This window comes from Pinus tabuliformis, chromosome 2_1 (assembly GCF_031772625.1).
Source record: "Pinus tabuliformis cultivar Carrire ecotype Pingquan chromosome 2_1, CPIR1, whole genome shotgun sequence".
Lineage (NCBI taxonomy): Eukaryota > Viridiplantae > Streptophyta > Pinopsida > Pinales > Pinaceae > Pinus > Pinus tabuliformis.
In genome coordinates this window covers 807582037-807726215 of record NC_142299.1, presented here as the reverse complement: position 1 = coordinate 807726215, position 144179 = coordinate 807582037, and positions in this window count along the sequence as shown.

The following is a 144179-nucleotide window of genomic DNA, read 5'->3' as shown; positions in this document are numbered from 1 at the left end:
AGTTACATTTACTTCCTTATTATTCTCATGTTGTCCATCTCCTTTTATCTCTTTTAGAGACCAATAATCGTTCTTCTTGTTTTCTTGCATCCCACTTTGTCAGCATTCCATCCGCCCTTTGGATTTGGATCTTCCCTTCTTATAATTTCCTTGATGCCCTAGTGTCTTTCTTCTCTCTCTTTGTCTTCCCCTATTCTTTACAATCAAATCATTACTTGATGTCTCATTTGTGATATTTTGTCACATTTCCTTGCTAAGGATAAAACCAACAACATCGTCAAAATTTAAAGTGTTTGAATTGGAGATAGAATTAATCACAACCATGACAAGCCATTACACATTTATAACAATGAGCAAAAAATCTAAAGAGTACTAACTCATCGGAGTTTACTCCTACAAAACTTAGTTGATTGGTGACAATGTTAAATCCATTTAAATGATCGACAACAAGCCCACATCCTAACATCTTCATATTAAATAAAGGCTCCATAAGAAATACCTTTTTGGAGGTTGAGGGTTTTGCATACAGTTTGGCCAATGTCATCATCAGACCCTTTGTTATCTTTTCTTTCGAAATGTTGAAATCCATTGTTTCTGTCAGGCACTATTGTATTGTTCCCAGTGCTTTTCTGTAAAAAATATCCCTTTCTTTTTCTTTCATAATCGTTGGCTTCTTCGTTGTTCCACCCAATGGTAGAAAAATATTTGTTTTGATAGACATAATCTTCCATTTGCATCTTCCATAGCTAGTAGTTTTGGCTATTAAAATTCTTGAGCCTAAAACTTTCTTCTACCATTGCTCCCACTTTAACTAGAACCCTCCTTTCCTATGAGTTTTATTAGCCGAATAAACCTTTGACTTTGATATCAGTTGTTAGGAATAAAATCACTTAGCAATAAAATCAAAATGAATGCAAAAATAGAATGAAACAACATAAAGGATACACCAATTTTCATGGTTCACCCAATTTGGGCTACGTCCACAAAGAAATATCTATTCCCTCCTCTTATTTCATCCAACAAAATATAGGGATAACAACCTACAGCACAAGCATTGCAACCTCCTCTTCTCTTTCACGCATTCTCTTCTCTCAATTACAAGTTTATCTCAATAATACACAGTCACAATACAATTCCCTGATAAAATGAGGGTTTACTTCTGGGGAAAAGAAACATAACATAACATCTACCATCATATATGTGACCTAATTATGAACAATCTATATTAACTATGAAATTACAATATTTTACCATGTAATGCTTCCAAAATTTTCTCTTTGGGGGTGTTGCCTTTAAACCCCACCAATGGGGGGCTCCAAAGAGTTGTTAGCACCCTGGTGAAAATAGTAAGGGGGTAAACCCACCTACACCCCCCATTAGGAATAGTGGTCCAAATGCAACTAAAGACAAGACATCTAAATCGGGAAGATAATCAGGCTCAACAACCAACAACTTAGTGGTAGATATCATGAGGTGCTAGTTCATAAACTTTTTGAGCAAAGGCAATAAAAAATTATAGAGGTTCCTCCATATTTCCTCCTTTTTGGAGATAAGGGAAGTAGATGGTTGCACATTCCAATATAACCAACCACATATTTCAGATATAACCAATATAACATTTAGACTAATATATTTTGGTGCCATGTAATTTATAGGGGTAGTATGCTCAAATCCTATCATAGTCCTAAGTGTATCAAATGCGAACATGATAGTGTTATCCCCTATAACTAGAGAAAATGTGCTTGAAGTATCATACATAGATAGTAGATACTTTTCCAAATTGTCTATAGGATACTATATATATGTGCACATTTAATATTAGAAGGAGATAACCTTCTTGTGACATTTTTAGATTTGGATTCGTAACAAAATAGATTGGAACAATGCCTATAAGACAAATCCCTTCCTCCTTTCATTCACTATACTTATTATAAAATAGATCCTTAGTTGGGAAAAATCACTATTGTACTTCTTATCTTGCAACTTTTCCATAGCCTTTGTTGTTATAGAAGCAGACTCCAGCATTATCTTGCTCAAATTTGTCATGTTCACACCAGACAATCCCAAAAGAAAATACTGGACAAGAAGCTACACTTCATCCACTATATGCATATTGTGACAAAGTAGCAAGTCAAAATTGTGTAAATGTTGTCACTAAGAGAATCTTCTATGGCTAGAGTTGCTCAAATATCCACACCATTGATCATATTGTATGATTTTTAAGTCATCTATTTATGGGAAATGAGAACCTAGAATATGAAATGTACAATCTCAAGCTAAGTTCATTACAATCAATCTCAAAGTGAATAAGTAAGGACACTGCCTCCTATCACAACAAGTGTTCTTAAGATGTAATACTAAGGCCTGAACTCAAATGAATAACTACTTGAGAGTATTTTTCTCCACTAGAAAACCTAACATGATTACCCCCTTTTAGTACCCAATGAAAAGATGGGTAACAAATAACATACCACTAATTTTCATTAAAGACATTAATATGAAAAAAGATAGGTTCATGTTGTTCTAGAAGCATAAATGGTTTGGTTTAAGATGCCAACATTTATATACTTATGCCAATAAAATATAATTCACTATCTCGTTCATGTCTAATATGTGTCCTTCTATAAAAAAGATCAAACCATCTACATTCTACAATCTCAAATCTAAAGGACCTACAATTCAACTCCATCATCTCCTTAATAATACCAACATAATCAATATGTACTTGTTTAAGGTTTGTATCTATCAAAAACTTGTATGACTTGTTTAATAAAATGTAATAGACATTCCATAATCACAAGTTTTTTTATGATCATCTATACAACTCTCCACTCTAAAACGATGACCATATCCAGATCATAAGATATGTTGGTTCCTTCATGCATAAGAAATTTGGAGATTAAAATTTGATGATTATTCTTAAGACTTGTAACAAAACATAAATATATTTAATTGAATTTATGTATTTAATCTCATGATCCACCATGTAACACGCTTTTGCATCTAATTCCTATGTCCAATGCATATAGTTCAATTTTCATGTTGTTGCTTCTAATTTATGAGTTTTCTCCTTTGCTTATGTGTTTGTGCACTATGAAAGCTATTGGTAATTTTACAAGGAGTGGGACATGAGTGTTTGACCTTCTAAACAATTATATTACTTTGTATCATTTTTAATGCATCTCATCATACAACATCACCCATTTTTTATCCATAAATGGTAGGCCTATGTCCTATCCATTTTTTTCAATATGGATCTCTATGGAAAATTAGAATTCAAGGTTTACACAATTACAATTTCATTGAGATCATGCTTTTATGTTTGTTATTCTCCGACAACCATGAACAAGCCCTATTCTAGATCTAGCTCTAAGGATTAATTGGATGGATTTTATAGCCAAAACAATGCCATCTATGAACCAATTCATATCAATTATCATTACTTTATATGTACTACTTGGTAATTTAATTGAGCTTAAATTACTTCATAAATTATCGACCAGGGCTTGTAAACTGATGAAGTGTATGTGCACCATTTGTGCTAGGATTCCTTATTAGGTGAGCAATTTCTAAATTGAATTAGGATGTTTTTATGCACATGTTTTATCTAAGGATCACTCAAAATAAAAATTTTATCTCTCTTAAATGAAAGAAAAGTATCACAGTTGAAAAAAATAAAACTAATCTAAAGTGCAGAAATAAATATCACATTAACAAATCTAAATCTACTTCACACTGATAGAAATGAAACTTAATCTTAAGTATATAAATTAAATATCATAATAGCAAATCTAGATCTACTTCACACTAATGTAAATGAAATTAATCTTAAGTGCAGAAATGAAATATCACACTGGCTAATCTAAATCACATTGATAAAGCCTTGAAAGAAATTATACTTCTAATTGCAATTCAAAATTAAATGATTCTACTCTTCAAAATTTACATGTGCATAATAGATCCCTTTTGATTATTTTCTTCATCCTTCACACAACGAAATGATTAGATCTATGAAAGAAATATTCAACAAACTTTATTACAAACTCTATCCTCACTGTCACAAGCATTCTCTGAAAATCAAAACTGAAAGATTAACTATGATAACTTAATGTTATGAAAGATTGGCTATGATAATTTAATGCTACAAAACTAAAATATTAACTAGAAATGAAATGAAACCTTACAGCGCACAGGGTCCCTCCCGTGAGTGCAGGTATAGCGATCAACAGAGATTAAACACGCATTTAAACGCACAACATGGTGGAATAAAAATCTCATTTAATAGTTGCAAAGAGTATTTCAAACAATAACCAATCTGTGTGTCGTCTTCATGCCGAGAGGCAGGTTTTATAACCTCCTTCATTAAACTGTTTGGAGATTTCTAAACCTATCCTACTCGACAAAAGCTCTAAAAATAACATAAGATAACATGAAATAAAAAAATTTCATGATTTTCTATCAGAGAATCAAATCATGAGACAAAATATCAGCTTCATCCTTATCATCGATCTCCTCGCTCGCCTAATTCGTCTTTCGCTCCTTTTCCACTGGGTTGACTTCCACGTTGACCTACTCATACGACATCCCTATTATCTTGCTGGATCATGGAGATAGGTGGATATTGTTAGGTCAGTTGTAAACTACCTATCCATACATTGTGTTCCTCAACTGATGTTTTAGAACCTACATATTCTTCAAGTAAGCTGCAGAATTGATAATTAGTTGTAGAATTGATGCAATTCAGTAGATTATGAAAATATTAAATAAAATAGTAAGGAAACATTGAAACTATGAATAAAATATGATTAAGTACCTTCTTTTACCAATAACCTTGTAAGTTGACACCTTATTGATATTTTTATGGTCAAAAAGGGAGGAAATGGAGTTTAAGGAGGATGTCAAAAAGGAACAATTTTGGTCTTCAACATTCCCCCACACGAAAGATATTGAATGTCCTCATGCACAAACTTTCAAAATTTTGCAACCCATTATGTCACTGAGCTATCTCTGAGGCTTGAGCAAAAATATCTAAACTAGTACTCCTTGTACCCCTTGTACTCATTGTTTTTCTGGCACTAGTTGCATTCCTTGGTTTCCTCATTAAAATCATGCACTTTAAATTGTTGACCTTGTTAATGAGAAATGTATTTTTAGCCTTTACCTTCTTGTTTCTCTTGTACCAATGGCAAAGATGTAGGATACTATTATCATTTTGAGTTCTTTGAATGTCATTTTGTACCTTCATTGCTTCATTTTGTTGCTTTAGATATTTGTTTAATACTTCTAGTTCATAAATTTCTTGTTTAAGAGTATCTTCAATTCTAGATTCTTTTGGAGGGCTGAAATGAGTTTTTGCATTCAAAATTTCTTCTTGATTTGAAGATATATCAACAACTTTGCCTTGGGATTTTTGTTCAAGATATTTTATATAATCATAGATTTCTTGTTGAATGGGGTCGATTTCTAGGGTCTTTCTTGTTGGACTTGTAATTGGTGATGGTATTCTCTCTACTTCTTCTTCTTCAAAATCAACAAAACTTAGAGACTGTTTAATGACCGATTTCATAATTCATGGACTTCTACTTGATGGTTTTTCAGTAGTGATGGCACCAATTTTCTTGCTAATTTCGCTTTGCTATCTTCCTTCTTTTGATGGGCCTTCATATGTACTGATGGATTTCTTCTTTCTAAGATACTTTAAAACATTTGCAAGAGGGGTTTCATCATTAGAATCTTTTTGTGTATGCTCATCTTGTGGTAATTATTGTGCGTTTAAATCTTCGTTTTGAAGCTTATGGCTTGAGGGAAATTTCCGTCGACTTCTTCTTATTTTGGAACTGGGTTCATCTTTTTTCCAGTGGAAAAATCTGTAACCTTTTATTAAAAAATGAAAATTTACAATTGCAGATGCATGATGCATTCCCATAAGCTGCCCAATGGGCACCAGTGCCATGGCACCCTACGCAACGTTACATGACTAACGTGCAAAAAATGATGAGAAAAGAATAGAGGGAGAGAGAGAGAGAGAAGAGGAAGGAAGAAAAACTGAAATTCCTATGGCGCTTCAGGTTTTTCTTCCTTTTTTCTTTTCGACCTTGCGCCACTCTCCTAGGGTGGGCTCGATCGAGGCTATGACTAGCTGTGTTTCAGCTTTCTGCGAGCCTGCTTCCTTGTCTGAATCTGATGTGTCTGATTGGTGGTGCCGCTTTATCCCTCCCATGCTCTGGTCATCGTTTATCTTCTCTGCCTGATTTGGGTGGAGCTGTGGAGCCTTTGACGACATGTGAACTTGATTAGGTGCTATGGGCGAGGATACCGCGGCTTCGCCTCCAATTGGGTCATCGTCATGTGCAGTTGGAGGATTGTCTTCCTCCTCGTCTTCTGTTTCTTCTTCTGGATTCACTGTATTTTGCCAGCCTCTTGGTTTTTTTGCTTGTTTCTTATTCCTTCTGTTTTCCTTTTTGGCTTGAGGACAGTTATTACGGAGATGACCTGTCTGTTGACATCCTCGGCATCTGAAGGCCGTGTTTTCGTAATCTAGTGGTTGTTTCCACTGGGAGTTGTTATGGATCAAGATGATGCTGTCAGGAAGCCCTTGACTGAGGTCAACTTCGACACAGATTCTGGCAAAAGTGTGAATGCATCTAGCAATTCTTTCGACATCTTGCTTGATGTATTTGCCTATTGCATTCCCCATTGCTTCAAATACTTTGGGAAGCCAAAAGTGAAGCGGGAGATTATGTAACCTTACCCAGACCGGCATTTTGGAGACCACCATAGAGGAGGGGTCAAATCCCGGAAACCAGGGGGTCGTAAAGAGCCCTGCGTTGCCCCAGAACCATGGCCCCTCATGGAGGGCATGGTCTTTTTCCTCAACTGTGTCGAATTTTACAATAAAAAAACCCTTTGTGCATAAAAGGATGTCACAATTTGGTGTCCATGTGGAATGGATCCAATGCCGTAAAGCATCTGTTTTTGGCCAAAAGCCATTGAATCTACAAATGACTGCCAAGGAAGAGAGATCATCATGAAAGTTGTTTACCTCCGGCAAGTCGATTGTCAGAACTGGGTTCTGCTTACTTTGCTCCACTATATAAGGACCAGGCAGATCTTGTGGTGGCGCTGGCTTGTTGGTGGCTTCCCCTTTTCCTTTGACAGCATCCTTGAACGAACCTGTGCCCTTTGAGCTAGATCCAAAGCTTCCTCCTCTCAACCTCATACTTAGAAAAATTGTTGAATCTCTCACTATTCCATAATGCTGCACTGTAAATTCTTCCTGTAAAATGTGTCCTGCATAGACCAAGCTCAGCAGACTTGCTGATATGCCTGATAATTCTTGAATTTCGTCCTTTATGTTTTTTATCAGCATCCCTGTTCTTATTTGCATGCAGATTGTATTCCCTGACAGGGTTCTGATGAAAATTTGAATCGCTTCTAGACCGTCTGGCTCTGTCCCTCCAAGCGTTGTTCGCCCTTTCGATCGTTTGATGCCACCCCTCGTTGGATCGGTGGGAGGCAGAGGATCTGTACCCATGCGTAGGCTTTTCTTTTGTTTTTTGGCCAGATCGGTTAGATCCGGGCCAGATCTGCAGTATTTGTGGACAGGGGAGAGCGGATCTGTACCATGCAGCCCCCCTTTCTTTCCTTCAACAGCAGATTCGATGGGTATGCCTGCAGATCCACGAAACTGGGTTCATCTTGTTAGCTTCTTGAAAATGATTTCGAACTAGAAAATCCTCCCAATTATCCCCTTTACTGCTCAAATGAGCTTCAATTAAAAAATTTACTCTAACTCGTGATGATACCGAGCACTGTCAATAGATTGTATTTTCCTTTGGATGTTAGCGGCCATTTTTCTTAAACTACAGAGTAGGCGATATGGAAAATTGATTTCGTTTCCATTAATAAAATGCATCATCAACCAAGCATGACAGAAGAACATATTCCCAAACCTACGCACATGGGTTATAAACTTTTAGATGATTAACAATAAATTTATCCATTTACTTTTTAAAGTTGTTACTAGAATTCCTTTCTTAAAAATGGAGATGTCCATACCTGGGTTTTTAAGGAAGATTTCCCAGTATTTTTCTTTGATTTTCTGGATTTAAACCATCTTTCCCCGATTCTTGGTAATCTTGTAGCTTCATCCATAAATGACTCTATCAAGACTAACCTGATATCTCCAATTTCTTCTTCTATCCCATCATAAGCCCGAGAAAATGACTTTGTGACCTCCTTTTCATGCCCATAAAACTTCTCAAAGAACTGTAACCATCGTGCATGTTGCAATTGTTGCTTCACCTATGGATAGGCTTCAAGAAATTTGGTCCCATTCGGCTTAGAATGCACAATAAATCCCATGTTGAGGAAGTTTCAATCCTTAATTTCCCTTTTTGACAGGATTATGGAGTGTAGCAAGGACGATATTTGGGTAGCAATTGAGATGTTTTCGACAGAGAAAAATGAAACAGAGCCAAAGGAAGTGGGATATGATGCGAAGAAAATGAGATAGGGTATGAAAGAAGTGGGATGATATACAGATGGAATGGAATGAATTCAAATGATGACAAGGTTTAATGACATTCATATCTTGTGATAAGACATAATTATCAAAAATTCATTCATTGAATTGTGAAAACCAATGTTGTGTCATGACAAGGATAATCATTATGTGAAATGGTGGCGGCAATGGTCATTTACAAATAATCATCTATTTATATCATAATTCAATGTTTTTTTAAATATTTGACTAATATTTACATACCTTCCATTCTACTTACTAATTTGTTATTTTGCAGGCTGCTTAGGTTTCTCTGGCTGCGATCTCCATTCAGGTTTCTTTGGCCATGAGCTTCATTTTCTTAGGGTGTAATTTGTCAAGTCAGATGCAAAATTTCATGAGAACCACAAATTATTAACAACTCTATAGTTGTGTTATTTCTACAAAAGAGGAATAAATTAAGTGGGACAAGAATATGGAAATTAAAGGAAATCTAGGCTGCCAAGAATTCTTTGTTTTCAACTTAGATTTTCTATATAAACATTCCAACAATGTTGGTTTTCAGGTTTATACAATTCTTTATTTATTTATTTTATATTTTTCTTCAAAAAGAAATTAGAAAACTAAGTTGGAGAGGAATAAGAATCTTCCCTGACCAACTTCAAATCAAGATTATCTTGTAGATTTCTTATGAACTCTTTCTTTTCAATGGTTTAAGATATATTCGTAATCTATAACCATTTATAAGGAAAGTTACTTTTCGTTCATCAATGATTTTAATTCTGATTGCTCCATTATCATAGACACTTTCAATCTCATAAGGACCAAGCCAATGAGTTTGAAATTTTCCTTAAAAATCTTTAAATTTAGAATCAAAAAGTGATGCCCAATCACCCCACTGGAACTTCCTATATTTGATAAACTTATCATGCCATATGGATATTTGTTGTTGAACTATGTTGGTTTTGTGAATAACATCTTGTCGTATCTCATCAAGTTCATTCAATTTCTCCATTCTTTGTTTTTGGTCTTCTGATAGATCAAGACCCAATTTTACTAATATTTTGAAGGTCTTTATTTGGAACTCAATAGGAAATAGAACTTGCTTCGCATAAACAATTTCATAAGGAGTATGCCTTGTTGTGTTTCTCCATGTGGTACGATATGCCCATAAAGATTCTGGAAGATTTTCTGCCCAATCCCTTCTATGCAGATGTACAATTTTGGTAAGAATTGCTTCAAGTACCTTATTAGTAGCTTCAACTTGTCCATTTGCTTATGGATGATATGGAGTGGATTTCTGATGTTTGATTTTGTCCTCCATTATCTTTTGCACCAAGTTGGATGTAAATTGAGTACCTTGATCTGTCTCAATTTCCCTTGGGACACCAAAACGAGTGAAAATACCTTGAAGAAGAAATGAAACTACAACATTTTCAGTAGCAAAAGGAAGTGCTTTAGCTTCTACCCATTTTTTGAAATAATCTCTACAAACAAGAATGTACCCTTTTTTCCTTGATGGTGGATTAATTGGACCAACAAACTCGAGAGCCCATTTTTCAAAAGGTTTAATAAATACCTGAGGTTGTAGATGAATTTCATCTAAAGGAATGAGATTTCCCATTCTATGACAACTATCACATCTCTCAACATATTCTTTGGCATCTTTAAAAAGAGAAGGCCAATAATATCCTAAGAAAAGGATTTTATAGGTAGTCATTTTATCAGAAAAGTGTCATCCACATGGTTCATCATGACAAGCCTTTAATATATTCGAATGATTAAATCAAAGCCTTGTTTTGTACAATTCTCCATTTATGCATGAATAAGATGAACTTGTTTGAATAAATTTCCTTTTCTCACAAGGAGACAAATATGAAGGTAAATTTCTCGTGGCCAAATAATTAGCAATATTTGAAAACCAAGGAGATTTACTAGATACTGCAAAAATATATTCATCAGGAAAATTATCTTTTACAGGAACACCTTTATTATCATTTTGGATTCTAGATAGAAAATCAACAATTGTATTCTCCTTCCCAGGCCTATCCAAAATATCAGTATTGAATTTTTGTAATAGAAATAACCACCTTGTAACTTTGCCCTTAATAATTGCTTTATTCATTAAATATCTAATTTCAGAGTGAAATGTGTGAACAAAAGTTTAATAACTAGTGATATAATTTTGAAACTTATTAATGGCATGTACAATAGCTAAAAACTCCTTTTCTGTTACAGTATAATTCAACTCTACAGGAGTCAAATTTTTACTTGTGTAATAAATGGCATAATGAGTCAAATATTTTTGTTCCAATATAGCTCCTAAGGTTGTATCTGAAACATCGATTGAAATATGAAAATGAAGACTCCAATTTGGTTCTATTAAGATGGGTGCTTCAGATATCTTTTATTTCAATGTTTCAAAAGCTTTTTGGCAATCAGAATTCCAAATGAATTCACAATATTTTGTAAGTAATTTGAAAAGTGGAGAGGTTATCTTTGTGAAGTTTTTTATGAATCTTCTATAATAACCAATAAAAGCAGGAAAAATTCTAAGATCTCTTTGACAAGTAGGAACTAATAATTTGGAAATAACTTCTACTTTAGATGCATCCACTTTAATTCCATCTCCTAAAATGCCGTGACCTAAAACAATTCCCTCGGTGAACATCATAAAACATTTTTCATGGCTTAATGAGAGATTTGTTTCTTTACATCTAATGAGAACTTTTTCTAAATTTTCAAGAGCTTCCTCAAAAGAATTTGTAGGTTTTAATCCCGTACAGAAATTACCTACATAAGAATTCTAAAAAACAGAAAATAAACAATGGCAAAATAATATAACACAACCCAAAATTCTCCCACTTGTTGTTTTCTTTCCACAGGGGGCACAAGAGAGCTTAGTCATTGATCCAGCCCAGCAACACCCATTGTTTCTCTACACCAAGAGAACTTCTCAGTGCTCACATATTTTTTCAATGCATCTGCAGTATTCTTCAAAGTGTCCACCTTTACCAGCTGTTGAAAAATGTGCAACAAGAAATGTTAAATTTAGAATGTGCTAAAAATCGACCTACTAAAAATAACATGTCTAAAAATAGCAATTTGGCTAGTGAGGTCATTGGCCACATTGGGTGAGAGGTGAAACTACTAAAAACAGAAAGTTCTAAAAATAGTATTTCTGGGTCCCTTCCTATTTATAACATTCCCTAGTCTATCTATAGGAAGTAAAATTAATTTTGGTCTGAACAGCAGTTGGAAATATTAATTAATTAATTTAGTTGAGTTAATTAGTTAAGGAAATTCGAAGTTGAAGTCTTTGTGAGCATGCACATGAGTTGTCCCATGGATTGAGGAATTTATCCTTAATTTCCTCCACTAATTGAGGGAATAAGTATGAGTTCTATAATGAGAGAATCAGTTGACTTAGTTCTAACTATTCAAGTCCAGTTAGATTATTTTAACAAGTTGTTAAAATATTAAAATATAGTTTTTTAATGCTTGCATGCATGTGACAAATATTATTTTAGATAACTGAGGATTCACTCATGAATAACTGTTGCATGTTAGTTCTGTAGAGACCCAGCTGAGATTAGATGTGGGACAGTGTACTATCAGATCCTTGACTATTTCTAGTAAGTAGTGTTTGCATGATTGAGGAACTAGTGTCCTCAAAGATTGCGTAGTTGGACCATAGGTTGACTTGGTATGTTTGGAATTAATTGCATATGCTTTTTCTATTATTTCCTAATAAAACTGTGCAAGGAAATAGGGATTGGACCATAGCTAAAGCCTTTATATATAGGGCTTGGTTGGTTCATGAGGTATATCTTCATATCTTCATAGTTCTTTGAGAACTGAATAGCTTGAGAGCTAATTCTTTTTGTATTGTGAGGAGGATTTCCACTTGATTGATAATACATGGTTGGGGTTTTATGTTGGTGCTTTCCCCTAGATATATCTTGTTTTATGTGTGACTAATTTTCTTGATCAGTTATGCATGTTTCTACTTGATGTTGCTCATGAATTCGATTATGCTTCTGCTTAATGTTTTGTAGAAGTAGAACAAGTATTATGCTTTAGGACATTGCATATATCGGTTTGTTCTACAGGTGAAATTTCTACATGGTATCAGAGCATAGGTGATCAAGCAAGAACAGTATACTAGCAGGAGAAATTCGAAGTTTATTATTCGGGATATAGATCTCAAGTTCTTATCACATCTATTTCATCGATGGCGTTCTATGGTTTGAGGCTTGAGTATGCCCTTGATGGCAGCTCAAACTATATAGCTTGGAAGGATCGCATGGAGGCAATTTTGGAAGATAATGGTCTTAAGGATTTCATTGATAGGGAAATTCCTAAGCCTACCAACAAGACTGAGCAGGTGGAATGGAGGAAGTGTGTGGCTAGAGCTAGGAGAATTCTCTTGGAGGGAGTGCGAGATCACATTGTCTTGAGCCTCCATGGGAAGGAGACTCTGCATGCAATGTGGAAAACATTGAAATATTTATATCAGAATAGCAGTGATCAGAGGAAGTTGGCACTAAAGGACAAACTTCGAAAGATCAAGTGTGAAAGGGATGAGACGATCTCTATGTATCTGACCAAGCTCATCACATGCAGGGATGAGCTTGCAAGTGTAGGGGTTGTTACATCGGATGAGGATATGGTGAGTCTAGCACTCCTTGGCCTTCCTAAGAGCTGGCATATCTACCAGGACTTGGTGAATGGAAGGGAGAAATTTCCAGATTGGGAACGATTATGGTCGGATTTGATGCAGAAGGAGATCAGAAGGAGCACCAAAGACAGTTCTTCATCCATGCATGATGAGGAGAAATGTGCCTTAGTGATTAAGGCGAAGAAGTGGAAGGAGAAGGTTTCTCTTTCCGAATCCAGTTCTTCCAATGATGGGAAGAAGGTTGAAAAATCAAAAGTGCGATGCTTTGGTTGTCATGAGGTGGGCCATTATGCTACAAATTATCCACGGAGGAAATCCAAGAAGGGATCCGGGGAAGGATCCGAAGGTGAGGCACTTGCTTCATAGTTTGAGTTGGATTTCACACTCTTTGCATGCATGATTTCATCCATGGTGGGAAGTGGTTGGTTTCTTGACAGTGGAGCTTCTTTCCACATGACCGGCGATAATAGTTTGTTCAGTACTTTGGAGGAGAAAGATCTCCAGATACTCATAGCGATGGGTAATGATGAGAAGTATAGTGTCTCAGGTGTAGGCACGGTTATTTTTCAGAGAGAGCATGGATCTCACCTTACTTTAACTGATTTCAAGTATGTACCAAGACTGAAGAGAAATTTGGTGTCGATTGCGATGCTGGAAGACAGAGGCTATGATGTAGTCTTCATTAAGGGAAAGGTTTTCCTTAGAAACATCATCACTAGACAGGTGAAGCAAATTGGTTCACGGGTCAAGAACCTGCATGCTCTTGACGTTCAAGATGCATGCAAATCCTTGAGAAATAAGGCAACTGATGGAGACTTGGTGGTTGAGAGGGAGGGTATATTACCTCTCAACATGCAGCCATAGAATAAGTTTTAGAAAATTGTGGAGGAGCCACAATTGGTGAAGCAAATTTAGGAGGTTGTGGAGTAGCCACAACAGGGGAAGCTGAGAGGAGATCGAGTAGAGACATATACTCATGCAGAGACCTCCAGTAGGGGGAAACTTCGAGCCAGGTGGGTTGAGGGATCACATGCAGCCATACCTCCAGGTAGGAGGTGGGGCAATATAGAGTGATCCTCCAAAGGAAGGGGGGGCAGGATCCTTAAGGTACCCAACCTCTTAGATGAGACCTTGCTACAAGAGCCCTGATGTGGAGTAGCAGGAACTGACTGATTGGGTAGAGACAGATGTGGATGGAGCGGCAGAGAGAGTGACAGTGCAGGGAATCCTAGGACAGCGCATAGCTAGCAGGCTGCAGCAATGCGAGAGGCACAAGTGTTTTGCACAGTGCTAGGTGGCACAGAGAGGTGTGCAATGGTGCGAGATGCATGGAGATGTTGCAGTATCGTAGATGTCAGAGAGGGAGCACTTGTCAGTAGCAGGTAGAGATTTAGCATCAGAGTATGTTCCTCGCCCACCAGAGTGGTCAGTTGGGAGTGTTTTTGTTCCAAGTGTTGTTGGAGCAAGTGTACCGGGTAGATGTGTTGCATGTAGAACATTCCAGAGTTACAGGATCGAGTTCGAGAGAAAGCCTTTCTTGTTGAGAGGGAGTGTTGAAAAATGTGCAACAAGAAATGTTACATTTAGAATGTGCTAAAAATAGACCTGCTAAAAATAGCAGTTTGGCCAGTGAGGTCATTGGCCACATTGGGTGAGAGGTGAAACTGATAAAAATAGAAAGTTCTAAAAATAACATTTCTGGGTCCCTTCCTATTTATAGAAGTCCCTAGTCTATCTATAGGAAGTAAAATTATTTTTGGTCTTAACAGCGGTTGGAAATATTAATTAATTAATTCAGTTGAGTTAATTAGTTAAGGAAATTCGAATTTGAATTCTTTGTGAGCATGCACATGAGTTGTCCCACTGATTGAGGAATTTATCCTTAATTTCCTCCACTGATTGAGGGGATAATTATGAGTTCTATAATGAGAGAATCAGTTGACTTAGTTCTACCTAGTCAAGTCCAGTTAGATTATTTTAAAAAGTTCTTAAAATATAAAATATAGTTTGTTAATGCTTGCATGCATGTGACAACTATTATTTTAGATAATTGAGGATTCTCTCATGGATAACTGTTGCATGTCAGTTATGTCAGAGACCCAGTTGAGATCAGATGTGGGACAGTGTACTATCAGATCCTTGACTATTTCTAGTAAGTAGTTTTTGCATGATTGAGGAACTAGTGTCCTCAAAGATTGTGTAGTTGGACCATAGGTTGACTTGGTATGTTTGGAATTAATTGCATATGCTTTTTCTATTATTTCCTAAGAAAACTGTGCAAGGAAATAGGGATTGGACCATAGGTAAAGCCTTTATATACAGGGCTTGGTTGGTTCATGAGATATATCTTCATATCTTCATAGTTCTTTGAGAACTGAATAGCTTGAGAGCTAATTCTTTTTGTATTGTGAAGAGGATTTCCACTTGATTGATAATACATGGTTGGGGTTTTATGCTAGTGCTTTCCCCTAGATATATCTTGTGTTATGTGTGATTAATTCTCTTGATCAATTATGCATGTTTCTACTTGATGTTGCTCATGAATTCGATTATGCTTCCGCTTAATGTTTTGTAGAAGTAGAACAAGTATTATGCTTTAGGACATTGCACATATCGGTTTGTTCTATAGGTGAAATTTCTACACCAGCAACACCTTTTTGTCCTCAACCATATCCCTTAGAAAGTGATATTGAACATCAATGTGCTTTGTCTTGAATGATAAGTAGGGTTCTTTGCCAATAAAATTGCACTTTGGTTGTCACAGTATATCCTTATAGCTTGTTTTACTACCCCCATACTTGAGCACAATCTTTGCAACCAAACTGCTTCCTTGCTTGCATGAGTGGTTGTCATGTATTCTGCCTCTGTAATTGAAAGTGCCACTACAAATTGTCTCTTACTCATCCAACTAAATGCACCTCCAAATAGGTTAAACACATACCCACTTGTAGGTCTTCTCTGATCCATATCTCTAGTGTAGTCTGCATCAACAAAGCCACGGATGTCCAAAACTCTTTCCAATCCCAGTCTTCCTTGGTAACACAAACCATAATCACTAGTCCACACAAATACCTAAAAACCTACTTCGCTGCTATTCAATGATCCTTCCCTGGTTTTGACATAAACCTGCTCAATACTCCCACAACATGTGCAATGTGTAGTCTAGTACATACCATTGCATACATCAGGCTACCAATTGCACTTGCATATGGAACACGTGACATGTCCTCTTCTTGTTCTTGTGTCTTGGGACACTATTAAGAAGATAGCTTTACACCTACGGTAATAGGAACCTTCATCGATTTAATATCCTGCATATTAAATGATCCAGGTCTGGGTGTGACGAAGGACCCTTCCAAGACCTTTTACTTTCGTGATGTGTTAAATTGCATTTTTAACAAGAAACATAAATGAATACATGTGCATGTTGTAAAGAAGAGGAACATGACAATCATCAGCAACATAAAAACATAAGCCATTGATAACGGAGTTCATCTAGGAGGGACTACGTCTCCAGGCCCCGGTGTCAAGATGGTGTAGGTCGTTGCATTAAATGTTGTCAATAGTGATGGTGTACATAAGAGGCAATGTCACTATCATACAAGGAAAATGCCCTCACACAGGAGTTGATCCAAGAGATGTTCCCCTACAAGGACTCTCATTCAAAAAAACTCCTATCAGTATGACATTGACTCATGCATGATAAGCATCCTGCCAACATGGCATAAAAAGGATCTCAATGCAAACATACATGACGACAACATGAGTATCCCATCAACATGCAATAAAGGGATCTCAAAACACAACATGATGAATACTGACAGCAAGTACATCACGCATATGATTCGGCATCACATCAAGCAGGAATCATGAAACCGAGTAATAAAAAATATCCCACGTCAAGCATCAAACAGGGATCTGTGCAGCATAATGCATAGCAAAAGAAGTACATGAACACACTGGATATACCTCACAACTAGGGTCATCTAAAGAAAAGGATGTCAAGCTGCTGAAGCTATTCGGACCATCAATCACATGGAAATGGCTGCTCGCCCATAAATGTTAACACCTGAATTCCACTTAGAAAAGTGGATGAAGAATAGAATGAGAAAAAGAAAAATCTGAATGCACCATCAGATTTGTGGCGTCGAATAGTGAAAAATCGACTGTCCAATTTTTGAATTCTGAGAAATTGAGAATCTGGGGCTCAAGGAATCTTTAGATTCCCCTAGATTCCTCAAAGATTATGCTGCATGGGTGGACTGGAAATCTACAACTCAAAAGGTAAACCTGACCTCGCCATTGTGATCCCTGCAGAAAACCATGAAAAATGACTGTAAACTTGACTATGTTTCGACAAAAATAATTTTTACCTCCTCGGAGAATCTTTGGGCATCAAAGAATATTTTACCTCCTCTGTCTCAAAATACATGCCCGCTCCTAGTTCCTTCATGCCTCAAACTATGTGTGCACTCCTCTCGATTTTCGTGCCCCCTCCTCTGCTCCTCCATGAAGGTTTATGTGAAATTTGAGGCAGAAGTTATAAAGAAAAATTCGTTGGGCCAGTGGCTAAATCTGGCGCACTTTGTTGGAGGTGGTTCCGGGTTCGAATCCCCGTGGAACCAAAATTAACACGTAGCAATATTTTTTAAATAGTGTTCGTTTAGCAGTTTCAGAGTGCGCATTAAAGTTTTTGGGCGGAGGTTGCGTTATATGAGGGTTCATGGGTTGGTGCATTTATTTGGCGCAAGGAGGTGGTACGTATCACTTGGGGCCGCTTGGTGGGGGTCGCCCACGTGGACCAGGCAGGTTCGATCCCCGCCGGCCTCACATAAAATGGCAATGTGTTATGTTACGTTATTGATATGGAGAATGGAGAGGCGTGGGGTGGTGGGGGTGGTGCCACACCATGTTATTGGGAAAACTAGTGTCCATTCAGAGTTGCTAGTCCCACTAAGACGGGTAGCTATCTTAGAAACAAACAAACTAAAGTCACTTGTGTTTTCCTTTATGAGAGATAGATGAGAGAGAAGTAAAGAGTACCAACCTCAGTCTTTCGCTAGTCTCCTTGCTTGTTTCCTCTCTCCTTTGATAGAGCTTTCGCCACTCCTTTCTCGCTTGTCCCACTTCAAAGAACACCGTAGAGTCAAGGAAGCAAAATACCATCAAAGCATAGAGATATATAACCATAAATAATGTAGGATCAGATGTACATTAACCATATAAATGCATACATAAACAAGATTCAGAGATATACAAGCATATGGAGGAAAACTCAAATAGCTTTATTGATAGAAGTAATAGAAGAGAGGATTACAACCAAGTTGTCTGATCCAGCATCATCCTCCCAACATGAAAGCCCTCTTCACCTCATACAAAGCAAGATCACCCAACAATGTCTTCAAGGAGAAACCAACAACACTTCCTTGCAAATTACAAAATTCTAGCCTTTTGGATCTCTAGGATGAGGGATCCATATATAGATGTTTGCAAGGAAGTGAGTCAGCTTCTGGGATTTTGATTAGTGTCATTTCACTGATAGTTCTTGGTTCCACTTGGAGATTTCATGATCTCTTACTCATCCTTGAGCAAATTCAGAGAGGCAAGTGTCATATGAGTAGTTTCTAGAAGATTCTTTGAGTTTCCACCCAGCAAATTGCTTCTGCCATTGTCTGCTCTCGCTCATCACACCCTACAGAAGGGCTTTTCAGTATGCATTGCACCCCCCGTGTGTAATAGGTGATATGCATCGCACCCTATGAATGGAGCAGTCTGTATGGTCCTGTTTTGACCAGTTCTGAGTAGTTTTTCATGGAGAACTTCTGGGAGATGATGTAATCAGCTGACCTTGTTCCTTTAGGGTATGAAACAACACTTTTAGGGGTTTAGAAGCCCTTGGTTTATGGACATATGTGATTGGGGTTGTAGTGCCCAAATATGTCTATAACAGTTGCCCCCTAAAGCATGAGGTCGTAAATCCTTTTGATGTCGGGTGAAATGCTTTATAATGAGGATCCGAGGTTTTTTGAACTGGAAGGTGACCTGTAATAAGATACAATACAATACATTATCTTCACAATATTTTCATGATCTAGCTGAGGCGGGCATTCCCATGCTCAGATTTATAAATTCATATTCATGTACATAAGACAGACAATCGTCTGTGTGGCAGACTGATGATTCTAGTAGAGCCATCATCCTTTAGTTTGGATGATTATATGTGCAACAATGATGTACATTTGATGTCTTTATTTTCCTGAATATATCGCAGCCCGGATGGATGAAACTAGATTCGGGGTCTTCAAACTCGTTCAATCTTTGCCCGAAGTACAAGTCGATCCATGTGAAAAGATGTTCTGATGTCGAACATGGAAAGACATTGCCTGATTACCAGCGAATGATGTAAGCTGTTAACAGGCGTGAGAGGAATCACCGATAATGATGATGACCCTCAAGGTACTCTAGTACAATTCACATGGTGTGAATACATGAGCTGATGTCGAACACCACGTAAAATCTTTCGGTCGAAGGCCATTAATGTAAACCTGTCGTCGGAAGTGAGAAACTTGCCATTGAGGCATGCAAGCTTCAAAGTACTAAAAGGGTTGTCCTTAAGTCAACTTCTTGGATAATGAGCTGATGTCGACAAGAAGTGACCCATCATAGGAGGGCCTTAATGAATCCCACATCTACGATACGGAATGGAGAAAATGATTTTGTGGAGGTGAAAACGACCAGATGATACAACATTCATGGTGGCGGTCATGAAAAATGGAGAGCGAAGGTATTGCAGCGGATGAGACGTTGGCTAGGTTGGTGAATTCTTTGAGAGACTTCTCTTGAACATATCGACGACACTGAGATGTATTGGTAGCGTTAACCCCAATATGGATGGTATGGTGGACCAATGGTGATGTGACCGGTGAACGGAATAACCCAACCTGACTCAATCATGGTGACGGAGTGAAAGTGTCATGTTCAAGAGCGACCTACTACCAATGAATCTATTCAAGTTTTCTTCCCTTTTTCCCCAGTCATTACTGACCAGTACCTCTTTATTTTTGTCAAGCTTGAGGAGGATAACATATGCTTGTTCTATAATTTTCCCTTTGGGCAAACCCATCGCTATGTTTTAACGAGCCTAGCGACAGTGAAACTCGCTCTTGTCTGCATGGACAAGTTTGTCGCTATTGTTTTAACGAGTTTAACGACAAATATAACTTGGTCCTTTTCAATTTTAAAGAGTCTAAAAAGGACAGAAAGGAAACTCCAGTGGTCCTTTTTCATAATGTAATCCCTTAAGTCTGAAAAAGTGTAAAATAATACGAAAGGGATGACTTTTCGATAGTTTTAATGAGCCGAACGGGACAAGAGCTCGATCTTTTTGTGTAATAATCCCTCAGGTCCAAAAAGATTAAAATCTAGAGGAGGGATGGCACTTCCGGTTGCTTTAACGAGCTAGAGAGGCTAATTGCTTGACAATCTTTTCATATTTTACGAGTCGGATGAAAAGAGCTTAAAGGAGACTCATTTTTTGAGGAACGAGTGATGTTTCTGGATAGCAACTAGTTCCAGGTAAGGTTTGGAACTTTTCAATCACGGCAGTGGAAAGAGGGTGGCTAATAGACTCACTCGTCGCAGTTGTTCCTCAAAAGGGTAAACAGTCAAATGGAGGCATATGATCAGCTAAAAAAGAGTGGAGGTGATGGTAAGAACACGACCAAGGTTCAAAAGCTGATAGTCACGCGATCAAAATTGCTATTTACCAGAGGTGGGGTTCATTTTTTAATGAGCTTGAACTCTATGGAAACACTTGCTCATTGCTAGGTTTATTTTTTGATGAGCTTGAACTTCGCGTAAAACTGCTCATGGCGAGGTTTATTTTTTAATGAGCTTGAACTTTGCATAAAACTGCTCGTGCCAGTCGTATAATAAGGATGTCTCATCGATAGGTTCATTTTTTAGGGAGCTTGCCCCATTCGAAACTTTGCTCCTGAGCCTTTCGTTATGCAAGCTAGGAACGACCAACCTACGAGTCTAAAGGGTTGAGAGCCTACAAACTAAGAAAATAAATGGTCGCTTTTCACTTGCATGCAAAAAGGTTTGCATGCCCCCAGGTATAACGAAATAGAGTTTCCAGGTTACCATACGGAAGTTCTTGCATTAGCAAGATTGTTTCATCCACATTTGCAGACAAAACACTTCCTTGGATCTGTCCATCGAAATGGACGAAGGTGATTCTAGTTCCAATCACCTAACCTTTGATGGAGGAATCCTTTTCCAGACTGATCCATTATCCTAAATGGACAGGATTGTCAGACTAGTCATATTCCTACGCGGAAACCTATCTTATATCTGGGGTTTTTCTGCCGAAGCAGACCAGGGCGCATGCCTCCTGGGTTTCAGTCACAATCACCGAATTACTCGCGATCATCAGGTGGATGGACTAGTGTGTCAGTCGGATTTGACTTTGGTCCGGTGTGGACTCAGAGGGTCTATCTTCAATAATAGGTGCTTCAACCGACAACAATGGTGTGTCAGTCGGATTTTCAACTAGCGATGGACTTGGCAAGAGTTTCTTGTATCCAGGAGGAATTCGCTGCGGTGATGTAGGATGGTTATCCAAGACTCTTTTAGCTTCGTCTAAGAAGGGACAACGGTGGAGGGCATGATCGCCTTCACACAGTCTACAAGGAAAGCTGGATCTTTCTTTTTGTCCATTGACTTCATTTTCACTAGTTGACGGTGTGTTTTCAACATGATCATCAGCGGTTGAAGACACTGTATCGTGCAAGCGGGGAGACCAGTCCCTCAAGATTCGTGGGATGCACGGACAATCTCGATGATAGTGGTCTCCCTTGAAAATGACACATGGAGATTTAGGTTTGGAAGGTGCAGTGTGTGGATTTTCACCAGATGATGTACGGTTGCCCCCTTTTGTTGTTGGGTTCTTCTTCTTCTTCCCAGTTACTTGGTTTTTAGCATTACTAGCTTCACCAAGCAAAGAGGAAGAAAGAGAAGGAGAAACAAACGAAGTAGAAGGTGGGAGAGCAACTTCATCTAGTTGCTGATTTGATTGCTGAGGAATTGCGGTGTTTTGAACGACAGAGGTCGAGAAAATATCTTTCAATTTCTTGTACCCATTACTTTGCATCAATTGCATTAGCATCAGAGTATCGGGTTCGAGAGAAAGCTTTTCTTGTTGAGAGGGAGTGTTGAAAAATGTGCAACAAGAAATGTTAAATTTAGAATGTGCTAAAAATAGACCTGCTAAAATAGCAGTTTGGCCAGTGAGGTCATTGGCCACATTGGGTGAGAGGTGAAACTGCTAAAAATAGAAAGTTCTAAAAATAACATTTCTGGGTCCCTTCCTATTTATAGCAGTCCCTAGTCTATCTATAGGAAGTAAAATTAATTTTGGTCTTAACAGCGGTTGGAAATATTAATTAATTAATTCAGTTGAGTTAATTTGTTAAGGAAATTCGAATTTGAATTCTTTGTGAGCATGCACATGAGTTGTCCCACTGATTGATGAATTTATCCTTAATTTCCTCCACTGATTGAGGGAATAATTATGAGTTCTATAATGAGAGAATCAGTTGACTTAGTTCTACCTAGTCAAGTCCAGTTAGATTATTTTAAAAAGTTGTTAAAATATAAAATATAGTTTGTTAATGCTTGCATGCATGTGACAAATATTATTTTAGATAACTAAGGATTCACTCATGGATAACTGTTGCATGTCAGTTCTATCACAGACCCAGTTGAGATCAGATGTGGGACAGTGTACTATTAGATCCTTAACTATTTCTAGTAAGTAGTTTTTGCATGATTAAGGAACTAGTGTCCTCAAAGATTGCGTAGTTGGACCATAGGTTGACTTGGTATGTTTGGAATTAATTGCATATGCTTTTGCTATTATTTCCTACGCAAACTGTGCAAGGAAATAGGGATTGGACCATAGGTAAAGCCTTTATATACAGGGCTTGGTTGGTTCATGAGATATATCTTCATATCTTCATAGTTCTTTGAGAACTGAATAGCTTGAGAGCTAATTCTTTTTGTATTGTGAAGAGGATTTCCACTTGATTGATAATACATGGTTGGGGTTTTATGCTAGTGCTTTCCCCTAGATATATCTTGTGTTATGTGTGATTAATTCTCTTGATCAGTTATGCATGTTTCTACTTGATGTTTCTCATGAATTCGATTATGCTTCCGCTTAATGTTTTGTAGAAGTAGAACAAGTATTATGCTTTAGGACATTGCACATATCGGTTTGTTCTATAGGTGAAATTTCTACACCAGCAACACCTTTTTGTCCTCAACCATATCCCTTAGAAAGTGATACTGAACATCAATGTGCTTTGTCTTTGAATGATAAGTAGGGTTATTTGCCAATAAAATTGCACTTTGGTTGTCACATTCTATCCTTATAGCTTGTTTTACTACCCCCATACTTGAGCACAATCTTTGCAACCAAACTGCTTCCTTACTTGCATGAGTGGTTGTCATGTATTCTGCCTCTGTAGTTGAAAGTGCCACTACAGATTGTCTCTTACTCATCCAACTAAATGCACCTCCAAATAGGTTAAACACATACCCACTTGTAGGTCTTCTCTGATCCATATCTCTAGTGTAGTCTGCATCAACAAAGCCACGGATGTCCAAAACTCTGTCCAATCCCGTTCTTCCTTGGTAGCACAAACCATAATCACTAGTGCCACGCAAATACCTAAAAACCTACTTCACTGCTATCCAATGATACTTCCCTGGTTTTGACATAAACCTGCTCAATACTCCCACGACATGTGCAATGTGTAGTCTAGTACAGACCATTGCATACATCAGGCTATCGACTACACTTGCATATGGAACACGTGACATGTCCTCTTCCTCTTATTGTGTCTTGGGACACTATTAAGAAGATAGCTTTACACCTACAGTAATAGGAACCTTCATCAATTTACTATCCTACATATTAAATGATCCAAGTCTGGGTGTGATGAAGGACCCTTCCAAGACTTTTTATTTTCGTGACGTGTTAAATTGCATTTTTAAAAAGAAACATAAATGAATACATGTGCATGTTGTAAAGAAGAGGAACATGACAATCATCAGCAACATAAAAACATAAGCCATTGATAACGGAGTTCATCCAGGAGGGACTACGTCTCCAGGCCCCGGTGTCAAGATGGTGTAGGTCGTTACATTAAGTGTTGTCAATAGTGATGGTGTACATAAGAGGCAATGTCTCTATCATACAAGGAAAATGCCCTCACACAAGAGTGGATCCAAGAGATGTTACCCTACAGGAACTCTCATTCAAAAAAACTCCTATCAGTATGACACTGACTCATGCATGATAAGCATCCTGCCAACATGGCATAAAAAGGATCTCAATGCAAACATACATGACGACAACATGAGTATCCCATCAACATGCAACAAAGGGATCTCAAAACACAACATGATGAATAATGACAGCAAGTACATCATGCATATGATTCCGCATCACATCAAGCAGGAATCATGAAACCGAGTAATAAAAAATATCCCACGTCAAGCATCAAACAGGGATATGTGCAGCATAATGCATAGCAAAAGAAGTGCATGAACACACTGGATATACCTCACAACTAGGGCCATCTGAAGAAAAGGATGTCAAGCTGCTGAAGCTATTCAGACCATCAATCACATGGAAATGGCTACTCGCCCATAAATGCTAACACCTGAATTCCACTTAGAAAAGTGGATGAAGAATAGAATGAGAAAAAGAAAAATCTGAATGCACCATCAGATTTGTGGCGTCGAATAGTGAAAAATTGACTGTCCAATTTTTGAATTCTGAGAAATTGAGAATACGGGGCTCGAGGAATATTTAGATTCCCCTAGATTCCTCAAAGATTCTGCTCCATGGGTGGACTGGAAATCTACAACTCAAAAGGTAAACCTGACCTCGCCATTGTGATCCCTGCAGAAAACCATGAAAAATGACTGTAAACTTGACTATGTTTCGACAAAAATAATTTTTACCTCCCCGGAGAATCTTTGGGCATCAAAGAATATTCTACCTCCTCTGTCTCAAAATACATGCCCGCTCCTAGTTCCTTCATGCCTCAAACTATGTGTGCACTCCTCTCAGTTTTCGTGCCACCTCCTCTTCTCCTCCATGAAGGTTTATGTGAAATTCGAGGCAGAAGTTACAAAGAAAAATTCGTTGGGCCAGTGGCTAAATCTGGTGCACTTTGTTGGAGGTGGTTCTGGGTTCGAATCCCTGCGGAACCAAAATTAACATGTAACAATATTTTTTAAATAGTGTTCGGTTAGCAGTTTCAGAGTGCGCATTAAAGTTTTTGGGCGGAGGTTGCATTATATGAGGGTTCATGGGTTGGTGCATTTATTTGGCGCAAGGAGGTGGTACGTATCACTTGGGGCCGCCTGGTGGGGGTCGGCCCACATGGACCCGGCGGGTTCGATCCCCGTCGGCCTCACATAAAATGTCAATTTGTTATGTTACGTTATTTATATGGAGAGTGGAGAGGCATGGGGTGGTGGGGGTGGTGCTACACCATGTTATTGGGAAAACTAGTGTCCATTCAGAGCTGCTAGTCCCACTAAGACGAGTAGCTATCTTAGAAACAAACAAACTAAAGTCACTTGTGTTTTCCTTTATGAGAGATAAATGAGAGAGAAGTAGAGAGTACCAACCTCAGTCTTTCGCTAGTCTCCTTGCTTGTTTCCTCTCTCCTTTGATAGAGCTTTTGCCACTCCTTTCTCGCTTGTCCCACTTCAAAGAACACCTGTAGAGTCAAGGAAGCAAAATACCATCAAAGCATAGAGATCTATAACCATAAATAATGTAGGATCAGATGTACATTAACCATATAAATGCATACATAAACAAGATTCAGAGATATACAAGCATATGGAGGAAAACTCAAATAGCTTTATTGATAGAAGTAATAGAAGAGAGGATTACAACCAAGTTGTCTGATCCAGCATCATCCTCTCCGCATGAAAGCCCTCTTCACCTCATACAAAGCAAGATCAACCAACAATGTCTTCAAGGAGAAACCAACAACACTTCCTTGCAAATTACAAAATTCTAGCCTTTTGGATCTCTAGGATGAGGGATCCATATATAGATGGTTGCAGGGGAGTGAGTCAGCTTCTGGGATTTTGATTGGTGTCATTTCACTGATAGTTCTTGGTTCCACTTGGAGTTTTGATGATCTCTTACTAATCTCTGAGTGAACTCAGAGAGGCAAGTGTCATATGAGCAGTTTCTAGAAGATTCTTTGAGTTTCCACCCAGCAAACTGCTTCTGCCATTTGTCTGCTCTCGCTCATCACACCCTACAGAAGGGATTTTCAGTATGCATTGCACCCCCCATGTGTAATAGGTGAGATGCATCGCACCCTATGCATGGAGCAGTCTGTATGGTCCTGTTTTGACCAGTTCTGAGTAGTTTTTCATGGAGAACTTCTTGGAGATGATGTAATCAGTTGACCTTGTTCCTTTAGGGTATGAAACAACACTTTTAGGGGTTTAGAAGCCCTTGGTTTATGGACATGTGTGATTGGGGTTGTATGCCCAAATATGTCTATAACAATTGCCCCCTAAAGCATGAGGTCGTAAATTATTTTGATGTCGGGTGAAATGCTTTATAATGAGGATATGAGGTTTTTCGAACTAGAAGGTGACCTGTAATAAGATACAATACAATACATTATCTTCACAATATTTTCATGATCTAGCTGAGGTGGGCATTCCCATGCTCAGCTTTATAAATTCATATTCATGTACATAAGACAGACAATCGTCTATGTGGCAGACTGATGATTCTAGTAGAGCCATCATCCTTTAGTTTGGATGATTATATGTGCAGCAATGATGTACATTTGATGTCTTTATTTTCCTGAATATATCACAGCCCGGATGGATGAAACTAGATTCGGGGTCTTCAAACTTGTTCAATCTTCGCCCGAAGTACAAGTCGATCCATGTGAAAAGATGTTCTGATGTCGAACATGGAAAGACATCGCCTGATTACCAGCCAATGATGTAAGTTGTTAACAGGCGCGAGAGGAATCACCGATAATGATGATGACCCTCAAGGTACTGTAGTACAATTCACATGGTGTGAATACATGAGTTGATGTCGAACACCACATAAAATCTTTCGGTCGAAGGCCATTAATGTAAACCTGTCGTCAGAAGTGAGAAACTTGCCATGAGGCATGCAAGCTTCAAAGTACTAAAAGGGTTGTCCTTAAGTCAACTTCTTGGATAATGAGCTGATGTTGACAAGAAGTGACCCGTCATAGGAGGGCCTTAATGAATCCCACATCTACGATATGGAATGGAGCAAATGATTTTGTGGAGGTGAAAACGACCTAATGATACAATATTCAGGGTGGTGATCATGAAAAATGGAGAGTGAAGGTATTGCAGCGGATGAAACATTGGCTAGGTTGGTGAATTCTCTGAGCGACTTCTCTTGAACATATCGGCGACACCGAGATGGATTGGTAGCGTTAACCCCAAGGTGGATGGTATGGTGGACCAATGGTGATGTGACCGGTGAACGGAATAACCCAACCTGACTCAATCATGGTGACGGAGTGAAAGTGTCATGTTCAAGAGTGACCTACTACCAATGAAGCTATTCAAGTTTTCTTCCCTTTTTCCCCAGTCATTACTGACTAGTACCTCTTTATTTTTGTCAAGCTTTAGGAGGATAACCTATGCTTGTTCTATAATTTTCCCTTCGGGAAAACCCGTCGCTATGTTTTAACGAGCCTAGCGACAGTGAAACTCGCTCTTGTCTGCATGGACAAGTTTGTCGCTATTGTTTTAACGAGTTTAACGACAAAGATATCTTGGTCCTTTTCAATTTTAGAGAGTCTAAAAAGGACAGAAAGGAAACTCTAGTGGTCCTTTTTCGTAATGTAATCCCTTAAGTTCGAAAAAGTGTAAAATAATATGAAAGGGATGACTTTTCGATAGTTTTAACGAGCCGAATGAGACAAGCGCTTGATCTTTTTGTGTAATAATCCCTCAGGTCCAAAAACATTAAAATCTAGAGGAGGGATGGCACTTCCGGTCGCTTTAACGAGCTGGAGAGGCTAATTTCTTGGCAATTTTTTCATATTTTACGAGTCAGATGAAAAGAGCTTAAAGGAGACTCGTTTTTTGAGGAAGGAGTGATGTTTCTAGATAGCAACTGGTTCCAGGTAAGGTTTGGAACTTTTCAATCACCACAGTGGAAAGAGGGTGGCTAATAGAATCACTTGTCACAGTTGTTCCTCAAAAGGGTAAACAATCAAATGGAGGCATATGATCGGCTAAAAAAGAGTGGAGGTGATGGTAAGAACACGGCCAAGGTTCAAAAGCTGATAGTCATGCGATCAAAATTGTTATTTACCAGAGGCAGGGTTCATTTTTTAATGAGCTTGAACTCTATGGAAACACTTGCTCATTGCTAGGTTTATTTTTTGATGAGCTTGAACTTCGCGTAAAACTTCTCATGGCGAGGTTTATTTTTTAATGAGCTTGAACTTTGCATAAAACTGCTCGTGCCTGTCGTATAATAAGGATGTCTCATCGATAGGTTCATTTTTTAGGGAGCTTGCCCCATTCGAAACTTTGATCCTGAGCCTTTTGTTATGCAAGCTAGGAACGACCAACCTACGAGTCTAAAGGGTTGAGAGCCTACAAACTAAGAAAATAAATGGTCGCTTTTCACTTACATGCAAAAAGGTTTGCATGCCCCCAGGTATAACGAAATAGAGTTTCCAGGTTACCATACAGAAGTTCTTGCATTAGCAAGATTGTTTCATCCACATTTGCAGACAAAACACTTCCTTGGATCTGTCCATCGAAATGGACGAAGGTGATTCTAGTTCCAATCACCTAACCTTTGATGGAGAAATCCTTTTCCAAACTGATCCATTATCCTAAACGGACAGGATTGTCAGACTAGTGATATTCCTATGCAAAACCCTATCTTATATATGGGGTTTTTCTGCCGAAGCAGACCAGGGCGCATGCCTCCTGGGTTTCAGTCACAATCACCGAATTACTCGTGATCATCAGGTGGATGGACTGGTGTGTCAGTCGGATTTGACTTTGGTCCAGTGTGGACTCAGAGGGTCTATCTTCAATGATTGGTGCTTCAACCGACAACAATGGTGTGTCAGTCGGATTTTCAACTAGCGATGGACTTGGCAAGAGTTTCTTGTATCCAGGAGGAATTCGTTGCGGTGATGAAGGACGGTTATCCAAGACTCTTTTAGCTTCATCTAAGAAGGGACAACGGTGGAGGGCATGATCGCCTTCACACAGTCTACAAGGAAATTTGGATCTTTCTTTTTGTCCATTGACTTCATTTTCACTAGTTGACGGTGTGCTTTCAACATGATCATCAGCGGTTGAAGACACTGGATTGTGCAAGCGGGGAGACTAGTCCCTCAAGATTCGTGGGATGCAGGGACAATCTCGATGATAGTGGTCTCCCTTGAAAATGACACATGGAGATTTAGGTTTGGAAGGTGCAGTGTGTGGATTTTCACCAGATGATGTACAGTTGCCCCTTTTGTTGTTGGGTTCTTCTTCTTCTTCCCAGTTACTTGGTTTTTAGCATTACTAGCTTCACCAAGCGAAGAGGAAGAAAGAGAAGGAGAAACAAAGGAAGTAGAAGGTGGGGGAGCAACTTCATCTGGTTGCTGATCTGATTGTTGAGGAATTGCGGTGTTTTGAACGACAGAGGTCGAGAAAAGCCATATAGGTAGGCCAATTGTCAGTCCTGGAAGGGACAATGTGGCCATGTGTGGAGCACCAACATCCCCCCAAGAGGAGAAAGGACTAGGATTTCCCCCAAGGGGAAATCCTTGATTGGTAGACTCCATTTCTCAACCTAAAGACCAACGAGGGAACAGTGATGTTATTTCGATTAAAATAAATTTTATGACGCTTTGACACAACTTGCTTTTTCAATTTTTAAGAGTCGAGAAAAAGCTAAAGATGACTCTAGTCGCCTTCGATTTTTAATGAGCCTGAAGTGACAAGTGCTCAGATGGACCTTTTATTTTAAGGAGTCTGAAAAGGAATGAAAGTGACTGCTCTGGAAATCTAGACAGAGGGATTACCAAACCAATCGCAAAACTGCAGAATAATTTTTACGGTACGGCAGTCAATCTTCCCGAATGTTGTGTTCAGTGCATTGTGATCGATAGGGCGGCATACACGATTTCCTAAGGATAAAGGATGTAGCCTATTGTGGTCTCCCAATATATACTCAACGGTACATGGGATCACAAGTCCGTACTGGCACTTGTCGTCTCAAAGAGGCGGAATCACCCAACCTACGATGAAGCGATAGTTACCAGGCTTTACGACGCCGGAATACGTCTCTATCCTAGACTTCTAAATGTTGCGCGTTAGGTTCCAAAGTGTTTTTATGTTCATTGAAGTTTATTTTACAATTGATCTTTCTTAAGAAGTTTTCCTTTAAGGTTCACCACGTGATGTAGATATACAATTCCCAAATATGCAATCTAAGATGATAAACAGTTGTTTACTTTCTTTTTGCAATGAAAATCCTAGCTACTAAGGAAAGAGAAATGAAATTCTTTCAACATAGAGCAGAGAGCACACACTAGATGCACTTTTCCTAAATCAACTTCAGCATGCAGTCTTAATGCAAATGCATGTATTTTTTTCTAGTTTCCTTAACGTGAAAGTGACAAAAAGAAAACGAAGTATAGATCTGAACTATCTTCTTTCAAAGCGACAGTACTAACAATTTTCTTTTCAAAAAAAACAAAAGTAAAGCCAAGAGGACACTTTGCGATTTTGAATTTAAACTGCTTTAGACGCTTAGTATAATCAACTATCAAAAAGAGGAAGACTCTTTTCTTTGACTGAAAACGACACTTGCGACACTTACAAATCAGAAGACGATAGTTCGATTAAGCTAGTGTATGCACAAGAGAACTGTAAATGACGAAAAATAAATAAAAGCATTCACAATTCTTTATCAATGGAGGTTGAATAATGCAAAGGAAGATGGTTTCAACAGAGATATACTGATCACAGACAGTAAAACTACTAAATAAAGCTGAAGACAATGAAGAAAAAACCAAAATATGGAGGCAAAAACAGTCTCATCTGATCATCACACCTGTAACACAGGGAAACAGGGATGCATCTCGCCTACAACACACGGGAGGTGCGATGCATCTAGACTACCAATGAGAGACAGTGCGATGGTCCAGGAACGAGACTGAGCTTGGTTTTTGCTCACATTTTGCAGCTAAGTTCAGGGGTTTAGGCTGAGCTAATGATAGGCAGTGAACACAAATTATATGGGCTGATCTAAAGAGTTTATTTGAGCTACCACCAGGGAACTTACGATGTTTGCAAGCTAGATGTTTAGTTCATAAACCAACTTGGAGATTTACTAAAGCAGCATTGATCTACTTTTCAGTTGCATAGCAAAAGCAGTTCGAAGGCTAGTTGGCTTGACTTCAGGCTCCGTCTGTGGTTTATAAAGCAAATAAAAGTAACAAAACAAACAAACTATTTGCTCCCCAGCGGAATCGCCATTTTGTTATTGGGAAAACTAGTGTCCATTCAAAGCTGCTAGTCCCACTAAGACGGGTAGCTATCTTAGAAACAAACAAACTAAAGTCACTTGTGTTTTCCTTTATGAGAGATGAGAGAGAAGCAGAGAGTACCAACCTCAGTCTTTTGCTAGTCTCCTTGCTTGTTTCCTCTCTCCTTTGATAGAGCTTTTGCCACTCCTTTCTTGCTTGTCCCACTTCAAAGAACACCGGTAGAGTCAAGGCAGTAAAATACCATCAAAGTATAGATATCTATAACCATAAATATTGTAGGAGCAGATGTACATTAACCATATAAATGCATACATAAACAAGATTCAGAGATATACAAGCATATGGAGGAAAACTCAAATAGCTTTATTGATAGAAGTAGTAGAAGAGAGGATTACAACCAAGCTATCTAATCCAGCATCATCCTCCCAGCATGAAAGCCCTCTTCACCTCATACAAAGGAAGATCACCCAACAATGTCTTCAAAGAGAAGCCAACATCACTTCCTTGCAAATTACAAAATTCCAGCATTTTGGATCTCTAGGATGAGGGATCCATATATAGATGTTTGCAGGAGAGTGAGACAGCTTTTGGGATTTTTATTAGTGTCATTTCACTGATAGTTCTTGGTTCCACTTGGAGATTTCATGATCTCTTACTCATCCCTGAGCGAATTCAGAGAGGCAAGTGTCATATGAGCAGTTTCTAGAAGATTCTTTGAGTTTCCACCCAGCAAATTGCTTCTGCCATTTGTCTGCTCTCGCTCATCACACCCTACAGAAGGGCTTTTCAGTATGCATCACACCCCCCATGTGTAATAGGTGAGATGCATCGCACCCTATGCATGGAGCAGTCTATATGGTCCTGTTTGACCAGTTCTGAGTAGTTTTTCATGGAGAACTTCTGGGAGATGATGTAATCAGCTGACCTTGTTCCTTTAGGGTATGAAACAACACTTTTAGGGGTTTAGAAGCCCTTGGTTTATGGACATATGTGATTGGGGTTGTAGTGCCCAAATATGTCTATAACACACCACCTCCTTATATATATATATATATATATATATATATATATATATATATCTTTTATTTTTAATAATAATGGTACATTTTCGAAAATTTCAAAATTTGGCCAAAGGAGTCAAATTAAACAGGCAACAATGTCACCTGAAATTTTGCCGGAGTTGGCCGAATTTCGTCCACCGAAAAAGGCCAAATTGTGTCTTTGTTAATCTTTCCTAGTCATCAAAAAGTCAACACAACTTTGACTACTTCTATCTCCTTCATCCAGACTTGGATTGATGAACCATTTGCACCACCACGATCACGATGACGAGATCTTTAACATGAACCTAGTTCAAGAATAATCCAAACACTTTGATTTTTGACTCTTCCTGAGTCCTCTTTGTCTTGTGTGTGTCTCTAGAGCCACCGGGATCAATCCTCCCCACTAAGGAGCTTTTGGTCCTCCAAAAGCATGAAAAATAATCTACAACTTCTTTGTACCCTGTCTGCATCACAAGTGTCTTGAAAAGGTCTCACTTCCATCTCCTTCACTTTTGTTCTTCGGAGCCTTAAGCAATGAGCTGACACCTGCAACCTCCTTAACCTGTTGTACATTGTTTTGTAATTTACATGCTTGAGTTGCATGACCAACTAATGACCTAAGCATCCCACACTTGCCACGATTTTATAACACATACTCGGTGGTCAAGTTTACAACAAGATGGGTGCATGTTTTTTGATGCCATGTTTTACGCTCATCATTAAAAACATGATTATAATCAAAATGAACATTCGAATGTCGAAAGTGGTTATACCTTTCCTTGATGTCTCTAGTGTAAGTATGGCGATGAGAGCTTGCCTCAACTCTTTCCCTGCAATGGGTACTGCCATGGGATGATGGGGATGTTTTCGCATCATTCTCTTTCCTTGACGATCTTGACGACGTCTCGGAAGCATACGACATCGTTGAGAATTCTCCTTTGATGTATCTCGAGCCTACAAATTGAGGTCTCTTCCCAACCTCCAATGATTGAGTTATGGCTTGGTTATTAACACCAAGTTCTTCTTCCTTCTTGTGCTTCATCCTGGTAAGGAGTCTCAAGTTTGTCCCTGTAATTGGAATCTCCAAATCTCCAACAGAAATCATACTATGTGAAGAAGAAACCAAAAGGAAATCAACATCTTTTACCTCCTCTGTCAATTTGGAAAGAACTGAAGAGGGTTTCTCATCATCTGTTGTTGGCGGCTCGCTAGCTGTCGTAGCACATTCCCCAACTTCCCTTCTGACATACCCAAGTCCTACCTGACGGGGTAATTCTTCTACTTTGATGAGGTTGACAATGCCTTGGCCATTAACACCCAAGCATTTTCCTTCATATCCCATTCTCTTCAACAGTTTGGAGCCAATTCCTGTGGTATGATTTTCAAAAACAACGAAATCATCATCAGGACACATACAAGAATTCGAGGAACTACTTCTTACCTCACATGGGTCACGTTGTAGCTTTTCCAAAGCCTCGTCCTTTGCTTGTAGTTGTCATAGCAAACTATGTTTCTCCTCTTTCTCTTCTTGTAGACACATCGTCAATTCAGTGTTCTCTGTTTGAAGATTCTAGTTGTTGTGCTTCAATCCTTCCAGGGCCTCTTCTGTGGCTTGCAACTGAAGCTACAATCACTCCTTTTCCTCTGTCTCTTTCTGTAGAGTTACATACACTATCTCCACTCTTGTGGAAATTTTGAGCATGGTATCGTAAATCGCTTTTTCATCCTCTGTCGCTGCACGTTCCATTCTTCATGCTTGCAATTCACTTACACGCAAAGACCGCTCTGATACCACTTGATCCAGGTCCGGGTGTGACGAAGGACCCTTCCAAGACCTTTTACTTTCGTGATGTGTTAAATTGCATTTTAAAAAATAAACATAAATGAATACATGTGCATGTTGTAAGGAAGAGGAACATGACAATCATCAGCAACATAAAAACATAAGCTGTTGATAATGGAGTTCATCTAGGAGGGACTACGTCTCCGGGCCCTGGTGTCAAGATGGTGTAGGCCATTGCATTAAGTGTTTTCAATAGTGATGGTGTACATAAGAGGTGATTTCGCTATCATACAAGGAAAATGCCCTCAACAAGAGTGGCTCCAAGAGATGTTCCCCTACAGGAACTCTCAATAAAAAAAACTCCTATCAGTATGACACAGACTCATGAATGATGAGCATCCCGCCAACATGGCATAAAAGGGATCTCAATGCAAACATACATGACGAAAACATGAGTATCCCATCAACATGCAACAAAGGGATCTCAAAACACAACATGATGAATAATGACAACAAGTACATCACGCATATGATTCTGCATCACATCAAGCAGGAATCATGAAAACGAGTAATAAACAATATCCTACATCAAGCATCAAACAAGGATCTGTGCAGCATAATGCATAGCAAAAGAAGTACATGAACACACTGGATATACCTCACAACTAGGGCCATCTGAAGAAAAGGATGTCAAGCTGCTGAAGCTGTTCGGACCATCAATCACAAGGAAATGGTTGCTCGCCCATAAATGTTGACCCTTGCATTCCACTTAGAAAGGTGGTTGAAGAATAGATTGAGCAACAGATAAATCTGAATGCACCATCAGATTTTTGGCGTCGAATAGTGCAAAATCGACTATCCAATTTTTGAATTCTGAGAAATTGAGAATCTAGGGCTCAAGGAATCTTTTAGATTCCCCCTAGATTCCTCAAAGATTCTACTCCATGGATGGACTGGACATATACAACTCAAAGGCGAATCTGACCTCGCCATTGAGATCCCTGTGGAAAACCATGAAAAACAACTGTAAACTTGACTATGTTCCGACAAAAATAATTTTTACCTCCCCGGAGAATCTTTGGGCATCAAAGAACATTCTGCCTCCTCTATCTCAAAATATGTGCCCTCTCTTGGTTCCTTCATGCCTCGAACTACGTGCACACTTCTCTCGATTTTCGTGCAACCTCCTCTACTCCTCCATGAAGGTTTATGTAAAATTCGAGGCGGAAGTTACAAAGAAAAATTCGTTGGGCTAGTGGCTAAATCTAGCGCACTTTGTTGGAGGTGGTTCTGGGTTCGAATCACCACGGAACCAAAATTAACATGTAACAATATTTTTTAAATAGTGCGTGGTTAGCGGTTTTAGAGTGCACATTAAATTTTTTGGGTAGAGGTTGCGTTATATGAGGGTTCATGGGTTGGCGCATTTATTTGGCGCAGGGCGGTGGTACGTATCACATGGGTCTGCCTAGTGGGGGTCGGCCCACGTGGGCCGGGCAGGTTCGATCCCCGCCAACCTCATATAAAATGGCAATTTGTTATGTTACATTATTGATATGGAGAGTGGAGAGGCGTGGGGTGGTGGGGGTGGTGGCCCACCACCTCCTTTTTTTATAATTTTTAATAATAATGGTACATTTTTTAAATTTTCAAAATTTGGCCGAAGGAGTCAAATTAAACAAGCAGCAATTTCGCCCAGAGTCTGGCTGGATTTGGCCGGATTCCGTCCTCTGAAAAAGGCCATATTGTGTCTTTGTTAAGCCTGCCTAGTCATCAAAAAGTCAACCCAACTTTGACTGCCTCTATCTCCTTCATCCGAACTCGGATTGATGAACCGTTCACACCACTGCGATCACAACAACGGGATATTTAACATGAGCCTGGTTCGAGCATAATCCAAACACTTTTATTTTTTACCCTTCCTGAGTCCTCTTTGTCCTGTGTGTGTCTCTGGAGCCACCTGGATCATTAAACCTTTGCAGTATTGTCTCGACATACTTCCTCTGGTTTAACCAGAGCTTCCTCTTTGCCTAATCTCGTTTAATTTTCATGCCCAAAATATAGTTTGTAGCACAAAGATATTTCATGTCAAATTTGGAGGACAATGGGTCTTCAAATCCTAGATAATTTACTTATCATTTCCAACCAGCAACATATCATCTACATACAAGACCAGATAAATAACACAGTCACCAATTAATTTAAAATATACACAGTGATCTGCTTTGCTTCTGGTGAAGCCAAGTCCCTGTATAAATATATCAAATTTCTGATACCACATCCCTAGTGATTGTTTTAACCCACACATAGACTTTTTTAACTTGCATACCAGTTAATTATTACCCTTCACCGCAAAGCCTTCAGGTTGCTTCATGTAGATCTCTTCTTCCAGATGCCCATGAAGAAATGTTGTCTTCACATCCATTTGTTCTACCTCAAAATCAAAAGCAGCAGAACCAGATAAAAGTAATCTAATAGAAGCTACCTTGGCAATAGGAGAAAAAATATCACCAAAATCGATTCTCGGCACCTGGGAATAACCTTTAGCTACCAACCAAGCGTTGTATTTCTCCACCTTTCTTTCTACATTCGTCTTCTTCTTAAACACCCATTTGTTGCCAATGGGTTTCCTTCCATCCGGTAACTCCACTAGATCCCAAGCCTCATTTTCGTGCAAAGATGCCATTTCATAAACCATGGCCTCTTCCAGAGTTTTCCATCCTATGAATCTACTACTTCCTTCAAAGTGATGGGATCATCTTCGGTAATAGATAAAGAAAAATTTGAACAAAAAGCAGATGGACTATACTTTTCTGGTTGCCTTCTTTCTTGAACTGATCTTCTCACAGACGAAGTTTTTGGCTCTTCATCTTCTGATCGCTCTTCTGTTGTAGAGTCTGATTCTTCCTCTTTTAGCTCAAACTCTATCTTCTCAGATTCCTTTGGTAGGACTTCATGTTTAATAACATCTTTCACCTCTCTAAACACCACATCTCGGCTATGCACAACCTTCCTTGTTTCTGGGTTCCAAAGCTTTGATGAGCCCCAATTTTGGTACAATTTGGGCTCATTTTGGCCTATTCTACTTGCTCAAACCATTCATTTTTTACTTCTTATGCATGCATTTCTTAGTTTATTCATGTTGTTTGTAGGAAGAAGGGTAGGCACTCTATCTACGTGACTAATGCATTGTGATTCCAGGTTTTGGCATTAAAAGGGAGCAAGAGACAACGAAAAGGGAGATAAGGAGACAATGAGGTGGCACTGCTGGTTTTTAGGAGAGGATGTCCACGGTCTTGGGACATTCCTCGTGATTCCCACCAAGAACTCTGAGCTCCAATCCATCTCCCCTCCGAGCTTAAGAAGCAGCCAGCTGTCCTATAGGAACAGCAGTTATAACTGTTCTACAGGAACAGTAGTTATGACTGTCCTACAGGATCAGCAGTTAAACTCGAAGTTGGACAGTCGAGCTCCTAAAATCAAGGATATTTGTTGGATCATCGTTTTTGTATAAGTATAGAGGCCTTAGCCTTGGATAGGTTGTTGAAACTCTCGTATTGCTATTGTAATTTTGGAGCACAGTTCAGTTTTCGTTCCTTTTTGTAAGCCAATTTGGCATGACATCAGATTATGAATAAAGAAGGCAGTTTGTGATCTAGTTTTGAGTTTCTTAAGGAGACTATAGCTCTCAGGTTAGGGCCCAACCTGAGAGCCATAGGTCCCCTCTGCTGTAGTGTTGTCTCCATTTCATTTCAGCACTTTGAGCTTTTCATTTGCACATGCAATTCGAATTACAGGTTGTTAAGTTGGTCTTTTTCATGAGTTAGATAGGATTTGCTTATGGTGAGTTTGTTTACAGTTGTTTAGTGTAGCAGAGGATAGATATAGTCCATTGGAGCTCCAACAAAAAGGTTGTTAAGGCTCACTGCCGTCTCATCTGGGATTGGAGTGCAGTCCATGACTAGCCACCAAAAATACGCATTTCTTTATTCCATGATTGCTGCAAACACAGTCACGTTATGTTAGATGCTTCCACATGATTCACACCTGCACCACACTCCTTTACCACAGCTTCATGCACATTCTCCTTCGCGTTTAAATTGCTGTTCATTGAATTTATAAGCACAGATAGTTAGGTTGATGCATTTTCGGTTTGGTGACAGTCATAAGCATTTGTTTCACTTACATTGCTCTCTCTCGTTCCATTACTTCATTCTCCATCTTGATCCCGCATGCACACACATCTTCAACCCCTGCTCCGCTCTGTTATCTCCCAAAGTCTTTCACTCCTCACGTACTTCCATTCTCTAGCCCTTTCATTGACCTAGCCCTCTATCTTCCAACCTACTCCCTACATTCACTCCCTATCCTATTCCTCCACTTCTACAACCATCACCAGCCTCATTCCTACCTTACACATCTCCCCCTACCATTCCATTACTCCGCCATCACTCCAAACACTCACGGTAGGTCATCCTGTAGCCATTTGTAGACATCCTGTAGAAAACAGAGTATCCTGTAGGATCCTCCACAGCCATCATGTAGGAGGCCACTCTCTCGGTTGTTGAGCATCTGAATGCGAGAAACCTCTGTGGATGGATGCTAAGGATCCCTAGGGACCTCTCCTAGCCTCCCCAACCTATCCCACGCTTTCCTTCCTTCTCCATCCCATCTGCACAACCAAACCCTAGTTAGCACAAGATCACAATCATTCCACACACTTAAAGGGAAAATACAAAAACATATCTTTCATGATGCAAGTAGTTTAGATCCATGCATTTGCACTTATTAGAGGTAACAGCAGCATTGGTAGAAGTTTCATTCACATTTCTTGCATTGTAGAGGTTAGACTAGTTAAATTAGGGTTTCCTAGGTTTACATGCTTTGATTTGCTTTCAGTTCATTTTTGTCAAGTAAAGTAGCTTTCCTTTGAGATTAGCTTTCGTCCATCAATTAGCAAGCTTCTTCTGAGAGCCTATAGAAGTTGGCTTGAGCCCTAGCGGACTTGTGCCAGCTGACCAAGTGACAGCTGCGACAAGAGCTAGTACTTGTGCATATAGCACTGTCGCTTCCAAGTTTGTACGAACTACCGGGTTGATAAAATGAGAGACAGGAAGCCCCAGGAGTTGTAGCATTATTGCTACAATACTGGAGCTCACCATCTTTTTGGCGCCGTTGCCGGGGAAGCGTCAGAGTATTAGTAATTGTTGCTTTTCTTCTACTTTCGTACTCTTACTTCTGCTCAGTAGTTTATTTCATTTCCATTCTGGAAAATTAGCTTAGCATTTCCTGCTTTCCTAGATTAGCATTTCCTGCTTTCATAGATTAGCATTTCCTGCTTTCCTAGATTAATATTTCTTGCTTTCCTAGAGTAATTTTTCTTGCTTTCCTAGATTAGCTTTCCAATTCTGCAATTTCATTTGAGCAATATAGTTAGTTGTAGATCACTTTGTTTCAGTTTTGCAGGTACCAAAGAAAAGGCAAAAGCAATCAAAAAAAAAAAAAAAAAGTCCTTTCCATTTCATGCCTCGTAGGAACCGAGATAGATCAGGCAAATTCCTACCAAACACCCCCACCACATCACTGAGTCACCCTTCTCTCTTCTTTGGTGACAGTGACCCAGAGGAACCTATAGGTGAACATCCTGAGATATACCAAGACCCTATAGAAGAAGGAGAGTTAGAGACCACTCCATCCGAAGCTATGGCTGACAATAGAGAAGATGAGAGAATAGAAGGAGCTTTCCCCATCCGAGAGACCAATGGAGAGATGAAAATGAAAAACATTAGCCCCTCTGTTTTGCCTCACTTCCATGGATTGACCACTGAGGATCCTGATACCTTCCTATTTGAGTTTGCTGTCCTCTGTAGAACCTATGACTATACTGAAGATGAGCAAAAGCTGAAGGTTTTCCCTTCCACTCTTAAGGATGCAGCACTATGCTGGTTCATGGGATTACCTGGGAATAGCATCGCTACTTTGGCTCAGATGCAGCAAGCCTTCAATACCAAGTATAGGGATTATTGTAGGTCCAAGGAAACCAAGGGAGAGATCTTTCGAATGACCATGGGGAATGATGAGTCTTTAGAGGACTATGAGGAGAGGTTCCAACTTAGCTATAAACGGGCCAGGTGCACACTTGACCCTGAATCCCTCAAGTTGGTTCTACTCCGAGGAGTCCCTGAAGATCTCTTAGACACCCTTCACATGTTAGCTGGGGGGGACATTTACCAACTGCCTTATGAAGACATCAAGACTGTGTTTCGAAATCATTCCAGGGCAGCTAGAAAACGAGGTAGAGGAAATCTCCTCTCCACTGGTGTCCCTTTCTCCAAACATGAGTTTACAAACCAATTAGAAAATCTTAAGAGTGAGGTGAGACAGACCATCGCCATGCAGCTGGACACATTCAGGATCCAGCAGAAGAAAGAAGAAGCTGAGAGAGCCTTGGCTGTCTTCTGTCCTAGGTGCACCAGAAGACACCCTAAGAACGAATGTCCATTGCATTCGATTGAAGTGTGTTTCGTTTGTGAGGAGGACCACCCAACAAATCAGTGTCCAACCTTACCTGGGTTTAAAACCATGTACCAAGGAACCGAAGCCCCCACTGAACCTCTCTACTTCATCAACCAAAGGAGGCCTCAAGGATCTAGACCTTATCAGCAGGGGATGCAAGGGGCATCTCAAGCTTATTACAACCCCAACCAGTCAACTCCTATGCCTTCCTGGGGTCCCCCTGCTCATCCTTCATGGTCCATGCCTCCTCCATGGTCTTATCCACCTCAGTACCCTACTCAACCTACTTCTCATCCATATCACTCACACACCCAGTCGCAGCCTCAATGGAGTGCACCTCAGTCGGGGTGGAGGCCCCAGTACAACACTCCTCCCGCCATTCTGCCTCCACCTCCAGTTCAGCCACAACCATTACCTCCTGCTCCTCCAAGGCAACCTCAGATGCCTGCCCAACCGAACCCGAACCCCAACAATAGACAGGCTCAGCAGGTATATACTGGGGAGACCTCATGCCCTACCTATGCTGTGGAGATCCAGGAGATCAATCTTAGATCTGGAAAGACTCTTCCAGATCGCCAACCTCCTCCCCCAGAGGATGAGGAAAACCATCAGGAGAGTGAACCAAAGCCTATTCCACCCTTTCCTGAGAGACTTACAGCCACCACACAACCCAACCTAGAAGAAGATGAGCTTCTGGGAGAGCTCAAGCAGTTGTGTGTGAAGATACCCCTTCTCCAGGCCATCAAGGATGTGCCAATTTATAACAAGTTGGTTAAGGAGAAGTGTTTCAAACATCCAGGCAGACGGAAGAAAGATGCTTCAACTATCAATGTCATAGGACAACTCTCTGACCTTATGCTAGGACAAGTCATCTGCCCAAAGTACTTAGATCCTGGAAGTCCTGTAGTAGATGTCCACATCAATGGCACCATCATACCCCACACCCTAATTGATCTGGGGGCTGCCATTAATGTAATGACCAGGGATACCATGCTCAAGCTCAATCTTCAAGGTTCCTTGAGGAAGACCTCGACAGTACTGCAATTAGCAGATCGCTCCACTGTGACTCCCGAAGGGATTGTGGAGGATGTCTTGGTCTCTATTGACTCTTGGGAGTATCCTGCAGACTTCTTGGTTCTGCAACCAAAGGCAAAGCTTACTGGATATCCCCTCATTTTGGGAAGGCCTTGGTTAGCCACTGCAGATGCCTATATCAGTTGTCGTGCCGGAAATATGACCATCAAAAATGGTCCTATGTCCAAGCAACTTGTCCTATACCCTCCTGCCCAACCCTCTTTGGAGCATGACTTACCACTCTGGTTGGAAGAAGGAGAAGAAGACGAGGTGTATTCAGCACCTCTGTGTACCATAGAAACCAATAGAAGAAATCTCCCAACTGAGGATGATTTGATCGAGAACTTGATCCAAAACCTACCTACCAGTGCCCTACCTTTAGAAAAATTGGTGGAGGATGCCCAAGCTAGCACCTTAGTGGATCTTTGTACAACCAACCCTGTCACTCCCAGAGTTAAGAATGTGGAGTTCGGCCCTGAGAGAGCATTGAAAATCAGCTCCTCCCTATCTCCTTCTCAGGAAAAGGAGCTGTGCAACCTGTTGGCCAGCCACCTAGATGCTTTTGCTTGGAGCTATAAGGAGATGAAAGGAGTCCATCCCTCGGTCTGTACTCATCATATATACATCAAAGAGGACTGTAAACCAGTTAGGCAACCTCAGAGGAGAATGAATCCGGCCCTTAAAGACATTGTCAAGGAAGAATTGCAAAAATTGTTGGATGTCGGATTCATCTACCCCATCTCAGATAGTGAATGGGTGTCCCCTCTAGTGTTGGTTCCCAAGAAGAATGGGAAGTGGAGGATCTGTGTAGATTACCGTGAGCTGAACAAAGCTACCAAGAAAGACCATTTCCCTCTACCTTTCATAGATCAAGTGTTGGATGGACTGGCAGGAAAGAAGTTCTTCTCTTTCCTGGATGGGTTTAGCGGGTACAATCAAATCCAAATCAGCCCGGAAGACCAAGATAAGACCACCTTCACTTGTCCTTGGGGTACCTTTGCCTACCGAGTCCTTCCCTTTGGGCTATGCAATGCTCCTGCTACTTTTCAGAGAGCTGTCTTGAGCATCTTCTCGGAGTTGGTCCATGATGCAGTGGAAATATACATGGATGACTTTACTCCCTATGGGGCCAACTTCCAGGAAGCATTGTCCAACCTGGGGAAAGTCCTAACCAAATGCATTGAGATGAACCTGTCCCTCAGCCCTGAAAAATGTGAATTCCTAATGACTGAAGGGACCGTGCTAGGCCATACCATTTCTTCCCAAGGATTGCAGGTGGATCCTAACAAAATTTCTCTCATCAAGAGGGTTCCACCTCCTCAAAAAGTAAGGGATGTCTGGAGTTTCTTGGGATTAGCAGGATACTACCGGAGATTCATTAAGGACTTCAGCAAGTTAGCCTCATCATTGTTTGGTTTGTTGGCAAAAGATGTGGAGTTTAAGTGGACTGACGATTGTCAGAGGAGTTTGAATGAGTTAAAGGACAAGTTGGTGTCAGCACCAATCTTGAGAGGTCCAAACTGGGCCCTACCTTTCCACATCCACACTGATGCCTCGAACAAAGCTATAGGTGCAGCTTTAGGACAAGTTGAGGAAAAACTTCCATATGCCATTTACTTTGTCAGCAAAAACTTGTCCAAAGCAGAGCTGAATTACACTGTAACCGAGAAAGAGTTCTTAGTTGTAGTCCATGCACTGAACAAGTTCCGACATTATATTACTGGTTACCAGACTTTTGTACATACTGACCATGCTGCTATTAGATATTTGATGAATAAACCAGATGTAAATGCTCGTATTATTAGATGGTTACTTTTATTGCAGCAGTTTGATCTAACCATTGTTGATAAACCAGGGAGAGAAAATGTTGTTGCTGACTTCTTGTCTAGATTGGATTTGTCTGCAGAAGAAGATGGGACGGTGGATGACCAGATGCCTGATGAGCATCTGTTTGCTATCTCAGTACTCTCTCCATGGTTTGCTGATATAGCAAACTACCTTGTTTCGGCTCAGTTCCCTCCGCACCTCTCTTCAAAAGAGAAGAGCAAAATCATCAGAAAGAGTGCCTCATTTACATGGATTGGGGGCAATCTGTTCAAGCTTGGCCCCGATCAGATCTTAAGGCGTTGTGTAAGGGAAGAGGAAGTCTTTGACATCCTCCTCACCTGTCATGATGGGCCTTGTGGAGGACATTTTGCATCAAAGAGAACTGCCTTCAAGATCCTGCAGGCAGGCTACTATTGGCCCACACTTCATCAAGATGTCAGAAGATATGTCAGCCAGTGTGACCAATGCCAAAGAATGGGGAAACTGACCCAAAGGGATGAGATGCCTCTCCAACCTCAAGTGACTCTTGAGCCATTTGAGGTGGGGCATGGACTTTGTGGGTCCAATCAATCCCTCTTCGAGGCAAAGATCCTACATCATTGTGTGTACTGACTACTTGACAAAGTGGGCAGAGACTAAAGCAATCAAAGCAGCAACAGAAGAGAAGGTGGTCGAGTTCTTAAGAGAGAACATCTTCTACAAGTTTGGCTACCCAAGAGAGCTGGTGACCGATCAGGGGAGCCAGTTCACATCCAACTTGATTGAAGATCTTCTAGCTCATCACAAGATCAAGCACAGGACTTCCACCCCCTATCACCCTCAAGCAAATGGGCAGGTGGAAGTCACCAATAGAGCATTAGAAGGGATCTTGACCAAAGTGGTGAGCAGCAGCAGAAAGGACTGGGCAGATCGCCTGGTTGAGGCCACATGGGCTTACAACACCACTTGGAAGACCACCACCGGCTTCACACCTTATGAGCTGGTCTATGGGAAGAAAGCTTTGCTGTCCATTGAGTTTGAGTATAACACTTTGAGGATGGCAGCTCAACTGGACCTAGATCTCAGCCATGCACAGCAAGAAAGGTTATTGCAGCTGAATGGACTGGATGAGCACCGCATGTAGGCCCTCCTTCACTCAGAAGTGGTTCAACTTCAGAGAAAGGTGTGGCATGACCAACATCTCCATGACAAGCAATTCCAGCCGGGAGATTGGGCTTTTTTGTATGACTCCAGATTCAAAGATTTCAAGGGGAAGTTGAGAACCAGATGGCTAGGACCATATGTAGTGGAGCAGTGCCATGACAATGGATCTGTCCTCATTCGAACCATTGATGAGGAAGCCATTCCCATGCTTGTCAATGGGCACCGATTGAAGATCTACAGAAGACCTCTCTCAAGACAAGAGTTTATCAGCACTATGGAGGAATCTGTTTTGGTCATAGAGAAGGGTTCTGCCTCCACTGTGGGCATACCCTGAAGAGAAAAAAAAAAAGAAAAAAAAAAGAAAAAAGAGAAAAAATAAAGATCCTTGGGTGAAAACCTCATTGAGGCGCTCCTATTGTCTTTCAAAAAAAAAAAAAAAAAAAGAAGAAAGTTTAAAAAAGATCCTTGAGTGAAAACCTCTTTGAGGCGCTCAGGGTAGGTAGCAAGGGTGAAAACCTCTTTGGGGAGCCCCTGCTATCTTTTCAAAAAAAAAAAAAAAAAAAAAAAAAAAGAGAGAAAAAAAAAAAGAAAAAACAATAAGCACAATAAAAGTTTTGCATGCAGATGTTCTATGGAGGAGAAGAAGCCTCTCCACTCCAAGCCAGGGGCCTTCATCATGCTATCAAAGGATGTCATCAACACCTCCTCCAAGAATAACAATGTTTTTCAAGGTATGTGCAATTTTTATCATGAATTGGATCTTCTACAGGAAGATACAGTTTTCTACAGGAACAGACAGTCTTCCTACAGGAAGACGCGGATCTTCTACAGGAAAGTGCAAAATTTCTACAGGAAGCTCTGTGTTCTACAGGAAACTTCCTGTAGAAGGTTGCGACGGCCGAAATGTGTTTCAAATGAAGATCTAGCGACTGAGGAGTGGATTGAATGCATGCATGCCACTGATGGCACCCCCGAACATTGCTACTATCTTGCTCCACCATCCTCGTCGCCATGCAACCAAGATCCCTGCAGCAGCACAACAAAGCAATGAGTTCTCGTGAAAAAACATCTGTCAAAGAAAAACCAAGCACCGAGAGCCATACCACATCCACGTTATGCATCAGAAGCGCTGGGATCGTGATCGAGAAGCCAGAACCGCCAACATGCAGCATGCACCCAAGGAGAAAGGACTGTGACAAGACCCCTCGCGGGGATCCTGTAACAGTTCAACCTGCTCGAGTGAATACCGTCCACAGCACCGCCATCCGAGATAAAACACGGGTGCATGAACGAAAAACCATCCACTCCAGCGTCAGCAACCGGTAGCCATGTGCCTCTGGGTCTGTGTAAGCCGCGTGCAGCAGGTAAATCCATCGTCCACAAACTGGAAATCATGTGTAGCCGCACGCAGGTAAGTGTTCTAATCCTTCTCTCCATCAAATCGCATGGATATTACTTTGATTTGTTTTGCATGGCATAAAGGTGAATGGTTGAGCGGCCGTAAGGCCAGTTAACTGGCCACATCGGCTAGTGAAGGGATAGTCAGATGATAAGGTGGCAGCCACGACAAAAGACACACGTAGCATGCACGTGAAGATTAGTCCCGTCAACCGTGAAACGAGTTTAACCGAAAAGGGCGGCGGCAGATCTGTGGGAATGAATGCGGCAGCAAGCGAATGTGTAGGCGGATGATGGGTGACGTCACCCAACGGTCCGGCGGGGACAGATCACCCCCCGCGCCACGAGTTGCGTCGATTCAAAATCTAATCGGCTCGATTAAGCGTGTATATCCATCAACCTCACTTCAAAACTCGAGTAGCTCCTCTGATTACCTCTGCATGTTGATACGCCAAGCTCTCGGCTACCTGAACGCTGGTAAGGCACCTTTCGACCGCTGTCCAACTATAGCTCCCCCCGAAGTCTGCGCACTGCTCCTACAGGAACAGTTTCTACAGGAACGCAGTCCTACAGGAAGCAGTATCTACAGGAAAGCAGTCTCTACAGGAAGGTGAAGTCTTCACGTAAAAAAAGGTGGCGGAAAAGAGGTAACCCTGAAACTCCTTCCGCAATTGGTTTTCAAAGGTGGCAAGGTCATTATTCACAGTCTGGTCATAAAAGATATTGGATTGCCGTGCCCATACTATCGCTTCTACAGGATAGAGGTATAATTAGACTGTGGTCTGTGAATTCATTGCATGCTCTGTCTATAAGACCGAATTTCCTTTGTATCTACCGCCTTTGGTCAAAACCACTGTGTCCATCATGCCTGGTGGGTTTATCAGGCGAGAGCCCACTGATTCAAATACATTGAGGAGAAATCAGGCAGTGGTGGAGCTCTTTACACAAGCACAGTGGATGTCTTTTTGTGATAAGTTGCAGGGGTACGATGAGGAAGTGGCCGAGGAATTCTTGCAGGCCCTGAGGCCAAAATCCAAGGTGCTGGCCACAGTCAATTTCAGAGGCCTAAGCCTCAAGATAACCCCGCAGTCCATCAGTAGAATCACTGAGCTTCCTATGGGTCTCCCGTGGGATAAAGAAGAACGAAAACAGAGCCAGTAAGCGAAGAAGGAATTCTTTCCACCTAAGGAAGAATTCTCTGAAGATAAGAATGGAGTACGAAGGAATATTTTGACACCACCTTGGAACGAGGTCAGCTTGCAGATTATGAAATATATTACATGTGAAGGGTGCTATAGCATCGTCTACGGGTACCATTTCCGATTGCTGAACGAGTTAAGGCACCGAAGTGAGCTTCCTGTAGAAAAGAAATTAAGCATTCCTTATTTCCTGTTGCAATCTTTAATGGAATGTGCTACGAAGCTGAAGGGTGGCGTCCCAGATCAGGTGGCACACCATGGGCTGATCAAGTTGCTTGTAGAGGATGCACTGCACTCCTATAAAGTTCCCCTCTCCTGGGAGTCATTTAGAAATCTAACACGAGATGGGGACATCAAAATGCTGGTCGAAGATAGTGGCTCCTCCAGCAGTGAAGACAAAGAGGCAGTGGCCAAAGAAAAGAGGGAACCAGGTCAGAAGACCCCTACCACGGTGCAGAGGAAGGAACAAAAGAGGAAGCAAGAAGAAAAGGAAGACGAAGAGGAGGGTGACACACCTGTTTTGACAGCAAGAGAACAGAGGATGAAGAGCAGAATGGACAAAGCGGAGGTGGTCCCTGTCAGCCCAAGCACCTCGTCAGCTCCTGCAGTCAAAGCCAAAAGCAAAATCCATGCAGCCAAGCAAGAAAAGGTGGTGACAGTTGCATCTACAGGGAAACAAACGCAGGCTTCTACAGGAAGCCCCAGAACAACGCCTACAGGAAAGCAGACGAAGGCTTCTACAGGAGGCTCAAAAACAGAGAAGGGATCTTCTACAAGAGACCCACAGAGCGTAAAGAAAGAGTCTTCTACAGGAGGGCCGAAAGTGGACAAAGTAGGGTCTTCTACAGGAAGCCCGAAAATCACTAAGGAACAGACTCCTACAGGAAGTCTGGAAACAAAGACAAAGGCTTCTACAGGAAGCCCAAAAATTCAAGAAAAGGCTTCTACAGGAAGCCCAAAACTGCTAAAGGAAAAAGCTTCTACAGGAAGCCCGAAAGAAAAAGGAAAAGCTCCTGCAGGAAGCCCAGACGTGCTAAAAGAAAAGGCTCCTACAGGAATCCCAAGAGCTAAGAAAGATGCTCCTACAGGGAGCCCAAAACCGGTCAAGGAAGGGTCTTCTGCAGGAAGCCCGAAACCAAAGGAGGAGGGACCCTCTACAAGGAGCTCTGAGAGAGCAAAGCACAAGAAAAAGAAGGCTAGCATCCTCGAAAAGGAGGCGGCAGCGGTACTGGCTGCCCTCAGCACACCGGGAAAACCCAAAGCAAAGAGAGAGAGGGAGATCCCTCTACCTTCCGAAGCAAGGAGGAGTCAGAGAATGAAAACAGACAAGTCGCAGCCTCCACCCAGCAGCCAACCCACTTCAGGAGACATCCCTACTTCACCCAGTACAAGAACCCCCTCTAAAACACAGGCCACCCCTGAGAAGGGAAGCCCAAAAGTCACTTCCTGGACGCGAAAAATAGGCCAGTCGCCTTCTGAAGCCCGGCTCAAGGAAATGAAAAAGGGGGAAGAAGCACCACCCTCGTCTCCACCTGAGGCAGAGAAAACAGAGGCCCCAAAAGTAGAGAAGAAGGAGCAGGTTCTAGGCCCCAGCTCTCGGCCAAGGACAAGGAGCCGGGGCAAAATTGCTCAAGGATGAGCAAATGGTTCAGCTGGGGGGTGATGATGAGCCCCAATTTTGGTACAATTTGGGCTCATTTTGGCCTATTCTACTTGCTCAAACCATTCATTTTTTACTTCTTATGCATGCATTTCTTAGTTTATTCATGTTGTTTGTAGGAAGAAGGGTAGGCACTCTATCTACGTGACTAATGCATTGTGATTCCAGGTTTTGGCATTAAAAGGGAGCAAGAGACAACGAAAAGGGAGATAAGGAGACAATGAGGTGGCACTGCTGGTTTTTAGGAGAGGATGTCCACGGTCTTGGGACATTCCTCGTGATTCCCACCAAGAACTCCGAGCTCCAATCCATCTCCCCTCCGAGCTTAAGAAGCAGCCAGCTGTCCTACAGGAACAGCAGTTATAACTGTTCTACAGGAACAGTAGTTATGACTGTCCTACAGGATCAGCAGTTAAACTCGAAGTTGGACAGCCGAGCTCCTAAAATCAAGGATATTTGTTGGATCATCGTTTTTGTATAAGTATAGAGGCCTTAGCCTTGGATAGGTTGTTGAAACTCTCGTATTGCTATTGTAATTTTGGAGCACAGTTCAGTTTTCGTTCCTTTTTGTAAGCCAATTTGGCATAACATCAGATTATGAATAAAGAAGGCAGTTTGTGATGTAGTTCTGAGTTTCTTAAGGAGACTATAGCTCTCAGGTTAGGGCCCAACCTGAGAGCCATAGGTCCCCTCTGCTGTAGTGTTGTCTCCATTTCATTTCAGCACTTTGAGCTTTTCATTTGCACATGCAATTCGAATTACAGGTTGTTAAGTTGGTCTTTTTCATGAGTTAGATAGGATTTGCTTATGGTGAGTTTGTTTACAGTTGTTTAGTGTAGCAGAGGATAGATATAGTCCATTGGAGCTCCAACAAAAAGGTTATTAAGGCTCACTGCCGTCTCATCTGGGATTGGAGTGCAGTCCATGACTAGCCACCAAAAATACGCATTTCTTTATTCCATGATTGCTGCAAACACAGTCACGCTATGTTAGATGCTTCCACATGATTCACACCTGCACCACACTCCTTTACCACAACTTCATGCACATTCTCCTTCGCATTTAAATTGCTGTTCATTGAATTTATAAGCACAGATAGTTAGGTTGATGCATTTTCGGTTTGGTGACAGTCATAAGCATTTGTTTCACTTACACTGCTCTCTCTTGTTCCATTACTTCATTCTCCATCTTGATCCCGCATGCACACACATCTTCAACCCCTGCTCCGCTCTGTTATCTCCCAAAGTCTTTCACTCCTCACGTACTTCCATTCTCTAGCCCTTTCATTGACCTAGCCCTCTATCTTCCAACCTACTCCCTACATTCACTCCCTATCCTATTCCTCCACTTCTACAGCCATCACCAGCCTCATTCCTACCTTACACATCTCCCCCTACCATTCCATTACTCCGCCATCACTCCAAACACTCACGGTAGGTCATCCTGTAGCCATTTGTAGACATCCTGTAGAAAACAGAGTATCCTGTAGGATCCTCCACAGCCATCCTGTAGGAGTCCACTCTCTCGGTTGTTGAGCATATGAATGCGAGGAACCTCTGTGGATGGATGCTAAGGATCCCTAGGGACCTCTCCTAGCCTCCCCAACCTATCCCACGCTTTCCTTCCTTCTCCATCCCATCTGCACAACCAAACCCTAGTTAGCACAAGATCACAATCATTCCACACACTTAAAGGGAAAATACAAAAACATATCTTTCATGATGCAAGTAGTTTAGATCCATGCATTTGCACTTATTAGAGGTAACAGCAGCATTGGTAGAAGTTTCATTCACATTTCTTGCATTGTAGAGGTTAGACTAGTTAAATTAGGGTTTCCTAGGTTTACATGCTTTGATTTGCTTTCAGTTCATTTTTGTCAAGTAAAGTAGCTTTCCTTTGAGATTAGCTTTCGTCCATCAATTAGCAAGCTTCTTCTGAGAGCCTATAGAAGTTGGCTTGAGCCCTAGCGGACTTGTGCCAGCTGACCAAGTGACAGCTGCGACAAGAGCTAGTACTTGTGCATATAGCACCGTCGCTTCCAAGTTTGTACGAACTACCGGGTTGATAAAATGAGAGACAGGAAGCCCCAGGAGTTGTAGCATTATTGCTACAATACTGGAGCTCACCAAGCTTATAACCTTTTAAACCATCCTTATATCCAATAAAGATGCACTTTTCAGATTTATTGTCCAACTTTGTGCTTTTCTCCTTTGGAACATGTACATATGCATCACATCCAAATACCCTCAGATGTGAAAGAGAGGGTTTATTACCAGTCCATACCTCTTGTGGAGTCTTATCCTCCAACGCTGATGAAGGTGATCTGTTGACCAGATAACATGCAGTCTCCACCGCCTCTGCCTAGAATTCCTGTCCTAACCCGGCACCACTGAGCATGCTTCTTTCCCTTTCCATCAACGTCTTGTTCATTCTTTCTGCAACTCCATTTTTCTCAGGTGTGTATGGAGTAGTCTTTGCCATGTTATACCACACTTCTTACAGAACTCTTCAAATTCCTTCTTGCAAAACTCTCCACTGTTATCTTCCCTCAGCACCTTTATCTTCTTCTCTGTCTGGTTTTTCACCAGAGCCTTAAATTCTTTAAACATGTCAAAGACTTCATATTTCTTCTTGAGGAAATATATCCATGTATTCCTTGAGAAATCGTTTATAAATGATACATAGTATACAGACTTACCCAATGATGGAACCGACACAGGTCAAAACACATCACTATCCACAAGCTCTAATATTTGTTTCGCCCTCTTACCACCAGAGGGGAAACTCACCTGATTCTGCTTCCCATATACACAATTTTCACAGAAATAAAAAACCAGAGAGAAATTATACATACCTTCTACCATAGCATTACGATGAAGTATTCAAAGGCCCTTCTATCTAATATGTCCAAGCCTTTGATGCCATAGCATGATCTTTTCTCCAGAGACCACTAGCTTTTTTGCTCCACTTTCAGGAACCACAGAACTGTTGCACCCATTAATAACAGTGCTACCTTGAAACTTGTACAGAGTTCCAATTTGAACTCCCCGCATCAATACCAGTGCTCCCTAAACCATCTTGTAAGTATCTTTCTCGAACATTGTTTTTACACCTGCATCATCCAACTTTCTTACAGAAATCAGATTTTTGGCTAATGCAAGAATATGAAAAACACCCGGAAGTGTTCTAATCCTTCCACCTTGCAACTTCAACTTGACTTTTCCGCGACCAACGATTCTAACCTTCTTGTCATCCCCTAAGAAGACATCACCACCATCATATTTCTCATACTCACAAAACCACTCTCTATGGGGAGTGAAGTGAAAGGATGCACCTGAGTCAATCAACCATGCTTCATGATCTACATGTGTACTTGAAGAAGAAGCCAAGTACACATCCCCACCTTCGTCTGAGGTGGTTTTCACCTCTGCAAAAGGAGCATCATCATATCCCTTTCCTTTCTCAATAGCTTTAGATTTATAGTCCCTTTTGTAGTTCCCTTCGTTTCCGCATTTCCAGCACACCTTTATAGGTTTTCTTGGATATTTAGATCTCCCTCTAGATTTAGATCTCCCACTTAAAGACTTATTTTTTTTATGTTTTGGGACCGTCCTCGTACAGACAAGGCATCACCATTCCGACCCTCCATATTTTTCTGTCTCACCTCTTCAGACAACAAGGATGATAATATTTCATCAAATTGCAAGGCAGTTGCATTTCTACCTATTGCAACAACGATACTATCCCATGAATCTGGTAGAGAACACAACAAACTGATGCACTTATCTTCATCTGAAATTTTAATATCAACATATAATAACTGACTTACCACAATATTAAATGCGTTCAGATGCTCTTCACTGATTCTCCATCTTTCATCCTCATGTTATACATCTTTTTTCGTAGGAACATTTTATTCATCAGAGACTTAGATTGGTACAAATTCCCTAACTTGTCCCACAAAGCCTTCACTGAAGCTTCCCCTGATACATTCAACAATTCTGAATCTTCGACACACAATCGTATTGTGCTCTCTGCCTTCCAATCCAACTTCACCCAGTCTTTAGCTGACATTGTTGTTGGTTTAGTACCTGGATCTACCGCGATCCACTGATATTTATCCACCTTCAGATCCTCCATCTTGAGTTTCCACAACTCAAAACTCTGACCATTAAATTTCTCGATCTTTATGCTTCCACTGCTCGCCATCTTCTTTCAGCATAAGAATCGATCCTGCAGATATCCCATTGAACATGGTCTAACACAGGCCCGAGTAAAACCCCTTGGCAACAAAGGCATCCCCTTGAAGCCAAAACAACTCGGATACCAAATGTAGGTTTTAATCCTGTACAAAAATTACCTGCATACGAATTCTAAAAAACAGAAAATAAACAATGGCGAGAGAATAAAACATAAAATATATATACACATAGATTTTCCTGTGGATCCCAAAATTGGGACTACCAGATTGATTTTTCATTATGTTCCTTTCAATGTTACAATACATATGTATACATGTCAAAGGATATTTGACAACTATGAACTGATAATTTGGAAATAACTTCTACTTTAGATGCATCCACTTTAATTCCATCTCCTGAAATTTGGTGACCTAAAGCAATTCCCTTTGTGAACATCATAAAACATTTTTCATGGCTTAATGAGAGATTTGTTTATTTACATCTAATGAGAACTTTTTCTAAATTTTAAATAGCTTCCTAAAAATAATTACCATAGACATTAAAATCATCCATGTAAACTTCCACGCAATCATGAATTAGATTAGAAAAAATTCCTAGAAGTGCCCTTTGGAATGTTGCAGGTGCATTACATAATCCAAAAGGAAGTACTCGGTAAGCATAAGTTCCCCATGGATGGGTAAAAGTTGTTTTGGCTTGATCCTTTATAGCTACTTAGATTTGGTTATATCCAATAAAACCATCCAAGAATGGAAAATACTTTTTCCCTACCAATGTATCAAGGACTTGATCTATAAAGGGAAGCGGAAAAGGATCTTTCAAGGTAGCTTTATTCAATTCCCTATAATTGATGCATACTCTCCATTTTCCATTTTTTTTAACAATTACTAATGGTGAGACCCACTGGCTATCTAATATTGGCTAAATGAAATTCACAATTAAACATTTTTTGTAACTCCTCTTTAACAATTTCCCTTAGATTTGGATGCATCCTCCTTTGGGGTTGTTGATCTGGTTTGGAATTTTATTAAATGTAGATATGACGCATACAATTATTAGGATCAATTCCTTTCATATCAATGTATTCCCATGCATAAGCAGAGGAATGTTCTTGCAACATTTTTATCAATTTTTTCTTTTGGGATTCTTCCATATTATTAATATTCAAAGTTTTTCCTCGAAAGATTTCTATTAAAGAATTGCCAAATTTTTCCATAGAATGTAAATCCATTTGATGAGATGATAAATATTCAACATTGCATTATTCTCGAAAATTTTGGTCTTGTTCACAATATGAGGAAGAATCATTGTTTAAAATTTGATCTTCTTCATCTATTTGTGGAGTAGCAAATATTGGTCGTATATCAAAATCTTCATTATCATCATCTATCCAAACTTCAATTTCAACTTCTATTGTTGTTTTTGCAAGAGGATATAGTGTGAATTTCTTTGTAGAGCTTCCATCAGAGATAAACATATCACCATATCTACAACATATAAAAGCATCAATTGTAGCTAACCATGGTTTGCCTAGTATCAATGGGTGTCCTTCTAAATTATTCTTGGGAGTTAAAATCATAAAATCAATAGGATATTCCAAGAATCTAAGGATAAGGATACATCTTCTAATACACCATCTGGTTTAATAACAGATCTATCTACTAACTCAGTAATGTTGGTGTGTGTTGAAGATTAGAAATTTTTAATTGATCCATAATTTGTTTACTCATGATATTGATAGTTTTTCCTAAATCAATCAATGTGTTGGAATCTCGACACCATTAATGTGTGTTTTTACAATGGGACTGCCTGAATCTAGATATTTCTGAACTATTGGTTTTCCCATCATAATATCTGCAATTTTTCCAACTAACTGTATCTTTGTAATTTCTTTTCTCTTTCTTCCTGGTTTATTAATGCTTAGCTCCCTGATTGTCTTTGCAAATATTGGCATTTCCCTTATAGCTTGTATCAAAGGAATTTTGATGCAAAAATTCTTCAGTTCATCTAACATATCATATTCAGGCAACACAATTTGTTTTTCTATTCCTTTGCCAATTTTTAACCTTTCAGGAAAAGGTGGATTTTGAATAGATACAAAAGGTTATTCTGCAATAGGAGTTGATTTTATTGAAGTATCATGTATAGGGGTGATTTCTTTCTAAGGAATTTATTCTTGATTAAGAGATGTTTCTTTCTTAAGGGGTTCATCCTCTCTAGATTCCTGAATAACAATAGATGGTAATTTCTTTTCCAAAACTATCCCAGATCTAAGTTGGGCGTTATTTAAATCTAATGGAGTTATCATGCAAGCTTGGAAATTCTAACCTTCTATATTGTAAACAGGTTGTGAATTTTTATTATTCGGATTTGGAAGTGGCTGAGTAGGTAGTTGATTGGTTTTTTGGGGGTATGATGTGGATGGTAATTAAAGTGGTTGATTAGAAGGCTGAGTTTGAATTTGAGATTGTGGAAAGGAGTTTGATTGAGGAGGATAATATGGAGGTTGATATGGAATAAATGGATGTTGAAATTGATTATACTAAGGATTCCTAGGAGGATACTACCAACCTTGTGTCCATAATGGATTTTGAGGTGGCCAATTTTGCCAAGGCATTGGAGTATTCCAATTGTTCTGAGGTTGTGCAAATGATTGGTATTGAGGATTAAGACCTTGTACTATGTTTGGTTGTTGTGGTGGCCATGGTCTTTTACCAATAAAATAAAGTGACTCTACTTGACTTGTTTCAGCTTCATTTTGCAAGACTGCTTTAAGTCCAGGGATTGAAGGGAATTCCTTTGTGATATGACTTTCTGCATAGATAGCACATATTTCTACATTATCAATAGGACATTCTCTTATAGCATGTTTCTTTCTGCATTTAGGACAAAAATTTGATAGTGCAACATTTTCAGTGTTTTGCTTGTTTTTAATCTTAAGGGTATCTATTTGTTCACTAATACTCCCTAAGATATTTGTTTTGAATTTGTCAAGCGTATTGCGTATTTCTGCTCTACTTATTGTCCCAGTTGCATATTTATTAATCCTAGACATAACAGGGTCTCCTGGATTTTTCCCGATTCTATCCTTTCCTCTTGAAATGTGTGTACATAATTCACAAAATTCTCTAAACGATCACTGAGAAACATATCTTTTTCCCATTAAATTGAGAATATATATCCACTCATCTCTAATGGATTTTAGCAAAAGAGCTTTCAAAGTTTCTTCATAATGCATTTTAGCCCTTTTAACATTATAAACAAATCTTTCAACCAAGTCTTCAAGATTTTCATCCTCTTTTTGCATCATTTTAAAGACTTCATATTTAAGGTTATGAGGCATACAATAATCTTTATATTTGTCTAAGAACACATTTTTCATTTCTTCCCATGTTCTTATGGTATGTGTTCCCAATCCCATAAACCATTTAAGTGATTCGTCTTTAAGAGTGGTTAGAAACAATTTCATTTTTTTAGAATCAAGCAAGTAGTCATAAGATCTACACAAGGTTTTAAAATTAAAAATAAACGTTTCAGGATCCTCATGTCTTACTCCATGGAAATTAGGGAGGATGGAGGGTGAGATATTCTTCATTGTAACTATGGTATCTTCATCTAAGATGGGAAACCCAAAAGGTTCTGGATCTCCTCTACCACCTCTTCCTCCACCTCCTCCTCTATTTCCTCCTCTACCTCTTCCACCTCTTCCACCTCCAATTCTATGTTCATCATTCACATTATGTACTTCTCCTTCCCCTTCCATTGTAGATTCCTTAGAGCTAATATAGGGTTCTTCAATTGGATTTTCTAGCTCCTCTTCTGGTTCTTCTATCAATGGAATAAAATAAGTTTCTTCTTCTTCTTCACTAGGGACTTCCAATTCTTGTCCTAGAATTGGTTCTCTAGTTGAAGATAGAAATATTACTCCTTTTGTTGGGGATGTAGGTTTGTCTACTACGGCTTCAGTAGAATAATTTGGTGAATCTTTCAATTGGATCTCAGATTTATGTACCTTAGGAAGTCTAAGTCTACCTGCAAATGATGGAATATGAGTTTCAGTGGATGGTGTGGCACTACGAGGTCTTGGTGGGGTGAGTGGTGATTTTGGAATTGAACTCCTACCTCTACTTATAAACCTACCCCTAGAATCTCTTTCCTTATGCATAAATATCTTTTTATCATTTTTAATTGTTTTTTAAATAAAAAGACTCCTCAAAAAAATAAATCATATATACAATTCCTTGGAAACAGTGCCAAAATGTTTGGTAATTTAATTGAGCTTAAATTATTTCATAAATTATCGACTAGGGCTTGTAAACGAATGAAGTGTTTGTGCACAATTTGTGCTAGGATTCCTTATTAGGTGAGCAATTTTTGAATTGAATTAGGATGTTTTTATGTGCATGTTTTATCTAAGGATCACTAAAAATAAAAAGATTATCACTCTTGCATGAAACAAAATATCACACTTAACAAAAATAAAACTAATCGTAAATGTGGAAAGAAATATCACATTAACAAATCTAAATCTCTTCACACCGACAAAAATGAAACTTAATATTAAGTACATAAATAAAATATCATACTAGCAAATCTAAATATACTTCACACTGACAAAAATGAAACTAATCTTAAGTGCAGAAATAAAATATCACACTGGCTAATCTAAATCACATTGATAAAGCCTTGAAAGAAATTATACTTCTAATTGCAATTCAAAATTAAATGATTCTACTCTTCAAAATTTACATGTGCATAATAGATCCCTTTTGATTATTTTCTTCATCCTTGACACAATGAAATGATTAGATCTATGAAATAAATATTCAGAAAACTCGCTTACAAACTCTATCCTCACTGTCACAAGCATTCTCTGAAAATCAAAACTAAAATATTAACTATAATATGAAATATTTCCTATGATAATTTAATGCTACAAAACTGAAATATTAGCTAGAAATGAAATGAAACCTTACAACTCCCAGGGGAGTCTCCCGTGAGTGCGGGTATAGCGATCAACAGATATTAAACATGCATTTAAACGCACAACATAGTGGAATAACAAGCTTGCTTTAATAATTTCAAAGAGTATTTCAAACAATAACCAGTCTGTGTGTCATCGTCATGCCAAGAGGTAGGTTTTATAACCTCCTTCATTAAACTATTTGGAGATTTCTAAGCCTATCCTACTCGACAGAAGCTCTAAAAATAACATATGATAATATGAAATAACAATTCTTCATGATTTTCTATCAGAGAAGAAAATCATGAGGCAAAATATTAACTTCATCATTATCATCGATCTCCCCGCTCGCCTGATTCGTCTTTGGCTCCTTTTCCACTGGGTTGACTTCCACGTTGACCTGATCATACAACATCCCTATCATCTTACTGGATCATGGGGATAGGTGGATATCATTATGTCGGTTGTCAGCTACCTGTCCATACATTTTGTTCCTCAACTGATGTTTCAAAACCTACATATTCTTCAAGTAAGTTGCAGAATCAATCATTAGCTGCAGAATTGATGCAATTCGATAGCTTATGCAAATATTAAATCAAATAATAAGGAAACAATGAAACTATGAATAAAAGATGATTAAGTACCTGCTTTTTCTAATAACCTTGTAAGTTGACACCTTATTGATATTTTTATGGTAAAAAAGGGAGGAAATGGAGTTTAAGGAGGATGTCAAAAAGGAACAATTTTGGTCTTCAACATGTACAATTTTATTAATGCAAATAATAATTCACTTTAAATGTAATGGTTCATACATAGCCTTATTTTCAAATGCAATTCAATAGAAAACAATGCCAACCAATGGGAACTTGTTGTTGGGCATTTATAGGCATTTTAAAATGACTAATGCTACATTTAACTAACAATCTATAGAATCAACACCAATTTCATAACTTGTGGAAGAGTGATATATCCTTCTTGAGTTGTGCATGCCCTTTTAGACAACTAATGCACATTCCAAATGCACCCATCATGTGGCAATGTATGGTCTATACAATCATAATATGATCATATATGGTCTATACAACCATTATATGTCCATGTATGGTCCCATATAAAGTTACATGGATTTTCAATAGTCTAGTTGGAAGCCCATGGCCTTTTAAACAACTAATGCACCTTCCAAATTCACATAGTAATAATGAATAACATTAATACCAATGGTTTGAATGAGAGAAAGTTGTTGGTTACAAGGGATTGGGAATAAAAAAATGGCCAACAACTAGTAATTCTCCACCCCCTATTTCATTTGAGATCTAGATGGATGGTGTCCATTTCAAAATTGTTAGCATCCATTAAAATTTCAATGGAGAGTAAAATTTTGAGTGAAACACTTAACATAGTGGGAATTCACCATTAAACCATTGATTCAACTATAGGAAGTATTTTAAGTACAAATAAGAATTTCCACTAACTTGCATGAATATTTTTCTTCACAAGTTGTTGATGACCAAAATCGACTATGATCAACATTGGGGAGATCACTCGGTCAGGACCCTAATTAGGCCCTTATCTATTTGGGATGATGACTCTGACTTGTTAATTGGGTTCCAGTTACCCCTCACTCTCCCTTCTAACTTGTGATGTTCTTGTTGGGTGCAGTTTTTAAGCATATCTTAGACACCTCTTTCCCCATTTTTTATCATTCTCTCTCTATAAACCTATGAAATTTATGTCCCAAATACCATTTTCCCTGGTTATAAGAGAAATCCTTTCTCAACATATTATTTTTCCATCTTTTGTTAAATATCGAATGAAGTGATGTATTTTGAGATGGCTAACCAAGGCAGTTGTGGAAGATGCTTTCTGGTTATTTTTCTTTCAGGTGTTGCCTACAACTAAGGACTAAGGATGAGCAGTTGTTGTTGTTACTTGTTGTTACACTTTGAGGATTTGTTGTTACAGTCCAAAGTTTTTTTGTTACACCTCAAGTTGTTGTTACACCGCAACTGCCAAAGGCCATGGCTGCTGTCTTCAAAGACAGTTGTCAAGAATCATGAATTATCTACAAACGGTCAAATGATCTTAGCGGTTATGATTGTGGAGATGGTGTAACTTGAATTGGTCTTTTATTAGGAAATTGTTTGTAACACTTTCTATTTTTCTCTTAATATTGATCAACATGAGAATTGTGAGATTCTCATGACTGATATGTTCCCTAATTTTTGGGGCTTGTAAACTTTATAAAAATGTTTGTTTCCATGAAAAGGGAACGGCAACACAGGAACAACATTGACATTTTGCTCTTGTAATTTCCAGTCATTTTTAATACATAACACTTTTCATGATGTTCATACAAATCTCGTGTTAAGTTTTTAACTAGTTTCCATTTCATCCCTATGCCCTGCTAGGGAGGAAGGGCCCTCCTCTTTAGCAGGGATTGTAGTAGTAGTATATTAGTTGTTTGGTTTATATTTATTTTAAGTGTGGATTCATTAATGTTGTTGTATGAATTGTAGTATTGATGCACTTATGTTTTCAGATTCATTATATGTTGTTACACAAGATTGGTTAGAACTATAATATTTAATTAGCTGATATAGTTTTATTAATGATGTGTGGCGCGCATGTTCTTTGAGAAAAACATGAAGTGTGATGAGTGAATTTCATTCCTGTAGAATGTCTTTTTAATTTCTGCATGAGTGCTTTAAGTTCTACAATTGTGTTCAATGACATTTTCTTTCATTTCTTTACCTGACTGTTATGTATCAGCATAGATAGTGCAGACACCTTTGAAACAAATAGACTTACCTTGGTTAACAATTAAATGCTTTTGGTTCGGTCAAATTAAACAGTGATTAAATCGGCACAACATTTTGGCGTCATTGTTGGGGAAGGTAGTTGATGATAAAGTCAGACAGTGTGATTTGTTATCATAGTGTTTCTAGTGCATAGGTGTTGGGAGGTAAGACGAGAGGTAAGAAGTTGTGCATCGCTCTAACATACTTGAGTGGGCTCACCATTATGATAATTAGAACACTTAGGGTGTGTTAAATTTTGAATTCTTTTTTTTTAGAAGTGTCCTCAGTCTTAATAACTCTAATAAACCTACAGGAAAAACAGGTCATAAAAATAACAAGAAAAACACATGTTTAGGGAGGAAAACATTTGTTCATGAATTAATTTCGAAAACAGAGAGAGAACAGTAAAATTCACATAGGGATACAAGAAAAACAGGGCCACAGAAAGTTGTTACTCCCATATTAAAGTCAAGAGCATCTAGTTCCTCCTTCTTAGGACCTCATCATCCTCAAGCTAGTATACATACTCTCTGTAGATTCAATTCGAGAACAGTAGGGGAAACTAGTGGCCAGGACTTTGAATTTGAAGGCCAAGTTGAAACCAACAGGGATCACTTAGAGCCAGAATTGGAAAAACATTCTTTTACTTATCAATACCCAAATTCAGGCAATGCCATGAAACAGCCAGCCCCAGAGCAACCTGTACAATCATCACAAGAATCTTCATCCACAAGACACTCACCTAAACGATCTTTGGGAGAGGACTCATCAAAACAAGAAACAGGGGAATATACAATGGAAGATAATAACAAAAATAACAATAACAATACTAGGACTGATGCCATTGTTACCACCTTTGAATTCCCAATAGGTGATATAAGGGGCGAAGCTCCCATGAAAAACATTCCCTTATCATCTCTTCCATCTTTTCAAGGAATGATTGTAGAAGACCCTGATACATTCTTGTTTGAATTTGATGTCCTATGCAAGAGCTATGATTATACTTCGGATGCTTAGAAGCTGAAATTGTTCCCTGCTACTCTAAAGGGAGCAGCATTAAGATGGTTCATGGGACTGGGCTCTGCTACTATTCAAACATGGGGAGAGATGAAAACTACCTTTCTATCAAAATATCAAGACTATTGTTGGACCAAGGACTTGAGGGAAGAAATATTCAGGATGACACAAAAAGAAGAAGAAAGCTTGGAGGATTATGTGGAGCGATTCCACTATAATCTATAGAGATCTAAACATAGTGATTTGGATCCAGAAATCCTGAAAACTATATTCATACAAGGAATGAGAGATGACTTCCTGGATACATTGAATCTATTGGGGAAGGGAGATATATCTCAAGAATCATTTGAGGAGATAATAAAACTCTTCTTAAGATGCTCGAGAGGATCATCACAAGGAAGAAGCATGACACGGGACACCTCCATTCGAATACAAAAATCTGCAAATGGAGGTGTGACCAGAGCCGAGATTGGGAACTTGTTCGAGAATCTTAAGAATGACCTCCTCAGTACTTTATCTGCCCAACTAACAACTACACAAGTAAAAAAGGCACAGGATGAAGTCGAGAAATATTTGGCTATATTCTGCCCGAAATGTAAGGATAAACATTCCTTGAGGGATTGTAAAGTCGATAGCATCAACTTGTGCAGCATTTGTGATTTGGAGCATTCTACAGGCTATTGTCCAAAGCTTCCCAGACTGAAAGCAGTGCTCAAGGAATCAAGTGAGGAAGTCTAGTCCTCCTACTTCATTGGGTCCAGGAAGCCTTGGCAGCCACAACCACCAGGTATGTCTCAAGATTTTTCTTTTAATCCATGGAATAATGTATATAATGCACAACAATTTCCATGGAAATATTCCTCTCCTCCTCCAGCTCAGTTTTCCTCACCATGGAACCAATGGTCTCCCTCTCCACCTTTTCAATACCCTCCATCTCAGCCATATTCTTGTCCAAGAAATTGGAGAGGAAATTCTTTAGGTCCAGCCCCTTCTGCGTTACCAATGCAACAACAATTGCAGCTTCCACCTCTCTCAACACTTGCTACTACACCTCCCATATGACCCCAATTACATGTACAACCTAATCCTAACCCAAATAATAAGGCAACCCAGGATTTAGAAGCTCTCACTTCCTTCCAAACTTACTACATCACTCCCGTTGAATGTAATGAAATCCATCTATGATTGGGAAAAGTAGTAAAAACCTCTCATGTTATCACTGAGGAAGAATGTGAATCTCCTAAGGGTGGTCCTGCAGACTCTCATGAGACTACTACAGTAGGTCAAGGTGATGTTGTTACATCTGTAACAGTTAACCCAAATAATGTTGGTACATTTATATCAGTTGACCTAGTTGTTACAGTAACTAAGGACCCTCCATATCCGCAAATATTATCAGAAACTAGGATGACTTCACAGCCTGACTCTGATTTTCTTAGAGAGTTGAAAAATATACACATCAGGATTCCCCTGCTGCAAGCTATCAAGGACGTTCCCATCTATGTGAAAACAGTAAGGGACCTATGTGTTAAAAAACTGGAAGAAAGCCTAAAGACCCTGTCATTATCCATGTGATGGGGAAATTATCAAAATTAATGATTGGTCAGTCTCTGTTGACTAAATATAATGATCCAGGGAATCCTACAGTTATCGTTTACATTGATGAGATGCCCATCCCAAATACACTAATTGATTTAGGGGCAGCAATTAACGTAATGAATAAAGAAGTCTTTACCATCCTAGGTTTGCATGAGCTTAGACAAACACCTATCGTACTTGAATTAGCAGACAGGTCCCATGTTAAACTAGAAGGGGTATTAGAAGACGTTAGTTATTACAGTGGATTCCAAAACAAATTTAGGGGGGCATCCCTTGATCTTGGGAAGACCCTAGTTGGCCACTGTGGATGCATTTATAGGTTGTAGGTCAGGTTGTATGACAATTTCAGATGGTCAGGCTACGAAAAACCTCAGCCTTTATCCCCCTGCAAAGCCAAGTAGGGAGTTGGGAAACCCCTTGTGGGATGAGTTCGAACCTGAATCAGATAACTCCTAGCCACTTCTTACCCTCGATAAAGCCCAGTACTTTAAGGATGAGATAGAAGATGATATTATAAATGGTTTTATCAGTAATCCTCTTTCTATTACTTCTATTGAGGACTTGGGGGAGGAAGAGGTTGTGGAGGATTTGAGCTTTGAACATATGAAGACCACTTTGAACATCAAGAGCAACCTAGTTGAAATAGAACCAGGTAAACATCTGAATGTTAACCTGAACATGACTCCCGAACAAAACAAAATGTTGTTATAGAAGTACAAAAAGGCATTTGTGTGGGATTACATAGATATGAAAGGAATTCATCCTAGCCTGTGCACCCACCATATCTATTTAAAATAGGGTTTCAATCCAGTTAGACAACCACAACGATGTATAAACCCAGCACTTAAGGAGGTAGTCAAAGAAGAATTGCAAAAACTCCTAAATGCTAACTTCATTTATCCAATTTCTAATAGTCAGTGGGTATCCCCACTTGTCATTGTCCCTAAAAGGAATGGAAAGTGGAGAGTCTGTGTAGACTATAGAGAAATTAACAAGGCCACCCAAAAGGACCATTTCCCTTTTCCATTCATAGACCAGGTCCTTGATACCTTGTCTGGAAAGAAATTCTTTTCATTTCTAGACGGGTTTAGTGGTTACAATCATATACAAATTTCCCCAGAAGATCAAGATAAAACCACCTTTACTTGCCCTTGGGGAACCTTTGCATACAGAGTTCTTCCTTTTGGACTCTGTAATGCACCAGCAACTTTCCAAAGGGCAATATTGGGAATATTTTCAAATCTGTTACATGATTGTTTAGAAGTATTCATGGATGACTTTACACCTTATGGTGAAGCCTTTGAAACAAAATTAGTTAATCTTGAAAAAGTACTAGAATGATATGTATAAACTAATATTGCTTTAAGTACAGACAAATGTCACATGATGATGAAAGAAGGAATTGTGTTGGGACATTTTATCTCTACTAATGGAATTAAAGTTGATCCGGTGGATAAAAAATATGCTCAAATTTCAAATTTGTCAGAATGGCTCGAAACCTATATGGTTGGATAGATCACCATGATATGAATCCAATGCAACTTGTTTCATTGAAATCCAATATCAGATGCTCCCATAAACGAGTTCTAATCGATTTGTCAAATAGGGGAATTTTGGCAAAAAATGATAGTTGATTGTACATTTTGGGTCAGTGGCAGGCTTCCACATGGCCTCTCTTGATTGGTTTAAAATTTTGAATTTCAATGACCTATCGTTGCTTGACACTTGGCAAGATTTCTACAGGCTGCGAAATTGTCGAATTTGATTGGAGGTTGATTGGTTGAGGTGGACTAACCACAGGCTACCACGTGGCACCTTGGTGGCCACCAAAATTTTGTTAAGGTCAAAATTACACCACCCAATGGTTCGAACACAAGATCTCTACTACACAAGTCGCAGCCTCCACCAATAGGCCACATGGTATTACTTGATAAGTATTGGGCGCAATTGGTATTTGAATATTATATGGCGCAGGTTTGGGGGAAGGGGGTCGGGCTAAGCCCTAGCCCAACCCATGTGGCCTAACCATAAACACACTTAAAACATGGCTTAAACCATAACCACACCACCTTATGACTGGGTCCCATGATCATTAACCGTGACTGTTGAGCGGAGAACATTAAGGGGCTAGCCCTAGGTCAAATGGGGACCCACATGACCACGTGCGTAAAAAATGGAGTAAGCCAGAGGGGAGCCAGCCCCATGTCCCATGGAGACCCACACGACCAAGGGCACACGCCAGCCAACAGAGCCCCAGAAACGCACGTGACCAAAATTTTTGGGAATGGGGGCTTAAAGGCACCCTTATCCACCCTACAAATTCACCTGCCGAGCGGGAATCGTACCAGGTTTAGTGGGAAGTTTCCGCATTCAGGGCATCCAAGCTAGGTTTTGGCCGAATTATGGAGAGATTAGCTACAGAGTTGGGGAAAAGAGAGAAATGGGCATAACTTTTTCATTTTTGGTTTCCCTTTGGGAGCAGAAAGAGGCTAGACAAGGGTTTTTGACAGCTCTAAAGTCATTGGAGCTATTGTTGAAGCCATTTGAGCATTGTAACTTGATGTAAACACCATTTTCATGAGCATAATTAAAGAGGCCCAACCATTGGAAGATGGACCAAGAGATGTAGCCGAAGAGGGGTGAACTCCTTCATCATTTTGTTGTGTTGTGTTTGATGTTATGGTGATGTTGTCTCATGTTTTCTGCAAAAACTAAACTTTTAATTCATGTTTATGTGTTTATGAATTTGACATAAGAGGCTTAAAAGACCCCAATTTAATCACTTGCAATTTATCATAATCCTCAAGCAATTTGGTATTAGAGCTTAGGTTCTTTGTTGTTGTGATGGTTTAATTTATTTGCAAGTGTTCTTATGCTTACAAGGTTGAATCTCAAGTGAGGAGAAGGAAATCTTGTGGTTGCAGGTCCTCAAGTTGGGACAAGGACAAGGAGAGCACATTTGCCACAATATCCACCACAAATTTCACCTCAAATTGTACCTGAAGCTTCAGTAAGCATGTCACATGAAGGAGGGCCTGATAATATGTCAGAGGATGAGAAGGCTTTCAGAAAAGCATTCTTTGACATGACCCAAATGGTGAAAGTTCTCTATGAAGAGAGAAACACAAGATTGCAAGGTGAGAGCTCCAAGCCTCCAAAGGGAGAGGGTTCTTCAGGAGGAAAAGGAGGAGATGAGGACAAGCCTCCAAAAGGGAATGGTGACAAACCACCTTTGACACCACCATTCTCTTCACCTCCATCCTCACCACCATCTTCACCATCTTCATCTTCCACAACAACCCCTTCACAAACACCTCCACATTCTCCAAAGGGACATGGTAAAACTCCATTTTTAAAACTTGACATAAAATTTGATTTGCCTATGTATGATGGAGAGGTAAATGCTGAAATACTAGATAATTGGGTACGTCAACTTGAAGTGTATTGCAGGATACAAAGGATCAAGGATGACGACACCAAGATTTAGCTTGCCTCATTAAGGTTGGAAAGTGCAACTCTTATTTGGTGGGAAGCCAAAACACAAGAGGACATGAAAAAGCATGGTAAGGTCTTAACCTCTTGGAATAATTTTGTTGTTGCATTGAGAAGACAATTTTATCCTTTAGCATACATGCAAAAATCTATAATGGATTGGAAAAATTTTAGGCAAGGAAAAGGACAAAGTGTTCAAAACTATACTCAAGAGTTTAGGAGAAGAGCACTAGTATTGGGTGTAGATTTGACAACTCAAGAAACTTTGTTAAAGTATATTGGAGGTTTACATAGTTACCTAAGACACACTATTCTTATGTTTAATCCCACAAATTTAGATGAAGTTTGTGTACAAGCCACACATCTAGAAGTAAGAGGGAAACATGTTTTAGATGAGAAAAGTGAGAGTTCCCTTGAAATTGGAGAAAAAGGAAAGGGTAAGTTTAAGGGAAAAGGGAAGAAGAATGCTTCTATCAAAATGGAAAAAGAAAAACTCACATGCAAACATTGTTTGAAAGATGGCCATGATGAAGACCATTGTTGGAAACTTCATCTAAAAATGAGACCCAACAAACTTAAAAACAAGGAGAAGGAGAAAACAGCTGCAATTATAGAACATGACTTAGGTTCTGATTCAGGAGATGAAACAAAGATTACAACGATGGGTTTGAAAGGTAAGAACATAGAAAGCACTAGTTCTTCAAGTTGTTCCAATGATACTCAAAATGATGAAACAAGAATTGAACTTTTCCACATTAGAGTTGTTTCAAAGCATACCAAAATTGACACACTATTTGATAGTGGGTCACAAGAAAATCTGATTTCTGAAGACTTAGTCAAGAAGTTAAATCTAGAAACCATTCCACATCCAAGACCTTATCCTTTAGGCTGGATATGTAAGAATGTGAATTTGCAGGTGACAAGGAAGTGCATCCTTAGATTTGCAATCACTGCAAACTTTCTTGATGAAGTTGAACTTGATGTAGTTCCGCTTGAGATTTCTGGTATTGTTTTGGGAAGCCCATATCTTTATGATAGGAGAGAAATCTTTCATCGCCATGAGAATAAGTATCACTTATTCAAGAATGGGATTGAGTACATAGTTAGAGTGCATTGTAAGAAGATGAGTTTGTCTCTTATGCATGTTGGACAAATGAAGAGAACTGTGAATGCAAGTCAAAATTTTGTTTTAATAATGTTCAAGCATCAAGATGTTGTGAATAAGGCATTTCAAGGAAATGCATCAAATGAAAAATCTAATTTCATTGATTTTTCTAATGGTTGTGATAAGTTGTTTGAGGGATCTAATATTTTTCCTCCTAAAAGAGGTAAACAAGACGAGGAAAAATTGCAACAGCATACATCATTGTTGAACAGTGATGGGAACAAGATGTCAGTGTTATAGAGTGAAAAGGTCAAAGAGAAACTACCAAAGAAATTTGACAAAGAGGGCATTAGTTCCACAAGTTCTTCTTGGGGGTTTCAAAATGGTGCATGGCGATGGCGAACACACTTGGTCAAGAGTCGAGCCAAGCACAAGGCAAGGCAAGCTAAACATCGTCATGTCGACGGTGTTCGAGGTGAGAAGAATTTCAAGTTGTTTAAGATTCCTTTTATTGAATATCAAGGAATGAATATGTTTGTCGCTTCAAGGAAAGTTTGTTTTTCTGCAAATTCTAGGAAATTGCAGCAAGATGGTATCTACAACAACAAGATAGGGTCTCCATATTCAAGGAAAAATATCAGTTTTCATGAAAAGCTCAAATTGTTGAATTCAGGAAAAATCCAGTGGGTTGAGACTGGAAGGGTGAGGGATTTGTACCCTCATCTAATTTTTAAGTAATAAATAGCTTTGGGGCCCTAAAGCTTCCAGTGGGGAGGAGTGATCTAGTGGATAAAAAAATATGCTCAAATTTCAAAATTGTCAGAATTGCTTGAAACTTGTATGGTTAGATAGATCTCAGCGATATGAATCCAACGCAACTCATTTCATTGAAATCCTATATCAAATTCTCCCATAAACGAGTTCTAATCGACTTGTCAAAACGGTTGATTGTACATTTTGGGCCAGTGGCAAGCTATTAGGTCCCTATAATACTAGTGTATTCCCTTATTATTATTGTCATAGTAGCCCCTTAGTTTTATTTTTGTGCCCATGTTGTCCCCATATTTTTATTATTGTGCCCCATAGAAGCCTGCTATTGTTATTGTCGTGCCCTTACATTATTATTGTTACGTCGGCTCTGATTATATTGTGACACCTTAGACTCCTATATATAGAAAGGAGTTCTTGTCATTTATATCATCCAATAATTGTTCATTTGTATAATTTAAAGGAGGTTTCCCCCTCGAAGAGGCTGTTTTTGAAGTCGTTGATATATCTTTTCTTCTATTTTGTGAGTTGGTTGCATAACAATTGGTATCAGAGATTTGGATTCTAGGGTTTCGCTGCTTCAAACAAGTCATTGTGGAATTTTCACTATAACTTTTTTTCTATGACATTTCAGAAGCTCAAATTAAAACCCATTTTAGCTGATATCTTGATGAACCTCGGGTACGAATGTAAGATTTTGTCTCGATATATTTTCGAAGATATGATCCACGGAGATTAGAGTCTTTGTAAGCTCCCGAATTAAATCACAAACAGATGACTTGGGGAAAATCGTCATAACTTTCTCTTTGAGCATCATATTGAAATTTTGTAAAAAAAAAAAAAAAAGAGGACAGACTGTAGTTTTTTGTGTATCGTTTTCAGGTCCGAAGGTCAAAATAGTGACATGTAGCACTTCATACAAGTTCACTTTACTAAACCAATCTATAATTAGGTCATCATGGGAGATTTGGAATAACTCTTTCTTAGAGAATCCAATATTGATCAGACTTGTGGGGTTGGAACGAGGACTTAGAGGGCTACCACAGGACAAAATTTCAGACCTTGGAGATATGAAATTACAGAGATACAACAGATTCAATATCAAGCTCCTACAAAGCAAAAAAAGGTGTGTAGTCTTTTTAAAAATTTGCATAATTTTGGTTTGAAAAATTAGTTTGAAGTAATTCAAAGGAAATAGTGAAGCATAATTATCATTAATTGATGCCCGAAGAAATAAAATGGAAACACCTAGTAAGAAACCTGAAATATCTACCATGACTCATGAAGAAGAAAAAGAAATACAACATGATATATCAAAATTACGAGACCAACTGCAACAAATTTCACTCTCACAAAAAGTAACAGAAGCTAAGATGGACTGTTTAAAGAAAGGCATGGAAGCTAATATGAATGACTTGGAAGCTAAGATGGATGGCATGGAAGCTAATATGGATGGTATAGAAGCAAAACTTAAGGCAACATGGAAGATTTGAAGATAGATTTGACAAAGTTGCTACAAGAAATGCTTACTAATGGCGAAAGGGTTGTAAAGGAAACTCATGATGAGAACAAAAGAAATGTTAAGCATGATTTCATAGACTCTAACATTGGAATGAAGACCCACCATGTTCCAAAGATCAATATGAGGAAGTTTGATGGCAAGGATCCCGTAACATGGATACTACATATGGAGCAATATTTTGATCTCCATAATGTGCAAAACACACAAAAGGTACGCATTGCAACTTTATAATTAGAACCCAAACAATTTGTATAGTGTCGATGGCTTTGCTCTCGTAAACAAATTGTCACTTGGGAAATTTTTATGGAAGAAATGATAGCACATTATGAGGATACAAAAAGAAACATTTTTTTCATCCAATTGATAAATCTCAATCAAAAGGGTTCAATGGTGGAGCACATTGAGGACTTCCAAAAACTGAATATAAGGGTAAAGATATTCCAGAGAAGCATAGGATTGATGTGTTCATAGGGACATTCAAGGATAACATCCAACATGAGGTTTGCCTTTGGGAACCTGATTCATTGGAGAAGGCATTCAGGTTGGCAAGAAAAATTGAAAGCAAAATTATAGCAACAAGGAAGCCTACCACTCACAACTATAAATATGAAGTGTTGTTGCCCCTAGACTTCCACAACCCTCAAGGTTGACACCATAACAATTGGAAAAAAAAATAGCAAAAGGGCTTTGTTACAGTTGTGATAGAAAATAAACTAAAGGTCATAAGTCTGATGAGAAGAAATTATTTTAAATAGATTGTGAAGAAGAGGAATAAAAGGAATAAGAAACGTCAAAAGAAGAGGATATACACCAGGAAAAAACCCTAGATAAAGAAGAAATGAATTTGATTATATCTTGTAATGCATTGGTCGGAATTACCACTCCTCAAACTCTTAAGATAGAAGGACATATCAAGAAGAAAAAGGTAATAGTGTTGATTGATTCATGTAGTACCCATAATTTTATTCATTGTAAGATAGCCAAGGAATTGAATTGCTTCCTATATCCAGCACTAGAATGTCACGTGATGTTTGCAAATGGAGGAACCATAAATTTCTCTGGAAAGTGCCATAATATCAAGCTATACATGAGAGAATATGTATTGAATAGTCCAATGCTTTCCATTCCAATGGGTGGTGTTGATGTTGTACTAGGAGTCCAATGGCTACAATCTTTGGGTATGATAGCTTTTAATTTTCAAGAAATTTTCTTGAATTTTTTTCCGGAAGGAAAGGAAGTTGAATTAAGGGGTATCGTAAGGAAACCAAGAAAGATAATTAGCTCTAACGACATGACAAAGCTTCTAAAGAAAGAACAATGAAGCGTAATTACACAATTATGTTCGCTAGAGGTTCCCACATCGAAATTATATATTTCTCCAGATCTCCAAAAAGTCTTGGACAATCATTCCAAGGTATTTGAGACTCTTAAAGGCCTCCCACCTATTCATGATCATGATCATGCTACTCATTTGATTCCAGGAATTGTTCCTCCAAACATCAAGCCTTACAGATATCCCTATGCCCAAAAGAGTGAAATTGAACGTATGGTTGCAGAAATGTTAGAGGTTGGTATAATTCAACCTAGTCAAAGTTCTTTCTCTACTCCAATAGTATTGGTGCACAAGAAGGATGGATCATAGTGCATGTGTTCGGACTATAAGGAGCTCAACAAGCTCACTATTAAAGATAAATTTCCCATTCCTGTCATTGATGAATTATTGGATGAATTGCATGGATCAATTTACTTCACCAAGTTGGATCTTCGTTCAGGATATCATCAAATCATAATGAAGAATGAAGACATTCCAAAAATATAATTTAGAACTCATGAGGGTCATTATGAATTTTTGGCCATGCCTTTTGGCCTTACTAATGCACCTTCTACATTTCAAGGTTTGATGAATTCCATTTTCAAACCCTTCCTTACAAAATTTGTGTTTTTTGATGATATACTAGTTTACAGCAAGTCTTGGAATGATCATGTTCAACAAGTTGACAGGGTGCTCAAACTATTGGAGGAGAAACAATTATATGAAAAAACCTCAGGTGGAATATCTGGGTCATATTGTATCTCATGAAGGTGTTAAGGTAGACCCAAGCAAAATTAAAGCCATTAAGGAATGGAAAATCCCCACATACATAAAGCATCTGCGAGGATTTCTTGGGTTGATAGGGTATTATCATAAGTTTGTTAATAATTATGGGAGAATAGCAGCATCTCTAACAACATTATTAAAGAAAGATGCATTTTCTTGGACTCCAGAAGCAACGAAGGACTTTGAACATCTTAAAGAGGCAATGTGCCAAGCACCGGTCTTAGCTATGCCATAATTCACAAAAACCTTTATTGTGGAATGTGATGCCTCGAGAAATGGAATTGGTGTTGTTTTAATGCAAGAAGAAAGACCCATTTCTTTCAAAAGTCGTCCAATCAAAGGAAAGTATTTACACAAAGCTATTTATGAGAAGGAAATGTTGGCAATACTACATGCACTTAAGAAATGGCGACCTTACCTAATGGGAAGACACTTCAAGGTAAAAACGGATCATGATAGTCTTAAATACTTTTTAGAAAAAATGTTATCTTCAAAAGAGCAACAAAAATGGGTCACAAAGATGTTTTGTTATGACTTTAAAATCATCTACAAAAAAGGGAAGCAAAAAGTTGTTGCAGATGCACTCTCAAGAAGGGATGAGAATGTGGAAGGATTGCTTTGCGCCATTTCTATTATCCAACCAAATTGGATAAACGAAGAAAGGGATGAATGGAAGAATGATGAAGAAATGTGGGCACTCATTCAAAAGTTACAACAAGATCCCAGTACATCTGACACATTTTGCTAGAAAAATGATTTGTTATGGTACAAAGATCGCTTATGCCTCTGTAAGAATTCCCAACTCAAACAAAAGATTCTTATGGAATTTCACATCTCTCCCTTAGGATGGCACTTGGGATTTTTAAAAACTTACCACGAGGTTAAGAAGGAATTTTTTGGATGGCCTTAAATCTGATATTCAAAAGTTTGTGGCGGAATGTTTGGTTTGCCAACAAAATAAAGTTGAAACAATTAAGACCTTAGGTCTATTACAACCTTTATCCATTCCAAGTCAACGTTGGGAGGAGGTTTCAATGGATTTTGTCACAGGTTTACCCAAGTCCAAAGGAAAGAGTGTCATCATGGTGGTAGTTGATAGACTTACCAAGTATGCACACTTGTGTGCATTATCTCATCCCTTTAAAGCCAGTATAGTTGCTACGGCATTTATGGAAACAATTCAAAAGCTACATGGAAACCCAAAAATTATTGTAAGCGACAAAGATCCCATTTTCACTAGAATTTTTTGGACATAATTATTTTCTTGTTTGGGTACTCAGTTAGCTCATAAATCATCTTACCATCCTCAATCTAATGGGCAAACTGAGATAGTGAACAAATGTTTGGAAGGATATCTTCGTTGCTTTGTATCTTATAAACAAACACAATGGGTCAAATGGTTGCCTCTGGTTGAATGGTGGTATAACACTTCCTTCCATATAGCAACAAAAATGACCCTATTTATGGAACTTTATGGATATCATCCACCATCCATCACATCATATTTAAGAGAAAATTCGAAGGTTCAAGCAATAGAAGATCACATCGAGCATCAACAACAAGTTCTCCAACTCTTAAAGGATAACCTCACTTTGGCACAGAATAGAATGAAACAATAGGCAGATCAACATCGCAGCGAAAGAAGTTTTGATGTAGGTGACTGGGTATTTCTACGGATACAACCATACAAACAAATGTCACTCAAGCAAGCTAAGAAGGATAATAAATTATCACCAAAGTATTATGGTCCATACAAGGTGTTGCAAAAGATTGGTACTATGGCATACAAATTGGAGCTTCCTGCAGTTTCCCGAGTGCACCCAAATTTCCATGTTCCATGCTTAAAGAAGGTTATAGGTGACAAGCTCCCAGTTCAAACAATATTGCCAAAACTTGACAAGGAAGGAAAAATCATATTAGAACCTAAAGCAATCATAGAAACAAGAACTCGACAACTACGAAATCGATCGATTTCAGAGTATCTCACCAAGTGGAAGAACTTACCCGCTAAAGATTCCACATGGGAGGATGAGAATTTTATACAGAAGCATCCAGAACTACTCAAGTTTTGAGGACAACACTTTTCTGAAGGAGAGGGGCATGTTAGGTCCCTATAATACTAGTGTATTCCCTTATAATTATTGTCATTGTAGCCCCTTATTGTTATTATTGTGCCCATGGTGTCCCCATATTGTTATTATTGTGCCCCATAGAAACCCACTATTCTTATTGTTGTTCACTTACATTATTATTATTTTGTTGGCTCTAATTATATTGTGACCCCTTATACTCCTATATATGTAAAGGAGGTATTGTCATTTGTATCATCCAATAATTATTCATTTGCGCAATGTAAACGAGGTTAACATCTTGAAGAGGCTGGTTTTGAAGTCGTTGATCCATCTTTTCTTCTATTTTTCTTCTATTTTGTGAGTTGGTTGCATAATACAGGCTTCCATGTGGCCTCTCCTGATTGGTTTAAAAATTTTAATTTTAATGACCTATGGTTGCTTGACACTTGGCAGGATTTCTATAGGCTATAATGGTCGAATTTTATTGGAGGTTGATTGTTTGAGGTGGACCAACAACAGGTTTCCACGTGGCACACTAGTGGCCACCAAAATTTGTTATGGTCAAAATTACACCTCCCAGGGGTTTGAACACAAGACTCTACTACACCAGGCGCGACCTCCACCAATAGGCCACATGGTATTACTTGATAAGTATTAGGTGCAATTGGTATTTGAACCTTATATGGCGCAGTTTTGGGGGAAGGGGGTCGGGCTAGGCCCTAGCCCAACCCATGCGGCCTAACCATAATGCACTTAAATCGTGGCTTAAACTATAACCAAACTGCCTTATGACTAGGTCCGGTGACCGTTAGCCATGACCGTCAAGCAGAGAAGATTAAGGGGCCAACCACGAGGGTCAGCCCCAAGTCCCATGGGGACCCACACGACCACGTGTGCAGAGAATAGAGCCAGCCAGAGGGGGGGCCAGCCTTAAGTCCCATGGAGAACCACACGACAAAGGGTGTGTGCCAACCAAAAAAGCCCTAGAAACTCGGCCCTCAACTCAGTCCTATGCAACCACATGACCAAAATTTTTGAGACTGGGGGCTTAACGACACCCTTATCCACCCTACAAATTCGCACGCTGAGCGGGAATCGTGCCAGATTTAGTGGGCAATTTCCGCGTTCAGGGTGCTTGAGCCAGGTTTCAGCTAAATTGTGGGGAGATTAGCTGCAAAATTGGGGAAAAGAGAGAAAGAGGCATAAATTTCTCAGATTTTGGTTTCTTTGGGAGCAGAAAGAGGTTAGACAGGGATTTTTTATAGCTCTGAAGCCATTGGAACTATTGTTGAAGCCATTTGAGATTGTAACTTGATGTAAATACCATTTTTATGAGCATAATGAAAGAGGCCCAACCATTGGAAGCTAGACCAAGAGATGTAGCCCAAGAGGGGTGAACTCCTTCATCATTTTGTTGTGTTGTGTTTGTTGTTATGGTGATGTTGTCTCATGTTTTCTGCAAAAGCTGAAATTTTAATTCATGTTTATGTGTTTGTGAATTTGACATAAGAGGCTTAAAAGACCCTAATTTAATCACTTGCAATTTATCATAATCCTCAAGCAGTTTCATATACAGATCAAAAGTAGACCCTGCTAAGATAGAGGTAATTCTGAAAATTTCTAGTTCCCAAAACACAAAAAGAGGTACGCAGTTTTTGGGACATGTAGGGTATTATAGAAGGTTCATAGAATTTTTTTCATGAATTGCATCCCCTTTATTTTCTCTAATTGTTAAAGATGTGTAATTTGTTTAGACAGGGAAATGTGAGCAAGCCTTTACAGAATTGAAAAATTGTGTATCAACAGCCCTATTTTGCAAGGACCAAACTGGAGTTTGCCATTTCATATAGCCACATATGTATCTGATATTGTTGTGGGAGTTGCGTTGGGTCAATTGGAGGACTGGAAACCTTATGCCATCTATTACATATGCAATAATTTGACCCCAGCTGAACTGAATTACACGATGACAAAAAAATAATTTCTTGCAGCAGTGCATACCATCAACAAATTTCGACACTACATTACGGGATATCGAGTGTTTATACACATTGACCACTTTCCCTTTCATTTTCTAATGAATAAACCAATCACTAATGCTAGGGTTACACGTTGGTTATTGTTGTTACAGGAATTTGATATAACAATCCTAGATAAACCTGGGAAAGACAATGTAGTGGTTGATTTTCTTTCTAGGTTGACTATTGGTGAAGACTGCATCCCTATTGAAGATTCTTTTCCCAATGAATATCTTTTTTCTATTTCAACTCACTCACCATGGTATGCAGACATAGCTAATTATTTTGTTGCAGGAATACTCCCACAACACCTATCCTCGCACAAGAAGAAAAGATTTGTTTAGTAAAGTGCAAGATACTCTTGGATCAAAGGAAACCTCTATCACACTGGGTCATATCATCAGATCAGGCATTGTGTGAGGGAGGATGAAATATTTGATATCCTTAAAGATTGTCATGAAGAACCTTGTGGGGGACACTTTGCAGATAAAAGGACAGGGTATAAGGTGCTTTCAACAGGGTACTATTGGCCTACTATATTTCAGGACGCAAAGAAATTTGTGAAAGGATGTGACAGCTGTCAGAGAATGGGTCAACTGCTCCAGTCAGATGAGATGTTGTTACACCCTCACATAGTTTTAGAGTCATTTGAGAAGTGGGCCTTGGATTTTGTATGGCCAATTAATCCTCCATCTCAACAAAAGTCATACATCCTGGTCTGTGCAAATTATGTCACAAAGTGGGTTGAAGCAAAGGCACTAACCAGAGCCACAAAAGAGGTTGTTTCAGACTTTTTGTTTGAAGACATTTTTGTTTGCTTTGGAGTTCCTCAGGAAATAGTGACAAACAGAGGGCCACAATTCACATCTCATTTGATCCAAAAGCTATTTGATAAATAAAAAATTTGTCATAGGATTACTTCACCTATCATCCAGGGGAAAATGGCCAAGTGGAAAGCACCAATAAGGTTATTGAGGGAATTCTTACCAATATTGTGGCTAGCCACCGGAGGAATTGGGTTGATAAACTGCCAGAAGCGTTGTGGGCATACAGGACTACATGGAGGAACACTACGGGATTCTCACCATACGAATTAGCGTATGGTAAAAATCCTTTATTTCCCATAGAATTAGAAATAAAGACACTGAGAACACTACAAGTGAATCTAGATTTGTCTATAGCACAGAATCAACGGTTAAATCAACTAAATGAACTTTATGAGAAGAGGTTGGTTGACATTCAGAAAACAAATATCATCCAGTAGCAGAGGGCTAAGTGGCATGAAAAATTCATCAAAAAGAAGGTGTTTCAGAAAGGATATTGGGCTCTACTATATGATTCGTGATTCAAGGATTTCAAGGGGAAGCTCTGCACCAGATGGCTAGGTCCTTATGAATTTGATACGGTCTTTGACAATGGGACTATGAGTTTAGTCACCATCAACAATGCTAGGACACCATTACTTGCTAATGGGCATCATCTTCGGTTATATCACAAACTAGCTTCAAAGGATTCATTTGTCAACATTGTCTCGGAATCTGATCTTCAAATTATAGGAGCAAGGGAAAGTTCTCCTACGCTGCCAAATTTTTAATCCTCAATAAGTGTAATAGCTTAAAACCAACTCTATTGGTGGCTGATACACCAAAATAATAATAATAAAAGAAAGAGAAAAATTAATAAAAAGAAAAAATAAAATAATAATATATAAATAAAAATATGTATGTGAAAACCTCTTCTAGGGGCACAAGCAGATAATGGTAACAGTTGAAAACCACTATGTGGTGGTTGTTACACGTTTTTTTCCCTGTAACAGCATCATCTATTTCATACATGTTATCTTATGTTGTTACATGCTTAAGTCCTTTCCTTACTTATTTAAAAGATTTTCAAAGTGTTTTAAATAAGAGTTTTGTTGTAAAGAGTAGCACTAGTGATTACATCTTATGTCACACATGTAACAACTAACAATCTGCAGCAGTGAACTAGGCACAATCGTCTTCCTTAATAAATGATATCACCAAGATGTTGTTGCTGGAATAAATGACATAATCAGCATGTTGTCGTCGGAATCAATCATGTCACTAGTACTTTTCCGCCACATCACCGTCGGTGAGTCATTCGAAAGGTATATTTCTTTTATTTATTTAACGATTATGGCAATTAATATGATGTTCCATCTGACGGTCGAGGACGACCATCGCATTAAAACTCGGGGGGAGGGTGAATCATTTCACAATATGTAATTTAAATCAAACTTAAAGTGACAGACCTTGTAATCATTGGCAAATCCTGCAATCATTATCATATTTTTATGTCAAGCGTGTTATAGGTTTAAATTACATTTAAGACAGATTTCCACGACCCCGGATTAATAATGAGACCATAACGCATATCGTACAATCCCCTGATCCAACATCACTTCTTTTACTTCCTTACTTTTACTGCCCCGATATCTATCCCAACGAAGCACTACATCTTCATTTCGCAGAATTCTCAGAAGAGAAAGTAGACAGAACACAGAGGGTATTGTATGAAGCAGAGATGGGAGGAGAAGTGGTCAAGCACAAGCCCAATTCCACAGAAGCATTGGAGAATTGCCTAGAGGCATGCCAAATTTTTAAATAAGCATGATGGTTCAAATTCTTCGAACGACTCAGAGGGTCGGAAGAAATTGTTACCCTAGATTTTTCCAAGAATTTGAACAGGAATCAAACAAAGGTCAAGGGGTTGAAGTTAGAAGTCACTGAAGAAGTAATTTCCATAATATCAGCATTGCAATCTGAAGGAAAAATATGGTTTAGCTGGAAAATCAATGATCCTTCCCTCAAAGTGGAATTTCTGTAAGGGGAGGAACAATTAGAGAAGAAGGGCAGGGGAATTAACCAATTGTCGCTTCCTCAGCCATGGGGAAATGTTGCCTTATACATTATCAAATACATTACTTATGAAGGATGGGCGAAAATAGTGTTTAATTATCATTTCTCGTTGTTAAACCATCTCCGACACAAGAAATTGGTTAACCTTCCATATTTCCTGTTGGAGAACCTAAAGCATATGTTTGTTGTTGTGAAGGTTGCTTCGCATCCAAAAACTTGTGTCACCAATCACGGCCTTATAAAATTAATCATAATGGATGCCCTGGAATGCCAAGGCTGGAGCTGGGAAGAGTTTATGAGCAGAAAGATGAGGACTTCATGCCGAAAGCAAGATGAAACCCCCGCTGACGCTCCAAAGGAAGCTAGGGTGACTGAAGAGCAAGGGAAATCCTCTGGAAGTAGAATCAAGAAAAGATCACTGGAAAAGCCAATAGGTGGCAGGACACCAAAAAGGAGGGTCAGAGTCATCACCTAGCTAAAGCCCCCGCCTCCATCTAGAAAGAGGTCAAGCAAGCATAAGGATGCAGGGGAGCAAAAAGAAGAAGAACAGGCCCATCCTGAAGAGGTTCCTTTACCAGGTAAGGACGAGACCCAAACCTTACTGCATAAAATTGAAAAATTAGAAAAAGAAAATAAAGAATTAAGGCAGCAATTAGAGGATAGTAAAGAAGAAACAAGGGTCCCAGGTCTAGATACCTTGGCAGAGGCTGTTGATAAGATGAGAACAAAAACTACACCAGGTTCTATATGTACAACATGTGCTAAGAATTTAGTAACAGTCAGGTATAAAGTTTGTGCTGCAAGTACCATCTTGATAGAAACCCAAACTGAACCCTAGGAAGAAGTTACACAAGAAACCGTTGATGATGTTGTTGTTACACAAGAACCAGCAGTTGAAATAGAGCACCCCACGATAATCGACCTGGAAGCCAAGATACAAGAACCTACCGACGATATTGTTGTTACACAAGAACCAATTTTTGAGGCAGAGGTCCCTCAGGAAAAAGAAGTAAGAGTTGGTCCACAAGAACGTACTGATGAAGCTATTGTTACACAAGAACCAGAAGCCTAAGCAGAATAACTTGAATCTCGAGATGTTGTTACACCCCTTATTGATGTCGGTGTTAAGAAAAAAATAAAATAAAAATAAAAAATAAAAAATAAAATAAATAAAATAAAAAATAAAAATAAATAAATTGTTGATATCAGAATTACATAAATGGAAGTAGCTAGCACTCTCTTTGCAAAAGGGAGTGATATCGCTGGAGGAGCATCGAAAAGTTGTAAATACTCTCAAAGGACAGTGGGCTAAGAGGAAGTTGACAGAAGAGTGGGCAAGATGGGAAAGGAAGAAAACTGAGAAGGAAAAGGAGGAATGAGTGCAACAGTTATAGCAGGAAGTTCAGAACTTAACAGATGATAAAAATAAGTTGTACGAACTCACCCTGAACTTGTTGGGGTGTAGAAGGCCTTCCCCATCCTATCCAATCTTTCTTTGGGAAAGATTTTATTTGTTTCAGTTAAAAGTTGTCTATGAGAATAGACCTTATCTGGGTAATTCTACCCAGACTTTTTTAGATGTTTTTCATGCATGTGATTTTGATGAGAAAATCTTACTTTGTGAGATTTTTCTACATAATATGATTTTTGAATACGCTAGCCTGCATATGATTGTACGCATTTTATCCTACATGGGGGACTTGCAGTTGCGCACCTTCATCTCTTTCATGAGAAATCAAGAAGAATGGCATATGGCCATGAAGTCATCTGACACCAATGAAGAGAAGGCAACCTTATGGATAAGAGAAGAACCAGGCATGGCTACTGAATTGAGGCGTGAATTTAGGAAGTTTCTGAGTACCCTGATATAAGGGGACAATCAGCCATCTACAGGAGGAGGATTGTCAGATTTTTCCTCAACCTCTTTGCACAACTAAAGAGTCGAGCATTAACTGGATGACTTAAACGTACAGAGGCTGGTAGTGCAAGTCTGTAGGAGTGTGACCCTTTTGGGTTTCCTAATTTTTTGGTTGTTGTTACACGGGTTCCAGAATATGCCCGGATTTTGAATTCATTGGGAGCCTTCTAGATAGGGCTTAGATTTAAGTATCCCTTGATTTAGCTTTTGGTCGAAGAATACTAGCCCCATTACCGATTGTGTGATTATGAAGAGGAATCATGGTCGCATCGGCTGATGGCTAATTAGGGATACAGAATAGTTGACGAGATATTGTTGGTGCTTATAACTTTACATATTTACAGCAGCGATACAATAGCAATACCTGAGGATTCTTCATGAGGACACGCAGTTGCTTCAATTGGGGTTAGATATAATGGTTCCCGTGTATTAATATGATGTGTGGGCATGGGTCGCTCCCGATTAATGGAATGTGGTGCTTGCGGGCTTTAAAGCTCATGGGTGGTGGCTTCCGATAGGTGGAAAAGGCTCCGATAGTGCTGTAAGTCCATGGTTGAAAGGCTTAATGCCTAAGAGCGCTTCCGTTTAGACTTTGTGGTTCTTAACCATAAGTCCAAGATTTGAAACTTTTGTGGGAAAAGGAACTTTTGGGTAATATCCAAGAGTCCTTTTCATCATTTTTGGTATCAGAGCCAGATAAGTTGTTTTGAAGTACTGCAAAGAATGTCGCCAAGAAGGGGAATTGGTCGAGGGAGACCAGAACCAAATGCAATTTTGGTGGAAGAAATGTGGAGATTGCGTGAATGAATGGAAACAATGGAAGCAACCCAAAGAAGAGCGCCTGATGATGGAGCTGAGAGTTCTTCAGAAGAATCTGATGCAGATGTGGAAGCAGAAGAAGAGAATGACAATGTCAAACTCATCAAGATGCTGGCAAAGGTTGGAAGCAAACCCAAAATGGAGATTCCTATGTATGAAGGGAGTCTGAATGCCGAAGAGCTTATGGATTGGATCAGATCCATAGATCAGTATTTCGATTATGAAGAGGTTGAAGAGAACAAGAAGGTAAAGTTTGCAGTCACTCGACTGAAGGGCCATGCAGCCATCTGGTGGGACGAGTTACAGACATCAAGAACGAGAAAAGGGAAATCTAAGATCAAGCAGTGGGATAAAATGGTAACCAAATTGAAAGCCAAGTTTTTGCCTAAAGACTATCATTTGAATCTTTTTAAGCAGATGCAAAATCTGAAGCAGAAAGGAATGTCTGTTAAAGAATATACTGAAGAATTTTACAGGTTAAGTATCAGAACAGGGCATGTAGAAGATGATTTGGAGAAAGTAGCTAGATACGTTAATGGTTTGAGGTATGAAATACAAGATGAGATCAGCTTATTGAATTTGAAGTCGATTGAAGATGCCTATCAAGCAGCCTTGAAGGCAGAGGAAAAAATGGTACGCAAACAAAACCAGAGGAACAGAGGTAAGAATCCGGCAAAAGAAGGGAGAACATTTGAATCCGAAATTCAACACTCTCAAGATGAGACAGGGAGTGCGAGAAATAGAGCACCACAAAGAGGAGATTCTAGCCGTGGAAGATTCATGCCCAGAGGTAGAGGGCGAGGAAGAGATGTACGATGTTACATATGTGGTGAATGGGGAAATATACAATGGGATTGCCCTCATCAGAGATCAGCAAACCAGCGCAATGTGAATGTTGTTGAAGCCAAAGAGGATATTCGTCAACCTGAAGCTAAAGAGGAACCACTAGAAGACGGAGAATCCCTGTTACTGAAGAGGGTATTACTGGAAGGAGCTAAGGAAGCCAAAGAACTAGCTCAAAGAAAGAATTTATTCAAAACTATATGTAAGTCAAGGGGTAAGTGTTGCAAATTGGTAATCGATAGCGGTAGTACTGACAATCGGGTTTCTACAGAGATGGTGGACAAGTTGAAGTTGGAGAGAACAGTACACCCCACTCCTTAAAAAGTATCGTGGCTTCAAAAGGGCCATCAAATTTTTGTAACTGAACAATGTCAAGTTGAAATTCAGATTGGTACTTATAATGATGTCATTTTATGTGATGTAATGCCGATAGATGTATGCCACATATTGCTAGGGAGGCCTTGGCAGTTTGACCGAAATGCCATACATGATGGCAGAAGAAATACTTATACTTTGGAGAAAGATGGGAATAAGCATACACTACTGTCGTTGAAATCTGAAGCTAATAGAGAAGCACCCGGAAACAGTGTTACATTGATGAATGAGAAGATCCTGTTGCAGGAAGATGAGAAGGGTAAGGAGATGCATCTTGCTAGTGTTGGAAAACCCAAGGTAATTTTAACTTCTACAAATTTAGAAGATTTACCTGAAGAAATTTAGAATTTCTTGAATGATTGTACTGGTATTGTTGTGGATGAGTTGTTACCCATCAGGAGTATTAGTGAACATAATGATCTAATATCGGGAGTCAGTCTGTCGAATAAAGTAGCCTACAAGGTAATGCAGGAAAATGTCGAAGCTGGAACACAAGTGAATGAGTTGATGGATAAATGGCTAATCAGTGAAAGCCTTAATCCATGTGTTGTGCCAATAGTGCTTAGTCCGAAGAAAGAAGTTGAATGGCGCATGAATCCAAATTCTCGAGCCTTATATAAAATCACCATCAGGGTGAAGAATGAAGATTTGAAGGAATATGCAGTCTCTAAAGAAGAGTTGAAATTGGATCCGAAGAAAATCCAAGTAGATGTGAATTGGCTAACTCCTAGAAGCGTATTTGAGGGAGATGTCAAAAGCAGATGGCAGGAATGCAGTAGCAAAGACAAGCAGCGAGCAGATATGAGGAGGTGGAAAAAGGAATTCCAAACAGGTGATTTAGTCATGTATTGCAGAATGGTACCTATACTAAAATCCAGAAGAAGAACCACAAAGAGACGCCATAACAGACGAAAGCCCAAAGCAGGAAAAAGGAAAAAGAAAGTGCTAAAGAGAACCAGGAGTCAGACTCATTATCAGTATTTGACCAAGTGGAAAGAGGAACCAGTAGAGGACGTCAGCAGAGCTACAGAGAATGGGGATCAACTCCAAACAACTACAAGATCAGTTTTCTTCCCCGGGAGTCTGATGCAGGAGCATCAAGCACTTAGCCAGCAATGTGACATCTTGGTCACATGTTGTGGCTAGTTGAAAATAAATTGGACTTAGAAATAGTTTAAATAATATATTTTATTAAATTTGTTATTTATTTTAGGAGAATTGTTCGTTGTTTAATTAAATATGTCGTAATAATAGAATTGGTTTCTTTCCCTGCGTGGAATAGAACCAAAATAGGGATAAATGCTAAATAATAGGGGGTATTAGTTTGTTGAGAAACTCTAGAAGAAATCTATTCTTAGAAGAATAGTTTCTCATATTTGTATAAATTAGAGAAAGGTTGAAGGTGTGAGAGAGAGAGGAGTGAGGCTTGGAGTGAGCGTGAGCCCAAAGTGTGTTGTGAACTGTGTTTGGTTGACAGAGTTCAATCATTTTGTAATCAAGTCTCAGACAGAGACTCTGTCCAGTTTGTATTATGAATTAATGTTTATGCTTTAATATATGACGAGTCCGCGTGTATTGATGTGTTGTTTCCTTGCTAATTACTGATTCCTTGATAACTGAGAGTATCGAGTTCGATCTGTGTTTTTATTTATAATTGAAAGAATTCTTGTGTTGTTAAAGTCCGGGAGTGGAAAAAGCCTTTAACACAGAGAATCGGCGCCGAAACCTTTAGCAGAGCATTGGGCGGACTTGAAACGATACCAAGTGTGGCTTTGGAACTTATCAGGTCCGGTAATACCATCGCATCGGAATATCGGCGATAGCGGAGCGATATTGTATCGAACCTTAGTGATGGAAACGGACGCGATATTTTATATATCGGGTTGAATTACCAAGTTGGGCCCGGTTCTGTATCGGCGAATGCATATATATATAACCCGCGACGAGCGATCGCCGATCACCGACGAATTACCTTTGGGCGGAGGCGGATGCGATAGAAATATCAACTGTGGTGAATTGTAGATCGGGTCCGCAACCTAATCGGGGGTCATTGGGTCCGCGGTATAATGTTTATGGTGGCGACGAGCGATATCGGACCTACCGATAATTATAAAGGCATGTATATATTATTTGAAGTCCGGGCATTTTGATGAGAGCGGGTTTTGTAATGTTTCCCATATAATTATATATGTATGTGGCCGCGGTTATAAAAGGGGGGTTAGATATAATGGTTCCCGTGTATTAATATGATGTGTGGGCATGGGTCGCTCCCGATTAATGGAATGTGGTGCTTGCGGGCTTTAAAGCTCATGGGTGGTGGCTTCCGATAGGGGGAAAAGGCTTCGATAGTGTTGTAAGTCCATGGTTGAAAGGCTTAATGCCTAAGAGCGCTTCCGTTTAGACTTTGTGGTTCTTAACCATAAGTCCAAGATTTGAAATTTTTGTGGGAATAGGAACTTTTGGGTAATATCCAAGAGTCCTTTTCATCATTTTTGGTATCAGAGCCAGATAAGTTGTTTTGAAGTATTGCAGAGAATGCCGCCAAGAAGGGGAATTGGTCGAGGGAGACCAAAACCAAATGCAGTTCTGGTGGAAGAAATGTGGAGATTGCATGAACGAATGGAAACAATGGAAGCAGCCCAAAGAAGAGCACCTGATGATGGAGCTGAGAGTTCTTCAGAAGAATCTGATGCAGATGTGGAAGCAGAAGAAGAGAATGACAATGTCAAACTCATCAAGATGTTGGAAAAGGTTAGAAGCAAACCCAAAATGGAGATTCCTATGTATGAAGGGAGTCTGAATGCCGAAGAGCTTATGGAATGGATCAGATCCATAGATCAGTATTTCGATTATGAAGAGGTTGAAGAGAACAAGAAGGTAAAGTTTGCAGTCACTCGACTGAAGGGCCATGCAGCCATCTGGTGGGACGAGTTACAGACATCAAGAATGAGAAAAGGGAAATCTAAGATCAAGCAATGGGATAAAATGGTAAGCAAACTGAAAGCCAAGTTTTTGCCTAAAGACTATCATTTGAATCTTTTTAAGCAGATGCAAAATCTGAAGCAGAAAGGAATGTATGTTAAAGAATATACTGAAGAATTTTACAGGTTAAGTATCAGAACAAGGCATTTAGAAGATGATTTGGAGAAAGTAGCTAGATACATTAATGGTTTGAGGTATGAAATACAGGATGAGATCAACTTATTGAATTGGAAGTCGATTGAAGATGCCTATCAAGCAGCCTTGAAGGCAGAGGAAAAACTGGTACGCAAACAAAACCAGAGGAACAGAGGTAAGAATCTAGCAAAATAAGGGAGAACATTTGAATCCGAAATTCAACACTCTCAAAATGAGACAGGGAGTGCGAGCAATAGAGCACCACAAAGAGGAGATTCTAGCCGCGGAAGATTCATGCCCAGAGGTAGAGGGCGAGGAAGAGATGTACGATGTTACATATGTGGTGAATGGGGACATATACAATGGGATTGCCCTCATCAGAGATCAGCAAACCAGCGCAATGTGAATGTTGCTGAAGCCAAAGAGGAGATTCGTCAACCTGAAGCTAAAGAGGAACCACCAGAAGACGGAGAATCCCTGTTACTGAAGAGGGTATTACTAGAAGGAGCTAAGGAAGCCAAAGAACTAGCTCAAAGAAAGAATTTATTCAGAACTATATGTAAGTCAAGGGGTAAGTGTTGCAAATTGGTAATTGATAGCGGTAGTACTGACAATCTGGTTTCTACAGAGATGGTGGACAAGTTGAAGTTGGAGAGAACAGTACACCCCACTCCTTAAAAAGTATCGTGGCTTCAAAAGGGCCATCAAATTTTTGTAACTGAACAATGTCAAGTTGAAATTCAGATTGGTACTTATAATGATGTCATTTTATGTGATGTAATGTCGATAGATGTATGCCACATATTGCTAGGGAGGCCTTGCCAGTTTGACCGAAATGCCATACCTGATGGCAGAAGAAATACTTATACTTTGGAGAAAGATGGGAATAAGCATACACTACTGCTATTGAAAGCTGAAGCTGATAGAGAAGCACCTAGAAACAGTGTTACATTGATGAATGAGAAGATCCTGTTGCAGGAAGATGAGAAGGGTAAGGAGATGCATCTTGCTAGTGTTGGAAAACCCAAGGTAATTTTAACTTCTACAAATTTAGAAGATTTACCTGAAGAAATTTAGAATTTCTTAAATGATTGTGCTGATATTGTTGTGGATGAGTTGTTACCCATCAGGAGTATTAGTGAACATAATGATCTAATATCGGGAGTCAGTCTGTCGAATAAATTAGCCTACAAGGTAATGTAGGAAAATGTCGAAGCTAGAACACAAGTGAACGAGTTGATGGATAAATGGCTAATCAGTGAAAGCCTTAATCCATGTGTTGTGCCAATAGTGCTTAGTCCGAAGAAAGAAGTTGAATGGCGCATGAATCCAAATTCTTGAGCCTTATATAAAATCACCATCAGGGTGAAGAATGAAGATTTGAAGGAATATGCAGTCTCTAAAGAAGAGTTGAAATTGGATTCGAAGAAAATCCAAGTAGATGTGAATTGGCTAACTCCTAGAAGCGTATTTGAGGGAGATGTCAAAAGCAGATGGCAGGAATGTAGTAGCAAAGACAAGCAGCGAGCAGATATGAGGAGGCAGAAAAAGGAATTCCAAACAGGTGATTTAGTCATGCATTGCAGAATGGTACCTATACTAAAATCCAGAAGAAGAACCACAAAGAGACGCCATAACAGACGAAAGCCCAAAGCAGGAAAAAGGAAAAAGAAAGCGCTAAAGAGAACCAGGAGTCAGACTCATTATCAGTATTTGACCAAGTGGAAAGAGGAACCAGTAGAGGACGTCAGCAGAGCTACAGAGAATGGGGATCAACTCCAAGCAACTACAAGATCAGTTTTCTTCCCCGGGAGTCTGATACAGGAGCATCAAGCACTTAGCCAGCAATGTGACATCTTGGTCACATGTTGTGGCTAGTTGAAAATAAATTGGACTTAGAAATAGTTTAAATAATATATTTTTTTAAATTTGTTATTTATTTTAGGAGAATTGTTCGTTGTTTAATTAAATATGTCGTAATAATAGAATTGGTTTCTTTCCCTGCGTGGAATAGAACCAAAATAGGGATAAATGCTAAATAATAGGGGGTATTAGTTTGTTGAGAAACTCTAGAAGAAATCTATTCTTAGAAGAATAGTTTCTCATAGTTGTATAAATTAGAGAAAGGCTGAAGGTGTGAGAGAGAGAGGAGTGAGGCTTGGAGTGAGCATGAGCCCAAAGTGTGTTGTGAACTGTGTTTGGTTGACAGAGGTCATTCATTTTGTAATCAAGTCTCAGACAGAGACTCTGTCCAGTTTGTATTATGAATTAATGTTTATGCTTTAATATATGACGAGTCTGCGTGGATTGATGTGTTGTTTCCTTGCTAATTACTGATTCCTTGATAACTGAGAGTATCGAGTTTGATCTGTGTCTTTATTTAGAATTGAAAGAATTATTGTGTTGTTAAAGTCCGGGAGTGGAAAAAGCCTTTAACACAGAGAATCGACGCCGAAACCTTTAGCAGAGCACTGGGCGGACTTGAAATGATATCAAGTGTGGCTTTGGAACTTATCGGGTCCGGTAATACCATCGCATCGGAATATCGGCGATAGCGGAGCGATATTGTGTCGAAACCTTAATGATGGAAACAGATGCGATATTTTATATATCGGGTTGAATTACCAAGTCGGGCCCGGTTCTGTATCGGCGGATGCATATATATATAACCCGCGACGAGCGATCGCCGATCGCCGACGAATTACCTTTGGGCGGAGGCGGATGCGATAGAAATATCAACTGTGGTGAATTGTAGATCGGGTCCGCAACCTAATCGGGGTCATCGGGTCCACAGTATAATGTTTATGGTTGCGACGGGCGATATCGAACCTGCCGATAATTGTAAAGGCATGTATATATTATTTGAAGTCCAGGCATTTTGATGAGAGCGGGTTTTGTAATGTTTCCCATATAATTATATATGTATGTGGCTGCGGTTATAAAAGGGGGGTTAGATATAATGGTTCCCGTGTATTAATATGATGTGTGGGCATGGGTCGCTCCCGATTAATGGAATGTGGTGCTTGCGGGCTTTAAAGCTCATGGGTGGTGGCTTCCGATAGGGGGAAAAGGCTCTAATAGTGCTGTAAGTCCATGGTTGAAAGGCTTAATGCCTAAGATCGCTTCCGTTTAGACTTTGTGGTTCTTAACCATAAGTCCAAGATTTGAAATTTTTGTGGGAAAAGGAACTTTTGGGTAATATCCAAGAGTCCTTTTCATCAATTACTCCTTAAGCTAACATAAGGGCTCATCCAAGCCACCAATGAAGTTGCTCCTATGAAAGGAGACTTCTGCTAAGACTTCCTAAATATAAATGCAAATGTCATCTATTCTAATATGAAAAATGAAAAAGTAAATCTAAATCTATCTCGATTAGGAAAATATATATATATATATATATATATATATATATATATATATATATATATATATATATATATATATATATATATCTTGTCCCAATCAAGAGCAATATAATGAAACTTGAACCAACTTGAACTTAGAATAAAATGGAGTTAACATATCAAAGAAATAGTTCTAAGATTTGTTACTTGTTCAAACAAATATGCACATACAACTATCTGATAAATAGTTACCAGATATATATTGTACATCTATTTAAATTCAAATGGAAATGCATTCAAGCCAATAGATCATGTCAAAATACAAGAATAAACCAAGTAGAATGACAATAATAATACCAAAATGAATATGGCATTAAGTTGGTAGATAGCTAGCAGCTTAATGCATAAAATCCTACTCAAATGCAATATTCAACTCTAAATCCATCTCTGCCCAATCCTGCAATATAGCTTGACATTGGTTTAAAATAAGCATGATTTATTCTAATCAAAGAATAGTGTTGGAAAAGGAAATCATGCCCATAAGAACAAAGAATGAACATGAATTGAATGATCTCTTTATTAAGCCTCCAAAAACGTATTAGTGCTCCAAATGGTTACAAGAATAAAGGGTTTTCTCATTGTTGGACCAATAATTAGCCAATATTCTACAAAATGAGTCTTCTAAAGTAGTGCAAAAATCCTTTTTGCCAAAGAATTGGAACTCGGTCTCATTCTCCAAGATCTTATTTACAATTTATAAATAAAATCTCAAAAAAAGGATTTTGTTGCAAGGTAGTTTTAATCTTTGAATTTTAGAGTTGGAAAGATCCCTCTTTTTCTTTTGTTTCCCAAATCAATTCCTTTGAAGCTCCATATCATTATTATCCTCAACAAACTCTGCAAAATAATCATAAAAATATAATTAAAAACATATGAAATTTGCACACAAAACCCAAATTTCCAATCTGTCAAAAGAAAACTAACGAATTAAAATCTCATTTAATAATTTCTTTCTTTCTTTCAACAGAAAGAGTAGTACTATTTCTATTTATAAAAATTGGGAGAAGGCCCAGAACCATTACAACTTCTTTCTGATACAAGAAACACATCTTCAGTGAAGTAAACAAAGGTTTTACTACCTCTAGGACTAACTAGCTAGTTGAGAAGAGACGAAAATTGTAGGTTCCGCAAAAGGACCCAAGGAGGAAAAAGCATTTACAAAATCTCATAGCTAATAGAGGGAGTTGACAAAAAATTGACTACACAACAAAAAGGATTCTCCAGAATGCGTAGCAACAATCACCAGGTTCCACGTCCACTCGCTTCCAAGCCTCTTGAATGATGAGACCTCTTATTAACAACGCAAGCCGCAGGTCCAAGATTTCCAAAAGTCAACTTCCAACATAAGAGGAGGAGGGTTCCAATGCAACCACCCAAGAGTTGATCTGATGAATTTCCTCCATCATCTCATATAGAGATAATTCCATTTTGGAATTATGAACTAGTAGCTTGTCCTCTAGAAATTGTTGGAAGGATCACCTTGTTACTCCACCATATCTTCTAACTTCTTAATTGAAGCATTTAGGGTGAGTTCAACATTTTTTCAATTACATCAGATGCATAGATCTTTTCCATAGGATCAGAATTTCCTGCCATTCTTAAAAGAGAAGTCATAGCTCCACAACTTGGCACAAAATAGTTCTCACTTGAAAAATCCACACCTCGAAAAGAAACCAAAGTCAGACAGCCCAAGTCACAGAAAATCCAAGATGAGAAAAGAGGGTATGAGGGAGTCGATAAATAGATTGATCCTAGGCTCTGTCATGATCCATTCTGCAACAAGAAGAATCGAATGTCCTAAGAAAATTCATTTGGACAGAAATTCGACATTGTAAGAGCATAGCAGGACAACATAATTAACTTCATACTCATTCAAAAAGCACTAGACACCACAATTAAGGGAGCTTGAAATAATTTAGACTTTAACCATAATAAATAGACATGGTTTCCTGAGAGGAGAGGAGCTGTTAAAAGAGACCACATGTTCGTCAATATTTAACACCTAGGAGAGTTCATAAGAAATAAAGCACAGAAAAGGATGGAGGTCGATCAACGAGAAATGAGAAACTGGGCCTATAAATTCATTACTGAATTGAAATGATTACTCCTCAAGGTGTTCATCAAGTTCAATGAAAGGAGAGGGAAGCAAAAAGATCTCTCCAAAAAATACTTATGATTATATGTGGAACCTTGTATTGTTAAGGAATTAGGGAAAATCCCAAACACTAATTCAAATTAATATCACTTTGTTTCATGTTGGCTCCCTTCTTGGAAATCTCATCAATTGTCAAGTTTAATTGTCTAAAAACATGGTAGAATTCCACCCGATAAAACTGAGATATTAAGGCAAGGATCCTTTGACATAACATCAAGGAAACAGTGCTAATGGTATTCTTATCTTTAGTGAACTAACGTATGGAAAGCATAGAGTCCCCAAAAACATTGATTATGGATAGTTTGAGGTCCTTGGCTACCTCCAATCCCTTCCATAGGGATATAAAATTTTCTTCATTATTTTTTGATGTTCCAAGACCCTAAGCAAATTGGGAAACTATTTTTTTATTAGGACCAAGGATGACCCCTCCCGCTTTAGCCTCCCTAGGATTTCCTCGATATTCCCCATCAAATAATAGGGGAAAATAAGTTTTTCCCTGTCTCTTCTTCTTGAATTCTTGCTAATTTAATCTTATACATGACGTCGTGTTCACTTTAAGATGAAGTCAGGGCTTGACCAAAGAATTTGTATGTAGATTAGGCTTGATCCATTCACACTCCTACTAGTTTAGATCACCAATACCATTAATAATATAACCACAAGTTGATATAGCCTCAATGAGCATGGACAATTCTTTAGAAGTTGATTTTAAGGGAGAGGGATTTTCATTTTTTCAAATTGCCTTATTCCTGGAGATCCAAATTGTCCAACACATGAATTTTGGAAGATTTTATCAACACAAAATAGATAGGGAAGACGATTTCATGTTCCACAGATAATGTATTTTACAGTTTTCAAACATTTACTCCAATGTACCAGGGATAAAGGTAATGGTAGAAACCAAACTATGGGCAATTCGCTAAGACTCTAAAGCGAAGGGGCAGAGCATGAATAGATGAGGAATACTTTCTTCTTCACTACAACATAAGGAACATCTTGATGGTCCAAGGATATTTCTCTTCCTAAGATTCTCAGCGATCAAAATTTTTCCATGAGCTAGGAACCAGCAAAAGGTGTTGACCTTGGGGATGTTGTCTTTCCTCCAGATTTTGGACCACAATCACCTCGAAGGAGGATGTGGAAGGCGCTTTATGAGAAGAGAATATCTTAGCCTAACAAAATATTTTTGGAAAGGGATTTTAATCCATATGCAACGATTCTTTGGTTGATTTGAAATAGGATCCATAACCTTTAAAAGTTGTATCAATCTGGTCCAAAATGGTGCCAAATGGAGGGGGAGGTCAGGCCTTAACCAACCTTTCCAAAGACCTTTATCCTCCCAATTAGAGATATCTTTCAATTTCTTGTACCCATTACTTTGCATCAATTGCATTAGTTCTCTAAGTTCTTCTACTCCTTCAAGTAGGCCCAAGGAGGAGAAATTGTCAGACCAAATTTTAATTCGGGCTCCATTCCCAGCACACCAGCTTAAGTGCTCAATTATTAGGGGGACAGTTTCCGTACAAAGGGCTCATATCATTGAGCCCATACTAGTCCATGAGACTTGTTGAAAAATGAGTGACTAGGTTCAATCTTCATAAATATGAAATGTGCTTTTGATTCTTGAATATTGTAAAATGAAAGAAAAATTATTATTATTTTTGGAGCATGGGTTTCATGCTCAAGGTATTTTATTTTAGAGGTCAAGCACCCATTGAGTGCTTCTAGTTTTAGTCCTAGGTCAAGAAGTAAAAAAAATCATTGTCATAATTTTAAGACACCATCGGGCACATTGTAACTTGTAAAGAAAATTATTTTTGTCACTAAAAGTGTCAAAATACCCTTCAAGACCAAGTTAGTCTGGTAGTTGGGAAGTCGACCTAATTTGAGGAGCCATGTCCACCTTAAGAAGCCTATATAAAGGAGGCAAATCGACCTCCTTGAGAGACATTCATTCACTCATTCATCCAAGTGAGGAAGAAGAGAAAGAAAGGAAGCAAAGAAGGAAGAGGACAAAGAAGACTTGTTCTAGGCTATTTCTCTCTCGCACTTGCAAAGGAAGGCTAGGGTTTCTATTGTTGGACTATGTTTTTTCTTCTATAGGTTCGATCTTGAAAAAGGAAGAGAAATAAGGTCAATGAAGGTCATATTAGGTTATCCTCAAGCTCCAGAAGAAGGAAAAATCCAAGCAAAGGTCTGAAGAAGTCTTGGGAGGCTAGAATAAGCTCACACGTGTGGTAGCAACTACTGCTGGGAGGGCCAAAAATTTCAGATCTGGAGTAGAGGCCAAAATTCAGAAGTTGGGAGTCGAAGTTGTGCTACAAGAAGAGATTTGACTTCGTTTGACTTGGAAAAAGGAAGCACAACATCCGGAAGGGTTGGATATTGCCTTGGAAGGTTTTGATCTTGGTTTAGAAGTCTTGTAATTCATCAATTGAAGAATCTAAAAGAAGAGAAGAGATTTCTGGGTTTTCCTCTCATGTGGAGAGGTTTTCTCCCTGGTAATGAGCCTCATCATTGAGTAATTATATGGGCCTTAATTGTCCTTAATTCACCTCCTAGCTTAGTCAAATCAACTATTCTCACAAGTTATTGCATACTTTTGATTATATTTTATTTATGAGATGAGTTAGAGTTGGATATTTTGCTTTGTGGTCTAAAGTGCATGTAATGCAGGAATAAAGGATAAAAGCAAGGAAAAATGCAGGCATAAAAGATAAAAGCAAGGAACTATGGCAAAGACCTTGGTCAAAACTTGAATGGGACAAGGGAGAGAAACTATAGGAGGTAAATCCTCCTCATTTACTACCCCTCCATTTGAATATTCCTCCATCATCGAAGTGCAAAGAGCCATCACTTTGAAGACTAGAAGACAGTCGAGCAAGTGAAAGTGACAGAAACCAGTTTATCAGATGTATAAGTAGAGAGGCTTAGGACCTCATTAGGATTCGGACTTTCATTGTAAAACTCTACTTTATTTCTGAGCTGCAAGAGACTTGTGACAGTTGTTCTGTAATCCATGGTTTTCATAATGAGAATGAGTTATGTTTAAGCCAGCTCTGAGTTAACTCAGAGGGTTGAAGCTCTTGGGTTAAGGCCCGAACCGAGCAGCCAAAGATCCTCTTTATTGTACATGTATGCTAGCATAGATTTCTAGTTTTTTTCATTTGCTTAAGTAGCTTCCTATTTCTATTCATTTGCTTAAGTAGATTCATGGTTTTCTATTTTATTTGCTTAAGTAGCTTCATTTTCATTACAGCAGTATAGCATAGATTATTCATGGTTTTTCTGTTCATTTTCTTCAGTAGCTGCATTTACAGTGGTTTACTTCCATTTGTGCCTTCTTTCAATTTATAGATTAGCTAGGAGAAAAGATCACCATAAGGCTCGGCCTCATCTCCTCCCTCTGGGACCATGACTTGAGGAAGAGACCCTTCAGCAACCCCAAAAACACAGGTTTCTGGTTCTCGCATGAGCTATGGAGTTTGTTGTTCGATGCAGTTATTTGTTCACCCTCACTGGTTTTTCTATCGTTTTCCTTTGAAACCTCCTTCAACACATTCTTCATGCATCACTTCCTCATTGTCTGATCCACAACAAACCTTCACAATCACCGTCTGATTCATTATTTTCTCCAATTGTTGCCTCGCGTGAAGTCTTCCACTTACTTTATGTGCTTTAATCTCCACCGTCGATCTGTCTCTTGATCTGACGGCTATCGTGTCACCTCAACACTTTATGCACTTTAAACCCCCACCATCGATCTGCCTCGCCTGATCCGATGGCTATCGCGTCACCCGATCGCCAACTAGCTTGGCCGATCTCCACCGTTGATCAACCCCGCCTGATCCAACGGCTATCATGCAATCTCGCGCGGATTATTGCACGACTGTTATCTGCCCGAGAGCACACGAGAAAAGTGGTTTTCTCGTGCTACGTGTCACGCAGTAAGGCTAATCATGTGAAATTTCATAATTTCGCTTACAGCCTTGAGGGTGCATGAGAAACTACTTATCGCCTTAGAAACCCGCTCCATCATTTCCACACATTTCTTTTTCCCGCGATACGATCTTCGTCGTTCATCACTTCATTACCCTGTCCGTCCATCTCTTGACTTAACCTCCGCAATAAGACCTCAGTCGTTCATCTTGTGCATTCACCCTGTTCATCCATCTAGTCACTTAAGCCTTTGCGATAAGATCTTCGTCATTCATCCTGTGCGTTCACCCTATTCATCCATCTAGTCACTTAGGCCTTCGCGATAAGATTTTCGCCATTCATCTTTTATTCATTGATTGATCCAATGGTCCCAGTGCGCTACTGCATCCTTATGTCCTCCTTTCATTGATTTCAACCTCTGATTGCTCTTTTGCTTGAAAACTGATTTAGCTTAAGTTTCTTTGCTTACACCTTAGTATAGTTTAATGCTCTTTACCTCTGCAACTTAGATAGCAGCCTTAGGTTAGTGATTGTTTTAGCAATTCTGCTTAGCATAGTTGTTTAGTTGGTTAGTTAGGTTATGGTGTGGTTTAGCATTACATGTTATTTTCTTCATTACTGCAGTAGAGTAGCTCTCTCTTAGAATAGGTTTTCTCTTCTTCCATCAAAGAATTAAGCTTCTTCTGACCCTATAGAAGTCTGGCTTGGAACCCCTAGGGTCTCTTGCTAGATAAATAGTGACAATAGGCAGGACCTTCACTTCTACTTGTGCATATAGCACTATCACCTCCAAGTTTGTACAAACCATGGGTTGATAAGGAAAGATGGTGGCCCTGGGAGTTGCAACATTCTTGTTGCAATAACTAGGCTCATCACTTGGCTTGCAGCCTACCTTTTTTGTTCTTGTTATTTTTGTTTTGGTAGTTGTTTGATGAAATATGAACACAATAATAAGTAAATAAGCTAATAAGTAAGAAAAAATAAAAAGAGATCACAAACAATTATCAAGAAAAGAGAAATCACTCTAATCATTGCCCTATAGATTTCTCAACATGGAATCAGAGCTGAGGTTGGCTAAGGGCATTATGAATATTTCTACTACACTAAAGAAGTTTCTAAAGAAGTGTTCAAAGTTAACAAATCATCTCAATAAGGGCTTCAAAGAAGTATGGAATCTTCTATTTACTCCAAAGAAGGAAGTGATCAAGACAAAGGATGAAGGACTGTTCTCAACACTCACTGGCACATTTCAAGATGCTAGTGTTTGGGTGATTGATAGTGGAGCATCAAGACATATGACCAGCTATCCCAAGCAACTAAAAACACTGTCAAAATGAAATTCCTCTTACTCTGTAGATCTTGGTGACAATAAGAGATATCATGTGAGAGGAATTGGATCAACCTCACTAGAGCTAAAGAATGGAGGAAATATTCATCTCAACAACGTATTATTTGTTCCATGTTTGCATAAGAATTTACTTTCCATTTCAATTCTAGAAGATAAGGATGATAGAGTGGCTTTCATTGATGGAAGAGTTGTAGTATGGGGTAAAAATTCAAGCATAGAAGATGTTATAATAATTGGGATTCGTGAAGGAAGACTCTATATATTGATAACCCCCACCTGCTCAAGCTTTGGTTCACATTAAATTTAGCCCATGTGAACTTTGGCATAGAATATTTGGTCATCTCCACTACAAAAGCTTACCAACACTAAATATCATAGTAAATGGCATCCTTGAACTGAAAGAAGATCATGAATGAGTTTGCAAGGGGTGTGCATTGGGTAAGAACACCAAGAGACATTTGGAAGCAATGCTTGAAGGTCAAAATAAATATTGGATCTTATTCATTCTGATGTTTATGGTCCTATGACTCCAAATTCACTTAGAGGTCATATATACTATGTCACATTCATAGATGACCATTCAAGGAAAACGTGGGTTTACTTAATGAAATCCAAGGATGAAGTCTTTAAAAAAATTCAATAATTTAAGGTTGAAGTAGAGAGCCTTATAGAAAGGACAACCAAGATATTAAGATCTAATAATGGGGGACATTATAGTTCCAAATAAATTATATCCTTTTGTAAGGATATTGAGATTAAGAGGGAGTTGATAGTCCCATATAATCCCGACCAAAATGGAGTTGCAGAATGAAAGAATCGATCAATTGAAGAAAGTGTAAAAGCAATGCTACATGATCAATATTTTCCAAAATTCTTGTGGGGTGGAGCAACAAAGATAGTTGTATACATACAGAATCGATGTCCCCATAGGTCACTAAATGACTTGACTCCTGAAGAAGTATTCACTAGGAAGAAACCGAACATGGATCATCTTTGACTTTTTGGTTGTCCTGTCTATATTCATATACCTAAGGACAAGAGAAATAAGTTGGATCCATCAGGCATGAAGGGAACATTTGTTGGCTACAATAACTCTTCTAAGGCCTATAGGATCTACATAAAGGAAGGACACCGAATAGAAGCTAGTCGAGATGTGATATTTGACGAAATTATTGCTTTCAAGAAATAAAAGGATCTAATTATGGAATCTAATGATGAAGAACCTATGGTATTGGAAGAAGAAGTTACAAGGGAGGAAGAAGAATCAAATCATGAATATGAAGGTCCCAGTGAGCCTATACAACCTGTGGTAATCCATGAAACTAGAAAGAGACCTAACTAGTTGAAGTCTACATTACTTGATGCAGAAGGTCATGGAGTAGTTCAAGGCACATTCACGAAATGAAAGAAGCCAAAATGATATTCTGGGTATGCGGCCTATATGATGAAACTGGTAGAAATAGAGCCATCCACCTTTGAAGAATTTATCACACACCAAGAATGGATAGATTCCATAAATGAAAAGTATCAATCAATAATGAAAAATGGAGTCTGGGAGATCATACCTAGGCCTAAAGAAAAATATGCGGTAACTCATAAATGGTTGTACAAGATTAAACATGTAGAATATGGAAGTCTTAATAAATATAAGGCAAGATTTGTGGCTAGGGGATTCTCTCAACAACAAGGCATCGATTATGAAGAGACATTTTCTCCAACGACAAGGTATACAACTATACGTTCATTGTTCTCTTTGGTAGCATCAATGGGATGGAAAATCCACCAAATGGATGCCAAGACTGCATTCCTGAATGGCACAAATGATGAGGAAGTCTATATAGAGAAGCCCTTGGGATTGAAGTTAAATATAGAGAGGCATATGTTTTCAGATTAAAGAAGGCATTTTTATGGCCTCAAGCAAGCACCAAGGGCATGGTATGCTAGAATGGATGCATACCTACAAATATTAGGCTTCAAAAAGAGTTATGTTGATTTGAACCTTTACATTAAGGTGGGGAAGGAAGAGATGGTAGTCATTCTTCTATATGTGGATGATATTCTCTTGACAGGTGTGGAAGGTCGAATTAAAGAATGTAAGAAGCATCTAGCAGCAGAATTTGACATGAAGGTCTAGGGATGATGAACTACTATTTGGGATTGGAAGTCTGGCAAGGATCTGATGAGATCTATCTAGGTCAAGGGAAGTATGTGATAAATATTTCTAAGAGGTTTGACTGATGGATTGAAAACTAATGACAACCCTAATGATCACAACCTTGCAAAGAATAAGGAGTTCTTAATCAATCCCTGTGGATCCTTCCAGGTATAGATAATTAATTGGCTCACTAATGTACTTGGTGAATACGCGATGAGACATATGTTTTGAAGAAAATGTTCTCAGTCAATTCCAAGTGGATCTGAAGTGTGAACATTGGATAGCATCAAAACATATACTGATATATCTACAAGGAAAAATCCACTACTGCCTGAAATATGATAGGAGGAATGATGTCCACTTGATTGGATATAAAAATTCTAACTAAGGAGGTAGTGAGCAGGATGGAAGAAGCACTACGGAGGATGTTTTAGTTTTGGATCCTCCATGAAATCATGGATGAGCAGAAAGCAAGACATGTTTTCTTTGAGTAGTGCTAGGGTCGAATATTTTGTAGCCTTTGAAGTAAGCAGAGAAGTTGTCTGGTTGAGGAAGTTGTAGTCTGACTTATTCAAAGGACCAGTGGACCCTATAGTGATACAATGTGATAACACCAATTGTATAAAATTGTTTGAAGATTCAATTCTTCATGGAAAGACAAGGCATATAAATAGCAATTATCATTACATTCGGAAGATAGTACAATATGGTGTATTGCAACTATGATATATCTCCACTGATGAACATGTAGTTGATATTTCGAAAAAATATCTTCCTAACAAGAAGCTTGTGTATTTGAGATAGAAGCTTGGTTTGGTTGATATATCCTTCCTGGTTGAGAGGGGGAGATAGTCACATCATTCTTGTCTTCACTTGGGAAGAAAGAATGGAGGATTGCGTAAGCATTTGACATTCGATACTCTTTGAGGATGTGGTAGGGAATCCAAGATAAGAGTAGTCGTAGAGGACCAATATTCTTTGAGGAATAGCTATCCATGATAAGAATAGTCTTGGTGGAACATACTCTGAGAGAACCTGAGTGGGGTATGTTCAGAGAGAGACAATGATGATGTTGTTTATAAATCATTGGTCTCATCATCATTGTGGTCTGATCTTATGGAGAGACAGAGTTGTTAGTCAAGGCTTTACTATATGTAATTGTTGGTTGATATGGTGTTAAACATATGGGTTTCTAATCTTACTCTTCTTATGATATCTCTTCAAATTGAGAATGTCCATGTACTATTTATGAATACCTCCCTAGTTAAGAGGGAGTGTTGAAAAATACGTAACTAGGTTCGGCCTTCATAAATATGAAATGTAATTTTGATTCTTGTATATGGGTTTCATGCTCAAGGTCTTTTATTTTAAAGGGAAAGCACCCATTGATTGCTTCTAGGTTATTCCTAGGTCAAAAGAGTCATTGCCATAAGTTGAATACCCCATCAAGCACATTGTAACTTGTACAGAAAAATATTTTTTTCATTAAAAGTGTCAAAATACCCTTCAAGGCCAAGTTAGTCTGGCAGCTGGGAAGTCAGCCTAATTTGAGGAGCCACGTCCACCTTAAGAATCCTATATAAAGGAGGGAACTCAGCCTCCTTGAGAGAAAATCATTCAAGTGAATAAAAAGAGAAAGAAAGGCAACGAAGAAGGAAGAGGAGGAAGAAGACTTGTTCTGGGCTATTTCTCTCTCACACATGCAAAGGAAGGTTAGGGTTTCTGCTACTGGACTAGGGTTTTTCTTCTGAAGGTTCGATCTTAAAAAAGGAAGAGAAAGAAGGTCACCGAAGGTCACCGAAGGTCACATTAGGCTATCCTCAAGCACCAAAAGAAGGAAAAATCCAAGCAAAGGTCTGAAGAAATCTTGGGAGGCTAGAATAAGCTCACACGTGTGGCAACAGTTACTGTTGGGAGGGTTGAAAATTTCATATCTGCAGTAGAGGCCAAAATTCTGAAACTGTGGGTTGAAGTTGTGTTGTTGGAAGAGATTTGACTGGGTTTGACTTGGAAAAATGAAGCACATCATCTGGAAGGGTTGGACTTGGTTTTGGAGGGTATTTATACTGGTTTAGGTTTCTTGGAGTTTGTCAATTGAAGAATATATAAGAAAAGAAGAAATTTGCGGGTTTTCCTCTCAAGTGGAGATGTTTTGGCCCCGGCTTGTAGCCTACATTTTGTGTTCTTGTTCTTCTTGTTTTAGTATTTGTTTGATGATATAAAAACATAATAATAAGTAAAGAAGATAATAAGTAATAAAAAGTAAAAAGAGATCACTAGCAGTTATCAAGAAAGGAGAAATCACTCTAATCATTTCCCTATAGATTTCTCAAAAAGGTTGACTCCACTCTTAGCAAGTGATTCCGGTTTAAATACTCTAGAAAAAAAGTGATTTTCCACTATTCTTTTGAATCTGATATTATTCCCAGGACAATATTTTCCCCTAAGTGCTAGGTTCATATATAAGGGGTCTCTCACAACCAATGCTCCATTGCCCTGGGGAGCTGAATGGTATTCCACTAGGGTAAATGAAATTCATTTTCATTATTTTTCTCCCAAGTGCTAGGTTCATATATAAGGGGTATCTCACGACCAATGCTCCATTGCCCTAGGGGGCTGAACGGTATTCCACTAGGGTAAAAGAAATTCATTTTCATTATTTTTCCCCCTTTACATAGGAATCTACAAATTAAGACACTCATTTGAGATAGCACTGATTTGGGGAATAGTAGACCATACCAAAGGTAGATTGGAAGGGAGGACAAAAGATATATAATGAGAAGCACTCGACTAGCTTTTGTAAGCGACTAAGCACCCCAAGCTTGAATTTTCTTTTTGAATTTACTTAAAATATCAGCCCAACAATCAATAATGGAAGAGCCCAGAGAAACTGGAATTCCAAGATATTTGTAATGTCACTCAGTCACTAGAAAGAGAATTCAAGCACCCGAGAAATTTCATGAAGGATATGAGGAGAGCAGTTCCATCCATGCAGATGACTTTTCTTTTTGTTGATTTTGCCTCCAAAAATATCTAGGTATTTATCAAGGATTATTCTAAAACAAATTGCAACTTTTAGAGGAACCTCCCATAAGGATAGTGTCATTGGCTAATTCGAAATGGTTTACATCCTTGATATTGTTGACAATGTTAAGGTTTTTCAGCCTTCCTTCAAACTTGGAGATTTCCAAGTTTTGACTTAGACTTTCACCCACTATGATGTAAACTAGAAGGGGGGAGAGAGGGAATCCTTGGCGAAGACCTCTGGAGGCAGTAAAGAAGTGGAAAGGGCAACCATTGACTAGAGGGAGAATCCAGGGCCTATCGATGCAAGCCTTGACTCAATTGATGAAATATCCATTAAAAAAAATACTAATATTGAGAAGAGGAAAGAGTGACGAACATGATCAAAAGTGTTTTCCATATCCAACTTTATGAACATGTCAGATTCTCCACTTTGTCGACTAGACTGGATGACCTCTTGAAAAAGTATTATGTTACCTAGAATTTGTCTATGCTTTATAAAACCCCCTTGATTTTCAGAGATGATTTTCGGAATGGGGATTTGAGTCTATTGGATATGATTTTGGGAAATATATTATAGGATGTGTTACACAAAGATATGGGCCTAAATCTGGAGAAGGAGGAAGGCTTGGTTTCTTTAGGAATGAGGGAAAGAAAGGAAGAATTTTTGTTTCTTCCCAAATTCCCTTTAATTATTTATGAATTCAACATTCTCATGAGGTATTTTTCAATGAGAGCCAAAAAGGATCGGAAAAAGGAGATAGGGAACCCGTTTGGGATAGGGCCTTTATCTAGGTCGAGGGACCATATGGCTTCAACGACTTCTTCCTCTTCAATTGGCTTCATAAGTTGAATATTTTCTATTTCATAAACAATGGAGGGCATACCAAAGATGAAAGAAGCCACCTATGTGGGATCATTCTCTCAAAATTCAGAATATAAATTTCTAAAGAAAGTGAAAGCTTCGTGTTTGATTTCAGGAAAAGTAGATATTTTTTGCTTACCTTCCAGGATGATTTCTTAACCCGATTTCTGGTTTTGCTAGCCTTGGCATGTTTGTGGAAGAAAGAGGTATTGCAGTCTCCTTCCTTCAACCATAGACTTCATGACTTCAAGCACCAATATTCTTCCTCCTACTTGTTGAGGATAAATAACTGGTTGCTAATTTGTTTTTCCTTTTTGAAATACTCTTCATTAATCGGGATTGTTTCCGTTTGGGTGTGATGAATCTCTAGTTGCTTCAGTAACTCATCTTTTTCATGAACTAGATGTTTGAAATTATTCTTGGCCCATGAGTGAAGAGCTTCTTTGATTGGTTTCAACTTAGTTTCCCAAATGAAGGCCAAATATCCTTTCACTGGAAGTGTCTAGGCTTGCTTGATTAAATCTGTTACCCCCTCTTTGAGAATCCATCCAAGATTGAAGCAAAAGGGAATGGGACCCAAGTATTCTAGAGGTTCAAATCTTATCTCTATTAACCAATGATTTAATCCATCTCTTTCCAAGATAGTGGAGAAACATTCAGTGCTCTTAACAAGCTAGCTACTGTGAATAAAAAAAGTGGTCAAGTCTAGCCACAATATACCCTGGCTCACTTCTTTTGTTGGACAATGTGAATTTAAAATCTCATTTAATAAATTAACAAAAATAAAATCCATACTTTCCATTACTTCCTTATTGAGATTTCCCTAGCAAATGAGTGATCTGAAATGAATTGGTAACAACTAAAACTCCTAGATAATGAGATTTTCCGAAAACGAACTCATAAAATCTTTGTTGGTTGCAAATTCACAACCTTGAGTTTTGCTAATTTTTTGGGGTAGTAAGAGATTTGGTAAATAACCACTGGCATATTATTCTCCATTGAAATAGATTTCTAACAAGCTCTCATATGCCTAATTTGGTGCAGTAGATCTCGAGTTATGAACCTCTCAAATCTAGTCTCTGAAACTAATTGAAGTTAAGTTTAAAAATATATATATATGGGCGCATTTACTTTGTTTTTATTTTGGTTTTATTTTAATATTTTAAAAACTAAAATCATAAATAATTAAAATATTAAAATCTTAAAATAATCCACGTAAAAAAGGGTGGGGGTGTTTAAACTTTGGTTTAATGCTTTATGGTTGATGCAATATGATCAACCAAAGTAGGTGGAAGTGGAGGCTTGTAAGCGAAGGGAGGGAGGGCTCGACTCCTATAAATAATTTAAAATTATTTTAAACTCGTGATCCCCATGGCATCATCTTATGTCATATTGGAAACAAAATCCCAAGAAAGACAAAATTATCTCCTTCAAAAACCGCTAGGATTCATACCTCTGAGAAGGTGGGTCACTAGCCCCAAGTTTTATTTAATTAAATTATCCGTATAGTGGTTTACAAATATTTGAGAGTGAAGGTTGTAGTAATTCAATAGTTTATATTATATATGGTATATGGGGTCAACATGATGGTTTAAAAGTTAATGTTTAGGTGGAACATGTGGATGGAGAATGGACCCCCTCTCCACTTATATTTAAACCAGTATAACAAGCATGCCCCCTTCGTATAATTCAATCCAGGCTCCCTTACATCAATGATGCATGTCACCCTGAGAGTTTCATCCCGAGGATTTTCAAGTGAGAACCATATGAAATACCTAGGATGAAGCTCTCAAGGTGACGTCATGTGCTTTATGTTTTTTTGCTAAAGCAAGAGACTTTCCTTCTATTTCAATAACTCAAGAGTAAAGTTACAATAAGTACAAAGGCCTGAAAAACTCAAGGCTTACGAAACCAAGGAGATCGTACAATCAAGGAAGTGACCCCCTAAACCAAAAAGGGACGAAGTAACCAATTAAAATGTTCCCGCGATTACAGTTTGACCCAAAGTCAAATCTCGCCAAACCTCCAATCGAAAACTCTCAAAGATTGAACAAACTCGTGTCCCCACCAACTAGCCCGACTAGATCTAACCGTCGATTGCCCCCACAAAAATGGATGGCACGGAGAGATATCGGAGAGCCAAGATGCAAGGTATTTAAGGCGTGATGAAGGGTGGTAAGGCAAACCCCCCCCCCACCACGTGTTGAGAGCTGAGTGGAATCACTCTCAACGAGCCAAAACCACTTACCGTTAGTGAGCCTAGCGATCAAAAGAAAACCGCTTAACGCCTGGTTTTCCGAACCGAAAGAAAAGTGTCGTGGAATTTCCTTTGGGGGATCGCTCCAGCCTGTCAAACTGCTGACTCTGATAATGGAGCTCGTTGCCAAGACATTCTAAAACTATAAATGAAACCTTGTGTCACCATTCCAGACACGAAGGAGATAAGTTCCCTTATCCCAAAGGAAGTTATCACCAAGCAGAGTAAGCCCTGTATCAAAGAGCCGACCATCGAAAAGAGAAAGAACAGGCATAAGAGAGCTTTAAACATGGCCTACCTCTTGTGCCCAAAAGTCAAAAATTTCCTTGTCCTCTGTGGCTTGAGCATCGCAGAGAGCTTTTAGCCTACTTGGAGGCTTTTCCTGCCAATTCATTTCGATCCTGCAGTCTAGATTAATCACACCCAGGTTGGCCAGAAGATCTGCAAGTTTATTGGCCTTCCACCGAACATGATTGAAGCTAACTGTTCGAAGACTCTGGAGATGATTTTGGATTCTCTGGTACACCTGTATAAGTCTCCAATGTTTTGAGACTCTTTCAAGCGCTGTTCCAAAGCTGATTTTTTTTAACTGCCTTTATAGAAATCTCAGAGTCTGCTTCGATGAGAACATTAGAGTTGTGATTGAGTTTAAGAAGCTCTAGACATTGTTCCAGAGCCATTAATTCAGCCATGTTGTTGGTTGTTTTGCCTAAATGACAGTGGAAAATGAAAATTATTTTTCCTTCTTCATCTATTAACACCCCTCCATAACCTGCAGTCCCCGGGTTGCTTTTTGAAGCCCCATCAACGTTGCATTTCAGAAAACCTTTTGGTGGAGGATGCCAGTACTCCTTTTCCCTTTCCAACACTCTTTCTTTTCTACTATGACCATTGAGGATGATCTCATGCATTCCCAGCTGCTTGAGAGTTCTCAATTCAAGCGAAGTGGGAGGATTCGAGGGATAGTTGTGCACCGTGGTGGAAACAGTCTCCTTAATATGCTTTAAGATCAATTCCATCAGGCAGAGAGGAGTAGTTTTTCCATCCTTGAAAATTCTCTTATTCCTTTCCTTCCAAACATTCCAGATAATGAAGCTAGGAGACAAGGTCCAAGCTAAATTAAGGATCTCATGCTCTGAAAAGTTTTTTCTCCATTTGTTCAGGGTGTTAATGATGCTTCCTTTGTCTCTGTCTGTCTGATGAAAAATGATGTTGAAAGAATCCCATAACCAGGTGGTATAGGTGCAGTTGTTGAGAATATGCTCCATTGTCTCCTCTTGAGCCTCACATAATTGACATCTAGAAGGCTCGATCACCCCCCTCTTCTGAATGTTCTCCCAAGTTAATATTTTCTTGTGAAGAACTAACCACATAAACAATTTGATCTTCATCCAGCCTTGGTGGCTCCAAAGTTTATGCCAGGACTTAGCCAAAATGCAGGGTTCTAGGTTAAGGGTAATTATTTTTGCTTATTTGATATTAAAGATGCCTTCGTTGTTTTGGCCCCATCTTAACTGATCCTGCCCCTCTGTAACCAAGATCTTCCTCTGTTCTAATATTTTCATGAGTTCTTCTGTTTTTGCTTTTATGGGGCCATCCCCTCTGCATTCTATTTTCCTCCAGCTTCTCCATTTCTCAGTGTCATGAGGAAGATTCCAAAAATCCCTAACTTTTATTAATCCCTGGAAATCAGTTTCCTGCTTGATGCTCATAAAGTCCTCCCTTAACAACATTGGTTCTTGTTGCCATTTATCTTCCCATAAGAGAGCTTGTTCTCCGGCTCTGATTTCCCAGAAGCTATTGTTTTGTACTAGGCTCCTATTATCCCAGGCTTTATTCCAGATGTGACAGCCTTTTATGTTTCCTGACATTCTGATAAGATCACTCGTTTGCCAGGAGCTTGCATATTTTTCTTTCCAGGTTTTAGCCCAATGTGCCCCAGGTTCTTTAACCCATCTCCACCAGAGTTTGGCTCCTAAAACATTACTTAGAATCTCCTAATCATCTAAGCCTAGGCCTCCATGAATTTTGGGTTTACAGATTTTATCCCAAGAAACCAGGGCCCATTTCTTTCTGGTTTCCTCCTTGCCCCAAAGAAAGTCTCTCTGAATGTTCCTGAATTGTTGTAAGACCCCTTTGGGAGCTGGCAGGGTTAATAAAAAGAAAATGGGGATAGATTGAAGAACTGCCTTCGTCAAAATCAATTTGCCAGCAAGGTTCAACGCTCTAAAGGTCCATCTTTTGATCTTGTCTTGCATCTTGTTGAGCACCGGTTCCCAGATACTTTTATGCATTGGTTTATCCGTAAGGGGGATTCCCAAATATTTAGAAGGGAGGACCTCCCTTTGGAAGCCCAGAATTCTAGAGATGTTCCTTTGAATAGCAATGTTAGTGTTAAAGAAAAAAAAATGATTTGGAGAGATTGACTTCCATACCTGAAGCCGAGGCAAAGTCATTTAAGATTTTTTTGTATGTTGTAGCTTCCTTGACTGTGGGGATACCCTGCAGCATGGTGTCATCCACAAATTGTTGATGAGTCAAGGTTTGGTCGTTCTCCGTTAATTGTAGGCCCTTGATCTTTCTTGAGACTTTAGCATTTTTAATGGTCCGTCCCAATCCTTCCATCATGAGCATAAACAGAAAGGGAGAGAGTGGGTCTTCCTACCTGAGGCCTCTGGAAGGAGTGAAGATCTCCAAGGGTGAGCCATTCACTAGAATAGAAAATATGGTTGAAGTAACCATAGCCATAACCCATCTGATCCAGTCATGGTCAAACCCAAAAGCGGAAAGGACCTTTTTGATATAGATCCAGTTCACCTTGTCATACGCTTTTGCAATGTCTAATTGCATGATCATGCCGGCCTAATTTTTGCTAGTGAGAGAGTGAACAACCTCGTGGGCCTGAATAATATTATCCAAGATTTTCCTCCCTTCCACATAACCATATTGTTCCCCAGAAATTAGAGAAGGAAGAAGAGGTTTGAGTCTGTTGGCCAAGATCTTGGAAATAATTTTGTAAACAACATTGCATAAAGCAATGGGTCTGAACTTATCAGGAGTCAGGGCTGAGTCCTGTTTGGGGATCAGGGAGATGAAGGAGGTGTTGAGGGCTTTCAGAATGGATCTGCTTCTTCTGGAGTCCTCTACCACCTCCAAAATATCCTGTTTGACAACATTCCAGCAGGCTTTGAAAAAGTCTACATTAAAACCATCTGGACCAGGAGCTTTGCCATTCTGCATGTCTTTGATCACCATGCTGACCTCTGCTTCAGTTATTGGTTTGTTTAGATTAAATTTATCAGCTCTAGACACCATCCTAGGAATATTCTTTATAATCTCCTTGATGTGTTGGTCTCTATCTGGATTATTTTCATTTGTGATGTCTCTGAAATGTTGAACCATCACAACTTCAATATTCTTGTGAGAGGTCTAAAGCTCCCCATCTTCATTCAATATTGAGGAGATTCTATTATGCGTTCTATTGTCTATGGTGGAATGGTGGAAAAAACAAGTGTTTCGTTCACCTTCTTTGAGCCATTGAACTCTAGACTTTTGTCTCCAAAATATTTCCTCCTGTTTGCATAAATTCTCCCAATCAAGGTTGTATTTTTCAGCTTGCTCACTTTTTGTTTTATCAAAACCATCTGTGATCATTGCTTGATTTAGTTCCTGCATTTTGATCTCTACTGATTTTTTGTTTACAAAAATGTTACCAAAATCCTTCTTGTTCCATTCTTTGAGCTTGATTTTTATGTGCTTTAGTTTCTTGTGGAGGAGGAACATTTTGGAGCCCTGAACCTGTAGATCTTCGGACCACCATTTCTCAATGTTGCTGATGAAATCTAGGTGGGAGAGCCAGATATTCTCAAATCTGAAGGGTCTGTTTCTGGGAGCATCAATTCCCTTGATTTCTAATTGAATCGGCCAGTGGTCAGAGCCTCCAAAAGGGAGAACACTAGCAGATATTTCTGTATTTGTGAGCATCAGCTTCTCAGAGATTAAAAATTGGTCTAACTTGGAGGCAACCTGAGCATTACCTCCTCTTTTTTTGTTCCAAGTAAAAAGATTGTTATGCATTTCAGAGTCCACCATTTTCATGTCTTCAGTGAAAGAATGGAATCCTACTGAATCTCTACTGAGGATTCTGGTGCCTCCTTTTTTTCCGAAAGAGATTTAATCATGTTAAAGTCTCCTCCAATGACCCAAGGGATTTCTTTATGTCTGCTTCTGAGATCTACCAGAGAGTTCAGAAATCTAAGCTTCTCATCTATTCTCTGAGGACCATAGACATTCGTAACCAGGAAGGACTCAGACATCCCCATTGGTTGAATGATAGCTGATAAGTAATTTCTCGTTGCCTCCGCATCTACAATGCTGACTTTTTGGGGTTCCAAAGGGTAAGAATGCCTCCTGCTGTGTTCTCTGCTTTGACTTCTAGAAACTCAAATTTACTGAGCCATTTGTTATGGATTTGTTTTATTTTCTAAATGGATCATTTTGTTTCTTGTATGAAGATTATGTTCGGCATTGCTAGTTTCATTATGTTACTTAGCAATCTTTGTTTCCTTTTACTACCTAGGCATCTGATATTCCAGGATATCAAATTCATAATTAAAGATTTGTAAATGAGTAATTGGTTAGATCTTTCATCTTACCCAAATCTATCATTAGCTTTCCACACTCCATCAGGAGCTCATTTTGCTTTTTTTCTGCCTCTCTTCTTTCCTGGATTTCTGGTGCCTAATCCTGGAGTTAGTTTCATTGTTTTCACTCCTCTGTTCTCCTGTTTGTGGATGTTTTTATCTTTCTCCATTCCTCGTTCCTATGTTTTCCATAAAAACAAATGATGTATTCTGTTGTAGTCTTCTTGAGGTAGAGAATCTATTCCTCCTTTGGTTCCTTGCATCAGAAATCCTTCCAGATCTAGGTTTTCCTTGTCGAGTATTTCTTGAAGTTCATGGTCTTCCAGATCCGTTTCACTTTGGATCATTTCCTGGTCCATTTCCATTTCTGTTTCACTTCTCATGGTTTCTTTTTGGGGGTCAATGTCCGGGGAATAATTTGTGTCCTCTTTTTTTTCTTTTTCTTTAGCCTCTACCTCCTGATCTTGACTCTCTCTTGTGATTTCTTCCGGCTCTTCTAGAACTTGAAACTTGTTCTGACTACCCTTTTGCCCCTCAGTATGTTGTTGCTTTGATCCCTTTTTTCCTCCCCTTCCTCTACTAGCCACTTTCTGAAAGCTTTCAGTGTCCTTCATTGTATTAAGTTTTTCTTTGTTATTTTCTTTGCTGAGAGGGCAGTCTCTTAACAGATGCCCATGTTCGTGGCACCTTCGGCATCTGAAGGGGATATGTTCATAGTCTACCGTCTGCACCCACTCCTCATCAAAAACTTCTAGGATGATTTCATCTGGAAGTGCTCCTGATAGATCCATTTCCACACAGATCCTAGCAAAGGAGGTATATTTTCCCCTTCTTGTGGCTTCAGAAGCTTTGACATAGCGTCCTAGTTTATTGCCAATGGCAGCCAACGATTCAGTTTGCCAATAATCAAGAGGTAGAGAGTAGAGCCTTACCCACACGGGAATTGATGAGAAGGTATCCCTTTCAGAGACAAAGTTCATTCTCCAAGGTCTCATATAGAGACTAGCAGCAGCAAAAAAATAGGGTCCTCCTTCGAATATTTTGTCTTTGTCTTCAATGTTAGAGAACACTACTGTGAAGAATCCTTTTGACCCAAGATGTAGGTCAATGCTTCCTTTGGGCTTCCAATGATACTTGATCCATGTCTGTAAAGCCTTTTCAGTGGGCCATAGTCCCATGAATTTACAGATAATGGCGTAGGTTCCCATATGTTCCCTGTGCTCCTGCAGAGCAGGGTCATTTAATATTACTCGAGGAGTGATTTCTACTTTTGGTTTGCAAGGTGTTGGCCTCCTGCTGCAACATGTATTCATCTTTCATGATCGACATTTTTACATTCCAAATATGTCATACTTTTCATGCTGCAACGTTCCATATTTGCTACAGAGGCCAAAGAAGTGTCCATGAAAGTGTGCTAGTCTAAGTGCCACTGCTATGATCCATTTTTTGATGAGTTGATCCATTTTTGATGAGTTTTCAGTTAAGGGAAGGCCAAACAGCTTAATCTTGGTCTCCCTAGGTTTCAATTTCCTGTTGTAGAATATAGAGAATAATTATCTGTCCAAACAGCTTAATCTTGGCAGATTTGTAGATAGGTAGAGAAACAAGGGTGCTCAACAGCTTAATCTGAGCCCCTGAATGAAATAAGTGTAGATGTAGATAGGAGGACAGCAAGAAGAAAAGAATGAAAAGTTAGGTATGCTAGTTCAAGTGCACCCAAACCAAAAGAAGAAAAAATGCTAGGTGAGTAGGCTGGGTAGGTAGTTTTGCAGTTGCAAAATCATGGCTTGTGACCCATTTCATCTTTTCAAGTGTCATATCTATTCATATCACAAGTTTGAGCCAGGTTTTCATTTGAAGGACTTCAAGCGAGGCATGACTAACTCCCCCTTCTTCTTGTTCCCCAAATCATTCACTAACCTCCCCAAAGAGGGCAAGATCTGCTTAATACCTCTTAGTTTCATCATTTTCCGTACCATTTGCCTTGGTAAAGATCTACTTTACTCAAGGAGTGTTCATACTTCCTCTATGAGTCATTTTCCCCCTTAAATAGCCTGAGATTTACATACTTAGCGCTTTCTTCACAAAATTCATATTAACTCCTAACTCTATTACGTAAATCCCTCCTAATTTTTCCCTTCCCATACTAAAAGTATATGGTAAAAATCCCCATTATTTACATATCCCCTCCTCTGGTTGAAATATAACCATAAGTATGCTTGGGAATTACTAAGTTTACTTGAAACTTAGTAAGGACCCTCATTTCGCTCAAAAAACCATCTTCCTAAGATGTTTGGACCTCTTCCAAAACACAAAAACCTGCTTCAAATGCTATCGGACTCCTTCTGATGCATCAAGAACCCTTTGAAAGCTTTAAAAGGCCTTTTTTGATCACATCAACCCTCCTCCGATGAGTTTTCCTCTCCTCCGACGCGATGTCGCTGTCAAAGGTCGCAGCATTCATTCATCGGCCCGCCCCCTTTTATATCTCCCAGATATCACTTCGCCGATGCGATTTCGCGATCGGCAGTCGCAAGGTTCTATACCTATATATATATATATTCCCCCTCTCATCAACCAACGCGATATTGCTATCGCACCCGAAATCATATCGCATCACGATCCATTCATTTCCGCAATATTTCCCATTTTCGCACAGCCGCATGCCTTATCGCCTTTCCGAAATCGGTGATCGCTCCCATCGCATCACCTATATAAAAGCCATTGCCCCCTGTCCCCGCCGATTGCCGATCTTCGATTTAATCCCCACCGTACTCCCACGTCATCCTGCCACATCACCCTACCACGTCACTGCCGTACTGGGACCCACTGCTGACGTCATGCTGACATCATCACTAAAGGAAGGTGCGAAGGGCGCAAATCGCAGCAAAGAGAGCCGGAATGAAAAACTGAGGCAGTTTTCTAAGCGCGATCGCTAAGAAAAAATGACCAAAATGGAAGGCTTCATATCTCTCGGCCACCGGCAGGCCCGAAAACTCGCAGTTTGACAAAAAAACTCCTCATTTATGATTCTTGTTCAAATCAGACAGCGCCGGTAGCATTCCAGAGGCCACGGAAATCATTTGCAGTAGCCATTCTTGCCTTGAAAGGGCAGAAAAGGGGCGATTTGACAGTTTCAAGCATATCAGATCAAGAGAAAGTATCCCAATTCAAGTGTTAAAGAGTATCAGAGGAAAGACGAAGCCTAGATTACATTAAAGAGTATCAGATCTAAGCAGGTGAACATTAAAGGCCCCCAAGCAAAGTCAAAGAAAGCGGTGAAGCCATTTAAAGGCTCTCAGATCACAGTTAATGCACATCAAAACCACTCAAGAGCAAGGGATCAAATCCCATAGCACAGTTATGGCTAAATGAACAGCACAGATCCATAAGGACAGATTTCGACTCATTTTTGAGGCGGCTACCCCAGCGCAGCACTTAAATATCTTTTTTGCATTAATTCCATGACAAGATTAGATTAAAGAACTCACTTCCCTCAGATCTGTTGAAGATATTCTGTAATGGATATTTTTAGATATTTTCCCTATATAAACCACCGGAATTCATTGTTTAAAGGGTTGGTTGGTTGATTCGTTCCACTAGAGACTCACTCTGTATACTTGATGTTTTCCTTAATCAAAGACTGCTGAAAATCTTGGAGGATGGACTGTTTACTGTTTGTTTAATGGTTGAAGAGTGAATGTGGAATTCTTGTGCTGCAACATGACTCGGTAAGTGCTTCTTACCTCTGTTTTCCATTGATATATGCTCATATCATACATATGTCACCATCTAAATAGTAGATCGAAAGATTAGCTTAGAACTTGCTTAACTGCACTCTATGCTCAATTTCTGTTGTTTCTTTATGTTTTCCTCTGAATTAGTAATGAATATGAATTCCCTTTGGCTCATATTTTCCCTGATTCACCCATGTTTGACAGTTATCTAGGAATTCTTTACTGCTCCTGGATAGAGCTCATTCACCTTCCCTCTGTTAAGATGAAAGAGAGATTCTTAATTGCCTCTCATTCCTTAGCCTTCAATCCATCTCCATTTAGCTTGAAAGTTGTTTCATGTGTAGCTATCTTGCTCCATTTTCCTCTTGTGACCAAGAAAACGCACCAGCAGTCCTACTCCATGACTCCACACCCAATGGTTTGAACTTATCATACTATGCATTACCTCTCTACTTGAAAGCTTCATCCTTCCCACCAAAAACTCAAACAAAACCCCTTGAACTCAATAACTAGCCTAAAATCATCATCAAAAAAGCTAAATCATAAAGAGAGAGCCCTCTCTGATTGCAGGTGGGCTAGAACCTGCAGTCCAAAGATTGGTTTGTGGTTACCTCGGTCGTATCCCTTTAAGGAGCTTTAGGGACAACCTGAGTGTTAACATAATGGCGACTCCACTGGGGACGTTCCTCAGATAATCTCACAAATCAACTCTAAAGCTCCACTGAGGAAGAATCTGACCTTCAAAAGTTTCTTTCTAACCCATATATTTTTAGAAAACTCCCCAAAAAACAAGCTAGAAGCTGGCTCCCAAAAAGAAAACACATAATACCAGGTCAAATCCAGACCCAAATCCACCAGCTGTTTTTGAAAATCCGAATTTAATCCCAAGAAACCTCAGGAAATTAGAGCGAAAAGAAGATTTTGTTGATTCTAGTCCTGAGATAGTTCGGCCAAGCTGTGTTCCAACCCCTGTCAAAGTTTTATTTCGTTCAACCCCTAGTTCCCCTTGTTCTTTATCCACCTCTCCAAGCACCTTTTCCACACCTTCGTTCACTGCGCATACTACCACTACTACTCCTATTATCCCAGTTGTTCCAGTTGTTCCATTTATCCCTGTTGCTCCACTTATACCTGTTAATATGGCTAATAGATATGCACCCCTACAGCTGCCTGCTAACCTCGGGGCTATGCCTCAGGATTACCAGACTAAAATAACTTATTTTGATGGCACAAGTGCCTGCACAGCCCTTCAGCATACAAAGAAAATGCAGGATTACTTTGAAAGCTATGAGATTGACGATGATGGGGTGAGAATGAAGATTTTTGTCCAAAGTTTGACAGGCGATGTCAGGACTTGGTTTAGAGCACTCCCAGCTAATTCCATAGCAGACCCAGAAGCCTTATACCAGTCATTTATCAACAGATGGGAGAAAAAGAAAGACCCCTTGCACATACTAGCCGAATACGATACAATTAAAAGAGGCCCTCAAGAGACTGTTTTGGACTATTGTGCAAGATTCAATAATGTCTACAATGCAATACCACAGAACTTAAGGCCTCCACCTGACCTTGCCTTGTATAAATTCCCTAATGGTTTCGACCCAGATATGGCCTACCAATTAAAAGAAAGAGCCCCTAACAGCCTTTCCAAAATGCAAAATGTGGTTGTCACTGTGGAGGCAAATTTAATCGCCAAAAGAAACAGAGCCAGAACAGAGAGGAGAACAACCTTTAAGGAAGAACCCTCAGCCATAGACCAAAAGCTAGATGCCCTTATCAGTGGCATGCATAGGCTGGTAGACAGAGTGGACAGCGTTGAAAAGAAATCATCATGGGACGGGCAGCAAACCAACGTTGTTAGGAACCCGAACTTCAAAAGGAATCAAAACCCAAACGCTGGAAGAGTGAGCCCAGATCATGAAATAAGGCCTCCTTTCCAAGAAAATTACGCTGAGACATCAACAGCTAATGAGCCCATAGAAGACACTGACATAAACCTAATGGGTTTGAAGAACGAGCAACATGTCTTCTTAATTAAAGAAGACCAAAATAACGATAATATGCATCAATTCCAAACTCAAACCCAAGAGTCTTTCAACTTTGAACAAGCTTATGACCCAGCCGTTTATGAGCTAAACAAGTAATATAAGCTAAGAACCAAAACGATTGATGTGCCCAAGCCCATCAAACCAAAGGAAAAACAACAGCCCGATAAAATCAAAGGCAAGGTTGTTACAACAGAACACGTTGGACAATTTGTCCCAAACCCACAGCACGTAACCATAGATGATATAACTATCGAACAACCTTCTAAAAAGCAGCCTGTCGTGCCTTTTTCCTCAAAGGAAAATGCGCACAGCGTTCCAAAAATCCTGCTCATAACTGAAAAAATCCAAGCGATCACTCTCCATGACGCTGGCAAACGAGAGCAAATCGTTGATAATTCAAATGAAAAAGAAAAATCTTCCATCATCAACACCAAGACTCCACTCGAAAAGCCATTTAATTTAGAGGCAGAGATTGGAAAACTTAAGATATCCATCCCCCTCTCAGAACTTGCCAAGCATGATGTTTATAGGCAGCAAATACAAAGATCGCTACAAATGCCAGAGGTTAAGGATGATGTAAATGTTTTAGATGACACCCCAGAGCTGCTCTTTGGCCCAGAAGTCAATGGAGCAGTTTTGCCATTTTATATCAGTTTGCATATCCATGATAAAATTTTACATAATGTAATGCTTGACTCAGGTGCATCACACAATCTTATGCCCAAAGCGGTAATGGAAAGACTAAACCTTGACATAACCAGGCCCTACAAAGATTTATTCTCCTTTGACTCAAGTCAAGTCAAGTGTTTAGGCCTAATCAAAGACTTGTGTGTCTCCTTAGTCCAATATCCTAACAAGACAATCCTCATGGATGTGGTGGTTGCTGACATTCCACCAAAGTACGGCATGCTCCTATCAAGGTCTTGGGGGGAAAAACTCCAAGGATCACTCCAATTAGACCTCTCTTACGCCACTATATCAGTCTTTGGGCAACCAAAAAGACTATATAGAGAAACACTCATGAAATATATGGTGAGTAGCGAGGATGAGCCACAAAACTTCCCCATCTACTCAATCCATACTGATATGGATTCATTTATTTTGTTTAATGATGATAGCTGCCCTTTAACTGATATCAAGCCTTTGGCTCTAGAACAACAAGCTCACATCAATGAAGAATCGGTTGCACATACCCATGAGACTGTCACAATAGCCAATGCAACCAGCACACAAGAAGAACCTCCCGAAACACGAGACTCAGGTCCGCCCAATCCTAAAATGACTGAAACTCTTAATACTAACCACAAGCAAGAAATCACATGGTATTTAGAGTTTGATGGTTCAGTTAATAAGTTAGGAGCAGGGGCAGGTGTATGGATCCACAACACACATAACAATTATGCACAAGGTCATGCATATAGACTGAATTTCAAATGCACCAACAACATGGCCGAGTATGAGGCACTCCTCCTAGGCCTTAAGCTGCTCAGAGCTTTAGGAGCTGCCAAAGTGTCTATTCTAGGTGACTCCGACCTAGTAATCCAACAAATGAAAGGTAACTTTGTTACTAATGACAATAGAATGAGGGCCTATAGGACAGCTGCCACTAATATACTCAATGCATTCTCTGAATCCAAGCTTGCCAAGATTTCAAGAAATCATAACATACATGCTCACAGCCTAGCCACTTTTGCCAGCACATGCAAGCTTCCCTTTGAGCCAAATCACCATTTCACTGCTGAAATAAAACATAGGCCTGCTGTCCCAAATAACGTTAAAGATTGGCAAGTGTTTGAAAGCAATGAACAAATTAACAATTTCCTCACTCTTGAGCATGAGTTTTCAAAAATAAACATTGACATGGATGCCATGAATGACTCCCAACAGCAAACGAATGAAAATCAGCAGATCGTAACTGCTGCAACAGCCAAACAAATGCTAAACCCAACCATTTCTTGATAAGAAAAACATGCAAGAACTAAAACAAATGCATTTGCAGGAAATAGCCGAAACAGAGGCCGAGATCGTTGATCTAAAGGATAACTTTCTCCCTGTTGGCCTCACTCCGTTAGAAGACATGTTTGATGCTAATGATGTCCCCAAAAAGCCAAAAATGTAGCCCTTAAACGCTGCTATAGAAGAACACAACATTGGGACAGCAGAGAAGCCCAAAATGATTAAATTGTCCAAAAATCTGCCACCTGATCAAAAACCAAAGTATGTGGATTTGTTTAAAGAATTCCAAGATATATTTGCTTGGAGTTATGAGGACTTGAAGTCCTATGACACCTTAGTGATCCAACACACCATTCCCTTAAAACCAAATCAAAAGCCCTTCAAACAGAAACTAAGGAGAATCAATCCTGTGCTTCTCCCTTTGATTGAAAGGGAAGTGAAAAGAATGTTTGAAGCGGGTATCATAGCACCCATCAGATTTTCTGAATGGGTATCGAATCTTGTTCCCACAAGAAAGAAGACAGGTGAGATTAGACTTTGTGTAGATTTAAGAAATTTAAACCAAGTCTCCCTAAAAGACCACTACCCATTGCCAAAAATGGACCACATCCTATAAAGAGTAGTGGGGTCATCTAGAATCTCTTTGCTAGATGGCTTTTCAAGTTTTAATCAAATACTAGTTCACCCGGATGACCAAGACAAGACAGCCTTTACCACACCATGGGGAACATTTAAATATGTGAAGATTCCTTTCGGACTTAAAAACGCTGGTGCTACCTTTCAAAGGGCCATGGACATTGCATTTGCCAAGGAAATCCATGATTTCCTAGTGGTCTACCTCGATGACTTAACCCCTTTCTCCAAATCTGATCAAGAGCACCTAAAACACCTAAGGCAAATATTCATGACATGTAGGAAATATGGCATTTCCTTGAACCCCAAGAAGTCTCTCTTTGGCCTTGAAGAAGGTAAATTACTAGGCCATATCATCTCAAAAGATGGAATTAGAATTGATCCTGAAAGAATTCAAGCCATCCTTCAAATCCCATTTCCAAGAAACATAAAAGAGTTACAAGCATTCCTTGGAAAGATCAATTTCCTGAGGAGATTTATCCCAAATCTAGCCGAGATGATAAGACTGTTAAGCAACATGTTAAAAAAGGATGCCAAGATAAAATGGTCTCTTGAAACCAAGCAAGCCTTTGAGAGTATCAAAACTGCCTTGACCCAAGCCCCTGTCCTCACCAGTCCACAATTTGACAAAGACTTTATCATTTTTTCATTTGCATCTGAACACACCATAGCTGCTGTCCTTTTGCAAAAGGATGATCAAGGAGCTAAAAAGCCAATTGCATTTTTCAGCCGAGCCTTAAGAGATGCCCCTTTGAAGTACCAAATCATGGAGAAGCGGGCCTATGCCCTTGTTAAAGCAATCAAAGATTTCAGAATTTACTTTTTATATTCACATGTGATTGCTTATGTGCCAAACGATGTTGTAAAAGACATATTAACCCAAGAGGGATTAGAAGGCAAAAGAGGCAAGTGGATTGCTAGCATCCTTGAGTATGACATTGAAATAAAACCAACCAAGCTGATAAAGGGACAAGGTTTAGCCAAACTGATGTCCGAAACAAATTTTCAAGCCCTAGACATCAACCAACTGGACAATGAACAGGAGTTGGCAACTCCACAGATCAGTGAAACCTTTTTGCAATCCCCATGGTATGCCGATATATGCTTTGTATTGTTAAACCTGTGTGTTCCTCCAGGGTTGTACAGAACCAAGAAAAGATTTTTAAAAATGAAGGCTTTAAAGTTTTGTCTCTTAGATGGTGCATTATTTTGGAAAAATCATGAAGGCATATTGCTTAATTGTTTAACCATGAATGAAACTAACAATGTCATGAAGGAATTCCATGCGGGGGACTGCGGAGGGCACTTATACTGGAAGTCCACTGCCGACAAGATACTCAGGGCTGGTTTCTATTGGCCCTCTTTGTTTGCTGATGTAAAGAAGTTTGCTATCTCATGTCATAAATGCCAAATCTTTGAGGGCAAAAGAAAACTATTGCCCTTGCCCCTTAAGCCCATATCAACCGAAAAGCCTTTTCAACAATGGGGTCTTGACTTCATTGGAGAAATCCATCCCTCTTCCTCAGGCCAGCACAAATGGATTCTAACAGCCACAGACTATTTCACCAAGTGGATTGAGGCCATCCCATGTAGGCAAGCCAATGACTCCACCATTATCCAATTCCTTGAGACCAATATCCTATCTAGATTTGGCTGCCCTGAGAAGATCATCACAGACAACGCTGCTGCCTTCAAATCCAAGAAAATGATCAGTTTTTGCCACAAATTCCATATTACCTTGGGTCACTCCACAGCCTATTACCCTCAAGGTAATGGCTTGGCCGAATCATCCAACAAGAGCCTGATTAATATTATCAAGAAGATCTTAGAAGAAAACAAGAAGAACTGGCATAAAAAGCTCACAAATGCCCTTTGGGCAGACAGACTTTCAACAAAGAGATCCATTGGGATGAGCCCTTATGAGCTGGTGTATGGCATGGAGGCCAGGTTTCCATCTTCTTTGGGCATTTCCATTATGAAGCTGTTACAAGAGATTCAAGCTGAACCGAATAATGTTCAAAGAAGAATAAATCAGACCATTCATCTTCAGCAAACCAGAGAGCAAGTGTATGACAGAGCTCAAATTGTGCAAGAGAGGCTGAAGAAAGCATTTGACAAAAGGACCAAGGCTGAGGATTTTTGTGTTGGCAACAAAGTTCTAAGGTGGAACTCACGAAGAGAAGACAAGGGAAAGCATGCAAAAATTGATTTTTTATGGAAAGGTCCATTTGTTATCAGTGTTGTGCAAGGCAATAACACATATTTTCTCAAATCTATAGATGACAGCACAGTGGAATACGGCCCTGTAAATGGCCAAAGGTTGAAACATTATCGAGATCCCTTGTAAGGGATACAATGCCCCTGTGTATATATTTGTATATATGTCAGTGCTTTCCTTTTTATGTTTGTATAAGCAATCCGATTGCTTGGAACCAAGCAGCGCTGTTATATCAAATCGAATTCAGTTAGAAGTGCTTCATAGTAGCAGTGATTCAGTTGAGGGAAAGTGTTGTTCTTATTCCAAAGTTTCAATTACCTAACAGTCAGCACAAAGAATTGTTTTCAGTTCCACAGCAACAACAGAAGATCAAGGCAGTCTGACATGTTGTTCTTGGCTTTTCACAAGGAAAAGCCATCCCCAAGTGGAGCCACTGTTAGCCTCCTGCTGCAGCAGGTATTCATCTTTCATGATCGACATTTTTACATGCCAAATATGTCATACTTTGCATGCTGCAACGTTCCATATTTGCTACAGAGGCCAAAGAAGTGTCCATGAAAGTGTGCTAGTCTAAGTGTCACTGCTATGATCCATTTTTTGATGAGTTGATCCATTTTTGATGATTTTTCAGTTAAGGGAAGGCCAAACAGCTTAATCTTGGTCTCCCTAGGTTTCAATTTCCTGTTGTAGAATATAGAGAATAATTATCTGTCCAAACAGCTTAATCTTGGCAGATTTGTAGATAGGTAGAGAAACAAGGGTGCTCAACAGCTTAATCTGAGCCCCTGAATGAAATAAGTGTAGATGTAGATAGGAGGATAGCAAGAAGAAAAGAATGAAAAGTTGGGTATGCTAGTTCAAGTGCACCCAAACCAAAAGAAGAAAAAATGCTAGGTGAGTAGGCTGGGTAGGTAGTTTTGCGGTTGCAAAATCATGGCTTGTCACCCATTTCATCTTTTCAAGTTTCATATCTATTCATATCACAAGTTTGAGGCAGGTTTTCATTTGAAGGACTTCAAGCGAGGCATGACTAACTCCCCCTTCTTCTTATTCCCCAAATCATTCACTAACCTCCCCAAAGAGGGCAAGATCTTCTTAATACCTCTTAGTTTCATCATTTTCCGTACCATTTGCCTTGGTAAAGATCTACTTTACTCAAGGAGTGTTCATACTTCCTCTATGAGTCATTTTCCCCCTTAAATAGCCTGAGATTTACATACTTAGCGCTTTCTTCACAAAATTCATATTAACTCCTAACTCTATTACGTAAATCCCTCCTAATTTTTCCCTTCCCATACTAAAAGTATATGGTAAAAATCCCCATTATTTACATATCCCCTCCTCTGGTTGAAATATAACCATAAGTATGCTTGGGAATTACTAAGTTTACTTGAAACTTAGTAAGAACCCTCATTTCGCTCAAAAAACCATCTTCCTAAGATGTTTAGACCTCTTCCAAAACACAAAAAACCCCTTCAAATGCTATCGGACTCCTTCCGATGCATCAAGAACCCTTCAAAAGCTTTAAAAGGCCTTTTCCAATCGCATTAACCCTCCTCCGATGAGTTTTCCTCTCCTCTGACGCGATATCGCTGTCGGAGGTCGCAGCATTCATTCATCGGCCCGCCCCCTTTTATATCTCCCTGATATCACTTCGCCGATGCGATTTCGCGATCGGCAGTCGCAAGGTTCTGTACCTGTATATATATTCCCCCTCTCATCCACCGACGCGATATTGCTATCGCACCCGAAAGCATATCGCATCGCGATCCATTCATTTCCGCAATATTTCCCATTTTCGCACAGCCGCATGCCTTATCACCTTTCTGAAATCGGCGATCACTCCCATCGCATCACCTATATAAAAGCCATTGCCCCCTGTCCCCGCCGATTGCCGATCTCCGATTTAATCCCCGCCGTACTCCCACGTCATCCTGCCACATCACCCTGCCACGTCACTGTCGTACTGGGACCCACTGCTGACGTCATCACTAAAGGAAGGCGCGAAGGGCGCAAATCGCAGCAAAGAGAGCCCGGAATGAAAAACTGAGGCAGTTTTCGATGCGCGATTAGCGCTAATCGCGCATCGCTAAGAAAAAATGACCAAAATGGAAGGCTTCATATCTCTCGGCCACCGGCAGACCTGAAAACTCGCAGTTTGACAAAAAACTCCTCATTTATGATTCCTGTTCAAATCAGACAGCGCCGGTAGCATTCCAGAGGCCACGGAAATCATTTGCAATAGCCATTCTTGCCTTGAAATGGCAGAAAAGGGGCGATTTGACAGTTTCAAGCATATCAGATCAAGAGAAAGTAGCCCAATTCAAGTGTTAAAGAGTATCAGAGGAAAGACGAAGCCTCGATTACATTAAAGAGTATCAGATCTAAGCAGGTGAACATCAAAGGCCCCCAAGCAAAGTCAAAGAAAGCGGTGAAGCCATTTAAAGGCTCTCAGATCACAGTTAATGCACATCAAAACCACTCAAGAGCAGGGGATCAAAGCCCATAGCACATTTATGGCTAAATGAACAGCACAGAGCCATAAGGACAGATTTCGACTCATTTTTAAGGCGGCTGCCCCAGCGCAGCACTTAAATATCTTTTTTGCATTAATTCCACGACAAGATTAGATTAAAGAACTCACTTCCCTCATATATGTTTAAGATCTTCTGTAATGGATATTTTTAGATATTTTCCCTATATAAACCACCGGAATTCATTGTTTAAAGGGTTGGTTGGTTGATTCGTTCCACTAGAGACTCACTCTGTATACTTGATGTTTTCCTTAATCAAAGACTGCTGAAAAGCTTGGAGGATGGACTGTTTACTGTTTGTTTAATGGTTGAAGAGTGAATGTGGAATTCTTGTGCTGCAACATGACTCGGTAAGTGCTTCTTACCTCTGTTTTCCATTGATATATGCTCATATCATACATATGTCACCATCTAAATAGTAGATAGAAAGATTAGCTTAGAACTTGCTTAACTGCACTCTATGCTCAATTTCTGTTGTTTCTTTATGTTTTCCTCTGAATTAGTAATGAATATGAATTCCCTTTGGCTCATATTTTCCCTGATTCACCCATGTTTCACAGTTATCTAGGAATTCTTTACTGCTCCTGGATAGAGCTCATTCACCTTCCCTCTGTTAAGCTGAAAAAGAGATTCTTAATTGCCTCTCATTCCTTAGCCTTCAATCCATCTCCATTTAGCTTGAAAGTTGTTTCATGTGTAGCTATATTGCTCCATTTTCCTCCTGTGACCAAGAAAACGCACCAGCAGTCCTACTCCATGACTCCACGCCCAATGGTTTGAACTTATCATACTATGCATTACCTCTCTACTTGAAAGCTTCATCCTTCCCACCAAAAACTCAAAAAAAACCCCTTGAACTCAATAACTAGCCTAAAATCATCATCAACAAAGCTAAATCATAAAGACAGAGCCCTCTCTAATTGCAGGTGGGCTAGAACCTGCAGTCCAAAGATTGGTTTGTGGTTACCTCGGCCGTATCCCTTTAAGTAGCTTTAGGGACAACCTGAGTGTTAACACAAGGTCCTTTTTGTTTTTTGTCTCTTGACCCCAGACTTTTGTCTTCTTCCTCTTTGTCCTTTGTGCTGTTGTTCTCTTTTGTTCTGGTCCCATCTGTTTCCTTTTCATTGTCCCTGTTTCTGTAGTTCATACCGTCTTTACTATTTCCAGTTGGTGATTTACTTCTGTTGGACACTGCATCTTTGTAGGAGGGAGCCAAGCTCCCTCCCCTGCCACTCTCCATTAGGATCGAACTCTGCTCGCTGTGGAAACCCTAGCCGCTGTGTTTCTCTTGCCGTCGGTCCCACCCGCGTTTGAGAATCCTCCTCCCCGAAAAATACCGATGTCATGTGCTTTAACTCGGTGGTTTTATTTTGTATTTTTATTTCTCATATTATTTATTATATTAAATATATAAACTATATATTTTTCTTGTAAAATATATAATATATAATTTTTTTAAATATATTAAAATATATTCTTTAAATAAATAACTACATATTATATTTACAAAGTAAATAATAAAATTAATTAATTAATCTAATTAAGTTTATAATTACATTATATTGATAATCACAATATATATTAAAATTAAAATATCAAATATAAATATTTTAAATATAAATTAAATTACAAATATTATTTTTCAAAATTAATTAATAAATAGTTAAATAAAAATTATATTTACATATATTTTATACAATTTATGAAACAATGTAAAATACATATTTACATGTTTTTATGCCTATGAGGTGAAAATGACCAAACTTTGACCAATCATAACTTTCAAATCGTGTGACAGAATCAAGTGAAATTTGAACCAATGGAAAGTTGGTAGGGAAACGAAAGCGATGGAGCCATCAAAGACAAAAACTAAGAAAAGTGAAAATCACCCAAAATAACTCATTCTAGAAGTGGTATTAGCAAGATTTACATAGAGGACCCCATAATTTCAAAGAAATTAAGGCGATTATTGATGTCTCAACACAAACACAGAGTAATGTCAAACATCAAGACGCAATGGATATTGTATTTTCCCTATAAACCCAAATGGGAATAAACCTAAGTTGATTAGGGATTTTATTAAGTAGGAAATTTATTGCAAAAGGGTGAGCTATACACAGATTTAGTGTATTTTTAATCACTAGCAAGAAATTTGCAAATGGCCAAGGCTCAAAAGAAAATCCTTATTCAACATGGAACAAACTCAATGTCTTATTGTCCTTCAGTCATCAAAACAAATTGCTTCTTTAAGCTTTCATATCTGCTACTTCCCTTCTTCATTTCCTCCTCTCTTTTACATTCAATCCTCTTCCTTACCGTGTCCTTCATTTTTTAATGGGATACCTTGGAAGACCAACTTTGACATTGGCATAATTCAACTTCCAAGGGAATTTTTAACATTATATGAGATTTTCACAAAATACAATTAAATGCTTATTACAATTTTACAAAGAAATTTTTTCAAGGATCCAACTTAGATGAATTTCAAAGTAGCCTACATCTTGAAAAAAATGAATCTATTGTTTTTATCCCATTCATCCTCTTCTAAAATGTTAGTGAGAACCTAATGATATTCATTTTTTACAAAGAAAACAACTATTCAGTAAATAACATAGTTATAGTCATATAAGTATATTACCTCTCAAAACCCATCATTTTCTCCATATGTTTCAAGTTTCGCCCCCGTTCTAATTGTCCTTCATCATAATCACCATCCCAAATGAATGAAGCATCTATATGTATGTGCTCTAAGAACTTGGACACAAAAAATAAGCATGAATTAGCAATGGACCCTAAATCATCTATGCACCCTTCAAGATGTGCTCGTTTCCTTACAAATTCCTTAAGTTTTTTTCATGTACCTCTCTAAGAAGGCCATATATCTATAAATCACCTACTAGCAGATTAAATGTATTCAACCAAATGTATAAAAATATGAACCTAAGTATCCATAATGTAGTGCCCCACTCTATTAAATAACCCTGATATTACATTAGCCTCGATATGGCCTTAGGGTTCATTCATTGTTCTTTGAGGACCTTAGATCAAGGATACTATTTTTGAATACTATTAGTGGATGTGATAATAATTATGATATGAAAATTATATATTATGATGATAATGACTATGATGGACTTGTTTGATTATTGTCTAATCATGTGATGGATTCACTATGTTGTCTTGTTTACAGTCAAAAATTATGTTCATGATTATGCCATGATGATGATTTAGCATACCCAATTATATGGATGACTAACATTATCAACAAATGTTATTGATGATTATAGAGTGTGGCAGGAGACCACCCATATGCACTTGCATGTGATGATGACAACCTCTAGTTTAATTGAATTGCATACTATTGTCTCAAAAATTTAAACTTCAAATTAGTTTTCTTCTATTATTACTAATGGCATGTTAGTGGCTACACGAATAGGTAAGCTGTTTTGCCAAACAACTCACACACGGGTGATGGAAATGTATAGATAGATGGAACCACATGGGAGGGGTGGGACAACATCTCTAATTTCACCCACCAACACTCCTGTCGTGACTTGTGCTATAAGGTGTTGGGATACATTCACCTTGAAGATCATAATTCCATGAGAGAAGACCCTAGATTGGGTCACTCATGAGCATTACTGGGGTATGTGCATCAAGGCAGATTCCTTAATCCCAAACACCATTATTCTCACTATAGAGGATGACACAGGAGAGGACAGTGGTCTTTGTCGTGACACCTATTTTTTCCCCTCATAGTCACGGGATGCCTAAAGGGAAAGCAACGTGGAACCCGAGGAACTTTAAAGAGAAGCTCTTGAAGGGCACAACTGACTTGGCACCCTTAGAATCAAGGTAAAAAATCTGAAATATAATTAAGAGTTGATAATCATACAATGACGAACACTAATTCACACCATGTAGAAGTGAGGTATTAGAATCAAATTAACTAAATCAAGAGAAAACCTTGGGATAAAGGGAGAATAGGAAGAATTATAAAAACTAGACCAATTAAGTAACTCTACCCTTCTCATGTTTGGAAAATCTTAGGTAGATAATGTGTATTAAAATAACAGTGAAGTATATAAGTGTTCTAATAAGCAAAAGGGGAAGGAACATAGAGTTAAATAGAAATATTAATCCAAGGGTAGCTTAACTTCATTAATAATGGAAGGAGATGTATGAAATTAAATAAAATTAATTTAAAATTAGAGAAATTTAGTTTCATGAGAAAACCTCCATGTGGAAAGAGTGCAACACAAAGATCTTCATCCAAGAGTTCAACTTGAGATAAATTAGGGTGTAGTTGGGGAACCAAATCTAAGACCTACCAGTTGACTTCAATAATGAACACAAAATAAGGAGTGTAAAAGGGGGATCAAGAGACAACTAGGAGAAGAAATAAGGAGTCATGTTAGGGTGAGGTAAATTATGCTTTTTAATAATAATTTGAGAAAACAATTTAGGAGAGCCTTGGTGAGAGGCTGACATATGGATGGGTGAATAATCAAATTGATAGATTAATGAAAAAAAAATTGCAAGAAGTGACAAGTGTCACCTATGAATCCTCCTATAAAAGTAACAAGCTATGGGAGATGGATCAATTTCTGTGCTACTGTTGGATGAATTGCATCATGATATTGTGATAGTGACTCTTGAGTTTATAGTTAGTTTGGTGTAGTGGGGGGCATTGGAGAGGGAATTCTTGAGCCAAGTGTGTTCTCCTCCACTTGCTAGTATTCTTCCTCTACTTTATAGACCCATTGCAACTTAGGGGTTTGTGGGGAAGAAGAGTACCCAAGGAGTAGGATGGGAGGTCAACCAGTGAGTTGGAAAGGTTCATTCATGACACAACATCCTTCACACATGTGTGCAGACATCATCAAGTAAGTGCAAGAATCAAAGAAGATGAGATCAAGACTCCACCCCTTTGGTGCATGGTATATTGGGTTTCCATAAAGTTATCCTACATGCTTATTTATTGTATATAATTATTATATTTTAAAAGTGAAGGATATGATGTATAATTGTAAATTTATGGATTGTTGATGTATGTGCCTTAAAATTATTATGTGATTACCATGGTTGGTGTGCCTTTAATTATTATGTAATTCTCGTGTTGAATGTTGCTAATGAATTATTAGTTTTGAAAGGAAACCTTTATTTTCTTATTATTTCCAATATAGTGACTTAAACTAAACCACTTATTTGTTAATAAAATGTGAGCATTGTTTCCTAGGTCTAATAACTTGTTGTTATTATCTTGTGTTTGGTTTGTAAATTAAAAAAAAAAAATGTGTGTGTGTGTGTGTGTGGTGTCATAATGAATGTCCCTACAATTGGTATTAGAGAATAGGTTCAACCTCTAGGACCTATGGACCCGTTAAGGTCAATTCTCATAACTTGACACAACATGCTCTCATTGAAACAATATTATAATACAGGCATTGAATTCATGTTTCAAATCTAGAATATGTGTTGAATTCATATTTGAGATCTAGCATAAATAATAAATAAATAAATGAATTTTTTGGATAAACCATTAACTTTATTTCTGTCATTCTTGACACAAAACAATTAGATATATTGGATAATACACTCCATCTCTGACATATGTAAGATGAAGCCTTAATCCAATTGTTTCACACTTTTCTAATAGTTAACAAGAGCATATAAAAAAAAATCCCGACCGCTTTCATATTTCAAGCACAAAATGTTTTGGAATTGGGAGTGGTGTAGAAAAGCAAAATTTGTAAATGGGTGGATTAATTTATATCCCTAGGCCTATTGTTTAGCTTCAAAAGAAATGAGAAATATCTCATAGAGAGGATATTTAACAAATGCTATGTACCCAAGGTTGGGAGCAAAATCCGGTTACATAGGCATAGATAACATGGTTTATCATGCTGATTAGGATTCAAAAAGTAAATAATGCATGTTTTGTATCAACTCTATGTAATAGAGAGCATCGATGCACATCTCTATATTTCAATGAGTCAAATCCCTTTTTAATTCAAAGAGAAGCATTAGTTTGGTTGGGAGGTCTGAAAATTAGATGCATTAGCATTCAATCTGGTGGTTCTTTGGCTCTTTAGTTTTCAATTCTCTGCAAATTTCATATTTTTAATGACTAAATGAGAAGCCCAAGTGAAGGAGCCCTCTACTTATCTCCTCACTTTGAATCAATTCATCCACTTTTGAGTGGTTCACCGATGAGGAAAGATTGAATGATATCTATTATATACAACAATTTAAAAGAGATCTAGATCCTCACAGTTGTGGGTCTATTGAATTTATGTAACTTGGATATAAGTCATTTACAAGACACTAACTCCCTCAAGGCATGCAATCCAACCTTGTTAATAATGAAGTTTTTGAATGTTATTTCCATTTAATTGAGAGCCATATTAACTCATAACCAATTCATTAACATTCCTTACCACTTTCAACTAATTTAAATCTTATTGTGTAGGTATAATCATAGTATACTTGATGTTATCGGGATAGATAATTAATTTCTCTCGCTTCATGATTTGAAGTCTTAGGATATTCCCACATCACATAGCTCTGGTTGTAGCATAGGTATGAGAGTTTAATTATTATTGATGGTTGAACTCGCTTCCATGTGTAATTATTTTATTAAAATTTTATTTCTATGCATCCCAAAATATTATCTTAATTGGAAGTTGTGTTGCATCGAACTATCAGATAAAAATAATATGAATTCATTAACTAAATTAAAATACCAAACCCTTTTTAAGTATATGGGTACATTTAATTAGAATGGAACGTGGGAGATTGGGGTGAAGTCCCCCTAAGCATCTAAAACATACAACTTTTATTATAGTAGTCATATAAGGATGATCTAGTAATAGGGGTAGTGATTTCCAAATGCGGATGTTGAGAATTTCAATTTCGTAGACCTAAGCTACGAAAAGGAAATAATTTAACATTGGCACATTTGTTGACATTGACATATTCACATATAAATCATCAAACTTCAGGTAGAAGGGGTAATTTATGTGGTATACCCCTAAATGGAAATATTTATCTTACCCATAATGGCTTCACTCTTTAAGAGATTCATGAATGTGACAATAGAAATATGACACAAGGATTGTAGAGGTGTTGTAACCCTATGGATCGAAGGTGGGAAATTGACCTAATTAAAGGTGAAAATTGGTTTTTGGCCTCGAAGACATTTTGAGGGGCACATAAGCATTTTGGCAACATCTTTGAGTTTCTAAAACTTGGATTTCGTGGAGGCCTTGACGTTAGCCCTAGTGATTTTTGTCGAGGGGAGCTAAGACTAGGAGCCAGCGAAAAGAAGGAGCTTAATAGCATATCAATCCCTTGAAACCGATATTCTTTTAGAAGGGGATAAAGAAGGACATTGAAAATTTTGTAGCGATATATTTAGAGTATTAGAAAGTAAAAGCTAAGCACAAATGTCTAGAAGTATTACTACAACCACATGAGATACCAAAGTATAAGTGAGATAGTTATAGTCTCAATTCAACCACTTGGGATGACGTGGAGGAGATGTGTCACCACTTTCCTTTCTTATTTTTAGGACTTTGTGATGAAGTGTATTATTAAGAGGGGTTGTATGTAGTGCCCCACTCTAGTTAACTAACCTTGATATTACATTAGCCTTAATATGGCCTTAGGGCTCATACATTATTCTTTGAGGACTTTAGGTCGAGGATCCAGTTATTTGAATTTTACTATTAGTGGATGTGATAATAATTATGATATGATAGTTAGATGTTATGATGATAATGGTTATGATGGACTTGTTTGATGACTATGTCTAATCATATGATGTATTCACTATGTTGTCTTGTTTACATCAGCTTATTTTTTAAAATCAGTGATTCTGTTGATGATTATTTCATGATAATGATTTAGCATGTGCAATTATATGGATGACTAACATTATGAACAAATATTACTGATGATAATTGCGTGTGGAAATAGAATACTCGGATGCAACTTCATGTGATGAGTCAATGACATTTGGTTTGATTGAATTGCATACTATTATCTCAAAAGTTTAAAGTTAACATTAATATTCTATTATAATTATTAATTCCATGTTAATGGCTACAGGAACGGGTCAGTTTCTTGGACAAATGACTCATACATGGGTGAAGGGGTTGTATAGTTAAATGGAACCTCATGGGAGGGGTGAGATAGCATCCCTGATTTCACCCGCTAGCACCCTTGTCATGACTTGGGTTGGAGGTGTTAGGATACCTACGCCTTAGAGATCACGATGTCATGAGGGTAGACCCCAAATTGGGTCACTGGCCAGGATATAATAGGGGTCTACACATTGAGGTAAATTCTTTCATCCCTAGCACCATTAGTCTCACTATAAAAGGTGATACATGAGAGGATTGTGGTCGCTATCATTGCACCCAGTTTCTCCCCTTGTAGTCACAAGATTCTTGAAGGGAAAGCACCATGAACCCTTGGAACTTCAAAAGGAATCTCTTGAAGGGCATGACAATGGCACACTTAGCATCAAGAAGAAAAAGTTGAAAGATAACTAAGAGTTGATAATAATACAATAATGAGCACTAATTCACACTGTTATAGACATTTTTGTGCCTTACAGATCTAAGCATGAAATTTCCATAAACCAAGGGATCCTAAGTCCCTAAAAGTGTTGTTCCTACCCCTAGAGGAACAAGGTCAACCAATTACAGCTTCTCCCAGAAGTTCTCCACCAAAAACTGCTCAGAATCAGTCAAATCAGGATCATTTCAGCTGCTCCACTAGCTAGTTGCGTTGCATAGCACCCCAGTACACTAGCTAGGTGCGTTGCAACGCACCTAAATGCACTACCAGGGTGCGCTGAGCGGGAAATGACAAATGGCAGTGTCATTCCGCGAGGTGGACAGACAATGGAAGCTTCCATAATCTTCCCCAATGACACTTGCCTCACTGAGTTTGACCAAGGATGAGTAAGAGGCTCTCAGTCTCCAAGTGGAAGCAAGAACTGACAGAGAGAGGCCACTAGTCAAATCATAAGCTGACTCATCCTCTCTGCATACATCTATATATGGATCCCTCATCCCAGAGATCCGGAGGCTGGAATTTTGTACTTTGCAGAGAATTGTTGTTGGTTTTGAGATAGAGATCAGTGCATTGGGTGATTTATGCTTTGTTGGAGGTGAAGAGGGGATTCCTTTGCTGGGGGGTTGATGCTGGATCAGGAATCATCGGCTGTAACTCCTCCTGGACCTTCTTGTTATATCAATAAAACTATTTGAGTTTCTCCTACATGCTTGTGTATCAATGATGTTTTGTTATATTTGCATGTTTAGCTTAAATCTGATCCTAAGCTATTTATGAATATGAATCCATGTCTTTGTATAGTTTTCCTCTTCTGTGATCTTGCAGGAACTTGGTGAAGCTAGGCAAGTAAGGGAGCAGGTAGCTGGAAGCTGTCAAAGAGGAGAGGGATTGGATCAAAGGACTAGCGCAAGGCACAGGTTGGTTCATCCTATTCCTCTTCGTTTATAGTTCATAAAGAAGAATACGAAAGTAGTTTTCCTTGTTTGTTTCTAAGGTACTGTCACACCTTAGTGGGATAGGGGCGTTCTGAGTAGACACTTTTCCCGATAACACACACCATGTGGTAAGTGAGGCATTAGAATAAAATTAAATAAATAAAGAGAAAATCATGGGATAAAGGGAGAATGGGAAGAATTATAAAAACTAGATCAATTGAGTAACTCTACCCTTCTCACATTTGGGAAATATTCGGTAGATAATGTGTATTAAAATAACTGTGAATTATATAAGTGTTCTAATAAGAAAAGGGGGAAGGGGACATAGAGTTAAGTAGAAACATTAATCCAAAGGTAGTTGAACCTCATTAAGGAAGGAGGGTGGTATATGAAATTAAATAAAAGTAATTTAAAATTAGAGAAATTTATTTTCATGATAAAACCTCCATGTGGTGAGAGAACAACACAAAGATCTCCATCCAAGAGTTCAAATTGACAGTTGAATTTAGTAATGAAAACAAAATAAGGAGTATAAAAGGTAGATAAAGAGATAACTAGGAGAAGAAATATAGAGTCATGTTGGGGTGAGGGAAATTATGTTTTTTAATAAAAATTGAAGTATATAATTTAGGATATCATTAGTGACATGATGACACATGGATGGGTGAATAATCAACTTTTTAGATTAATAAAAATAATTATTTTTGCATGAAGTGAGAAGTGTCACCTTTGAATCCTCATATAAAAGAAGGAGCAAGTTACTGGAGAGGTATCACTTGCTTCCCTACTGTTGGATGAATTACATAATGCTATTATGATAGTGACTACTAAGTCTATAGTGAGTTTGGTGTAGTGGACGCCATTAGAGAGGGGACTCTTTATCTAGGAGTGCTCTCCTCCACTTTCTAGTATTCTTCCTCTACTTTATAGCCACATTGCAACTCGAGGGTCTATAGGGAAGAAGAGTACCCAAGGAGCAGATTGGGAGGTCAACTAGTGAGTTGACAATGTTCAGTCGAGATGCAACATCCTTCACATGTGTATGCGGCCAACATCAAGGGAGAGCAAGAATCAACAAAGATAAGATCGAGACTCCACCCCTTTGGTGCATGATATCTTGGGTTTCCATAAAGTTCTCTTACATTCTTATTTAATGTATATAATTATCAGATTGTAAAAGTGAAAAATATGACATATAATTGTAAATTTATGGACTATTGTTGTATGTGCCTTTAAATTCTCATGTGATTCTCATGGTCCATGTGTCTCGAATTATTATGTGATTTTCATGTTGGATGTTGCTAATGGATGATTACATTTAAAAGGAAACCTTTATTTACTTAATATTTGCAATACAATAACTTAAATTACACCACTTATTTGTTAATAAATGTGAGCATTATTATCTGCATCTAATAACTTGTTGCTATTATCTTACGTTTGGTTTATAAAAAAAATAAAAAAATAGAAATCAATATATACATATGTGTAAATGTTTGTTATATGAATATATATATTTCTTAGTGGGAGAAATATGTTTCCTAAGAGAATTGGACACATTCTTGAACACAGATCCATAAATGTGTCACTTTAAGTACGTTAGGGTACAAGAGATTGTGGATTTTGAAGCCTTATTCATGCATTTTGGCATGCAACTAGGAGGAATTTTGAAGTCACCTGGATCCTCCTTACTATAAAATAGCACTAAAGTAAACCACTACCTAGCATAGGTTTTTTGTAGTACCACTTCTCCCTTGTTTGTTTGCAGCAAAGGTAGGTGGTTACTATAACATCCCCTATTTTACTCTTGCCATGTAGCAGTGATGGCCACACTAGCGTGGAGAGATCCACGACTAGACGAAACCCTAATTAATATTTGATATGAATTAATTAATTACAAATTTTAATAAATTTAACAAATTTAGATTCGACTGCCTTAGAGATCCTTGGTCTGAGCGAAAATTGTCAGGATTTTTCTTATTTCCCTGAACAGACATATCACACATGAATGAAATACCAAACACCTTTTAAGATGGGAAGACCCATCCCTCATTTTGATTGAGTTATTAAGTAACATGACTAGGTAGATTTTCCAGTTGTTGGGAATATGAAGGGGAAAGTCAATTGGGAAATGCAAAGGTAAAGTTGGTGGGGTAGTGCCCACTCAACCATACCAAGGGACATAGAAGCAGTGGAGTTGAACAACATAAATACACATCCTCACAATGGAGAGTGACAACTTTTGGTAACATTATTTAGTCCATCACACTATCTTATGAATCTACCATATGAGACCTCTATCACATTCATCCTTGCTCACTCTAGTTCAGTCAATAAAAATTGGTAATGTCTAGGACTAGCATGTCTCTCAAAGCTATAACATGTTTGCTTTCCCTCTAGGTTCCATTAAACCAAGCGCCCCTTTCAAATCTCCAGTTTCCCGTATTAATTCCTAGGCAATTCCTTAGGCCTCGGATTTGGCTTGGGGGTGGTCAGTAGCGAGAAGATCACAATGCAAGTTGATTATTATTGGGAGGAGAGTGGAAATACCTCCTTCAGTTGCTCAATAAAAACTATTCAAATAAGTGACATGATTTATACTTATTGTTTATATCGAAAGATGGTTCTTTGGTGTGAAATTCCTCTCTCTAAAACTTGATAAATGAACGGATAATGTGTTTATAGTATTGATTGTGCATATTTCTATACATACATGTGGATATATGAACTGTATATGTTAATGGATATTTGTTGACAAACTATATGATTGCATGTAGTTAGCCAAAGAGTATGTAGTTTATTAATGGACTAGCGGGCATCCCAGAAGTATTTTTCTTGGTAAATGGTTGACTCCACAATATTTCAAATTTAATGACAAAGAAGAAGAAATGGCCTACATATATCTAGACTTAGCGCATTGTATTTATGTGTCAATTGTATCATTATCTATTTCAATTTCCAATATCTAGTGGTGTGCATTCCCACTTCACAGTTATGTGTTATATATGTATATTTCACAGAAATTAAATGGGGTTGTGCACTATGTTGTTTTAGATGTATAGGTTTGGGTGATTATAAATCATCATTATAAATAATGAGAATGTTATTCAGGTCATGCCCCTTATCTAGCCTCAATATCCTAAATTAAGTTATTACCCATACAAATCATGCATTGGGTGCATGTGTATTAGCATATGTGTAGTATGCATAGTCAAGCCCATATTGGGTGCATATATTGCATACACATTTTGGTTATGTGTAGTAGGGGCTTCGAATTTTGTTGTTAACTAGTCTAGAAGCCTCGACCACAATGTAAGAAAGCCTTATTTTCCTAGATCATAGTTATGGGTCCACCCTGATTGAACGATTTTAAATTTACAACATGCATGTGGTGGGCTTTGACACTTACAACATATATATATATATATATATACACACACACACACACACACACATATATATATGTATGTATGTATATATATACACACACACACACACATATATATATGTATGTATGTATATATATACACACACACACACACATATATATATGTATGTATGTATATATATATATATATATATCGTGTGTGAAATTATGTTAATGCCAACAAATTTGACTGATGTATATGCATATCATATCTATATATATATATATATCGTGTGTGAAATTAAGTTAATGCCAACAAACTTGATTGATGTATATGCATATCATGTGGCATGGGTTTGATATCAACAAACTCATCTACATAATAGGTACGATGTGGAGTTAGTACCAAAAGTATACTTTATGTGACATAGGTTGACTCAAGCAGTTGGATATATCTTTAATCTATGACATGGATGTACTATGTCTAGACTGTAGGCTTACATTACTCACGAAGCATATAGACCATCATCGGATGGTATAACCTAGGGCAGACAAGTGGATATGGAAATTACTCCAATTCTTTATATATGGGTAAATTATATTTGTCGTATTGTTTCAACTTTGGTTGCCTATAATTACTCTTCTATTTTAGTAACTAAAATATAAGAATATGAACAAGGAAACTCTAAATGAATTTTTAGAGTTACTACAAAAAAATTATTATAATTGCTAAGAAAATATTATAATTACTAAAGAGGCATAAAAATATAATTACTATGTATTCATGCATAAATTAATATAATAAAAAATAGCACATTGAACACATACATACCAATACCCAGGTCCATTAGTATTATGAAAGCATCATTGGCCCTGTTGACGGTGCTGGACCCGCCAACATGTCAGGGGATCTCCCCGATAAGAAGTCCCAACTAGACCTCAGACCGTTTGGTGTAGGAGTCCTAGCAGTGGGTCGTATGGTATCGCCTTGACTGCGGTTGCGCACAGAGGCAAGTAATATGTCCCTGTTGGTAGCAAGGGTGTGACATATGTAGCAAGTCAAGGAAGGTGCATGAGCGGTTCTAATAAATGGGGGGTGATGTGAGTGCGCGTCTTGGAAACTTGTGAAAGCACAGAGTTAAGAAGGGAACACACGAGCAAAGATGCATCACAAACTGGAAGGCAAGTAAGCTAGCAATCCAAAGTGATGGTTAAACCAACAACACATTTCAGTAAGATTCATACATACTTATATAGGAAAGCCATATGTGCATGCGTAAGCAAACATATACATATATCATTTAGAGTAAACAGGATAGTTGAAATACAATACGACATATGCATGAAATGTGTTGGCTCTGTTATATTAAGAAGTGAAAGTTCCATTCATACAATACAACCATGACCAACCACTAGTTCTAACAGTGAAACATTACAGTCACTGCCGCCTGCTCCTCCAAAGAGATATACTAGCTCTGCACAATGGAGAAGCCAAGGCTCGTTACAATACTCTCCAAGATTTCTCTAAGATACTCCTATCGGAAGCTTGGCTAACCAAAAGCCCTTACAATGAGTTATGAGGGACTATATATAGCAAAGGGTGAGGTGGCCCTTGACATTCCCCTTTATGACTTTTCATCTACCCTCATGACTCTTCATCTACTCTATGATTGTTACATCCAACTATCAACACTTGAACTTCCACTACACATGTACCCATGTGAGACAAAATAGGCTTGAGAAAGCCATGCAAGACATCAATATGACTTGGAAAACTGTGGGAATACCATCTCTTCGACATCCTCACGGTGATCGACAGTAGCGAATTGATGCCAAGCTCGGTAGTCTGCGATGGTGTCTATGTACTCTATGGTGACATCTTTCTGGAAATGAACTCTTTCCTCTGTAGCATCTAGGTACATTGTTATGACTCTGCTATCCAACTTGCCTGATAACATGTGCACCATTGTCTTGAGTGCAGCTGGACCAACGACATACTGATGCATGGTGTCTGCACTAATCACCAAGTCTGCATTGGTGGCTATGCGCATCAACTCATCAAAGTACGATTCAAGCTCTAGTCGGACTTGTGCCTTCGTCTTTGCCTCGGTGAGTGTCCTGATAAATGGGATCGCATGTGCACACACAACAACATCCATACTCCTGAATACATGTGCATGTGAAGCCTGCAAACTAGTGATGAGTTGCGGGAGATATTCATTGTTCTGGATCTGACTCTGGATGCATGCCTTCAGCTCGACTGCTTTGGGCTTCATCATCTTGGGCAAGTGTAACGGGGCTCCCTTGTATCTCATTGTCCATGTTTGCATGTAGTCAATAGTAGTATGCACGTTTGACAAGATACATGCTCTCCTAGCACATCGTTGCTGCCAACCGTTGAGATGGACAACTGCCTTATGCAGGGTACTAAGATTGGAATACAACGCCCGCATAACTATCTCAAAGGACAATACTTCATCTAGTATCGCCTTCTTCAATTCTGCTTGGGCGGATGTTGTAACCAGTTCTCCTCCTTGCTTGGTCGTTTGTAACTCCTTAGCCATTTGCTCATTCTTTGCTATCAAGAAGTGAACACTCGATCTAGTGACTTTGGCATATGCTCTGGAAGCATCAACCAATGATGATCGATGTTTGCACACATCAGACACGATCACTCATTCTTCAAACTACGCAGGTTATGTGTTGTCATCCGGAGTAGACACTCTGCGTGATTCCACAACTCTATGTTACGACTTGTCAAATGATATGATGTTCATTTCTCCTTCTGGAGTATCTCCAAGGATCTCAGTATCTCCTTGGTCGCTTGGGACTTTCTCTGCTTCTGGATCCGATGAAGCTGGTGGGTCGACCTCTTGGTGGTAGGGCATGAGGTCGATGTCCTGCTCTAACTCTTGTTGCTCCATATATGTATCCATCTGCTCAAATGCTTGTTCAATCTCTTGAGTGAAGTCCTGCTCTTACGACTGCTCACCCTGCCTGCTTGGTGCCAGTTGTTCAGATGAGTCTACTACATGTACATGCACAGTTCCATCTGTTTGGACATGTTGCGCCCCCTGTTGTACTTGTTCTTGCTACGCTTCCTTCTCCTATCTGCGCAGCTCCTATTCCTTCCAGAGTTTCTCCTTCAACTCATGCAACTCCTTCATTGTTTCCTCCATCCTCTGTGTTTCTCTTCGTCTTTGCGCATTCCTCCTGTCGCATTGTTGCTTCTTCGGCTCTATTGCTAAAGTTTCTTTCTGTATAAATGGGTCTGCTCTGAACTTGCAGCTTTGTTCCACCTCTGCGCTGTTGACAATCTTCCTCTTGCCTTTGTCATGCACCGGTATGTTTACCTCCACTATTTTTGTTGTTGGTGCTCTCATGGATGTTGCTTCACATTGTTTCGCTAACCATTCCACAGCGATTTCGACCGGTTCATTGGGCCTGGAGAAGCTATAACAATATCTCCATGGGTCTTCCTCCACCCAATGACACGCCTCACGGATCCACTGAAATTGTACTCTTGTGCAGTGATCTTTCACAATACAATGCGGGTCATACAAATTGAAGCTTCAGACATCGAAAGCGTATTTCTTGATCTCCTATATTTTGACATCCACATGCTTGAGGTTCTATATCTCATACAACCCGATCCATAATGGAAGAGTGAGCCAAGGTGCCTTCTTCTTTCGGTGCAGCCTAGCTGACGGTCCTATCGAGATGTGGTATGATACTTCTTGCATGATGAGCTTGCCCATGGAAAACTTCAGCAAAATATGCAGAGGCTTCTCCATGTTGTACATCCGTATGAACATGTCAGACGTTGAGGCATACCAATACACTATATCGATCAGTGCCTCCATTGTTTCCTTCGACATGCAAGGTGGATCTTGTTCAAATATCATCTTGTACACCAGGGTGACAAAATGATCTGATAGTTGTGTGTTAACTCCTCTGAAGCTGCATTCGAACAACATTTTACAATAGGTGTTGACAGAGGTTTACGTCAATGTCCATGCCCACTTCAAGCCTGAGATGTCCTGACGGGCACAGCTTACATCCAACATGTAAGCAGACATGTAGATTTCTGCTTGTTGACCTTTGGGCAGCTGCCGAGATCCTGTTACCTGTTCCTTCAGCCTGTGAGCCAACATGTCGGACCAGTTGCATGCTTTTCCTTCACTGGTTAGTTGGTCCAACGCGATCACCCAACTCCACAAGAAAGTCATCATGCTCTCTTGGCCATACAAGCAACATGCAAATATGACCAAATATTGATATGCCTTCTGCAGTATCTTCGTCTTGTAAATCTGGTTGGGTGTCATCTTGAATTTGGTCGGCTCCTTCACCTAGTTCTTCAAGATATCCCTGGAGTTGGCATTGTTGTTGGGTATGTTGAAGGGTGTTTCCATGGTGATCACTGGCTTCAAAAAATGGTACATCTGTTGATAATCTTGTGCCCTGAAGGTAGCAATCTTCGTCCCACTGACACTGCTCAATTTCATCATATCAGGATCAGTGTGTGAGACGATCCAATGTATCATGTTCGTGCATGGGAATGCGAGATACCTGCATGCAATCTGGTACAAGCCGAACTTGTGAATGTTCACATAGACTTGGCGGCCTTCGAGATCTTCCCTGAATGTGCCTGAGAATGCATCATTGACCTCTTTCCATTTCAGCTTGATTTCTTTGTCTACGATTAGCTTGGTGTCTTCATAGATCGGCAAACTCGTAGACACTTGCTCAATTGCTTCTCTAGTCGCACTTTCATCATTATCCTTTGATCCTGCTCTCTGGGAGGCCATTGATCCTAAACTGCTGAGAGACGGATGAACACCTGCTATATCTAGAGACATGGCGACATGCATGGCAATAAATCTGTCAAGTAAAATGAAAGCAAACTTGAGGAATGACATGCAACATACCTGTGGATAGACTGGCAAGGATTGTGCAATTTTCACTGGGAGGCCGGGAGACTTATTGTCGGAATTGCGCAAAAGGAAATCTGGACTATTGGGAGGCTGCTTGACTGCTAGAATTGCACAATTCACAATCCAAACTGGCCTCCTGGGTGTTGGGATTGTACAATGTGCAATTTCAGCTGACAAGTGATGCAGGCCCAAGGACTGCATTGCGCAATTTTTTGGGCCAGCAGTCACTACCTCTCAAAATTATGCAAGGTAAGACTAGAGGATAGTCATTGGCCAGAAATGTGCATTTTCTGGGAGGAAGGCAGAGCCTTCCTTCTCAGAATTGCGCAATGTTTTCTTGGTGAGGCAGAGTCCGAGCCAAGGTTGCCCAGACCCACTGATAGGCAATTGAAAGTAAATGAAGATATGAATGCATGGCGATACTAAGTGTAAGCAGAGGTGAATGACCATGCATGCAAATAGTGAATGCAAGATTTAGAAAACAGAACAACATGCATGTGGGTGAGACGAGTCGTCTAATTGGTGACTGTTCGTGCAAAACAGTGTCATGCATGCGACATCAATGAGATGCTAACGAAAACTGAAATGGTGCTTGTAAAAGCTAATATGCATGCAAACGATAGCAAGCATTCACAAAAATCACATAGATAGCACTCACACAAGCCAAAACACAAAAAGTGACAGAAATGTTGCAAAAGACAAGTTAAGCGGACTTACCCAGAAATGGTTGAGTTGGATGTGTCAAAGACTCCTGGATGTGTTGTGGGATGTCAGAGCTCTAAGATTGATGTGAAGAATGAGCTCTGAAGTGTCGAATAAACAAGTTTGAGGCTCATGACGCGCATGCCACAAATCGAAGAAAAAATGACACTTGGAGTAAATTTTCTAAAATGATCATTGCATGTAACCTCCAGCTACTAAAAATAGATCCCTAAAATATAGGGATGATTTTTACATGTTTCTTTTTGCTATTTCAGGAAAAAGAAACCTATGCATGCAAGTCAAGTTTTCTCGGTCCCGGTTGGAACCGGTCAACCTAAAGGCACATGCAGCAGTCTGCTTGACTGAGGGAGATTTTTCGCAATTTTTGAGAGGAAGCTTGGCTGGTCATCAAGAGGTATTGTACAATTTCTAGGAGGAGCAGGTAATTGCTACCCAAAATTGCACAATTTCTGGGCTGAGCAGCACTACTGGGCCAGATTGCACAGTTTTCACTAGGAAGGTTGGCTGATAGGATTGCACAGCTTTTGAGCCTAGCAGGCTGCCAGTCAGATTTGCGCAATTTCTGGAGGGAAGGCTGGTTCCCCTCCAGAATTGCGCAATTTCTTGAGGGAGTTTCTCAGCCAATAGCTAGACCAATTCCAAAGTAGCAGCCTATGATGGGAGTGAAGCAAGCTATCATGCACAGGCTGGCAAGTTGCTAGAAACCAATGAAGTTCATGTACTTGACAATGCAAGACATGCTGCTGAGGATGGTTGGTAGGGAGGCTCCAAAACGAAGCTAAGGCAAAATTTTGGAGGGTGGTTGTAGCCGCTACAACACTTGGCAACACACTGGTATAACTCCAGCTCTCTAAATGGACCTTGTTTGTGAAAAGAAAGTCTAACACCTTCGAAAGTATTGTTCATTTCTTTGTTCATCTTGGTTTCCACACTTTCTTGATTGTAAGATCTAGCATCTACCAAGCTCTTGGTCGGTTGACACACATTCCAAGCCAAGTCAACACAGTTTTTTCGATTGGGGATGAGGGGTATATTGGTGCACAAGTACTATAGTCGTCATAGTTTTAGTTTCATCTCTGGTGTTGCTCTGCTACCAGCAGGCCTGGACAGTACCTTGGCGGAGTCAAGCAGGAACACAAGCATCGCTCCACTAGCAGCAAGCCTAGTCAGTGCCCCCGTGGAGTTACTTGCATCACCTCTCTATACAGGAAGCCTTTCTCTTCTTTTGCCTTATTCATTTTTTATTTTTTCTAAAATTTTTCACTTTTCATTTTCATTTTTTTATTTTCATAATCGTGCATAGCACTTATTCATTTTAGAGGTGGAATAGGGATCCCAACTTATTGAGAGAAGAAGAGGTTGTTCCTTCAGAGAAGTAGTTTATATATATACCTGTGACATTCTTGTTAAGGTTTTCCCCCTCACCTTACTCTACTTAACTAAGCTGACAAGGGTTAACCCAAAAATAACTGACATCCGGTGTGTTCTGTGAATGATCAACAATGGGTGCATTTGTAGACAAAGATACACTTGCGAAATCATGGATGGCAGAATCACCAAAGATGTCAGGAAAAAACGGAGGAGACTCAGAAAAAAGGGAGTCATCCTTCACCGAGGATTGATTTTCAAGCTCCCAGTCATACTCTTCATGAATGGCAGGCCAAGT